At 44.4% G+C, this 131,622-nt stretch overlaps 1 protein-coding gene across 1 annotated transcript; it reads right to left on the bottom strand.

Moving 5' to 3' along the window:
- Positions 1-39,047: 39,047 nt before the first annotated feature.
- Positions 39,048-128,275, bottom strand: adamts12 (ADAM metallopeptidase with thrombospondin type 1 motif, 12). Its single transcript, XM_034170749.1, has 24 exons — positions 128,016-128,275; positions 127,548-127,906; positions 108,927-109,104; positions 108,640-108,842; positions 108,362-108,445; positions 104,533-104,657; positions 88,702-88,851; positions 85,770-85,913; positions 81,746-81,890; positions 78,594-78,686; positions 78,335-78,480; positions 77,669-77,838; positions 73,454-73,587; positions 73,189-73,309; positions 72,185-72,429; positions 70,592-70,733; positions 68,872-68,998; positions 68,387-68,597; positions 66,672-67,865; positions 62,215-62,367; positions 53,801-53,977; positions 52,326-52,472; positions 52,058-52,211; positions 39,048-41,254 (listed from the first exon to the last, which is right to left on the bottom strand). Exons 1-24 carry the CDS (start codon positions 128,131-128,133, stop codon positions 41,139-41,141), a joined length of 4,836 nt encoding a protein of 1,611 aa, XP_034026640.1. The 5' UTR covers positions 128,134-128,275; the 3' UTR covers positions 39,048-41,138.
- Positions 128,276-131,622: the final 3,347 nt, after the last annotated feature.

Here is a 131,622-nt window from a genome sequence, read left to right as displayed (position 1 = left end):
TCTTTCACCGCAAGGAGTTCTCGATTGCCGACGTCATAGTTTCGTTCAGCCGGGGTCAACCTGCGAGAAAAGTAGGCACACGGGTGAAGAACCTTATCGGTCTCTCCACTTTGGGACAGCACGGCTCCTATCCCTGAGTCAGAGGCGTCCACTTCAACCATGAACTGGCGGCTAGAGTCGGGCTGCACCAAAACTGGCGCAGTAGAGAACCGTCGTTTCAACTCCTTGAACGCGGCTTCGCACCGATCCGACCAGATGAAGGGGACTTTTGGAGAGGTCAGGGCTGTCAGGGGGCTAACTACCTGACTGTAGCCCTTAATGAACCTCCTACAGAAATTAGCGAAACCGAGGAACTGTTGCAGCTTCCTACGGCTTGTTGGTTGGGGCCAATCTCTCACCGCCGCAACCTTGGCCGGATCAGGGGCGACGGAGTTGGAGGAGAGTATAAACCCCAGGAAGGACAAAGACGTGCGGTGAAACTCGCACTTCTCGCCCTTCACAAACAGTCGGTTCTCTAACAACCGCTGCAGGACCTGACGTACATGCTGGACATGGGTCTCAGGATCCGGAGAAAAGATGAGAATATCGTCCAGATATACGAAGACGAATCGGTGCAGGAAGTCCCGCAAGACGTCGTTAACCAAGGCTTGGAACGTCGCGGGGCCGTTGGTGAGGCCGAACGGCATGACCAGGTACTCAAAGTGACCTAACGGGGTGTTAAATGCCGTCTTCCATTCGTCTCCCTTCCGGATCCGAACCAGGTGATACGCATTTCTAAGATCCAGCTTAGTAAAGATTTTGGCTCCATGCAGGGGGGTGAACACGGAATCTAACAATGGCAACGGGTATCGGTTGCGAACCGTAATCTCATTCAGCCCCCTGTAATCAATGCATGGACGGAGTCCGCCATCTTTCTTGCCCACAAAAAAGAAACCTGCCCCCATCGGGGAGGTGGAGTTCCGGATCAGCCCGGCAGCTAATGAGTCCCGGATGTAGGTCTCCATTGATTCGCGCTCAGGTCGTGAGAGGTTGTACAGCCTGCTGGACGGGAACTCAGCGCCTGGAACCAAATCAATGGCACAATCGTACGGATGGTGCGGGGGAAGGGTGAGTGCCAGATCCTTGCTGAAGACGTCAGCAAGATCGTGGTACTCAACCGGCACTGCCGTCAGATTGGGAGGGACTTTGACCTCCTCCTTAGCCTGTGAACCGGGAGGAACCGAGGATCCTAAACACCCCCGATGGCAGGTTTCACTCCACTGAACCACCACCCCAGACGGCCAATCAATCCGGGGATTGTGCTTCAACATCCATGGGATGCCCAAAATCACGCAGGAGGTAGAAGGAGTTACAAAAAACTCAATCTCCTCCCGATGGTTTCCAGACACCACCAGAGTTACTGGTTGTATCTTGTGTGTGAGTAAAGGGAGGAGGGTGCCATCTAGTGCCCGCACCTGCAATGGCGAAGGAAGCGCCACCAGAGGGAGCCCTACCTCCCTTGCCCATCTGCTGTCTAGCAGATTCCCTTCTGACCCCGTGTCCACCAGTGCTCGGGCTTGAAGGGTTAAATCCCCGCTCAGGATTGTGACTGGGAGTCGGGTGGCAATTTGTGTGTGTCTTACTTGAATGTTTTGACCCCCCCTTAGCCCAGTCTCTAAGGGCGAGTGTTGTCGTTTTGGCCGTTTGGGGCAGTTTCTCTGTGTGTGCTCAGTTGAGCTGCAGAGAAAACACTCTCCACGGATCAGCCTCTTCATTTTGGCCCTGTGCATTTCCCTAACAACGTCAGCAGGGGGAGCTGTTGCCCCACAAAGCGCTGCGGATGTGGAGCGTGGGGAGGGTGGCCCCTTTTCGAACCCGGAAGGGAGAGGGGCGGCACATATCCGGTCACGTCCTTCGCCTCGCTCCCGACGGCGAAGACCGTCCGGGAGGCCCTGGCATGGAGCCCGGATCCCGGAACAGGGCCGAAGAACAGACTATACGTCCCACCAGAAGCCAGAGCTGCCGTTCTGGACTTCTGTCACGGGTCCAAGCTCTCCTGCCACCCAGGGGTGCGTAGGACCGTGGCAGTAGTCCGGCAGCGCTTCTGGTGGGCGTCCCTGGAGACTGATGTCCGGGCTTACATCCAGGCCTGCACCACCTGCGCCAGGGGCAAGGCTGACCACTAGAAGGCACAGGGGCTTCTACAGCCACTTCCTGTGCCTCACCGCCCCTGGTCCCACATCGGTCTGGATTTTGTCACGGGCCTCCCGCCGTCCCGGGGACACACCACCATACTCACGATAGTGGACCGTTTGTCCAAGGCGGCCCACTTCGTGGCCCTCCCGAAGCTCCCGTCGGCCCAGGAGATGGCGGATCTCCTCGTCCACCATGTTGTCCGGCTGCATGGGATACCAACAGACATCGTTTCGGATCGCGGTCCCGAGTTCTCCTCGCAGGTGTGGAGAAGTTTCTGCCGGGAACTGGGGGCCACTGTAAGCCTCTCGTCTGGGTATCACCCGCAGACTAACGGACAGGTCGAACGGGCCAACCAGGAGTTGGAGCAGGCCCTCAGGTGCACGACCTCCGCACACCCGACGGCTTGGAGTGAACATTTGGCCTGGATCGAGTACGCTCATAACAGCCAGGTGTCCTCTGCCACCGGCCTCTCCCCGTTCGAGGTGTGTCTGGGATACCAGCCCCCTTTGTTTCCTTTGGTGGAGGGAGAGGTCGGTGTGCCCTCGGTCCAGGCCCACCTGCAGAGATGCCGTCGGGTGTGGCGCACCGCCCGTTCGGCCTTGTTGAGGGCCCGGACGAGGGCTAAAGCCCATGCAGACCGTCGACAGTCCCCGGCCCCCACTTACCAGCCCGGGCAGGAGGTGTGGCTTTCCACCAAGGACATTCCACTCCAGGTCGAGTCCCCCAAGTTGAAAGATTGATTCATTGGACCCTTCCCCATCCTCAAGGTCCTCAGTCCTACCGCAGTGAGGTTCCAACTCCCGGCCTCACTGTGGATCCATCCGGTCTTTCATGTCTCCAGGATAAAACCGCATCACACTTCGCCCCTCTGTGCACCCAGTCCAGCGCCGCCTCCTGCCCGTATTATCGACGGGGAGCCGGCTTGGACAGTTCGCCGGCTCTTGGACGTCCGTCGAATGGGCCGGGGTTTCCAGTATTTGGTGGACTGGGAGGGGTATGGACCCGAAGAACACTCCTGGGTGAAGAGGAGCTTCATCCTGGACCCGGCCCTCCTGGCCAATTTCTATCGTCGCCACCCGGACAAGCCTGGTCGGGCGCCAGGAGGTGCCCGTTGAGGGGGGGGTCCTGTTGTGTGGGCCGCTGAAGAGGAGGTACTGCTGGCCCACCACCAGAAGGCGCCCTGCCTGAAGTGTGGGCTTCAGGCACGAGAGGGCGCTGCCGCCTCAGGAACAAGCCGTGGTGACAGCTGTCACCCATCATCCGTGACAGCTGTCACTAATCATCACATCTGGTATAAAAGCAGGAAGACACCTCCACCAAACTGCCGAGATATCATCTTCATCTGGAGGTAATACTCTCAGCCTTTTTGTGAGATTTATAAATCTGTTATTGTGAGTGTTTGCAGGAGAACCGGTCGTTTTTGCGGAGGCTGTGCAAGACGGCGCTCCTTTTCATCTGAGACCGCTGCAACGTGTTGAGTGAGAGGTGGAGGTGGCATTCCCACCATTGTTACTGGGTGTTCACACACCCACCCTTTGACTGTCTTTTGCTTTCTGCCAGCAGTACCAGATCCGACACGCCGGGAAGGTGGCCACCTGGGGACTCCGGGACTTGGCGGCTCCAGTATTCCTTGGGTTCAGGTGGCGGTGGAAATCGTGTGGTTCCGGTTTGTTTCCAGACGGGCGTCTCCTATCGTCGAGCCTGCCCACACGACACCTTCATTAATTGACTGTTGCACATTCTGAATCTGCTGTGTTTGGTTGTGACATTCACAACAGTAAAGTGTTATAATTTGTCTCCTTCCATTGTCTGTTCATTTACGCCCCCTGTTGTGGGTCCGTGTCACTACACTTTCCCAACATAGCCCCCTTTTTCTACAAACGTGGCATAATGATATTAGTGGCAAAAATGATTTTTGTAGGAAAAAAGTGAAAAGTCATGCCTTTCCCCAAAAATTGCAAAATCTGTATGATACGCCTTAAAAATATAAACATGTACTTCATCTGTAATTTACAAAAATTTCTCCTTAAAATACACAAACTGTGCCAAAACTGTTTACTGTTCAAACAGTTCAAACCTTTGTCAGGAGTGCATTCTGCACCTTAATGTTTTTTTTCCTGGTGCCTTCTTGCAGCAGTTTCTGGTAAATCACCACACAGAATGTCACATTATGCAGTACACCAGACTCCCTGCTGTCCTCTTACTGAATTGACACAACAATACAAAGTAACTCCAGAAAATTACAGTAACTATTAGTCAGAAATGGCAGAAAACTATAGTATCTATAAAACAGTAACTATCAAACAACCCCCAACTGTTGCATTCACGCATTGGCCAAAAATAAGAATCTCAAAATGTCAGAAAGTAGAAACTCACAAAACAGCTGGACTCAGTAAAACATTACCAAAGATTCAATATGTGCAGTAAACAAACAGCAAAATTCTAAAACAAACAACCACTAATATGAAACAAAGTTTCACTTACTCAGTGCATGGATCATGGGAGAAATCTATTTAGAATCGTCATGATCAGATTCACGGATCCGGTTTGCTGGTACAGATTCAAAATGAGCTCCACAGTGTGATCAACTACACTCACAGAAATATTTAACCCTAACTTTTAAGATTTATGTGATTTTATTACATGACAAATTCCCATTTATTTATTTATTTTATAATTTTAATACAAACCTACCAAATAAACCTTACATGATGCGTATTCATTACTGTAATAAATCCTATTCATTTGAAATGCAGAATCCTCAGCTTTATGTATTTAGTATTAATAAAATATAATTATGTACTCTAAATCAATAATAATGACAGTATTTATTTAAAATACATAAAGTATATTGTTTGAATTGCATAATAATTATGTTACCTATGCCATTTATCTTGTATAGGTAACATAATTATTATAATTATTTCAAACAATATACTTTATGTATTTTAAATAAATACTGTCATTATTATTGATTTAGAGTAATTATATTTTATTAATACTAAATACATAAAGCTGAGGATTATGCATTTCAAATAAATAGGATTTCTTACAGTAATAAATATGACATGAGGGACATGAAGGGACACAAAGTTTGGGGTTCCGCAGGGATCCGTTTTAGGCCCCCTGCTTTTTTCCCTTTATGTAGCACCCCTTAGGAATCTACTGCGGCGCTTTGGGATTCCCTTTCATTGCTATGCTGATGACACTCAATTGTACATGCCAATAACTGCTGGTAATCTCATTCACATAAAATATTTGGAAGATTGCCTTGTATCAGTAAGAAGTTGGATGTCTAGTAACTTCCTACTTTTAAATTCTGATAAGACTGAAGTTATGGTTCTTGGTCTAGTGAGGTATTGGCATCAACTTGATCAGCTAGCATCTAGCTTAGGTTCGTGTGTTATACATCATACAGATAAAGTGAGGAACCTTGGAGTAATTTTTGATCCTACATTGTCCTTTGATCTCCACATTAGAGACATTACGAGGACTGCTTTCTTCCATTTGCGAAATATAGCGAAGATTTGTCCCATCCTGTCTATGGCTGATGCTGAGACTATGATTCATGCATTTGTCTCTTCTAGATTGGACTATTGTAATGCTCTATTTTCTGGCTTAACGCAGTCCAGGATTAGGGGTCTTCAACTGGTTCAAAATGCTGCTGCCAGACACAAAGCAGAAAGTTTTGGCGTCCCTGCGCTGGCTTCCAGTTGCTGCAAGATCGGATTTTAAAGTACTGTTATTAGTTTATAAAATTGTTCATGGACTTGCACCTCCCTATCTGGCTGACCTGGTAAGCCCCTATGTACCGGCTTGGGTCCTACGTTCTCGGGGTGCAGGACTTCTGTGTGTTCCCAGGGTGAATAAAAAGTCTGCTGGTCACAGAGCTTTCTCCTACCGTGCCCCAGCTCTGTGGAACGATCTCCCGGCACACATTTGGCAGTCTGATACTGTGGAGACTTTTAAGTCACGTTTAAAGACTCATTTGTTTTCCCTGTTTTATCATTAGTGTTATGATGTGTTTTTATTCTTGTATTCTTTTATGGTCTTTTTATTGCAGTTTAAATTTTTAATTCAGTTTTTTTGTTGTTGTTTTATGTTGTGTGAAGCACCTTGAGACGAGTTCGTCGTGAATTGGCACTATATAAATTAATACATTTGAATTTGAATTTTTTGAAATTTGATGAGGTAAGTCCAAGTTTAAAAACATGATCTGTTCGTGACCTTTCTTATTAAATCATCACTATCCACATATGAGGGAATATACTAAAGTAACACACAGTTTTGCTTTGAGAGCAAAGTGGTTGTAACTCTATGTTTATAACATATGTTGCATGCTTAAAATCTAATTTAGATGTTGAAACTATATGTTGTTATATTGTCCCAGTGACATTTTTTCCACTGTTCATGCTTTCACTTGATCTGCTTCTGCTTGCAATCCTGGTGCCTTCAGCTTCGGACTCTCTTGTTGCTCGTTGACCCTTTTGTGTCTGTTATGATGTCTGTCAGCAAGCACTCTGGTCTTAACTCTGGTCTTAGCTTGACTTTATCTGTGGAATTAAACAGTCTTATCAGTGCTTCCTCTGTGGCATCTCTTCCCACCATGATAACCTGAATCAGTGCAGAGGAAACAGAGCTGGGAGGAGCAGGCGTCATTATATTGATTACTGCTGCACCATTAATGTTGGAGGAGTTTCAAGAGATAGTCGCTGCTCTGCCCAGAGCTTTGACAGTAAAAATGTATGTAACTCAAACTCAATGAAGGCTATCATTTTGTAACTCAGCAAATTGAAAGGACACATAATGAGGACAAACCCTGTTACATCTGTTGAACTTTGATGCATGAGATCCATTAAAAAAGAATTTTAGTTGTACAATTTCATTTTTAATTTATTTCATTTATACAGCGCCAAATCACAACAAAGCTGGCGCTTCACACAAGTAAGGTCTAACCTTACCAACCCCTAGAGCAAACACACAGGTGACAGCGGTAAGGAAAAACTCCCTCTGATGATATTGAGGAAGAAACCTCAAGCAGACCAGACTCAACCACTGCTTAAGCCATTCTTACAATGACAAGGTTTTGCAAAGTTTTACAAAGCTGAAGAAACATCCATCCATCCATCCATCCATCCATTTTCTTCCGCTTTATCTGGAGTCGGGTCGCGGGGGCAGCAGCTCAAGCAAAGCCGCCCAGACCTCCCGATCCACACACACCTCCCCCAGCTCCTCCGGGGGAACCCCAAGGCGTTCCCAAGCCAGCCGAGAGATGTAATCCTTCCAGCATGTCCTGGGTCTTCCCCGGGGCCTCCTCCCTTGGGACGTGCCCGGAACACCTCTCCAGCGAGGCGTCCAGGGGGCATCCGGAAAAGATGCCCGAGCCACCTCAACTGACTCCTTTCGACGTGGAGGAGCAGCGGCTCGACTCCGAGCTCCTCCCGAGTGACCGAGCTCCTCACCCGAACTCTAAGGGAGCGCCCAGCCACCCTGCGGAGGAAACTCATCTCGGCCACTTGTACCCACAATCTCGTTCTTTCGGTCATGAGCCAAATCTCATGACCATAGGTGAGGATCGGAACATAGATCAATCGGTAAATCGAGAGCTTTGCCCCCCTACTCAGCTCTCTCTTCACCACGACGGCCCGATACAGCGACCGCATCACTGCAGACGCTGCACCGATCCGTCTATCGATCTTACGCTCCATCCGTCCCTCACTCGTGAATAAGACCCCGACATACTTAAACTCCTCCACTTGAGGCAAGGACACTCCACCGACCTGAAGAGGGCAAAGCACCTTTTTCCGGTCAAGAACCATGGCCTCGGATTTGGAGGTGCTGATTTTCATCCCGGACGCCTCACACTCAGCTGCAAACCGCCCCAGTTCACGCTGAAGGTCCTGATTTGACGAAGCCAACAGAACCACATCATCCGCAAACAGCAGAGACGAGATTCTGTGGTTCCCAAACCAGACCCCCTCTACACCCTGGCTGCACCTAGAAATTCTGTCCATAAAAATAATGAACAGAACTGGTGACAAAGGGCAGCCCTGGCGGAGGCCAAAGTGCACTGGAAACAGGTTTGACTTACTACTGGCAATGCGAACCAAGCTCCTGCTGCGGTCGTACAGGGACCGGATAGCCCTTAGCAAAGGACCCGGACCCCATACTCCCGGAGCATTCCCCACAGGGTGCCCCGAGGGACACGGTCGAATGCCTTCTCCAGATCCACAAAACACATGTCGATTGGTTGGGTGAACTCCCATGAACCCTCGAGCACCCGATGGAGCGTGTAGAGCTGGTCCAGTGTGCTGCGACCAGGACGAAAACCACACTGCTCCTCCTGAATCCGAGGTTCTCCTCTCCAGTACTCTGGAATAGACCTTACCAGGGAGGCTGAGGAGTGTGATCCCCCTATAGTTGGAAGACACCTTCCGGTCCCCCTTCTTAAACAGAGGGACCACCACCCCGGTCTGCCAATCCAGAAGCACTGTCCCCGATCGCCACGCGATGTTGCAGAAGCGTGTCAGCCAAGACAGTCCCACAACATCCAGAGATTTAAGGTACTCAGGACAGATTTCATCCACCCCAGGAGCCTTGCCACCGAGGAGCTTTCCAACCACCTCGGTGACTTCTGCCTGGGTAATGGATGAGTCCGCCTCTGGGTCCCCAGTCTCTGCCTCCTCTTCGGAAGATTTGATGATGGGATTGAGGAGATCCTCGAAGTACTCCTTCCACCGCCCAACAACATCCCCAGTCAGAGTCAACAGCTCCCCACCCGCACCGTAAACAGTGCCGGTGGAGAGCTGCTTCTGCCTCCTGAGGCGTCGGACGGTTTGCCAGAATCTCTTCGAGGCCGACTTATAGTCCTCTTCCATAGCCTCCCCGAACTCCTCCCAGACCCGAGTTTTTGCCTCTGCGACCGCACAGGCTGCGGCACGCTTGGCCTGCCAGTACCTGTCAGCTGCCTCTGGGGTCCCACCTACCAACAAAGATAAGTAGGACTCCTTCTTCAGCTTGACGGCATCCCTTACTTCCGGTGTCCACCACCAGGTTCGGGGATTGCCGCCGCGGCAGGCACCAGAGACCTTGCGACCACAGCTACGAGCGGACTCCGTGTCTCCAACCTCCCCCGGGATCTGGGAGAAGCTCTCCCGGAGGTGGGAGTTGAAGACCTCCTTGACAGAGGGTTCCGCCAGTCATTCCCAGCAGACCCTCACGATACGTTTGGGCCTGCCAGGTCTGACCAGCTTCCTCCCCTCCCAGCGGATCCAACTCACCACCAGGTGGTGATCGGTCGACAGCTCTGCCCCTCTCTTTACTCGAGTGTCCGAGACACGTGGCAAAGTCGATCATCGACCTCCGGCTCAGGGTGTCCTGGTGCCACGTGCACTTATGGACACCCTTGTGCTCAAACATGGTGTTTGTGATGGACAAACTGTGACTAGCACAGAAGTCCAACAACTGAACACCACTCGGGTTCAGATCAGGGAGGCTGTGCTTCCCGATAACCCCCCTCCAGGTCTCACTGTCGCCGCCCACGTGGGCGTTGAAATCCCCCAGGAGAACAATGGAGTCCCCAGTTGGAGCGCTATCTAGTACCCCTCCCAGGGACTCCAGGAAGGTCGGGTACTCTGCACTGCTGCTCGGCCCGTAGGCTGAGACAATGGTGAGAGACCTGTCCCCGACCCGAAGGCGTAGGGACGCGACCCTCTCGTTCACTGGAGTGAACTCCAACACATGGTGACTGAGCTGGGGAGCAATAAGCAATGCAACCCCAGCTCTCCGCCTCTCCCCGTGGGCAACACCAGAAAAATGAAGCGTCCAGCCCCTCTCCAGGAGTTGGGTACCAGAGCCCATGCTGTGCGTGGAGGTGAGCCCGTCTATCTCTAGTCGGTATCTCTCAACCTCCCGCACAAGCTCAGGCTCCTTGCCCCCCAGCGAGGTGACATTCCATGTCCCAACAGCCAGGGACTGTGAGCATGGACCGGGCTGCCGGGCCACCCACCCTCGACCGCCACCCAATCCTCTCTGCACCCGACCCCCATGGCCCCCTCTGCAGGTGGGCGGGCCCACATTGCTCTTTTGGGCTGAGCCCGGTCGGGCCCCATGGGCTAAGGCCCGACCACCAGGTGCTCGTGCGTGAGCCCCAACACCAGGCCTGGCTCCAGGGTGGGACCCCGGCTCCGCCATACCGGGCGACGTTTCGGTCCTTGATCTTTCACTGGTCATGGAGGTTCTGAGCTGCCCTTAGTCTGACCCGTCACCTAGGACCTGTTTGCCTTGGGAGACCCTACAGGGAGCACAAAGCCCCCGACAACATAGCTCCTAGGATCATCCGGGTACGCAAACTCCCCCACCACGATAAGGTGGCAGCCAGAGGGGGAGCTGAAGAAACAGAAAATAGAAAATCAAACAACATAATAATATAAAGAAGATGAGAATTACACACAGGCGTCAGCACCACAGGCAGGGGTCGTCCACACCATCAGTGGGCCTAGTTGGACAGAGAATTGTGCTTCTGTCTTTTGTCAGTAACACATTCTTGTGTACATGAAAGACCTAGAATACTGATGATGGGAAATTATTATCCCAAAGCAGCTGTACGTTTGTTTGTTTGCTTGCTTGCTTGCTTGCCATTTTTGTCCCCCATCCCCCCGTATCAACAGGCTCTTTTTATATCCCTATGGCTATGTAAGACTACACACCTCTCTGCAGCTTCTCTCCCCCTGCCATCCCCTCATTACCCCATCCCCGTAGAGACGGTGCCTGCTCCCAGACCACCAATAACCAGCAAAAATCTATTTAAGCATAAAAATTCAAAAAGAAAAAATAATATAGCACCTTCAACTGCACCACAGACTAAAACAGTTAAATGTGGTCTATTAAACATTAGGTCTCTCTCTTCTAAGTCCCTGTTGGTAAATGATATAATAATTGATCAACATATTGATTTATTCTGCCTTACAGAAACCTGGTTACAGCAGGATGAATATGTTAGTTTAAATGAGTCAACACCCCTGAGTCACACTAACTGTCAGAATGCTCGTAGCACGGGCCAGGGCGGAGGATTAGCAGCAATCTTCCATTCCAGCTTATTAATTAATCAAAAACCCAGACAGAGCTTTAATTCACTTGAAAGCTTGACTCTTAGTCTTGTCCATCCAAATTGGAAGTCCCAAAAACCAGTTTTATTTGTTATTATCTATCATCCACCTGGTCGTTACTGTGAGTTTCTCTGTGAATTTTCAGACCTTTTGTCTGACTTAGTGCTTAGCTCAGATAAGATAATTATAGTGGGCGATTTTAACATCCACACAGATGCTGAGAATGACAGCCTTAACACTGCATTTAATCTATTATTAGACTCTATTGGCTTTGCTCAAAAAGTAAATGAGTCCACCCACCACTTTAATCATATCTTAGATCTTGTTCTGACTTATGGTATGGAAATAGAAGACTTAACAGTATTCCCTGAAAACTCCCTTCTGTCTGATCATTTCTTAATAACATTTACATTTACTCTGATGGACTACCCAGCAGTGGGGAATAAGTTTCATTACACTAGAAGTCTTTCAGAAAGCACTGTAACTAGGTTTAAGGATATGATTCCTTCTTTATGTTCTCTAATGCCATATACCAACACAGTGCAGAGTAGCTACCTAAACTCTGTAAGTGAGATAGAGTATCTCGTCAATAGTTTTACATCCTCATTGAAGACAACTTTGGATGCTGTAGCTCCTCTAAAAAAGAGAGTTTTAAATCAGAAGTGCCTGACTCCGTGGTATAACTCACAAACTCGTAGCTTAAAGCAGATAACCCGTAAGTTGGAGAGGAAATGGCGTCTCACTAATTTAGAAGATCTTCACTTAGCCTGGAAAAAGAGTCTGTTGCTCTATAAAAAAGCCCTCCGTAAAGCTAGGACATCTTTCTACTCATCACTAATTGAAGAAAATAAGAACAACCCCAGGTTTCTTTTCAGCACTGTAGCCAGGCTGACAAAGAGTCAGAGCTCTATTGAGCTGAGTATTCCATTAACTTTAACTAGTAATGACTTCATGACTTTCTTTGCTAACAAAATTTTAACTATTAGAGAAAAAAATACTCATAACCATCCCAAAGACGTATCGTTATCTTTGGCTGCTTTCAGTGATGCCGGTATTTGGTTAGACTCTTTCTCTCCGATTGTTCTGTCTGAGTTATTTTCATTAGTTACTTCATCCAAACCATCAACATGTTTATTAGACCCCATTCCTACCAGGCTGCTCAAGGAAGCCCTACCATTATTTAATGCTTCGATCTTAAATATGATCAATCTATCTTTGTTAGTTGGCTATGTACCACAGGCTTTTAAGGTGGCAGTAATTAAACCATTACTTAAAAAGCCATCACTTGACCCAGCTATCTTAGCTAATTATAGACCAATCTCCAACCTTCCTTTTCTCTCAGAAATTCTTGAAAGGGTAGTTGTAAAACAGCTAACTGATCATCTGCAGAGGAATGGTCTATTTGAAGAGTTTCAGTCAGGTTTTAGAATTCATCATAGTACAGAAACAGCATTAGTGAAGGTTACAAATGATCTTCTTATGGCCTCGGACAGTGGACTCATCTCTGTGCTTGTTCTGTTAGACCTCAGTGCTGCTTTTGATACTGTTGACCATAAAATTTTATTACAGAGATTAGAGCATGCCATAGGTATTAAAGGCACTGCGGTGGTTTGAATCATATTTGTCTAATAGATTACAATTTGTTCATGTAAATGGGGAATCTTCTTCACAGACTAAAGTTAATTATGGAGTTCCACAAGGTTCTGTGCTAGGACCAATTTTATTCACTTTATACATGCTTCCCTTAGGCAGTATTATTAGATGGTATTGCTTAAATTTTCATTGTTACGCAGATGATACCCAGCATTATCTATCCATGAAGCCAGAGGACACACACCAATTAGCTAAACTGCAGGATTGTCTTACAGACATAAAGACATCGATGACCTCTAATTTCCTGCTTTTAAACTCAGATAAAACTGAAGTTATTGTACTTGGCCCCACAAATCTTAGAAACATGGTGTCTAACCAGATCCTTACTCTGGATGGCATTACCCTGACCTCTAGTAATACTGTGAGAAATCTTGGAGTCATTTTTGATCAGGATATGTCATTCAAAGCGCATATTAAACAAATATGTAGGACTGCTTTTTTGCATTTACGCAATATCTCTAAAATCAGAAAGGTCTTGTCTCAGAGTGATGCTGAAAAAACTAATTCATGCATTTATTTCCTGTAGGCTGGACTATTGTAATTCATTATTATCAGGTTGTCCTAAAAGTTCCCTAAAAAGCCTTCAGTTAATTCAAAATGCTGCAGCTAGAGTACTGACGGGGACTAGAAGGAGAGAGCATATCTCACCCATATTGGCCTCTCTTCATTGGCTTCCTGTTAATTCTAGAATAGAATTTAAAATTCTTCTTCTTACTTATAAGGTTTTGAATAATCAGGTCCCATCTTATCTTAGGGACCTCGTAGTACCATATCACCCCCAATAGAGCGCTTCGCTCTCAGACTGCAGGCTTACTTGTAGTTCCTAGGGTTTGTAAGAGTAGAATGGGAGGCAGAGCCTTCAGCTTTCAGGCTCCTCTCCTGTGGAACCAGCTCCCAATTCAGATCAGGGAGACAGACACCCTCTCTACTTTTAAGATTAGGCTTAAAACTTTCCTTTTTGCTAAAGCTTATAGTTAGTGCTGGATCAGGTGACCCTGAACCATCCCTTAGTTATGCTGCTATAGACGTAGACTGCTGGGGGGTTCCCATGATGCACTGTTTCTTTCTCTTTTTGCTCTGTATGCACCACTCTGCATTTAATCATTAGTGATCGATCTCTGCTCCCCTCCACAGTATATCTTTTTCCTTGTTCTCTCCCTCAGCCCCAACCAGTCCCAGCAGAAGACTGCCCCTCCCTGAGCCTGGTTCTGCTGGAGGTTTCTTCCTGTTAAAAGGGAGTTTTTCCTTCCCACTGTAGCCAAGTGCTTGCTCACAGGGGGTCGTTTTGACCGTTGGGGTTTTACATAATTATTGTATGGCCTTGCCTTACAATATAAAGCGCCTTGGGGCAACTGTTTGTTGTGATTTGGCGCTATATAAAAAAAAAATTGATTGATTGATTGATTGATTAAGACTGCTGTTGCACTGCCGAGATGAGTTTCCTCCGCAGGGTGGCTGGGTGCTCCCTTAGAGATAGGGTGAGGAGCTCGGTCACTTGGGAGGAGCTCGGAGTCGAGCCGCTGCTCCTCCATGTCGAAAGGAGTCAGTTGAGGTGGCTCGGGCATCTTTTCCAGATGCCCCCTGGACGCCTCGCTGGAGAGGTGTTCTGGGCACGTCCCACTGGGAGGAGGCCCCGGGGAAGACCCAGGACACGCTGGAGGGACTACATCTCTCAGCTGGCTTGGGAACGCCTTGGGGTTCCCCCGGAGGAGCTGGGGGAGGTGTGTGTGGATCAGGAGGTCTGGGCGGCTTTGCTTGAGCTGCTGCCCCTGCGACCCGACTCCGGATAAAGCAGAAGAAAATGGATGGATGGATGGATGGATGGATTTTTTTTTTTTTTTTGGTTATTCCTTATGTCCATGAGTGTCGAGAAAGGGACCGACAAATAAAATCTGTTATTATTATTATTAATTCATTAATAAAAAAACAAAAACAATATTTGGACTACATAAATTACAACACATCCAGCTTTACATTTTGCAAGCAGAACTGTCCATATCCTTTACCCAAATCCCAATCTGGGACTGTGGTTAGATCGACAACACAGCTGGTTGTTTTTATTTCCAAATACAGTATCAGAAGATAAAAAGACAGGCTTAATGAATACCTTGTAATTTTCCTACTAAAGTGATCAAGTGAATATTAAGCCGGTTTACCATGGCACATATTACGGTGGGAGATGCATACACTCTAAAACATTGCAGCCTCGTTTAGTTATGCCCACTTGCTACCTCTATTTAACATAAAGATTTTGGATATTGAACTCAACTTTGCAAGTTAAGTTGAGTTGTAAAGTGGACATAATTAAATGAAGCTGCAATGTTTTAGAGTGCAGCTCACAGGTCATCTGAGTGCACCTGATCCTGTCAGATCTCAGAAGTGAAGCAGAATAGGTCCTGAGTAGTTCTTAGCTGCTTGGGAAGACAAGGAGCTGTGAGTGTGTTTCACCATGTCGAACTGGAGATGTGTCAGTAAAGGCATCCGGTGTAAAGGTTGAGCCAAATCCTGATACGGTTCTGTACCAGAACTGCTGTGATGACCCTGAGCAAGTAGAAGACTGACTAATATATCATGTTCCTGTAGAATTGACCATTGTTTGCTATTATTATTATTAATATCTCTTTGCCATAATTATTTATATTGTTGATTGTGGGTTATTGTATATTTTATTTGGTGGCCAAGTGGTTAGTGCGCTTGGCTTTAGTGCGGAAGGTTTTCTGTTCAAACCCCACCCCTGCCATATTTCTCCATGTAATGTGGAGTTGAGCCAGGAAGGGTATCCGGTGTAAAACTTCTGCCAAATCAACATGGAGATCCAATTCGGATTTGCTGTGGCGACCCCGAGTGTAAACAAGGACGCAGCCGAAGGGAGTGTACTGTCAATATATAAACTAAGGTGCAATCAAAAGTGTTGTCAGAATTTACTTGATAAAACTTCAAACCAGGAATAATGTGTGTGTGAGACTAAATGCTGTGACGCCGACCTTCTGACAGGTTACGTCACTGCATCTTTCTGCTCACTTAAATACATTAGAGCTCCTGTTTGAAAATGTTTACTGTTATATCATGTTTCCAATTTTGGAAACTTTTTTCAGAGCAGACTCAAGAGACAGTATGGTCAAAACAATGCAGTAATGCCCTCAGTTCTTAGTGTTCTTTCCCTTAAGACAGTAAAGTCCCTTAGAGATGCCTCAGAGGAACGAAGGTCTGTAAAGATGCTGACAGGCTCAAGAGATATGCAGGACTTCTTTTCAGGCCAAGAAGCAAATTCTTTGTAAATGTAACCATGCCTGTGTTTTTTCTTCTAAATCTAATATAAGTTAGATTTGTGGGGTTTGAAAATGGACTCATCTCCTTTCTTGCACAGCAGCTTTAGTGTTTAGTGTATCTTCATAGATCTATCTCCCTGAATTGGATTTGAAACTTCAAAACAACAGAGAGTGGTACTTCTGATCCTTCCATACAGCCTCTGGCTCTTGCTACGTTCTGATGCTATTCTCATAACAAAAAACATAATTACAATAAAAGCAGCATAAAGTCTAATACCGGAAATTTATCAGCATCAGTGAAGACGTGACTTCACACAGAATAAAGGTGGAACACATGGAACAGTTCACTTTATCACTTTGGGTAATCCATCGGTGACTATTGCGGATTATCTGATGGGTTGTCTGGGTGAGAAATTTCAGTTAAATATATCATATAGCAGACGAACACACTGATATTTGAGAAGTGAAATGAAGTTTCTAGTATTTACAGAAAGTGTGCAATAATTATTTAAAAAAATTGGGCAGGTGCATAAATTTGGGCACCCTTGTCATTTTATTGATTTGAATACATTTAGCACTAATTATTGGAACACAAAATCGGTTTGGTAAGCTCATTGACCCTTGACCTCCATACACAGGTGAATCCAGTCACAAGAAAGGGTATTTAAGGTGGCCATTTGCAAATGTTTCCCCTCTTTGCATCTCTTCTAATGAGTAGCAACATGGGAGCCTCTAAACAACTCTCAAATGACCTGAAAACAAAGATTGTGAGAACAGTCATATTCAACCCACAGACCTGCTCCAAAGACCTACAACATGATCTTGCTGCAGATAGTGTCTCTGTGCATCGTTCAGCTATACAGTGCACTTTGCACAAGGAGATGTTGTAATGTAGAGGAAGCCTTTTCTGCATACACACCACAAAAAAGAGTCACTTGAGGTATGCTAAAGCACAATTGTGACAAGCCAGCTTCATTTTGGAATAAGGTGCTGTGGACTGATGAAAGTAAAATGTAATTATTTGGACATAACAAGGGGCAGAAAAAGAACACAGCATTCCAAGAAAAACACTTGCTACTTACCTTAAAATTTGGAGGTGGTTCCATCATGCTGTGTGGCTGTGTGGCCAGTGCAGGTACTGGGAATCTAGTTAAAGTTGGGGGTCACATGGACTCCAGTCAATATCAGCAGATTCTTGAGAACAATGTTCATGAATGAGTGTCAAAGTTGAAGTTGCGCCGGGGCTGAATCTTTCAACAAGACAACAACCCTAAACACTGCTCAAAATCTACTAAGGCATTCATGCAGAGGAACAAGTACAACGTTCTGGAATGACCATATCAGTCCCCAGACCTGAATATTATTGAAAATCTGTGATGTGATTTTAAGTGGGCTGTCCATGCTCGGAAACCAACAAACCTGAGATGTTTTGTAAAGAAGAATGGTCCAAAATATCTTCAACCAGAATCCAGACTCTCAATGGAAGCTATAAGAAGTGTTTAGAGGCTGTTATTTCTGCAAAAGGAGGATCTACTAAATATTGATGTATTTTTTCTGTTGGGTGCCCAAATTTATGTACTTGCCTAATTTTGTTTAAAGAATTATTGCACACTTTCTGTAAATCCTATAAACTTCATTTGACTTCTCAAATATCACTGTTTTTGTCTGCTATATGATATTTTAACTGAAATTGCTGACCCAAACAACCAAAGATTTATAAAGGAAAATCATGGAAATCATTAGGGGTGCCCAAACCTTTACATACAACTTTATATCATAAGGTGAAAACAAATTCAGCAGGTGTAATGTGTGACCATTTTTTAATCAGACAGAAATACAAGAAAATGAAATCTGGTTTATGGGAAAATGTCTGCAACAAAAAAAAATATGTACATTACTAGCTGGAGAAACCTTAATCTGATAATTTTTTCCTGCTGTGACGCAAACATCTCTTTTTTCAGAGTGGTTTAAACATGACTGTTCAGTTTTGGGAACATAATTTACTCCAGTTATGAATGGTAGATGTCCACATGAAAAAAAAACGCCAACACAATGTTAAAATACCCTCAGCCGTATGAGCTTGTAATCAATGAAAGACTGTAGAGAAAGAATGTGACCTTTTGACCCTTTAGAATAGGTCAAGGTTAACCATCTTTGAACTTGTCCAAGGTCTGTGTCCCAAGAATGTTCCCTGTGAATTTGAAGACCCTGGCAGTAATAGGACTGGACTTATGCTGAGCACAGACAGATGGACAGATGGACGTAAAGCCTTCGCAATACCTGATGGCCATATTTTAGCATTGGGTAATAATCAGATGTCTCAGCAAAAATGCATCATTAACGTAGCAGTGATTTTACAGAATGATCTGACATGTGACACTTTGACTTAAAGCTACAGTCTGTGGGATTTAGGGGTGTTTATTGGCAGACATGGAATACAGCATTATGTAGTTCAGTAGTGTGTAATTACCTGCAACAACAAATTAATGTGTTTTCTTAAGCTCAGAATGAGCCCTTCATATCTACAACGGGCACCCTCATGGAGGCCGCCATGTGGCGCCACCATGCAGTGCCGCCATTTTGATATCGTAGCTCATAAAGAGACATACATATTCTGTCTCTCGGATTTTGCAGAGTAACCAGTAGACTGAATTAGAAGAAGAAGACTCAGTGGTTGCTCCTGTATATACTGTATTGTACTCATCCCAGATGAAATTTTAGAAAGTGGGGGAAAAAAAGAAGTGAAACAAATGGAACTGCTGGAAAGGCTGCCACTGATGTTGGCACCATCTTGATATACTGTTTATCACAAAATGGCAAGGGAGCATAAATGTCCATCGCCAAAGAAGCGAATACATGAAGGGAAACAAAACCACAACCAGTGACAGCATAATGCAGTCTGTATCCTCACCACTAGATGGCACTAAATTCTACACACAGTAGCTTTAAGTGTACCGCTGAGTGTGAAACTGCAGTTTGCCTGTCTACTGCTCTTCAACTCCGGCCTGTGTTCCTCTGATTAATCCTGATCCTGGGGCAGCAGATGGATCTAGTACTGGACATCTGCTGCACTCTGCAACGTCAGTATGAAAAAAACGTCCTCTTTCATGTCACGTGTCATTCACCGTGAGCGTATTTGCCTCATCGTGTCATACGCTATCATTAGGCAGATGTTTTGGAGAGAAGAATTGTCTCGCTCAGAGTCCTCTTAAATCCATATGTGGTCTATGAGGAAATCAAATACGCAACTCAAAAATTACCAAACTGACCTATGGGAACCATGTGTGCGTCTCTGCCTGCATTCCCCGGGGCCGACTCTGTGTGTGCCGGGTCACAGGAGGCAGAGGCTTTAATAAAAGAACAGGTCTGATACAGGGATGCCAGTCGGACAGCCTCAGGACACAAAACCTGATGGGGTCCAGATGAGCCCCAACACTGGACCTCTTCCACCAACAACCATTTAGCACACAGTACACTCCTCTGCCTTCTTATCACATTCAGCAGTCTGTTTTTGTGTATTACGTTGTCTTGCTCACAGGAGGCTTTTTTTTTTGCTAGTCAGTAAATGTAAATATTTCATGTGTTCCTGTCCGCCACGGCGGCGGGTGTCCAGTAACGTCTGAGATGAGACTGTTGTTTCCTGCTTTACGGTGAGCAGTAGATGTTTGTCACATTACCTTTCCCATCCTGCACGCGTGCTCATCAACCTCTTCTGCTGCGTGTCAGTTTCAGCCAGGCAGAGGAATTTACTTACAGGTCAGGCACTGGATCAACTGATCTGCACAGGACCGTCCTCAGCCATCTGCGGTGCAATGTGAGGTAACCACACGGTCTATTTTGCAACAGGCAGATGGGCATTATAAGATAAGAAAATCATTTATTGTCCCACAATGGGGAAATTTTCATTGTTACAGCAGCAACAGCAACAGAATGTATAAAAAGGTAAGAAAGAAGAAAAAAGTACCATGCTTCAGACACCTGTGAGACACAATTAAGAGAGTGAGCTCACATAGTATTGCACATGCAAGAACACAGTGTTATTACACACAGTAATTAATTAAATTAAATAAATGTCTCAAAGCACAGCAGGATGAATATAGTGGTCACAACATCATGCTGTAATTTGAGTTTGTCTGTCTATCTGTTTGTCCTCCCAGGTCCTTTGTCCTTTGTTCTACAAAACTTGGTATGTGGATGAAGGTCAACCCCGGGATTGCATTGAAAGCATTAGCTTGAGCAAAAGTCAAAGGTCAAAATTTTGATTTTTTTTTGTTGTTGTTTTAAAGTTTGATGTCCACCAAACTTGGCACACATTTGAATTGGGTTTTGGAATTACCCAGGTGAGAACAAATTTACTAAAGGTCAATTACTGGGTCAAATGTATTGTGGTCAAAGGTCAAAATTTATTTACTTTTAATACGATTTGCACCAAACTTGGCAAACATATGGAGTGGGGTTCTCAAATTGCTCACACAAGGTCAAATTTGCCAAAAGTCAATCATTGGGTTAAAGGCCATTGAGGTAAAAGGTCAAAATTTCAGTTTTCACTCCAATTTGCACCAAAACTGGCATACATGTGGAGGTGCTTTCCAGAAATGGCCAGCAAGGTCAAACTTGCCAAAGGCCTGTTTGTTTGTCTACACCTCCCATGTCTGTTTGCAAATTTGAAATCTCACTGACAGTTCAGTCCAAAATTGCCCTTAAAGAATTCATTTTAGTAAAGGCCAAGGAATTTGGTTTTAACCCAGTTTGGACCAAATGGAGCTCACACTTAGGTGGATTCCAGAATTGCCCTAGCAAGGTTAGTCAGAGGTCAAACGTGGGTGAAGGTGAAGTTCACTGGGGTCAAATGTCAGATTGCCAAAGGTCTTACTATCTTCATAGCCATGGGCACTATTATCTAGTAATTTGAAATATATCATGGATTGTGATTATTTTTCAAGTGAGCTTTTAAACAGACCTATGCATGAATGATCAGGCTTCAATAGCAATCCGGAGGAAACACATTTTGCTCTATAAAGTGCTGCAATACTTATATTTGTGTTAGCAATGGACAGAAACACGAGCTACAATACATTTTCTATATTATATTATATTATATTATATTATATTATATTATATTATATTATATGTCTGGCATGTCTACTATAACTTGGTATAGAAGACCTATAAAATATTGGCATATGATACATTTGGAAGATTTGCTTGGCATAGGCACTGAGACGCTCAAACGCAAACAACTTTTTAAATACTAATTTCATTATCCACGCTTCTACTATAATCATTCATGGTAAAATTTGTTGTTTTCCTTTGTATTTACAGCTTTACTGCCCTCAAAGCATGCTCTAACCATATTACATTTTTCCTAAAGGTTTATAAGCAGCATCTGTTTGCTACTGACGGCCATCTGCAGAGCAAGTGTGGGAAAACAAAAATAGGAATAATGAAGAAAACATTCTGCTTTTAATCCAAACCACAATTGTTTGGCTTTAGAACACTTGGACTGTGTTACGCAAGCTCTTAAAAGTAATTTTATGGCAATTTTTGCCAGTCATTAATCATTTATTTTGTTTTGAAAACGGCCAACATTAAGTCACTGGTTGTTTTATTGATATCTAAGCTTTTGTGGTGTTTTGTTGAGGAAATATAACAGCATTTTCACATTTGGAGGAGCAAAAAAAAAAAAAAAAATCAAATTTACACTTTCCAAAGCTCAAAGTGCAATCACGTGTTCACAGGTTCAGTTAGTCCCTGAAGGAAAGCAAAGCCAGACACAGGGGTTTTTTAATTGGTTGATGACAGCTCAAAAGGATTCTCTGGTCACAAGGCCAGAGCCCTGGGTTTTAGCCTTCTGGTTAGAGAGTCCGACTTCCATGCCGAGGATCGTGAGTTCGCGTCCTGAGGGGAGCGAATGGGCGGAGTCATAACAACACAACACAGAGTGCAGCCGCTACAATGGTGCCGTGACCCGGATGGGAGTGAGTATATATATATATATATATATATATATGAAGTGCAGGCTTCAGGCACGAGAGGGCGCTGCCGCCACGGACACAGCCGGGGGTGACAGCTGTCACTCATTATCTCATGACAGCTGTCACCCATCTACACTTCATCATACTACTCCATAAAACCCGGACGTCATCTCCACCTCATTGCCGAGATATCATCTACCTGTGAAGGTAATTCTCTGCTAAACTGAAAACACTGACTAATAGTCTGAACTTCTTTGCAGCTGTTTTCCTGTAAGTGTTTCCTTATCTGTGGGATTGGCGATTGGTGTGATCAGCGACGGCTTCGCTTCACACTCCAACCAGATAAGTGGTTAACAGGAGCTGCATGAGTGTGTGATTAGAGGTGGAGGTGACTTTCCACCTTCTGACTGTTTTTGTTACTGGGTGTGCACACACCCACATCTCACTGTTTGTGCTCCTCACCAGCAGTACCAGATCCGACAGTCGGGGACGGTGATCACCTGGGAATTCGGGACTTGGCGACTCCAGTATTCACCAGGTTCGGTGGCGGCGGAAATCGTGTGGTTCCGGCCCCCTGTTGTGGGTCCGTGTCACTACACTTTCCCCAACAGGATATCTCGGCCAATGTCATGGATCCCGAGGGGCATCAACCATCTGTTGGACAGCCAATGGAAGAGCAGGGTGCACAGGCGTTGGCTGGAGGCGTGATTGGTGAGTTGCAGCATATCCTCACCGCCTTTACCGCTCAGATGGACCTGATGACCAAGCAAAACGTCATCCTTAATCGCAGGATGGAGGCTCTCACCGCGCAGGTGGAAGCGTGCGCTCAGGGCACTGCTGCAGCTCCTCCTCCTGCCGACCCGGTGCCGAATACAGACGTTCCACTGGTCATTCAACGACCCCCCCCACCATCCCCTGAAGCATACATAAGCCCCCCAGAGCCGTACGGAGGTTGTGTGGAGACGTGCGCGGACTTTCTTATGCAGTGTTCGCTCGTCTTTGCACAACGTCCCGTGATGTACGCGTCTGACTCCAGCAAGGTGGCTTACGTGATTAATTTGCTTCTGGGTGAGGCACGCGCTTGGGCTACAGCGCTTTGGGAGCAAGGTTCACGGCTCCTTACCACTTATAATGGGTTTGTGAGGGAGCTCAGGACCGTTTTTGATCACCCTAACAGAGGCGAAATCGCGTCTACCGTGCTGCTGTCAATGAGACAGGGGCATCGGAGCGCAGCCGAATATGCAGTCGACTTCCGCATCACGGCTGCGAAGTCTGGCTGGAATATGACTGCGCGCCGCGCAGCCTTCATAAACGGACTGTCGTCGGTCCTGAAGGAGCACCTGGTGGCTAAGGAGGAACCGCGGGATTTGGCTGAGCTTATCGATTTGGTTATACGGTTGGACAATCGCTTAGAAGAACGCCGACGGGAGCGAGGCGAAGGGCGTGGTCAGGCACAAGCCGTCCCTCTTCCTTCCGGGTGCGAAAGGGAGCCATCTTCCCCACGCTCCACAGCCACAGTGCTCCGTGTGGCTACAGCTCCCCCTGCTGACGGTGCTAGGGACACGAGCAGGGCCATATTCAGACAGAGGAGGCTGGGCCGTGGGGAGTGCTTTGTCTTGGCTCGAGTGAGCATCAGCAGAGAGACTGCCTCAAACGGTCAAAACACAAACGCCTGCCCTTAGAGACTGGGCTGAGGGGGGGTCAAAACATTCACCCTCTCTACTTTTAAGATTAGGCTTAAAACTTTCCTTTTTGCTAAAGCTTATAGTTAGGGCTGGATCAGGTGACCCTGAACCATCCCTTAGTTATGCTGCTATAGACGTAGACTGCTGGGGGGTTCCCATGATGCACTGTTTCTTTCTCTTTTTGCTCTGTATGCACCACTCTGCATTTAATCATTAGTGATCGATCTCTGCTCCCCTCCACAGCATGTCTTTTTCCTGGTTCTCTCCCTCAGCCCCAACCAGTCCCAGCAGAAGACTGCCCCTCCCTGAGCCTGGTTCTGCTGGAGGTTTCTTCCTGTTAAAAGGGAGTTTTTCCTTCCCACTGTAGCCAAGTGCTTGCTCACAGGGGGTCGTTTTGACCGTTGGGGTTTTACATAATTATTGTATGGCCTTGCCTTACAATATAAAGCGCCTTGGGGCAACTGTTTGTTGTGATTTGGCGCTATATAAAAAAATTGATTGATTGATTGACGTGGGTCATACACATCTGTCAACACGACTCCCAGTTAAAATCCTGAGCGGGGATTTAACCCTTCAAGCCCCAGCACTGGTGGACACGGGGTCAGAAGGGAATCTGCTGGATAGCAGATGGGCAAGGGAGGTAGGGCTCCCTCTGGTGGCGCTTTCTTCGCCAGTGAAGGTGCGAGCACTAGATGGCATTCTTCTCCCTTTTATCACACACAAGACACTACCTGTAACCCTGGTAGTGTCTGGGAATCACCGGGAGGAGATTGAGTTTTTTGTAACTCCTTCTACCTCCTGCGTGATTTTGGGCTTCCCATGGATGATTAAACACAATCCCCGGATTGATTGGCCGTCTGGGGTTGTGACTCAGTGGAGCGAAACCTGCCACTGGAATTGTTTAGGATCCTCGGTTCCTCCCGGTGTAAATGCTAATGAGGAGGTTAAAGTCCCTCCCAATCTGATGCCGGTGCCGGTTGAGTACCACGACCTTGACGTCTTCAGCAAGGATCTGGCGCTCACCCTTCCCCCGCACCATCCGTACGATTGTGCCATTGATTTGGTCCCGGGCGCTGAGTACCCGTCCAGCAGGCTGTACAACCTCTCACGTCCTGAGCGCGAATCAATGGAGACCTACATCCGGGACTCATTAGCTGCCGGGCTGATCCGGAATTCCACCTCCCCGATGGGTGCAGGTTTCTTTTTTGTGGGCAAGAAAGACGGCGGACTCCGTCTATGCATTGATTACAGGGGGCTGAACGACATAACGGTTTGCAATCGATACCCTTTACCCCTGTTGGATTCAGTGTTCACCCCCCTGCATGGAGTCCAAATTTTCACCAAACTGGACCTTAGGAATGCGTATCACCTGGTTCGGATCCAGAAGGGAGACGAATGGAAGACGGCATTTAACACCCCATTAGGTCATTTTGAGTACCTGGTCATGCCGTTCAGCCTCACCAACGCCCCTGCGACGTTCCAAGCTTTGGTAAATGACGTCTTGCAGGACTTCCTGCACGATTCGTCTTTGTATATCTGGATGACATACTCATCTTTTCCCTGGACCCTGAGACTCATGTCCAGCATGTACGTCAGGTCCTGCAGCGGTTGTTGGAGAACCGGCTGTTTGTGAAGGGCGAGAAGTGTGAGTTTCACCGCACCTCTTTGTCCTTCGTGGGGTTCATCATCTCCTCCAACTCCGTCGCCCCTGATCCGGCCAAGGTTGCGGCGGTGAGAGATTGGCCCCAACCAACAAGCCGTAGGAAGCTGCAACAGTTCCTCGGCTTTGCAAATTTCTACAGGAGGTTCATTAAGGGCTACAGTCAGGTAGTTAGCCCCCTGACAGCCCTGACCTCTCCAAAAGTCCAACAGGCCCACCTGCGGAGGTGCCGTCGGGTGTGGCGCACCACCCGTTCTGCTTTGTTAAAGGCCCGGACGAGGGCTAAGGCCCATGCAGACTGCCGGCGGTCCCCGGCCCCTGTATACCAGCCCGGGCAGGAGGTGTGGTTATCAACCAAGGACATTCCCCTGCAGGTGGACTCCCCCAAACTGATGGACAGGTTCATTGGACCATTCAAGATCGTCAAAATCCTCAGTCCTGCTGCAGTGAAGCTCCAGCTCCCGGCTTCACTGCGGATCCACCCTGTCTTTCATGTCTCCCGGACTAAACCACACCTCACCTCACCCCTCTGTGCTCCCGGTCTGGCGCCGCCTCCTGCCCGGATCACTGACGGGGAGCCAGCTTGGACAGTGCGCCGGCCCCTGGACGTCCGTCGAATGGGCCGGGGGTTCCAGTATTTGGTGGACTGGGAGGGGTATGGACCCGAAGAACGCTCCTGGGTGAAGAGGAGCTTCATCCTGGACCCGGCCCTCCTGGCCGATTTCTACCTCCGACACCCGGATAAACCTGGTCGGGCAACAGGAGGCGCCCTGCCTGAAGTGCGGGCTTCAGGCACGAGAGGGCGCTGCCGCCACGGACACAGCTGGGGGTGACAGCTGTCACTCATTATCTCATGACAGCTGTCACCCATCTACACTTCATCATACTACTCCATAAAACCCGGGCGTCATCTCCACCTCATTGCCGAGATATCATCTACCTGTGAAGGTAATTCTCTGCTAAACTGAAAACACTGACTAATAGTCTGAACTTCTTTGCAGCTGTTTTCCTGTAAGTGTTTCCTTATCTGTGGGATTGGCGATTGGTGTGATCAGCAACGGCTTCGCTTCACACTCCAACCAGATAAGTGGTTAACAGGAGCTGCACGAGTGTGTGATTAGAGGTGGAGGTGACTTTCCACCTTCTGACTGTTTTTGTTACTGGGTGTGCACACACCCACATCTCACTGTTTGTGCTCTTCACCAGCAGTACCAGATCCAACAGTCAGGGACGGTGATCACCTGGGAATTCGGGACTTGGCGGCTCCAGTATTCACCAGGTTCGGTGGCGGCGGAAATTGTGTGGTTCTGGCTCTTCTCAGGACAGACGTCTTCTATCCTCGAGCCTGCCCACACGTCACCTTTGTGTATTGACTGCTATCATATTCTGAGATTGTCTGTATAGTCGTTGTGCACATTCACAACATTAAATTGTTACCTTTTGGCTCATCTATTGACCGTTCATTTGCGCCCCCTTTTGTGGGTCCGTGTCACTACACTTTCCCCAACACACACATATATATATATATATATATAATTTTTTTTTTTTTTTTTTCAGAAGGTCCCACAGACTGTCAAGTCTGAACTAAGGAACTAAGGAATTGACTTTGACCAGACACTGAGAACCAATATAGTTCCGAAGTGTGACATCACGCATCCATGACAACGCTCAGGCTGATTCTACACTGTCTTTTCAAAATGGCCATTTTGTTCTTTGAAGAGCAATCCAAGTGCAAGGTGCAGTTTTTTTTTTCATATTTGTGTACAGATGTGATGGATTAAACAAAGGTGATATGATTTTACATATTTAATGGATTAATCATCAGTTTGGCTGCTGACTATCAACCTGCAAGTGGCATCATTACCCACGAATCTTCCATCACCACAATTTTGTGGCAGAGCAACTGTCTTTAACACCCGGTCGTTTTACTCACTCGTTATATATGATTTAGATATCATAAATATATGTAGGTAAAGAAAAAAATGTAATCAAAAACATTGTGAAAAATGATACAATACACCTCAACCAAATGCAGGTCCGCGATGCCCACGGAGCTCAAGTCGTGTCTCTCTGATCATTTTGCCTTTAGCGTTTAGCATGAAACTCAAAGCAACACAGAAGTGATCAAAGGACTCCGTCGCTCACGGTGGCAAAACAGAATGGTACAACTTTCCACATAAATACACTTGTAGTAAATCCCCCCTTACTGTAGCGATTTTGTCTGAACAAAAATAGGATGCTAACAAGGCTATTGTAAAGGCATAAATGTTTTTCCCCAGCAACCATTTGTGTAGAACCAGGCAAGCCGTTATCAAAGGGTTGTGATGTCATCACTTTGAAGCTCTGCTACAAGCCATGCTGCTACTTTGAAACAATGAAGGTATACAACATCCATGGTGGTAACTAATATCAACTCACCCCATCCATCTATCCATCCGTTTTCTTCCGCTTCATCTGAGGTCGGGTCGCGGGGGCAACAGCTCAAGCAAAGCCACCCAGACCTCCCGATCCACACACACCTCCCTCAGCTCCTCTGGGGGAACCCCGAGGCATTCCCAAGCCAGCTGCAAGACGTAGTCCCTCCAGCATGTCCTGGGTCTTCCCCGGAGCCTCCTCCCAATGGGACGTGCCCGGAATACCTCTCCAGTGACGCGTCCAGGGGGCATCCAAAAAAGATGCCCGAGCCACCTCAACTGGCTCCTTTCGACATGGAGGAGCAGCGGCTCGACTCCGAGCTCCTCCCGAGTGACCGAACTCCTCACCCTATCTCTAAGGGAGCGCCCAGCCACCCTGCAGAGGAAACTCATCTCGGCCACTTGTACTCGCGATCTTGTTCTTTCAGTCATGAACCAAATCTCATGACCATAGGTGAGAGTCGGAACGTAGATCGATCGGTAAATCAAGAGCTTTGCCCCCCTGCGCCAGCTCTCTTTTCACCACAACGGTCCGATACAGTGACCGCATCACTGCAGAGGCTGCACAGATCTGTCTGTCGATCTCACGCTCCACCCATCTCTCTCACGTGAACAAGACCCCAAGATACTTAAACTCCTCCACTTGAGGCAAGGACACTCCACCGACCTGAAGAGGGCAAAGCACCCTTTTCCAGTCGAGAACCATGGCCTCGGATTTGGAAGTGCTGATTTTTATCTTGGAAGCTTCACACTCGGATGCAAACCACTCCAGTGCACGCTGAAGGTCCTGATTTGACGAAGCCAACAGAACCACATCGTCCGCAAACAGCAGAGACGAGATTCTGTGGTTCCCAAACCAGACCCCCTCTACACCCTGACTGCACCCATAAAGGTAATGAACTCTACTAAAGTACAAATTGTTTCAAAAACAGATTGATTAAATTTGCTGTCATCACGTCAATACTATAGTACAAATACACTCCTCCTGTAATTGAATTTATTATCCACACAATGCATGCGCTACCTAATATGGCCCAATGACGAGCAGCAGCGCTCCATGACACTTTAGCTACTTAAGCCTGTGGCTTGGACACGAGCTGTTATAAGCTGATTGTCTTCACAGTGGCATCATAACACCTACAGCACCAAATTTCCAGCCCTCCAGTTTCAGCCACATGTTAGTTCCTTTCTAGATTCAGCTCCAGCCTTGCCTGCTCTTGTTTGTCCATGATCATCTGTTCAGCCGTTATTGATCTTCCTTGTTTTTTTACTCTGATTCTGCCTCAGGTCTGATACCTTCATTACTCTTTGCCTCTGAACCCAGCTTGCTTTTAACCACACCTCAGCCTCACATCTGCCGATTACCTTTGCCACGCTGACTGGATTACCTGTGTATCAAACCTGTACCTGTTTTTTTTTTTTTAAAGATAAACCATTTTTATTATTCCACCTCCACAGTCTGTGAGTCTGCCTTCTGTGTCCAGCATTCTGTTTATCCCACACCGTGAATCCTGACAAGTAGAGTCTTCCATGCCATACTATCTATATGTTTTACAAATTTGGTGAGAATCTGTGAAGTAGTTTTGACGTAATCCTTCAAAGCCTATATACAGTGAAACGTGATCCAGAATCCGGATACAGATCACCCCAAAATGTCATGGACTCTTTGGCTAATATGTATCTGTGGTGCAAATTTGGCGAGAATCCGTGCAAGAGTTTTGGCCTAATCCTGCTAAAAGTAATCCTTCAAAGCCTATATAAAGTGAAACGATGCAGAATCCGGATCCAGATCTGGATCACCTGAAAAATTCAATGGAGTCTTCCTTGGCCTAATGTCTGTCTGTGGTGAAAATTTTATCCAAATCTGTGCAGTAGTTTTGACGTAATCTTGCTAACAGACAGACAGACAGACAAATAAATGAGTAAATAAATGTAGATGATTTTATTACATCCTTGTGGACATAAAAAACATACCTTTTGCTATAATGACATCTGCAGTGGCAGACAGTCTGTCATGGCTATCTCTCAGTGGTGCGGATGATAGTTTCTTCATTGTTTCCTGGACAGGATGGTGGATGTGGAGATGACTGAACAGGCCCAGTCTTGATGTGCAATGTTTTTTATAGACGCTGCACATGGTTGCTATGGGAAGCTTCTGCTGGTCAGGATCTTGCTCTCTCACTTTCCTCTTTCTTCTCTTCTCCTCTGTGTTGTTTGTTTGCATTTTATTGAAGACTTTCACTCTTGTGTGGATCATTACTCACCAGCTGGCTCATTACCTCGTGTGTTCTCCAAGGTCTTGCAGTCGATAGAGCAATTCTTGAGGTTGTGCTTCAGGAGGTCTTTGTAGAGTTTCTCTTGCCCTCCTCTGGATCATTTTCCTTCACTCAGCTGAGAGTAGAAGACCTGCTTGGGATGTTGGCTGTCATTAGGGGCCCTTCACACACAAGACGATTTAAGTTGACTAGTGCATGAAGGAGGAATTGCTTGCCAATTGTGAAAAATCAGAGCTGCCTCCAACACCTTGTACACCTGTTGCTACAACCATTTGCGCACACCGGCGGTTGAAAGATAGAGAGTGCTCTGTGAGAGCCCATTCGATCTTGCGGCAGGTGTCGGCCAAATTCCAGGTGACACACACAAACATCTAACACCACTCGCTTGACACTTAGAAAATGTGTGACCATTCATGCTGTTAGCATGAAAACAGTCAGCAGATGAGCTGGATGTGAAATTTGTCTAAGTGCCCCCAGGACTGTGAAGTTGCCAAGTACACGTGTGGTGTGCCAGAGTGCCCCACAACACGTGTGCGTGTTTTTCACGCACACCCCCAACACATGGCATGTGTGTGATTCCCCCCACCCCCTGCAGGTGAGGCACCTCTCATCTGATCACAGTGCGACACCTTGGTCTGTGCACTAAACGTACAGGGGACATGGCTGGCTGCCAACAGTAGCAGCTGTTGACATCTCTGGTCCTGGACGTCACAGCTGCAGAACACGTACCGTGTTTTGACAAACACGCGCATCTGTGTGCTTGCTGTCCTCAAGTGGAAATGCATAAAAAAATATATCGCCTTTGCGATGGGCTGCAGCGAGTGAGCGCACAGCACCCACATTGACAAGTTGCCCCAGGTGAAACGGACCCTCAGATCATATCACGCAGCGGGCGATCTGAATGTTATGTTACCCACGTGAGCTCTATTCCACATGACGAGCTGTCTGGACACGCGCGCAGGGTGGGCTGGACATGCTGGATTCACCAGATGTGGACATGATAAGAACGCACTGCTTCATTTATGTCATTTCATAACTGTACATGTGACCATGGGTCATCTACAGAAGAACAGACGGTTCATACTTGTATTGTCCACTTGATAAGAGGGATTCAATAAAATGCAATGTTTTTTTATGATGTGTGTGTTTTTTAAATACATTCCATTTCCTTGTTGATTTCAGGCATTTTTCCACACCTTTTACAGACCAGTGATGGTAGCGCAATGGTAAAGTTTCTGCCTGGCAATCAGAGTTTTTGTAAATTGCAGGTTCGAATCCCATGAGTGGCATGTATTTTTTTTGTTTTGTTTTTTTTTTTTCTCACAGCAGCTGCGTGATGTGCTTACACATGCTCCAGCTACTCGCATTGTGCTCCCACTGCGACGGTGTCGTGCAGGAGCATGCACGACACCGTCACATGCACTAAACTGCTTCAGCGGGATCGTTTGTGGTTTGCTCACATGAGCTGTTCCGCCGTGATTCACCCTGTTTTGTACTTATTCGTACTATGTGTGAAGGTGCCCTTAGGGTTGCCAACCGTTCCTTGAAAAACAGAATGTCCTGTATTTCGAAACTAAAATATGTGTATTGTATTGAACCATTACAGGACACACTTTGTCCTGTATTTCTGTGAGAATTAAACGTAGATGATACATAATCAGTGAATGACAGGGTGAGCTATATTAGAATTTACGGTAATGCAGTAATCTCATTATTCGAAGTGCTGTCACTCACTGTTGCTTGACATGACACTGGAAGAGACAGTCTCATAACAGCAAACATGAACAATACCGGCTTTGAAGTGGAGGTACGGGAATTGAGCACGGCAGGCAGTTCTCTCTCTGTTGCTACTCCCCCAAGGAACAAGAGTGAGCTGGAGAGGACATATCAAATCAAATCAAAATCAAATCAATTTTATTTATATAGCGCCAAATCACAACAAACAGTTGCCCCAAGGCGCTTTATATTGTAAAGCAAAGCCATACAATAATTACAGAAAAACCCCAACGGTCAAAACGACCCCCTGTGAGCAAGCACTTGGCGACAGTGGGAAGGAAAAACTCCCTTTTAACAGGAAGAAACCTCCAGCAGAACCAGGCTCAGGGAGGGGCAGTCTTCTGCTGGGACTGGTTGGGGCTGAGGGAGAGAACCAGGAAAAAGACATGCTGTGGAGGGGAGCAGAGATCAATCACTAATGATTAAATGCAGAGTGGTGCATACAGAGCAAAAAGAGAAAGAAACACTCAGTGCATCATGGGAACCCCCCAGCAGTCTAAGTCTATAGCAGCATAACTAAGGGATGGTTCAGGGTCACCTGATCCAGCCCTAACTATAAGCTTTGGCAAAAAGGAAAGTTTTAAGCCTAATCTTAAAAGTAGAGAGGGTGTCTGTCTCCCTGATCTGAATTGGGAGCTGGTTCCAGAGGAGAGGAGCCTGAAAGCTGAAGGCTCTGCCTTCCATTCTACTCTTACAAACCCTAGGAACAACAAGTAAGCCTGCAGTCTGAGAGCGAAGCGCTCTATTGGGGTGATATGGTACTATGAGGTCCCTAAGATAAGATGGGACCTGATTATTCAAAACCTTAGAAGTAAGAAGAAGAATTTTAAATTCTATTCTAGAATTAACAGGAAGCCAATGAAGAGAGGCCAATATGGGTGAGATATGCTCTCTCCTTCTAGTCCCTGTCAGTACTCTAGCTGCAGCATTTTGAATTAACTGAAGGCTTTTCAGGGAACTTTTAGGACAACCTGATAATAATGAATTACAATAGTCCAGGCTAGAGGAAATAAATGCATGAATTATTTTTTCAGCATCACTCTGAGACAAGACCTTTCTAATTTTAGAGATATTGCGCAAATGCAAAAAAGCAGTCCTACATATTTGTTTAATATGCGCATTGAATGACATATCCTGATCAAAAATGACTCCAAGATTTCTCACAGTATTACTAGAGGTCAGGGTAATGCCATCCAGAGTAAGGATCTGGTTAGACATCATGTTTCTAAGATTTGTGGGGCCAAGTACAATAACTTCAGTTTTATCTGAGTTTAAAAGCAGGAAATTAGAGGTCATCCATGTCTTTATGTCTGTAAGACAATCCTGCAGTTTAGCTAGTTGGTGTCCTCTGGCTTCATGGATAGATAAAGCTGGGTATCATCTGTGTAACAATGAAAATTTAAGCAATGCTGTCTAATAATACTGCCTAAAGGAAGCATGTATAAAGTGAATAAAATTGGTCCTAGCACAGAACCTTGTGGAACTCCATAATTAACCTTAGTCTGTGAAGAAGATTCCCCATTTACATGAACAAATTGTAATCTATTAGATAAATATGATTCAAACCGAGTAATACATATCAGTAATACAAAGTGTCTGGGGACCACCCAAGTACATGCTTATGCTAAATATGAATGAAATTGGTCACCTGGTTCTTGTGATATTGTGCTCACGAGGGTCCAGTATGAGTCCAATGAGTCCAGACCCGGACCGCTCCTCTTGTTTCTGATATTGCTGTTGACAGTGGCATCAGCTGGGGAATCGTTTTCCAAGTTAAAAATGATCAAGACATACCTGAGGAGCTCCATGGGGCAGGAGCGGCTGAGCGGCTTAGCTATCCTCTTCATTGAAAACGCCACAGTCAGGGAGTTCGACACTGGGGATGTAATAGAGGATTTTGTCCAGCGCAAAGCTCTTAAGATGCCCTACTGAGCCAAATATTTTTCAGGGAACTTGAGGTATCTTAATAATCTGGCTGTGGTGGGTTGCTGCGCCCCTTCCCTGTTTGATCATGGCTGTGCACCAGTTTCACAAGAGGTCTGTGTTTTTCACGTTACACGGTTGCTGTTTGGTCAGAAGATCTTTAAATAAAGTGTAAAAACAAAACAGAACAATATTTCTTGTCTATTCATGCGGTAGGCTTCATTTTATTACCATCTCTTCTTGCCTTAGACCCATCACACTTAGCACGAGCCAAGCCGAAACAGGCAGAATGTCAAAATAAATAAATAAATAAATAAAATCAAAAATCCAGAATTCATGTCACATCGGGGAGGGTATAAGAATTGCAGAGGACAGCCGTCGAACACCCAGACTGCGCTCCGACCCACCCCAACTGATTTGCGCATGTAGCATGTGCATGAGCCTCCAAATGCAGTACAAGTGTACGTGGAACACAGTAATAGTACCAGAGCAGCTGCCAGATTGCAGTAAAAACAATAAGAATGCACTTACAAGCTGTATAATTGAGGCTCAATTGTGGTTCTGTAGAATATAAATCCAGCAGCACATTCAGGCACATTCGGCCACCATTCCATGTGACAAACATGCCAAATGTCCCCCTGAATGCGATCAGAATGCCACGAATGTCTAGGCTGTCTGCTTGTTTAGGATGCAGTCAGACTGCGGTCAGATGACACTTCGACTGCCATTCGATAGTGGTTCCACCTCGACTGCGCCATGAGTGTTTAGACTGCACTGAGAATGCTGTGCGTCGTTTTCCAATGCACCTTGACGCTCCCCGAATGTGGGTCGAATTTTCATTGAGACGTGATTCTGGCTGATTCAGCCTCAGTGAGTGATGGGGATATTAAGGTTTATCATGTAGGGGTGCACTTTTGACTTCGCAAGAAAAAGGATTTTTGATTTCAGCACCACCGTGAATTGGACAGCTCCTCCCCTGCTGCTTGATGTGATGATGAGTGAGGTATGTTGACCTGCAGGCTGCACTCTTGTCCACATACGATTCAGAGCTGGGGTGTTAAATCTAGATTCTTGACCTCTTAAAAGCTTTCGAATACAACCTCAGTCTTTTATTTGATTGTGAAATCCAACACAGTTGGTATTAATCTACACTCTATATAGACCTCCTAGTGTGGGTGGGCACATGCATGTGCGTGATTGAGCACGCACACCTAATAACTAATAACATGCGCATAGGGTCCGTCAATATATCTTGCACTGGGGCCTGTGCTGAAGTTGCAACGCCACTGGCTGTACACTTAAATGGTCCGGCTGCAACTGCCGTCATCTGGTCACAATTATAAAATTAACACACCACAACCAGAAATTAACACCATAAAGACAAACCTCAACAGTCCTAATCCACACAGGAAAGAACTGGGCTTGAACACAGAACCTTCTTAATACAGTGCAGCAGTGCCAGCATGTTGCCAGCTCTATGTCTAATGATTAACTTATATAGATCTTAGGGACAACAGCAAAGGTTTTTCTAATCATACTGTCATCATCAATGATGATGTCTATGATGCAAGAAAATAAAATTTAATATCAAATCAGGCAATATATAAATTTGGTTTATTTTCAGTTAACGCTAAAGCCACAGTTTTGGGTAATTTCAATTTCAATTTAATTCAATTTATTTTCATTTATATAGTGCCAAATCACAACAAAGTTGCCTCAAGGCGCTTCACGCAAGCAAGGTCTAACCTTAGTAATAGTTTTTATTTTGCTGACATTTGAGCTCAAATCGATCTCTCTTGCTCTCACACACACACACACACACACACACACACACACACACACACACACACACACACACGCACCAACACAGCACGAGAATGCATTTTGGACACGATGCTTCACTTTGACCCAGCATTGTGTTACTGTGTCAGGTTTGTGTCAGGTTTTCTGGCATAACATAGTCTGGGAAATCTGAGGCAGCTGAACCCAATCCCTGAAACAGAGCCCGATGCTCCTGATTCTGGCGTTACACATCTACCACTATCTGGCACCCTCAGTAAGCAATGTGCTTGTTGGCATCAGTGGCCATAAAGCAAAATAGAATATCCAACAGTGTGTGTGTATGATGTATGATTATATTACTATGGTGTAGTGCAATGACATTTTATGAACAAAATAACATTTAAAATTGTTGCCTTGGACTTGAGACCGAGAACCCATTTACATTGAGGTTGGCAGTCTGGTTCGAGTCAGATTTAGCAACAGTGTGAGACAACAGTGCAAACCACTAAGTCACCATGCTGCCATAGAATGTATATACCAGACAAAAACAAAATAATAAAAATCCTACAAGTCATCACACTGCAATGCAAACAAAATTTATAGAAATTAAATAATTTGTACAACAGTGTAACTAACAGGAGCATCAACAGATGAAGCAATCAAGTATTTCATTCCAAGGAAAGGCAAGTCACAGTGTCTGAAGAAAAAAATGCAGGGGTTTCCAAAGCTCATTCATTTGTTTATTTCTCACTTTTTGTGAGAAATTTGTCACTGCTCCGTAAGCCCAAAGACAGGCACAAAACCTTAAGGAAACGTAACCATTGTGGTCTAAGGGCATCACGCTGACATGTTAAATATAGTCAAAGAAAAATTTTATTCATGTCTCGGTTACAAAGCACTTTAGGCACAAACATGTTGCATTTACTAATAATAGAGGTGTGCAGGTGACAAATCCCTGGCGGTAATGTACAGTGTGTGCATCATCACAATAATGACTGTACAACATGATACAAAGACAGCGGTCATCTTTACAGCGGCCTGAGAGGGTATGACCTGCAACACCTCTTCTCATTGGTCCATTTCACAACAGAGGAGCACCACAGGTGTGACTGCAGAACTGTGCACGTTCTGCACGTGAGGAAATTATGACTGATAATCATATCAAACAGACCAAAGCCAATAACTGTACCCAAAGTAATGTAAACACACAGTACTCATTCTGAGAAGGTGAGCAGAAAACATAGGAAATATATGATGGAAAAAAAACAATTATTAACAATATTACTGTTCAGAAAATAATAAAGTGGTCACATCTGCCAAGTAGATTATGCTTTTTAAATGTATATGTAGTTGTTTTGACCACAAAAGTCTGTTTTTTAAATTGTGAGAAAGGATGTTTTGTTCCCTGACAGAAGCATATGCTTTCTTTTCATTTCTTTACTGTGGCAATAAAAAAATAAAATAAAAAAATAAGCAGCACCTTGTTGAAAACAAGCACCTCAGGTCAAGAAATGAAACATCATAATTACAAAACGTGTTCTAGTTTAACTCGCCATTTCAAAAACCTCCCCCAGTTCCAATCAATATGCAAACTGTTCAATTTAATCATGTGATTATACAACCCCAATTCCAATGAAGTTGGGCCATTGTGTGAAATGTAAATAAAAACAGAATACAATGATTTGCAAATCCTTTTCAACCTGTATTCAATTGAATACACCACAAAGACAAGATATATAATGTTCAAACTGATAAACTTTATTGTTTTTGTGCAAATATTTGCTCATTTTGAAACGGATCCCTGCAACACGTTTCAAAAAAGCTGGGACAGTGGTATGTTTACCACTGTGTTACATCACCTTTCCTTCTAACAACACTCAATAAGTGTTTGGGAACTGAGGACACTAATTGTAAGTGTCATGATTGGGTATAAAAGGAGCATCCCCAAAAGGCTCAGCCATTCACAAGCAAAGATGGGGTGAGGATCACAACTTTGTGAACAACTGCGTGAAAAAAATAGTCCAAGAGTTTAAGAACAATGTTTCTCAACGTTAAATTGCAAGGAATTTAGGGATTCCATCATCTACAGTCCATAATATAATCAGAAAATTCAGAGAATCTGGAGAACTTTCTACACGTAAGCTGCATGGCCGAAAAACAACATTGAATGCCAGTGACCTTTCATCCCTCAGGCAGCACTGCATTAAAAACTGACATCAATGTGTAAAGGTTCTTACCGTGTGGGCTCAGGAACACTTCAGAAAACCATTGTCAGTTAACACAGTTTGTCACTACATCTACAAGTGCAAGTTAAAACTCTACCATGCAAAGCGAAAGCCATACATCAACAACATCCAGAAATGCCGCCGCCTTCTCTGGGCCCGAGCTCATTTGAAATGGACAGATGCAAAGTGGAAAAGTGTGCTGTGGTCTGATAGTAGAGAAGCTTGAATCTTCGACTGGACTGGGTTGCTTGACGCGAGGATGTTTCGCTTGAAAACTAATTCTACCAGACTCCCAGAGCAAGAATTTTAGCTGAGGAAGCTTCTGCGATTTGAAGCGAAACGTCCTTGCGTCAAGCAACCCAGTCCAGTCGAAGATTCAAGCTTCTCTACTATGGAAACCACCTGGACAACTGAGAGCCTACACAGAAAACTGTGGTCTGATGAGTCCACATTTCAAATTGTTTTTGGAAATCATGGACGTCATGTCCTCTGGACAAAAGAGGAAAAAGACCATCCAGATTTTTACCAGCACAAAGTTCAAAAGCCAGCATCTGTGATGGTGTGGGGGTGTGTTAGTGCCTATGGCATGGGCAACTTACACATCTGTGATGGCACCATCAGTGCTGAAAGGTACATCCAGGTTTTGGAGCAACACATGCTTCCATCCAAGCAACGTCTTTTTCAGGGACATCCCTGCTTATTTCAGCAAGACAATGCCAAGCCACATTCTGCACGTTACAACAGCATGGCTTCGTAGAAAAAGAGTGCAGGTACTAGACTGGCCTGCCTGCAGTCCAGACCTGTCACCCATTGAAAATGTGTGGTGCATTATGAAGCACAAAATACGACAACTGAGACCTCAGACTGTTGAACAACTGAAGTCGTACATCAAGCAAGGATGGGAAAGAATTCCACCTACAAAGCTTCAACAATTAGTGTCCTCAGTTCCCAAAAGCTTATTGAGTGTTGTTAGAAGGAAAGGTGATGTAACACAGTGGTAAATATACCACTGTCCCAGCTTTTTTGAAACATGTTGCAGGCATCCATTTCAAAATGAGCAAATATTTGCACAAAAACAATAAATGTTATCAGTCTGAACATTAAATATCTTGTCTTTGTGGTGTATTCAACTGAATATAGGTTGAAGAGGATTTGCAAATCATTGTATTCTGTTTTTATTTACATTTCACACAACGTCCCAACTTCATTGGAATTGGGGTTGTATTATTCCCTGTGATTAGCAGAGCAAGCACAGGATTAATGAGTCAGTCACTCAGTCAGAGAGTAAATGGGTTTACAAAATTTCTGAGTAACTTGTATAAACTGCTGCATCTTCAGCTCTGAAATTTTGAGTTCTGATAGATACACATAAGGATTGTGAACCTACTATTTTGCCGTACCGACACTGACAAAGACCATGACATAAAACAAAGATGGACAGGCCTATCAAGCTGTTTATTAGGTCTTGTTGCTAATGCTGCATTCGCATGTTGACTGCAGAAAACCTGTCATGCCAGCTGTTGTAGCAGAATTACTGTTGCCTGCAGCAGCAGACAGTAGGTGATAACATAAGACATGGTCTTTGTGTGTCTTTTATCTTCATTGGGAATAATTTGCTTAACAACATGGCAATAATTTGCTTAATTGAAAGCTACAGAGATTTCAAAGTTAAATGGACTGCATTTTATTTGCACTTTTCCATCCAAGGAAGATGCTTTATGATGATGCATCACATTCACAGACTCACACATTAATGTCAGTGCGATGCCATGCGAGGTGCCTGACTGCAACTTGGCAATTAAGGACTTGATTAACGATGTGATTTTCCTGTTTGACATGGATTCAGACCGAAGAACCTCTAGTTGCAAACCTTCTGCTGTAACCTGTACACTAGTGATTCCTAAAGCGTGGGCTGCAGCCCCCTGTTGGGCTATGACCGTAGTACAGGTGGGCCATGAGATATCATTAGAAGCTAATTTAGAAGTCTTAGATCTTCAATTTTGTAAGAAAGATTAAAATGACTAAAACTACCTTAATAATTAATTTTTTCATTTTCTGCCACTTCAGGATCTCACACTTTCCTCATCCCAGCCAAGTCCTCAGCCTCTTCCTTGGGGTTCCTGAGGCATTCCTAAGACAGCTGGGAAATATATGTCCCGATTCTTCACTGGGGCCTCCTCCCAGTTGGACATGCCTGGAAGACAACTAGGGGTATCCTCACCAAATACCCAAACCACCTCAACTGGATCTTTTTGATGCTCGGTTTGGGAATGCCTACTGTCCACTGTCACCTCCCTGCTTTGTGTTTTCCACAACATTATAATTAAACAGAAAGCTCTGGCTCTGGTAGTTGCCTAAAATGTCAACTTTTTATAAGAACACACAAATTACACTTGTTAATTAACAAGTGTATATCTCATTGCCCGCCTTTCCTTATTGTTAAAAAACAAACAAAACAAAACAACAAAAAAAAATCTGTTTGTATTTACCATTACAATACGTGGAAAAAAATGTAAATTTTCAAACTTTTGTCAGCAAGTGGTGTGCACACACAGCCAGCGGTGGTGGAACATTCTGTTGTCGTCACATTGAAAACAATGGAATATGTACAACCAACACATGAATGCAGCATTGATATTTGTTGACATTTGTTGAAATGAGTAATTTTATTTTAGTCAATTACAAAAGATGCCAACATGACCCAAATAGATGGTTCATTGGTCCTGTATCTATACCTGTACCTCCACTGCTACCTGTATCTATCAGGACCCAAAATTTCAGACCTGAATATGCCGTAGTTTCTATGCAGTTACTTCTGGACATTTTGCAGATCCATTGACTCATTTACTGACTGATTAATTGCAGGGACTTTTGACTGAATCATTGCACTCAAACACCAGTAACTGGGCAGTTTTTTAGACAGAAAATATATTCTTGCATGGAGCTTGCCCATGATACCACAAACGATACTTTAATAATTGTAATGGTCTAAAGGTATATTTATGTGTCTAGGGCTCTTCTTCTGTCCTTTGATTCATTAACTGCAGTGTTACTAGCAAATTATTATTCTTTGAGAAATGACAAACTCACAAAGACTAAAATAACAAAGAAAATAGTTTAAGCTGAGAATGTCTTGTGCTTTTTAGCTCTTTGGTACCGATACATCACTCTGAGCCTAACATGGCTGCATACAGGATTATGGTTGGGCTGAATGCTGGTTATGGTCCACAGGTGACACAACACTGTCTCTGGACTGACCGAAGAGAGCAGCGACCCAGCAGCTTCAGCTTGCCACAAAAGCGAGAAGACATGGTGTTCCTCTTGCATACTAGACCTTCAAATGAGAAAACACACACACACATCTTTGTTAAAACCTTGCAGCTACCTCACGCTGGAGCTCAATATGTGATTGGGTGGGGGGAATTTAAAACAATAAAGATCCTATTTTTATTCACGTTTAAAAAATATTGATACTAGACTCTGACATAGAGAATCAAAAGATAATCTGTAGATTTAATAATTTTAATAGCTGTTACCTGAGGATATATGGAGCACGTGGAAAGCATTCACAGCGCTTCACTTTTTCCATATTTCGTTATGTTACAGCGTGATTCCAAAACGGATGAAATTAATTTTTCTCAAAATTCTACACACAATACCCCATAACGACAATGTGAAAAAGGTCTATTGAGATTTTTGCAAAACTGTTAAAAATAAAAACTAAGAAATCACATGTACATAAGTATTCACAGCCTTTGCCATGAAGCTTAAAATGGAGCATCCTGTTTCCGCTGATCATCCTTGAGATGTTTCTACAGAGGACAAACAAAGCATGAAGTCAAAGGAATTGTCTGTGGACCTCCGACACAGGATTGTCTCAAGGTATATATCTGGTGAAGGGTACAAAAACATTTCTGCTGTTTTGAAGTTCTCAATGAGCAAAGTGGCCTCCATCATCCGTAAATAGAAGAAATTCGGATCCACTAGGACTCTTCCTAAAACTGTCCACCTGTCTAAACTGAGCGATCGGGAGAAGGGCCTTAGTCAGGGAGGTGACCAAGAACCCAATGGTCACTCTGTCAGAGCTCTCTGTGGAGACAGAACCTTCCAGAAGGACTACCATCTCTGCAGCAATCCACCAATCAGGCCTGTATGGTAGAGTGGCCAGACGGAAGCCACTCCTCAGTAAAAGGCACATGGCAGCCCACCTGGAGTTTGCCAAAAGGCACCTGAAGGACTCTCAGACCACGAGAAATAAAATTCTCTGGTCTGATGAGACAAAGATTGAACTCTTTGGCGTGAATGCCAGGTGTCATGTTTGGATGATGGTGGCAGCATCATGCAGTGGGGATGTTTTTCAGCAGCAGGATCTGGGAGACTAGTCAAGATTGAGGGAATGACAAATGCAGCAATGTACAGATACTTCCTAGATGAAAACCAGCTCCAGAGTGCTCTTGACCTCAGACTGGGGCAACGGTTCAGCTTTCAGCAGGACAAAGGTTTAGGGTGAGCTATGACATATCTCTTGCCTCAATGTCAACAAAAATCACTGATTTATTAATGCAGTCTGTTTCACTGGGACTCTTAATTTACACTTCACTGTTGTAATTTTAAACATCCCTTCATTGTGAACACTGAAGTATATATGGTTGTTTAGCTGCAACATTTCTGTCAGTGCATGTTCTGTCAATCTTGTGTTTTGTTTTGTCTTGTTAGAATGGCCATAGCAGGTGCTCACCTCACTGAGTCTGGGCTGCTTGAGGTTTCTTCCTATCAACAAACAATGCTGAGGGAGTTTTTCCTTATTACGTTCTACAATGTGATTTCTCAGGAGGTCAGTAAGGTCTAGCCCTTACTTGTATATAGGGTCTTGAGAGAATTTATGTAAGAGTAGGAGGAGTAGAAATAATTTGGAATTAAACTCAATACATTATTGCAGTTACACTTGTTGCACTTACCACATTCTACACATGCCTTCAACTTCTACCTACACATGGCAAATCATTTTGTAGCCTATTTGATGTGGGTGATTTTGTAAGGTTGGATTCACCTCACCAAGCCCACATGAGGGTAGAGACTGGTGTGGTGCTAGGGTGTCACCTGCAAGGAGCAACAAAACAAAACAAAAACTGACTGGTTGGCTGCAATAAATTTTTGAGTTTACTCAATTTAGAAAGACACACACACACACACACACACACACACACATACACACACACATCTTCAACCGCTTATCCAGGATCAGGTTATCGGGACTGGAGCCTATCCCAGCAATCATAGGGCGTGAGGTGGGGTACACCCTGGACAGGATGACAGTCTGTCGCAGGGCCAGATATAGACAAACAAACAGTCACACCACACTTACACCTACGGACAATTCAAAGTTTCCAAATTCATCTACCCTGCATGGCTTTGGATGTGGGAGGAAGCCTTAGCACCCGGAGGGAACACACACACACAAAAAAAACTTGCTCAGTGATCATAAAAAAAATTCTATAAAATATTTCCACCACCTAATTACCATAGTTCAGGCCAACTAGATTTGAAAAGGTAAATGTAGACCTAAATGTAAATTTGTTGGGTCAACATGATCAATTTGCATTACTGTTACCTAATTACCATAGTTTAGGCCAACTAGATTTGTAAGGGTAAATATAACAAAAATAAAAGGTATGTACCTTTGGCTGCCACCTTGTTTGCACTCAGGGTCATCATAGCAAGTCTGAGATGGATTTGCATGTTGAATTGGCACAGGTTTTACACCAGACGTCCTTCCTGATGCAACTCTACATTACATGGAGAAATATGGCAGGGGTGAGGTTTGAACCAGGAACCTTTCATACTGAACCCAAGTGCACTTACCACTTGGCCACTACAACTGCCCTGTCCACTTAACTTTGCTGTGTTGGATCAGAACAATTTATGCAGATCCACCTTGGATTTGCTGTACCGAACCCGAGCGCAAACAAACAAACAGCCAATGGGACTTACTGTTGTTTTTGTTTCATTTACCCTTACAAATGCAGTTGGCCTGCCCCATGGTAATTAAGTAACAGTAATGCAAATTCATCATGTTGACCCAACAAATTTACATTTAGGTCACTCAGCAAAATTGTTTCTGGCTACATTAACCCATTTTACTTTGGTGGAAATACTTTCCATAATTTTATGTTCACTAAGCAAGTTAAATTTTAAGTTGTTGCATGTTATGTTAAACCTACATGAGTTGAATGTGTTCACCCATAAAACTTGACTCTATATATCATAGAAGCTACATGTTAGACTTGCGTTCATGTAACATAAAAACATCTGTGTACCCTTTTGCTTTGAATTTGTATATTTTCTCAATTTTTTTTGGCAGAGTGGAGCATGCATCCTCACTCTATTTTCTCCCAGTGTGATTTCCAGAATGCTCTTCTGTTGTGTGGGCCGCTGAAGAGGAGGTACTGCTGGCCCACCACCACCAGTCGGCGCCCTGCTTGGAGTGCGGGCTTCAAGCATGAGAGGGCGCCGAGACAGAGTGACAGCTGTCACTCATTTACACCAGCTGTCAACAATCACCGTCATCTCTATAAAAGCCGGATCATTACTCCACCTCCTCGCCGAGAAATCTACTACCGTCAAAGGTAATCTTCTCTGCTGTATCTAATGATATTATTATCATTATTATTCTGCTTTGCAGCCGTGTTCCTGCGTCTCAGTCCCTGATGGAGTGGTACACAGTGAGAGTCAGCGACGTCCTCGCCTCTCACTCCTCCTAAGGAAGCGACTGACAGGAGCTGCACGTTTGTTCTTTATTGGAGGTGGAGGTTCTCCCTCCCGAAGGAACTAGTTCCAAGGATTACTGGGTGTGTGGATACACACTCACCTTAACTGTTTTGTCATCTTCTGCCAGCAGTACCAGGGTCTGCAACAGAAGACGGTGACCACCTGGGGACTCAGGACTTGGCGGCTCCGGTGTTCTTCAGGCCGTTGGTGGTGGAAGCTGTGTGGGTCCCGGCTCTCAGATCGCCAGAGGTCTCCTATCTTCGAGCCTGCCAGCACGTCACCTTGTGTACAATTGGCACTATCTGTATCTGTATTTAGTTGTGCGATTCACAACATTAAATTTTTACTCTTTGTCTTATCCATTGTCCGTTCTTTTGCGCCCCCTGTTGCGGGTTCGTGTTACGACCCTTTCCCAACAGGATTTCTCGGCCATTCGTCATGGATCCCGAGGGGCGTCAACCACAGCTTGAACAGCCAATGGGAGAACAAGGAGCGCAGGCGTCAGCAGGAGGCGTGGTAAGTGATCTGCAGCAAATCCTTACCGCTTTCACTGCTCAGTTAAATCTGGTAACCGAGCAAAATGCAGTCCTCAATCAGAGGGTGGAGGCTCTCACCGCCAGAGTGGAAGCGCGCGACTCGAGCGCTGCTGCAATGACTCCTCCTGCTGGCTCTGGGCCACGTACAGACGTTCCACTGGCCGTTCAACAAACCCCCCCACCGTCCCCTGAAGCTTACTTAAGCCCTCCAGTTATGTACGCATCAGATGCCAGCCGGGTGGCTTATGTGATTAATTTGCTTCGAGGTGAGGCACGCGCTTGGGCTACGGCGCTTTGGGAACAGAATTCGTGGCTCCTGACGTCATACGGTGGGTTTGTACGGGAATTCAAACAGGTGTTTGATCATCCCAACAGAGGCGAGACCGCCTCGAGCGTGCTGCTGTCAATGAGACAGGGGCGCCGAAGCGCAGCTGATTATGCAGTCGACTTCTGCATTGCGGCTGCGAGGTCCGGCTGGAATGATGTTGCGCTCCGCGCCGCCTTCATAAGCGGACTGTCTCCAGTACTGAAGGAGCATTTATTGGCTAAGGACGAACCGCAAGACTTCGATGGGCTTGTCAGTATGGTTATACGCTTAGACAACCGGTTGAGTGAACACCGTCGGGAGCAGGCCGGGGGGCGTGGTCGGACTCAAGCCGTCCCTCTCTCCTCCGGGTCCGAAAGGGTGTCGTCTTCCCCACGTTCCACTGCCAGAGGGCTCCGTGTGGCAACAGCTCCCGCTGCTGACGAAGCTATGGACACGAGCAGGGCCAAATTAAAACCTAATATCAGACAAAGGAGACTGGCCCACGGGGAGTGTTTTTTCTGTGGCTCTTGTGAGCACATGTTAAAAGTCTGCCCCAAATGATCAAAACTCCAACGCCCATCCTTAGGAACTGGGTTAAGGGTGGGTCATAATATTTACACAGAGAAAACCCATAAATCAGCACGAATCCCAGTAACAGTCCTGTATGGGGATTTAACCCTTCATGCCCCAGCACTGGTAGACACGGGGTCAGAAGGGAATCTGCTGGACAGCAGATGGGCTAGGGAAGTAGGGCTTCCTCTGGTGGCCCTGCCTTCACCATTGAAGGTACGAGCACTAGATGGCACTCTACTCCCGTTGATTACACATCAGACACAGCCAGTAACCTTGGTTGTGTCTGGGAATCACAGGGAGGAGATTGTGTTTTATGTAACACCTTCTACCTCCCGAGTGATTCTGGGATTTCCATGGATGGTGAAGCACAATCCCCGGATTGATTGGCCGTCTGGGGTGGTGACGCAGTGGAGCGAAACCTGCCACCGGGAGTGTCTTGGATCCTCGGTTCCACCCGGAATTACAGCTAAAGAGGAGGTCACAGTCCCCCCAATCTGACGGCGGTGCCCGAGGTGTACCACGATCTTTCTGACGTCTTCAGCAAAGATCTGGCACTCACTCTTCCCCCGCACCGACCGTACGATTGTGCCATCGATTTGATTCCAGGCGCTGAGTACCCGTCCAGTAGATTGTACAACCTCTCACGTCCGGAACGCGAATCGATGGAGACCTACATCCGGGACTCCTTAGCCGCCGGGTTGATTCGGAACTCCACCTCCCCGATGGGTGCGGGTTTCTTTTTTGTGGATAAAAAAGACGGCGGACTCCGTCCATGCATTGACTACAGAGGGCTGAATGAGATTACGGTTCGCAATCGATACCCGTTGCCCCTGTTAGATTCGGTGTTCACGCCCCTGCATGGAGCCAAAATGTTCACCAAACTTGATCTTAGGAATGTGTACCACCTGGTTCGGATCCGGAGGGGAGACGAATGGAAGACGGCATTTAACACCCCGTTAGGTCATTTTGAGTACCTGGTCATGCCGTTCGGTCTCACTAACGCCCCCGCGACGTTCCACGCATTGGTTAATGACGTTTTGCGGGACTTCCTGCACCGGTTTGTCTTCGTATATCTGGATGATATACTCATCTTTTCTCCAGACCCTGAGTCTCATGTCCAGCATGTACGTCCTGCAGCGGTTACTAGAAAACCGGTTGTTTGTGAAGGGCGAGAAGTGTGAGTTCCACTGCACTTCTTTGTCCTTCCTGGGGTTCATCATCTCCTCCAACTCCGTCGCCCCGGATCCGGCCAAGGTTGCGGTGGTGAGAGATTGGCCCCAACCAACAAGCCGTAGGAAGCTGCAACAGTTCCTCGGCTTTGCAAATTTCTATCGGAGGTTCATTAAAGGGTACAGTCAGGTTGTTAGCCCCCTGACTGCCCTGACCTCCACTAAAGTCCCCTTCACTTGGTCGGATCGGTGCGAAGCCGCGTTTAGGGAGTTGAAACGCCGGTTTTCGTCTGCACCAGTTCTGGTGCAGCCTGACCCTACTCGCCAGTTCATAGTGGAGGTGGACGCCTCTGACTCAGGGATAGGAGCCGTTCTGTCCCAGAGCGGGGAGTCCAACAAGGTTCTCCATCCATGTGCCTACTTTTCCCGTAGGTTGACCCCCGCAGAACGCAACTATGACGTGGGCAATCGGGAACTCCTCGCGGTGAAGGAGGCTCTTGAAGAGTGGAGACACCTGTTGGAGGGAGCTACGGTGCCTTTCACGGTTTTCACGGACCATCGGAACCTGGAGTACATCCGGACCGCCAAGCGGCTGAACCCCAGGCAAGCCCGCTGGTCCCTGTTCTTTGGACGCTTTGACTTCCGGATCACCTACCGTCCCGGGACTAAAAACCAACGTTCCGACGCACTGTCCCGGGTGCACGAAGAGGAAGCCAAGGCCGAGTTGTCAGACCCCATCGAGACCATCGTTCCCGAGTCCACTGTCGTGGCCACCCTCACATGGGACGTGGAGAAGACCGTCCGGGAGGCCCTGACCAGGAACCCGGACCCGGGGAACGGTCCAAAGAACAGACTTTACGTCCCACCAGAGGCCAGGGCTGCCGTCTTGAACTTCTGCCACGGATCCAAGCTCTCCTGTCATCCCGGGGTGCGTAGGACCGTGGCAGTAGTCCAGCAGCGCTTCTGGTGGGCGTCACTGGAAGCCGACGTCCGGGACTATGTCCAGGCCTGCACCACCTGTGCTAGGGGCAAGGCGGATCATCACAAGATCAGGGGCCTCCTCCAGCCCCTGCCTGTGCCTCATCGCCCCTGGTCTCACATCGGCCTGGACTTCATTACGGGCCTCCCGCCGTCCCAGGGTAACACAGTCATCCTCACGATAGTGGACCGGTTCTCCAAGGCGGCCCACTTCGTGGCCCTCCCGAAGCTCCCGACGGCCCAGGAGACAGCAGACCTCCTGGTCCACCACGTCGTGCGTCTGCATGGGATACCAGCAGACATCGTTTCGGATCGTGGTCCCCAGTTCTCCTCGCAAGTCTGGAGGAGTTTTTGTAAGGAACTGGGGGCCACCGTGAGTCTCTCATCCGGGTATCACCCACAGACGAACGGCCAGGCAGAGCGGGCGAACCAGGAATTGGAGCAGGCTCTCCGCTGCGTAACCTCCGCGCATCCGGCGGCTTGGTGTGACCATCTGGCCTGGATCGAGTACGCCCACAACAGCCAGGTCTCGTCTGCTACCGGCCTCTCCCCTTTCGAGGCATGTTTGGGGTATCAGCCCCCTTTGTTTCCACTTGTGGAGGGAGAGGTCGGGGTCCCCTCGGTCCAGGCCCACCTGCGAAGGTGCCGCCGGGTGTGGCGGACCGCCCGTTCTGCCCTGTTGCAGGCCCGGACGAGGGCTAAGGCCCATGCAGATCGCCGGCGTTCCCCGGCCCCTGCATACCAGCCTGGGCAGGAGGTGTGGTTGTCTACCAAGGACATCCCACTGCAGGTTGAATCACAGAAGCTCAAAGACCGGTTCATCGGACCCTTCTCTATACTCAAGATCCTCAGTCCGGCTTCACCCAGTTTTTCATGTCTCTAGGTTAAAGCCATACCACGCCTCACCACTCTGCACTCCTGGACCCGTACCACCTCCTGCCCGTATCATCGACGGGGAGCCGGCATGGACTGTTCGTCGGCTCCTGGACGTCCGTCGGAAGGGCCGGGGTTTTCAATATCTGGTGGACTGGGAGGGGTACGGACCCGAAGAACGCTCCTGGGTGAAGAGGAGCTTCATCCTGGACCCGGCCCTCCTGGCTGATTTCTACCACCAGGAGGCGCCCGTTGAGGGGGGGGTCCTGTTGTGTGGGCCGCTGAAGAGGAGGTACTGCTGGCCCACCACCACCAGTCGGCGCCCTGCTTGGAGTGCGGGCTTCAAGCATGAGAGGGCGCCGAGACAGAGTGACAGCTGTCACTCATTTACACCAGCTGTCAACAATCACCACCTGGGGACTCAGTACTTGGCGGCTCCGGTGTTCTTCAGGCCGTTGGTGGTGGAAGCTGTGTGGGTCCCGGCTCTCAGATCGCCAGAGGTCTCCTATCTTCGAGCCTGCCCGCACGTCACCTTGTGTACAATTGGCACTATCTGTATCTGTATTTAGTTGTGCGATTCACAACATTAAATTGTTACTCTTTGTCTTATCCATTGTCCGTTCTTTTGCGCCCCCTGTTGCGGGTTTGTGTTACGACCCTTTCCCAACACTCTTCGCTCTAAATTCAAGTCACTCCTCCAGCTCGAGAGGGGTATTGCAGAAATGTCATCACTATTCTTCTCAATTTCATCTTAATATTCATTCATTGGCAAAAGTGACAATTTAAATTAATTCAAATACAAGCTGTGAAGAATTCTGAAAGGCTGGCGGATGAATCCACTCATTCAGATACACATATTTCCTACACTTCTCTTACATTCAGTTTATTTCCCAGTTTTATACACTCAACAAAAATATAAATGCAACACTTTTGGTTTTGCTCCCATTTTGTATGAGATGAACTCAAAGATCTAAAACTTTTTCTACATACACAATATCACCATTTCCCTGAAATATTGTTCACAAACCAGTCTAAATCTGTGATAGTGAGCACTTCTCCTTTGCTGAGATAATCCATCCCACCTCACAGGTGTGCCATATCAAGATGCTGATTAGACACCATGATTAGTGCACAGGTGTGCCTTAGACTGCCCACAATAAAAGGCCACTCTGAAAGGTGCAGTTTTATCACACAGCACAATGCCACAGATGTCGCAAGATTTGAGGGAGCGTGCAATTGGCATGCTGACAGCAGGAATGTCAACCAGAGCTGTTGCTCGTGTATTGAATGTTCATTTCTCTACCATAAGCCGTCTCCAAAGACGTTTCAGAGAATTTGGCAGTACATTCAACCAGCCTCACAACCGCAGACCACGTGTAACCACACCAGCCCAGGACCTCCACATCCAACATGTTCACCTCCAAGATCGTCTGAGACCAGTCACTCGGACAGCTGCTGAAACAATCGGTTTGCATAACCAAAGAATTTCTGCACAAACTGTCAGAAACCTTCTCAGGGAAGCTCATCTGCATGCTCGTCGTCCTCATCGGGGTCTCGAACTGACTCCAGTTTGTCGTTGTAACCGACTTGAGTGGGCAAATGCTCACATTCGCTGGCATTTGGCACGTTGGAGAGGTGTTCTCTTCATGGATGAATCCCTGTTCACACTGTTCAGGGCAGATGGCAGACAGCGTGTGTGGCGTCGTGTGGGTGAGCGGTTTTCTGATATCAATGTTGTGGATCGAGTGACCCATGGTGGCGGTGGGTTTATGGTATGGGTAGGCGTCTGTTATGGACGAAGAACACAGGTGCATTTTATTGATGGCATTTTGAATGCACAGAGGTACCGTGACGAGATCCTGAGGCCCATTGTTGTGCCATACATCCAAGAACATCACCTCATGTTGCAGCAGGATAATGCACGGCCCCATGTTGCAAGGATCTGTACACAATTCTTGGAAGCTGAAAATGTCCCAGTTCTTGCATGGCCGGCATACTCACCGGACATGTCACCCATTGAGCATGTTTGGGATGCTCTGGACCGGTGTATACGACAGCGTGTACCAGTTCCTGCCAATATCCAGCAACTTTGCACAGCCATTGAAGAGGAGTGGACCAACATTCCACAGGCCACCTGATCAACTCTATGCGAAGGAGATGTGTTGCACTGCATGAGGCAAATGGTGGTCACACCAGATACTGACTGGTATCCCCCCCCAATAAAACAAAACTGCACCTTTCAGAGTGGCCTTTTATTGTGGACAGTCTAAGGCACACCTGTGCACTAATCATGGTGTCTAATCAGCATCTTGATATGGCACACACTCACTATCACAGATTTAGACTGGTTTGTGAACAATATTTGAGGGAAATGGTGATATTGTGTATGTGGAAAAAGTTTTAGATCTTTGAGTTCATCTCATACAAAATGGGAGCAAAACCAAAAGTGTTGCATTTATATTTTTGTTGAGTGTAGATAAGCATTTGTCCATAAGCTTTGCATTAATTGTTGTTAAGATGACAAAGCCAATCAGAGGCACAGCAGACCAGGGTGCAAATAACTGTGCCTCATTAAAGCTGTAGCTCAGGGGTAGGCAACCTGTTCCAGAAAGAGCCATGAGGGTGCAGGTTTTCTCTGCAGCCACTGACTCCACCAGGTGATTTCACTGATTAACTGATTCCATTTGCTCAAAGTGATATTAATCAGTAAAATCACCTGGTGGAGTCAGTGGCTGCAAAGAAAACCTGCACCCTCATGGCTCTTTCTGGAACAGGTTGCCTACCCCTGCTGTAGCTTGTTAAGACAACATCAAGGTTTACTCACAATGAGAGACTGACAATATTAGGGATGACTGTTATGAACTTAGCTGAATCAATCCTGAAAGTAAAATTCCCAGTAAAACACATATACAGAGTGAATGCCGGACACCAACCTGTGCTGGTCTTGCATTTATCCATATTGCACTTCCTGAGTGTTTCTGGCTTCGAACTACTGTCACACAGGATGCTTGGCATTACAGCCAAATCCTCCTTACTCATGCAGTTGACGTCACGCTGCTGCTGGCCCCCTCCACAGCTCACTGAACACTGCATACACAGACACATTAATGCATGATCATAACCAGTGCAGACACCACACATTCATTGCAGACAACATTTAAAAATGTCATCAGTGCCTCAGGAAAATCATATGTGCCTGACCTCTTCCCAGTCTTCAGCCTCCCAGTGAGTGCAGGGTTTTAGTTTGCACGGCTCTGTGGTGTTTGGCCTCTGCAGCTCGCTGCATTGATGAGGTTGAGGGCAGAAAACCAGTCGCTCCCTGATGCCTTCACCACAGATACCAGAGCACTGAGAAACAGAAGGACACCTGCTCTTATAGCTCAGACACAACATGAAAAACATTTTAAAAAGAAAAGAAAAGAAAAAAAAAAAAACACCAAACAAATCCAGTGGTGCCATTTTTAGTTTCAACACACTGAACTTAAGCCTTGTTATTGTCTACGTAATATTCTGCAATGGCCCCACTGCTCACTGTGATACAGCAGAGGCAACATACTGACACAGGTCAGGTCGGGTTAGGTCTGGGAATCAAACTACAGAACCGCCAGGTCCTAGACTACTCAGGCAGCCCACTGATCCATCCCCACCTCAAAAAAGTAACCATCAACCTGCCATAGCCGGGTGAAACTTGGGCACCCCCTTGGATTACTCCAGCTGTTGGGGTTCTCAACACTTAGCTATGCATGGGATCATGCCCAGAGAAAGACACCAAAATGTCATACCTGATGTTTCCTCACAATACAAGTGACCTCCACACCTGAGTCTCCCAAAGTAACCACTTGTTTGACACAAAGGCATTCCAGTGGTACTCAAGGACCCTACTAAGAGATTTAGTACCAGAGGGATCCAGTTATATCGTAGGTTAGTGTTCAAGTCTCAAAACCATACAGTAATACAGTAAGCACAAAAGACTTTTACCTTTTTTCTCCTACAAAGATATCGGTATTGAAAAACACTTCTGTCCAGCTACCTCATAATGCCATAAGCTTTTTACATTCCATTCACCTCTCTGAACTCATCACACTGTGGCACAATGGGACACTGACCAAGTGTCATAATATGATGAACTGGAAGAGAGTGAGTAGATGTCTCTACAGGTTCAACTCTTGCATGGCATACAGATACACTTCTGATGGCTGAGTCCAGGAAGTCATTAAAAGCCAGAATCTTAGTCTTGATCCAGGATGATTACAAAACCAGATGCACAAACCTCAGATAAGATTGTTTGCTCAGATTCTCACCTGCTGCAACCAGGCCATGCATTGATTTTGCAACGATCACAGCATCGTCCATGAAATCAAGGTCAGTAAACCTTTCCTTGCCAAAAAAAAAAAAAAGGCTCCTCAGCCTCTGGTTTCCACAAAGCTCACCAACAACCAGTCCATACAGACATTGAACCATGTAGGAGACAGAACACACCCTTGGCAAACATCAGTAATCACAGAAAAAATTTCAAAGATTCTGCAACTTCTCTGCATAGCACTCACAGTACCTTTGTACTGTCATAGAATGGCAATAATTATAGCCTTTTGCTGAAATGGTAGCTGTGATGAAATATTACTCCTCAAAGGGTTCATGTTAAAATGGTTTTAGGCATCATCGTGCTCTTGTCCTACCAGTCCCCATGGTGACGTTTTCCAGGTCAGACAAGGTTTGTGCAGACATGACAAGGTGCTGAGGGGTCTGCTGGCCACAGCCTGGCAGTGGAAAGGTCGAAGTGGACGTTTACTCTGCGAATCAACACACTGGACATCGCGATACCTCCTTCCCATCACTGCACAGTTGTCTGGACACTGTGGACAATATCAACAAAAGACTCAGAAAATACCTGATGTAATAAACTGCAGTAGAAACATTTTCACCTTTGGAAAAGTATTAATTGTACAATGCATGACCTATATATTGACCACTAACTAACTGAATGAACCAGCTATTTGAAGGATGAAGAAGACCATTCTTAGTGCAAATTCTTAGTGTTGTTCTTAGTTCACTCATTCTTAATCAATCAATCAATCAATTTTTTTTTTATATAGCGCCAAATCACAACAAACAGTTGCCCCAAGGCGCTTTATATTGTAAGGCAAGGCCATACAATAATGATGTAAAACCCCAACGGTCAAAACGACCCCCTGTGAGCAAGCACTTGGCTACAGTGGGAAGGAAAAACTCCCTTTTAACAGGAAGAAACCTCCAGCAGAACCAGGCTCAGGGAGGGGCAGTCTTCTGCTGGGACTGGTTGGGGCTGAGGGAGAGAACCAGGAAAAAGACATGCTGTGGAGGGGAGCAGAGATCGATCACTAATGATTAAATGCAGAGTGGTGCATACAGAGCAAAAAGAGAAAGAAACAGTGCATCATGGGAACCCCCCAGCAGTCTACGTCTATAGCAGCATAACTAAGGGATGGTTCAGGGTCACCTGATCCAGCCCTAACTATAAGCTTTAGCAAAAAGGAAAGTTTTAATCCTAATCTTAAAAGTAGAGACACTACTTAAAAGTAGTGTCCGTACAGGCTTCTGTAGACACTATGTCATATTTAAGAAACCATGGGTCATATGTACTTAATTTTGGTATCAAACTATATGCAAAATACAAGTTTCTATCCAATTAAGTGTAACATATTGACAGAAACTGAAGCATTTCCAAAAACAACAAAATTTACCCACTAGTAAGCCCTCAGTTGCCACGCGACCTCGAAAGCAGATTCAATAACTCATAGACTCCAATTTTCTATTGCTTTTTCGGAAAATACCATTTTTATGACATTTGCCCCCAATGAAATGACCCCTTGCTGTATCTCAGTAACCAAAAAGGCTATAGAACAGATTTTGTCCTTAAATTACTGAGGATGCAATTTCCTGGTTGATCCAATTGAATAATTTTCCTGAAAATCTTTTTTTTTTTTTTTTTAGGTTAGATGGATGGAGAGAACACACTTGAAGAGCAATCTTTCAACTGATTATGTAATTGAAATTGGAAATGATTTTGTGTTTTGGGAACAGTGATGCCAGTAACGCGTTACTTAGTAACGTGTTACTCTAATCTGACCACTTTTTTTTAGTAATGAGTAATCTAACGCGTTAATCTTTCCAAATCAGTAATCAGATTAAAGTTACTTCTCGAAGTCACTGTGCGTTACTATTATTTTTGCATTGTGGGTTGATAGCAGCATTAAACTTGGTCCGTGGGCAGGGGGTCGGGGTTTGACTGAACTGCCCACTTTAAGCGAGCTGTGAGCTTTTCATCCACGGTTTTCTGCAGCAGCTCGTCCTCACCTCTTAAAGCACGGTGACAACAGCACACCTGCACTGAGCTTTACAAAGACATTTTTATGTTTTTTCCTTCTTTATTTAGAATTCTGAGCTGAGTCGCTCCATATCTGGTCGTTAAAAACAGCTGATCCTCCGCGACGCGTCAACAACTAACACTATTTTTCACTCAAATGCACCTAAAGTCTCCTTCTGTGGACCACATGATGTGAAAACGCAATAAAACTTTCTTACCTGTAAATCTGGTCATGTTTTCTGCATAAATAAATGTTATCCATTCTTTGTGCTCAACCACCAAAGCAGGGGCGAATCCAGAAGGAATGGGGGCGTGGGGCAAGGATGTGCCCCCCCACAACACCCCTAGATTAAAGGTCCAGTTTTGAAGCCTTTTTTTACTACAACTACTAATACTACTTATAATAATAATAATTTCGAGAAGTAAAATGTTTAGAGAGAATTTAAATGTTAGAAAAATGTTAGAAATGTCGGGATGATTGGCTTGGACACAAATGCAAGGCTCACACGGGTAGCTCTGGTTGGTAGTCTTTAGTGGAGGATTCAGCAAGGGTCGGTACACAAAAAGGCAGTCCAAAAAACACAGCGACAGAACCAAAAACATCAGGCTAAGACGAGGTCAGAATAAACAGGCTGGAGGTCGAGGACACTATGAGGCGGGCAGAACACGGAATCAAAGGCTGGAGAGAAGGCACAGGGCGCATCAATCTGGCAAGGAAACAGAGCAAAATGAGCAGTATATATACATCCAGGTAATTAGCAGAAGATAGACAGCAGGTGCGCGGGGAGGAGCCCAGAACAGGGCGTGGTCCAGAAGGCAGAGACACCCCCACCAAGAGAGACACAGAAAAAGACCACACAAAAGAAGAAACAAACAAAAGAACAATCAAACAGAAAAAACAAAACCAGGCAAAACAGAGCAACCTCACACCCTGACAGTACCCCCACCGCCACGGCCGACCCCGGGCGGCCCAGGCGCGGCAGGGTGGGCAGCATGAAAAGCACGAACAAGACCAGGATCTAAAACAAAACAGGAGGGGACCCACGACCGCTCCTCAGGACCAAACCCCGCCCAGTCAACCAAATACTGCAAACCGCGCCCACGACGGCGAGAGGCCAAGAGCTGGCGCACAGAAAAAACAGGGCCACCATCCACGTAGCGGGCGGGCGGCGGGGGAACGGCCGGAGGGCACAAAACGCTAGACCGAACGGGTTTGACACAACTGACGTGAAACGTGGGATGGACACGCATGGACCGGGGGAGACGAAGACGGACTGAGACAGGATTGATGACCCTGGAGATCGGGAACGGTCCAACAAACCGGGGAGCCAGTTTCCGGGGCACGCCCCTAAGGGACAGATGACGGGTCGATAACCATACCTTCTGGCCCACGGCGTAAGAAGGAGCCGCAGACCGTTTATGGTCAGCGGAGGCTTTATAAGAGACCGCAGTACGCAACAGAAGAGCCCGAGCCCGCTCCCAGGTACGTTGGCAACGGAGGATCAGGCTAAGCACCGAAGGAACCGGGGAGTTAAGGTCGACAGAAGAGAAGAGCGCGGGCTGATGACCAAAGACCACGTGGAACGGAGAGTAACCAGTGGAAGCGGAGGGCAAACAGTTGTGTGCGAGTTCCACCCAAGGGAGTTGATCGGCCCAGGAAGTGGGATGACGTGACGCTAGCAACCGAAGCCCTTTCTCCAACTCCTGATTAACCTGCTCCGCCTGCCCATTGGCCTGTGGGTGGTAGCCCGAGGTTAAGCTGGAGGTGACCCCGAGGAGACGGCAAAACTCCCTCCAAAAATGGGACACGAACTGTGGGCCCCGGTCAGATACTATATCCTGAGGCAACCCATGTAGCTTGAAGATGTGATTCAACATTACCACAGCAGTTTCTTTAGCCAACGGGAGTTTGCTCAAAGGTATAAAATGGACCATTTTAGATAAGCGGTCAACGACGGTCAGGACCACCGTATGTCCCTTGGAAGGAGGAAACCCAGTTACAAAATCCATCGAGATGTGAGACCATGGACGAACCGGGATTGGTAACGGCAGTATGGCACCAGTGGGCAGTTGATTGGATGATTTGTGCATAGCACAAACGTGACAGGCAGATACATATTCTGAGACGTCTTTGACTATCCCAGGCCACCAGAATCTCCGCTGCACAAGGTAAAGGGTCTTCCTAATACCTGGGTGACAAAACATACACGTGTCGTGGCACCAGCGAATGGTTTCGCCCCTGAGGGCCGGAGGAACGAAAAGCTTCCCTCGTGGACACCCAGTGGGGATAGGTGCATCCCCTACAGCGGATCTTATATGTGACTCGATGTCCCAAGTAAGGGCGACCACAAAACAGGAGGAGGGCAGAATCGACTCCGGCTCTACGGATGCGTCAACAGGCTCCCCCTGACGAGATAAAGCGTCCGGTTTACCATTTTTAGAGCCCGGACGGTAGGACAAGGTGAAATTGAAACGACTGAAAAAAATGGACCAACGGGCCTGATGAGAGTTAAGGCGTTTTACGGTGCGGAGGTATTCAATATTTTTATGGTCTGTGTAGACCACAAATGGGTATTGTGCCCCCTCTAGCCAGTGCCGCCACTCCTCCAAGGCCACTTTTACCGCTAACAGTTCGCGGTCGCAGATGCCGTAATTCCGTTCCGTTGAGGACAGTTTCTTAGACAAAAAGGCACATGGATGTAGCCGGTTGTCTGCGGGATTTCGCTGAGACAAGACTGCCCCCACCCCCACATTGGAGGAATCGACTTCAACCACAAACTGCCGAGCGGGGTCAGGGAGGAGCAGCACGGGGGCCGTGGTAAAGCGATTCTTTAGGACTCTAAATGCCTCCTCACACTCAGGCGTCCAGTTGAACGAGTGGAGGGTTGAGGTCGCGACATGCAGGAGTGCTGCGATAGAACTAAAGCCCCGGATAAATTTGCAATAGTAGTTGGCAAAACCCAAAAATCACTGAACCTCCTTGCGGGATGTGGGTGCTGCCCACTCCTGAACTGCCACCACTTTAGCAGGATCCATTTTGATTTCGCCTGCGGAGATCACGAAACCGAGAAAAGAAATCGTGGATCTGTGGAATTCGCATTTTTCGGCCTTCACAAAAAGGTTGTTTTGTAACAAGGTCTGTAAGACCATACGGACATGGTGTTTGTGCGTGGCCAAATCATGGGAAAAAATCAGAATGTTGTCTAGGTAAACAAAGACAAATTTGTTGAGAAAATCCCGTAACACATCATTGACCAGATTCTGGAACACGGCTGTGAGTCCGAAGGGCATGACGAGATATTCATAATGCCCCGAGGGGGTGGTAAAGGCTGTCTTCCATTCATCTCGATTAGGTGGTAGGCGTTTCGCAGATCGAGTTTGGTAAAGATTGTGGTTCCTTCTAATAACTCAAACGCGGAGGTGATTAACGGGAGCGGATAACGGTTTTTAATAGTTATGTCATTTAAGCCCCGGTAATCGATACAGGGGCGGAGCGTCTTTATCCTTCTTTTCGACGAAGAAAAAACCCGCCCCGGCGGGGGATGAAGAAGGACGTATCAACCCTGCTGCCAAGGATTCTTGAATATATTCGTTCATAGCATTGCGCTCCGGAGCTGAAAGAGAATAGAGTTTACCGCGTGGCGGTGACGCCCCGGGATGGAGCTCGATAGCGCAATCGTAATCGCGATGTGGAGGCAACGATTTCGCCTTGGCTTTACTGAAAACAGCTGCCAGATCATGATAACATTCAGGAACCCCGGTGAGATCAGGATTGGACCCCTGAGAAACGCAAATGGTGTTCTTCAGACAGACGTTGTAACATGCCGGACTCCATGAAACAATTTCACACTTTACCCAATCAAAGTTGGGCCCATGACGTTGTAACCAGGGGTGCCCCAGAATGATTGGGTGAGTCATCTTATCCAGTACATGAAAACTGATGGATTCAGAGTGTATGTGAGATACTATCATTGTAATCGACTGAGTGCGGTGTGTAATTTGGCCCATAAAATGACCGTCCACGGCACGTACCACCAGTGGACGACAGACCTTATACATCTTAAGGTGAAGGGGCCTAGCGAGAGAGGATAAGATTAGATTAGCATCAGAACCAGAGTCAACAAAAGCTGATACAGTAATAGTGGAGTGGTCGGATACTAATTTAGCTGGAATAATGTTCTGAGGCGAAACGGTTGAAATGGAATTAAGACTCACCTGCACTTCTGCTTTTGACCGCACGGTGGCACCCCTGGCTTGACAATTAGAAATCATATGTCCAGGCTGTCCACAGTAAAAACAGAGTCCACCCTCACGGCGGCGCTGTTTCTCCGCAAGGGAAAGATGTGTGCGTCCCAGCTGCATGGGTTCCTCAGCACTGAGGGGAGGAGGGTCGAGCCGAGCGTGGGTGGAGGAGGAAGGTCGGTTTGGAGGCGTGTCGGCATGTTGTTCCGGGTAGCGGCTTCCTCGTCGTGGGCGGTCCTGCAGACGACGGTCCATACGGATTGCCAGTGCAATAAGACTATCCAAATCTTCTGGTAAATCCACTGCTACGAGTTGTTCTTGAATGTCAGCGGACAGACCCCGGAAGAAGACATCTAGCAGAGCCGACTGGTTCCATTCACTCTTGGCCGCAAGAATGCGGAAGTCAATGGCGTAATCGGTGACCCGGCGGCTGCCCTGCCTTAGCCTCATAAGCGAGCGTGCTGCCTCGCGACCAGGGCCCGTGTGCTGAAAAACCTGTTCAAGGGCGGTGGTTAAGGCTGAGAGAGAAGCACAAACTGGTGACTGGCGACCCCACTCAGCGGTGGCCCAGGTCGCCGCACGTCCGGTCTGGTGAGTGATTATATAAGCGATCTTGGCTCTATCGGTAGGAAACATGGCTGACATCAGTTCAAAATGGAGTTCACACTGCGTAATGAACGGTCGGACGTCTCCGGTCTCCCCAGAAAAGCATTCGGGTTGAGACAGCTGGTTACACAACACCGGGGTTGATGCAGATACTGGTGAGGCGGCTGTGGGTGCTGGTGGAGGTGGACCGGAACCAGTGGTGGCAGCATCCGACGATGCCTGAGGGCTGCGTTGTGTCAGTAACCGACTCATCTGCTCAGTGATGGAAGACATAACGGCGTCCTGGCGTTTAGCAAGTTCGCTAAACCCAGAGCTAAGTGCTTCAAGTCTGTCTTCCTGTTGTGCAAGCTGCTGACTGTGGTGACGCACCGCTAGCTGAAAGGGATCTGAGCCTGCTGTGTCCATTGTTGGCCAGATTGATCTGTCGGGATGATTGGCTTGGACACAAATGCAAGGCTCACACGGGTAGCTCTGGTTGGTAGTCTTTAGTGGAGGATTCAGCAAGGGTCGGTACACAAAAAGGCAGTCCAAAAAACACAGCGACAGAACCAAAAACATCAGGCTAAGACGAGGTCGGAATAAACAGGCTGGAGGTTGAGGACACTATGAGGCGGGCAGAACACGGAATCAAAGGCTGGAGAGAAGGCACAGGGCGCATCAATCTGGCAAGGAAACAGAGCAAAATGAGCAGTATATATACATCCAGGTGATTAGCAGAAGATAGACAGCAGGTGCGCGGGGAGGAGCCCAGAACAGGGCGTGGTCCAGAAGGCAGAGACACCCCCACCAAGAGAGACACAGAAAAAGACCACACAAAAGAAGAAACAAACAAAAGAACAATCAAACAGAAAAAACAAAACCAGGCAAAACAGAGCAACCTCACACCCTCACAAGAAAGAATTTAATAGTTACATTTATAAACAATGTAGGCTAGAAATTGCAAGTTTTACTGTTACACTGCTGTCAACAGTTAAATATGAGGTCAAGAAAGAGGTCTTTATTTTACTTTTTATAAAACAAGTATTTATTTTCATTGAAGTCAAGAAAGGGTGACTATAAAGCGAGTTTTGGCTAAACAAGTATCATTGTCATGTTGAGGTGGCAGAGGGTTGTTGTCGACAGCTGGGGAAAGTAACTAAAAAAGTAACTAGTAATCTAACGTAGTTACTTTTATAACTGAGTAATCAGTAATGTAACTAAGTTACTTTTTCAAGGAGTAATCAGTAATCAGTAATTGGATTACTTTTTCAAAGTAACTGTGGCAACACTGGGAATAATTTGACATCAAAATCAAGAATATAAAATCATTCCAAAAATCATGGCTGATGATGTACGAGGTCTGTTAGAAATGTATCGGACCTTTTTATTTTTTGCAAAAACCTGATGGATTTGAATCACGTGTGCTTGCATGAGCAAACCTTGAACCTTTGTGCGCATGCGCGAACTTTTTCATATCTGTCGACTGCGTCATTTCCTGGTAAGCAGCCTTTGTGTGGGACGTGTGCTGTGCGCTCGGCGGATTTTCATTTCAAGGAAAAAGACGGAACGACTGGAGTAGCACCGCATCAAATTTTGCCAGAAACTGGGCGACAGCCAGGTGGAAACCATTCAGATGATTCAGGATGATTACCAACCCCCCTGAGCAAGCATACAGGTGACAGTGGTAAGGAAAAACTCCCTCTGGTGATAAAGAGGAAGAAACCTCAAGCAGACCAGACTCGGAGGGGTGACCCACTTCTTACACAATTCTAACAGTTACAGGGTTTTGACAAAGATTTTTTTATTTAACCGGAATAAAATTAAGGAATTAATTGTAACTGTTATTTAGGAAAGAAGTGTAATTAACAAATAATAAGTGATTACCTGATTCAGTGACTGCAGGTATCTAATGTTACTTGCCTTGCTCCAGCTGCCACTTTGCCATGTGGCGCAGGGCTGCAGGTGACACGTGCGAGCAGGCTCAGGTCTCTTCAGGCTGGCACAGTCGTCATCATTCTGGGAGCTGCATGCTATCGTCCTCCATACTGCACCAATCCCACATGAGGTTGAGCACTGGACAGGGAGGAGCTTTTCTTAATTTATGCTTCGATTGGTTTTTAGTGTGTGATTGTTCTCATGCAAAAATCATCATTGCATTGATGTCCCAGAACTCCTGAAAATAACAAGTCAGCATTGTTACAAGGAGTGTTCTTGTGCATGCACATGCATGTTTTTAGCCTGTTCACTCACACACATAATGTATTACTGCAGAGCACTTCTCATACCTACATGGCCAGATTTCATACATGCTTCTTAATCAGTTATGAAAATCAACTGGCAGAGATGTACAACATATCTGAGATCACTCAACTTTATCTGTGTGGTCTTGTGCGGACTGAACTACTGCTGAGATCAAGTATCCGCCAATGTTAAAATCAGGCACCAATTTATCAATCTTTAGCAAAGTCCATTGCTTCTTATTGGCCTTTTGAGTTTGATTATCTAATAGTAAACAGGAGTTCTCAAGGTTACTGGTATTGTGCAACTCTTAAAGAGATGCATAAAGCTGTTTATACTGTTGGCGCTTCTATGAAAAAATACTTTTCCAAATAGCCCTACTTGCACGTTAACTGAAAATAACAGAAGTGCTGTCTTTGATGGATTAATTTTATAAACTACTTCAAGCAAGTGAACTAACAATCAAATAAGTTTAATATTACTCAGTAATAGTACCCTCGGGTACAAAGACAGTAACATCTACAGCAGTCTGACATTTTGTCCCCAGTGACATTGATCTTGATTGCCCCCCTGCAGTTTGCCTTCCGGGCAAACAGGTCAGTTGAGGACAAAGTCAACAGGGATCTGCATTACATCCTGCAGCACCTGGACTCTGCAGGGACGTACGTGAAGATCCTGTTCATGGACTTCAGCTGGGTGTTCAACACCATCATCCCCGACATTCTCCACCAAAAACTCTCCAACCTCTCTGTGCCAGCTCCCACCTGTCAGTGGATCTCCAGCTTCCTGACTGACAGGACACAGCAGGTGAGGCTGGGAAGCATCACATCCAGCACTGGCACCCCTCAGGGGTGTGTGCTCTCCCCACTGCTCTTCTCCCTCTACACCAAAGACTGCACCTCAGGGAACCCCTCTGTTAAACTCCTAAAGTTTGCTTTGATGATACCATCATCATTGGTCTCATCCAGGATGGTGATGAGGCTGCATACAGACCACAGGAGGTGGAACAGTTGGTCCTTTGGTATGGTCAGAACAACATGGAGATGAACCTGCTCAAGACTGCGAAGATGATAGTGGACTTCAGAAGAAACACCTCATCGCTCACCCCCCTACCCCAAAAACCCTCAACAACACTGTGTCTAATATGGTCACTTTCCGGTTCCTGGGATCCACCATCTCCCAGGATCTGAAGTGGACCTCCCACATAGACTCCATCAGGAAAAAGGCACAGCAGGTTGGTAAGGTTAGACCTTGTGTGAAGTGCCTTGAGGCAACTTTGTTGTGATTTGGCGCTATATGAATGAAAATAAATTGAAAAAATAAACTGAATCGAAGCAGAGGATGTACTTCCTCAGACAGCTCAGGAAGTTCAACCTGCCCCATGAACTGCTCATCTTTTACACAGCCATCATTCAGTCTGTCCTGAGCATCTCCATTTCTGTTTGGTTTCCATCTGCCTCCAAACATGACAGACACAGACTTCAACGAACTGTCAGGTCTGCAGAAAAAATAAATTGGAGCCAGCCTGCCCTCCATCCAGGACCACGAAGCGAGCTGGTAACATCTCTCCAGACCCCTCACACCCTGGACACACACTGTTTAAACTCCTCCCGTCTGGTTGACGTTACAGAGCTCTGTACATCAAAACAGCCAGACACAGGAATAGTTTCTTTCCACAGGCCATCACACTGATGAACAATTTAATCTGCCAAAAAAAAAAAAACCCTCACTAATTCATATACCTCATGTACAACTTCAACCTGTTTGTCTGTTTCTCCTTTGCACACATTTTTATTGTGAATTATTTAGTGTTTAGTGTATATTTACACATGCTTGTATGGAGAGGGTGCAGCTCAAACCGGAGTCAAATTCCTTGTATTCTTGGAAGATACAAATAAAGGCTATTCTGATTCTGAGATGGAGTTTGCCAAGTGAAGTTTTTAACAATTTCTGAGCCAACCTTCATTGACATGCCAAATTTAGTAGAAATCAGCAAAAAGACCTGGGGTGTCAACAAAGTACAAGTCAGTCAACAAAGAGACAGACATGAGCTGCATCCCAATGATTAACCTTTGGCAAATCTGACCTTGCTGGGCAATTCCGGAGCCCACTTCCCATATGTGTACCAAATTCAATGCAAATCAAAGTGAAAAATTTAAATTTTGACCATTGACCCCAAGAACCTTGACCCTAATGATTAATATTTGACAAAATTTGACCTCACCTGGGCAATTTCAGAACCCATCTACAAGTGTGTGCCAAGTTGGTTATCAACCAAAATGAAAAACTTAAATTTTAACCATTGAGCCCAATGGCCTTGATCCCAATGATTGACCTTTGGCAAATTTGACCTTGCCTGGGTAATTCCAGAATCTGCTTCCACTTATGTGCCAATTGTGGTGCAAATTGAAGTGAAAAACTTACCTACACTCTAAAAAATGAACCGCTGTCTCAACGAGAAAAAGTGATGTAACAATTTGCATAGATATTTTTAAGTTATTTCAAATTAACTAAAGTTATGTCAACATAACTATAGATGTCTTGTGGCATTAACTCAGCTGTTGAAATAACTAAGTTGAAATAATTGAACCCCGATCAAGGAGAGTGGTTCTCTTCAACATTGCGTTGAGGTCTGGGACAGTGCCTAAGGAGTGGCAAACTGGGGTGGTGGTCCCCATATTTAAAAAGGGGGACCAGAGAGTGTGTGCCAACTACAGGGGCATCACACTACTCAGCCTCCCTGGTAAAGTCTACTCCAGGGTGCTGGAAAGGAGGGTTGGGCCGATAGTCGAACCTCTGATCGAAGAGGAACAATGTAGGTTCTGTCGTGGTCGTGGAACAACCGACCAGCTCTTTACTCTCACAAGGACCCTGGAGGGTGCCTGGGAGTATGCCCACCCAGTCTACATGTGTTTTGTGGACAGGATATCGAGGCGTAGTCGGAGGGAGGAGGGTTTCCGGCTTGGTGGGCTCACTGTCTCATCACTGTTTTTTGCAGATGATGTGGTCCTGTTGGCTTCATTGGCCAGTGACCTCCAAGACTCACTGGATCGGTTTGCAGCTGAGTGTGAAGCGGCTGGGATGAGGATCAGCACCTCTAAATCTGAGCTCATGGTTCTCAGCAGGAAACCAATGGATTGCCTACTCTGGGTCTTGCCCCAAGTGAAGGAGTTTAAGTACCTCAGGGTCTTGTTCAAGAGTGAGGGGACAATGGAGCATGAGATTGTTTGGAGAATCGGCGCAGCGGGGCGGTATTGCATTCACTCTACCGTACTGCTGTGACACAAAGGGAGCTGAGCCAAAATGTGAAGCTCTCGATCTACTGGTCAATCTTTGTTCCTACTCTTACCTATGGTCATGACCGAAAGAACTAGATTGCGGGTACAAGCGGCTGAAATGGGCTTCCTGAGGAGGGTGGCTTGTGTCTCCCTTAGAGACAGGGTGAGAGGTTCGGTCATCTGTGGGAGGCTCAGAGTAGAGTCGCTGCTCCTTCGCGTTGAAAGGAGCCAGCTGAGGTGGTTCAGGCATCTGGTAAGGATACCTCCTGGGCGCCTCCCAAGGGAGGTGTTCCAGGTACGTCCATCTGGGAGGAGACCCCGGGGAAGACCCAGGACCAGGTGGAGAGATTATATCTCCACACTGGCCTGGGAACGCATCAGGATCCCCCAGTCAGAGGTGGTCAATGTCGCACGGGAAAGGGAAGTCTGGGGTCCCCTGCTGGAGCTGTTCCCCCCGCGACCCAAACCCGGAAAAGTGGTTGAAGATGAGATGAAATGATGATGATGATGAAATAATTAAAAAAAAAAACTATGCAAATTGTTACATCAATTGTTCTCATTGAGACAGTAGTTCCTTAACCTTGGACAAAACAAAGCCCTTAAGGACAATTTGGGGTTTAACCTATATGAGGACAGTACTTCTGGAAACTAGTGGCCCAAGCACCTTGAAGGAATAGTGGAACAAACAAATACACACGCAAACATTTCTCAAATTATAGACAGACAATGAAAATAACTAACCCAAAGATGCATGAAAGTCAAGAGGAAAACATTTACAAGTTTCCATTCCTGTAAAGAAAATTTCATTTGTGTTACTGGGTAAAAGACTGGATTAATATTATTATGCAAACATAAACCAACCTCACTCCAGTTTCCTACAACCCAGAACACGTCCATGCTGACAGGTTCTCTCGCCATCAGGTTGCTCTTGTCACTGGTGGAACTGGTCATGGGACTATCTGGTTGCTGGTTGTGGCTCTCGGTGTGGTTGCCTTTTGAGTGCAAAAGAGGCTTTTTAGGACGTGAGGAAGAGGTACTTTTCTTTGATTTCTGGTCTGGCTTTTTCAGTTTGATTATCTTCACTGTGGGTCGCTGGGGTGATGCTGTGGCACTGAATGGTTGTTTCACAGTTGAGGTTGGGACCCGTGTTGTGTAGTGACTTTTCCACTGAACTGACTTCCTGTTGGGAGTGGTGTGGAGAACTCTTTGTGTCCAGTGACTGTAAGAATTTACATGTAGGGTGGTGTGAGGTTTGGAGAAGGGATACTGGTGTGTGGTCTTGGCCAGTATTCCAGTAGTAGTGTGCACGGTGGAGTGGGAGGTTGTTATGGGTGTTCTGGTTGTTTGCATAGTGTATGGACTTAAAATGTGACTGATGAATATATGCGGTGCTGCTGAGGTGGTGGGCAGTTTAAAGGAACTTCTGAATGGTGTAGGTGTGCTAACAACATCCAGATCAATAATGCCCCCCTCCATTGTTGTCCTGTCCTCAACAACATAATCATATCCTGGCGTGTACATCTCCATATTTGGTGTACTTCCATCTTCTCTCTCTTCCTTCTCTTCTACTGTTCCCACATCAGTCAGCTTTTTGTCCTTTTCAGCAGAGGTGGCTTCAGTAGGGAAAGAAACTCCTCCCTTATTTTCTGCACCCATACTTTTTCTTATTGTGGCGTTGAACTCGTCTTTTGTTTCTGAGATTATAGGGGCTGTAGTCATGGGGGATGTAGTTGTTGGGATGAATGTGGTTGTAATTTCTTTGTTGGTCGTTTTCTTCCTCACATAGTCAGTGACTGTAGGTGTAACTGTGGCTGTGCTGCTCATGGGTACCCAGGTAGGTGGAGCAGGACTCTTGGTAGGGTGGCTCTTTGGTGGGTAAATGCGGCGATATTTAGGGAAAGGCAAGAGACGTCTACGAAGACTTGAATTAGGACAGTTCTGCAGGGCACACAGGGATCTGGAACGAGGTTTAGTAGCAAGATCGCAGGTTTTTTGGGGAGTTAATGCACATGTAACTGTCCGTGAGCGTACGCCTCCTCCACATGTAACAGGACACTGCGTAGAGGAAAGAAAGAATGCAGAAATGTTCAAGTACATACAATATTACTGTTCAGGAAGGAAATATACTTTATCAATTTCGTTTAACACTTTAATCAGTTGTACACTTTGGGGGTGGGGTGACATTGTAGAATACAATGGGTCTCACATGTCACTATGAATGGCTATTGTAGGTAGGACTCGATGGAGCTGTAGCCCGCCCCTCAATATTTGCTGGAGTCTGGGATTCAAAACATTTTCTAAAAACCAATTGAGATTTCTCAATAGAATGGTATTGTAAAGATACAGATGTCCCCAGATGTGGGATTATTGCTTCATATATGTCATATTTTAACCATTTAGCGCCCACCCTCAAACGAGACTGCGCTTGATAAATTTGTTTAAATCATTAATGTTTGTACATTTTCTTCTTGTACATTGTTTTCTGTATTCTTAACCAAAGAAAGTGTCTTCTTTAATAGATTGCAAGATCTGACTATGAGAAAAGCTAAGATCAAAGGTTAAAGTTAAAAGCTTACCTCTTCCCAGTTACCTACAGCCCAGTCCTGTCCACAGGGGATGTCTCTGTTGCATGGCACCACAGGTTTGGGTTTAAGGAGATGCTTGCACTCCACAGGGTGCAGAACCCTCTCCTCTCCTGCAACTGTACGCACGCACAGCACAGTCCGCTTGCGCACTCCGGCTGAACCACAGGTGGCTGAACACTGCTGCCAACCTCCCACCCACCACCTGAGGGAGAGGGGAATGATGATAAGTGACAGCTGATAAGTGTGACTATATTCAGAAAAGTATGAGGGAACATGCCAATCCTCATGTTGTCACTGAAAATATAACCAGAAAAATATTTCCACAAAGCTGCTGCAGAGAATTAAGACACTTGGAGCTCTCCAAGTGAAACGCTTGTTTTATGGCCAAACTTTTGTTTTCATGCTAGTAAAAACAGAGGGAAAAGAAAAAACCCTGGTAAATTGTATAAAATAACAAAGACAGTGAGAATATAGACCTGGCAGGACAATCCATATTCTTGCATCTGCGGTGTCTGTCTTCTGGACGGCTCTCTGCATCACACAGAGACTCATCCACCACGCCCGTATCCATCTCGAAACACCGCACTGGCTGATTCTGCTCACCTAAAACACAAAATACATGCACAGGTGATGCTTTACCCAATCAAAACAACAATGTAGCAAAAATCCTTTTGCTTCCATAAATAAATACACACACACACACACACACACACACACACACACACACACACACACACACACACACACACACACACACACATATATATATATATACATACATACATACATATATATATACGAGGTCTATTAGAAAAGTATCCGACCTTATTATTTTTTTCAAAAACCATATGGATTTGAATCACGTGTGATTGCGTCAGACAAGCTTGAACCCTCGTGCGCATGCGTGAGTTTTTCCACGCCTGTCGGTTGTGTTATTCGCCTGTGAGCAGGCTTTGACTGAGGAGTGGTCCACCCCCTCGGCGGATTTTCATTGTCAGGAAATGGCGGAATGATTTGGGCTTTTTTTCCATCAGAATTTTTTCATAAACTGTTAGAGACTGGCAGCTAGAAACCATTAGAAAAATTTATCTGGCTTTCGGTGAAAATGTTACGGGCTTGGTAGAGAATAAGGAGTGTTACTGTCGCTTTAAGGATGGCCCCCAGCGGCTGTGGGGCGCACCGCGCTCCAAAGCCGCCATCGACAGGCTGAATGACCATTTCATTTCTAAACGGATGGCTGTCTGGATCCGTGACCATCGTGTGCCATTTCTCTGGTTATCACAAGAGCTGGACATCAACTATTTTCCGGCAGATTTCACTTTTAACAAGAGATTTTGTCATGGAAAGCCGAGCGGAGGCTTTGCACGTCACGATGGATTCGCTACTGGAGCGAGACAAAGGAACACCTCCGTTTTGGTCTCACAGGACGGCTTTGAGATGGAGTTCAGACAACTGTCGGTGGTTCATCACGGCGTTGCTTTGCGCCATGCGGCACACACAAAACGGAGGTGGTTTTTTTCACCGAAAACCAGCTTAATTTCTCAAATAGTGTCCACTCGGATATTCCTCACAGGTCCAGAAAAATGTTGATAAAGCAACGCGCGCCGTCTCGAGCAGCGTGTGAAACAAAGGAATTCAGCCGAGAGGGCGGGACCACATCTCACTCAAGGCCTGCCCGCAGGGAAATGGCGTCACCGACACGCGTGAAAAAACTCACGCATGCGCACGAGGGTTCAAGCATGATTGGTGTAATCGCATGTCATTCAAATCCATATAGTTAAAAAAAAAATAAAAGGGTCGGTTTATTGTCTAATAGACCTCGTATACATACATACATATATATATATATATATATATATATATATATATATATATATATATATATGTATGTATATTTATACACACACACACACACACACACACACACACACACACACACACACACACACACACACACACACACACAGTAGTGTTCAGAATAATAGTAGTGCTATGTGACTATGTGGATTTGTGAGAATGTACTGAATCTACTGGTACCTTGTTTCCCATGTAACAATAAAAAATATACTCAAAACCTGGATTAATCTTTTTAGTCACATAGCACTACTATTATTCTGAACACTACTGTATATATACACACACACACACACAAATAAAAATAAATATTATAAAAATTAATTAATATTAAATCCCAACCTAGGCCACAGGTGGTGCTGCAGTCTGTCCATGCACCATGTCGCCAGCTATAAACAGGTTGGAGAACCTCGTTTTCCATGTCTCTGTGCTTCTTGATGTTGTACTCATACTTTATACCTGGATTCTTCTCTTGATACAGCAACTGGAAACAATTAGATATTACTCCATAACTTGATCATCAAAAATAAATAAAAGCAAAGATTCTTTAATTATGCAAGTCACTTAGCAAGAAAATACCATGCAAAATGACAGACTGTTTTAAACTGATTCAAAAATACTTGAAACACATTCTAAATTGTGTTCAATTATACATTAGCTCGTTCTAAACCGGCTTCAAATAGCTCTTAAAAAAGCGATAGCCATCTGTCATGAAAGGCAATTAGTCCACAGGTTTTTCTTCCAGTTCTTTACTTCAGTAGGCACTGAGTGCTGTCAGACTCTCTGATTTCTTGCGGATACAACCAGATCCGCATTGATATTTGGCACAGGTTTTACACCAGATGCCCTTCCTGATGCAACTCAAGTGTTACCTGGAGAAACACACACAGCCGCTGGTGTTCCAAAGAGGTCTCCCATCCAAGTACTAACCAGGTCCCGCACTGCTTAGCTTCTGAGATCTCACGGGATCAGGCTTACACAGAGCAGATCGGCTGCATCACCTTTCCTTCTAACAACACTCAATAAGCGTTTGGGAACTGAGGACACTAACTGTTGAAGCTTTGTAAGTGGAATTCTTACGTTACGTTCTGTCATGTTGTTAATGAGGCGAACTGTCTCTACACAAACACACCCACATTCATCCAACCGTCAGTTGCTGAACAATTCAGATCGCTCCAGTTTGCTCCTCAAAATCCACAGCAGAAGACCTTTGTGACTGCATGCTTAGTTGGGCTCTGTGCCATGGAGTGGCGCAGAGAGGAGGAGGAGAGAGCCAGATGTGTGGTTCCACGTGGCTCTCGTCACGCTCTTTTTCCCAAACATCAGGCATATGCAGCAGGTGGAACACCTGCAGGAGCGCGCTGAAGAGCACTGGAACGAGACTTTTAGCCAACTTGGTGTCACTGTCCTTCTTTGGCATATTGCAGCAATGAAACTGAATGTGGTGCAGCAGGGTTTAATTGTGCGCACGTCAGAGAAGAATGCTGTCACACTCTATTAAGGATCACCACCAATCAAGATGGCTCAACACGCTCAGTTGCGAGCTCCACGCCATGAGGCGAAATGAGGGTGGTGCGTGACATTCGTGGAAGATTTTTTGATAGCCAAAAACATGCTCCATGAAAATCACGAATATCACGCACCAACACGCACTATTAAGAAACCTGTTCAGATGCATTAAGTCACGTTAAGAATGTCAGGAATGTGCCAAGAATGACCCAAATATGACATTTGTAACGCGTCTTGCCTATATGTAAACGCAGCATAAAGTGAGTAGGGTATACGTCAGCCAACTGACGCCTTTCTTTTTTTTTATGGCTCTCATGATGCACCTGCATTACCTTCACAGCCCACCAGGTAGCTGCACCCCATACTTTGGGAATCACTGAACTATTCTCTTTACATAGATTTTACCTGTGAGATATTTCAACCTACCTGAATCATGACTGGCTCTGTAGTGGGTCCAGGAGCAGTGAGGTTCTCCATGTTCCCGCTGCGCTCGTAGTAGAACATTGTTCCACCTGCCTCGTACTCCCCGTTCCACTGGATGATGTAGTTGCCATTGAGGAAGTAGTCCTCTGACCTCTCCTTCCTCAAAGCTAGAAAGTTACCCGTCTCCTCCACTTCCTGCACCAGGATGTCCCGCGCGCCCTCAGGTATCACACCCACGTCCACGTAGCCTGGGAGAAGCAGGAAGAGGCGGGGAGGGGGAGTCATGGGGAGGTAATGGATGGCCCACCATGCCTGCTGCCACACTCCCAACAGCATCCAGACGAGCAGACAGCTTGTCTCTGATCTTTAATGGAGGCTGGGTTAGGCCTGCGGGGGAGGCTGGCATGTGTGTGAGCATACGACGTGTGAGGGGTAATGCCCTGTCTGTTTTTTATTGCACACGGATTGGGGGGGAGGAACGAAAGCAGCTACGAGTGGGTCTCTGGAGTTTAATGATGTTTGTGGGGAGGTGTGTCTGTTTCTGTGTTTGTGCAAACGAGGAGGAGGGTTGCCATTAGTCTGAGCCTTTTCATGTCTTACACATCTGGGCTGGTTATCTGGAGAGGAGGCCGTAAGCGGCATGGATGAAGGAGGGGAAGATTGAGGGAGGGATGGTTTTGTTGTTTTTGAGGTATTGATTCTGCAGGTGAGTTGTGCTTTTTACAAGCACAGAAACACTGTGAACACACGTCAGCACACCAGCAGAGTTCAACTGGACAAACAGCTGCAAGATGTGGACAAGAATGTTATCACGGCAACAAAGAAACAACACAATGGCGTCATGCTAATAAACTGTCCTGAAATGACTTTCTTAATTCTATTTTGCTTTGACACCATTCTGCTGGATGCATCAAAGCTTTGCTTCCACATGTGTTCTCTGTTGTCTGAGTAATTGAACTTGTTTGGAGATGCTGAAGCGGTCTGGATTACCTTTGTGCTGAACTCACCAAATCCTTCTCCCCCATCAAAACTCTTATAGACCGTCTCACAGCTTGTGCCATCCCCCAGACAGACTCCACAGCGATCCTCCTCTGCGTTCGAGTCGATTCCATAGTCACATCCCACCTCCTACAAACAAATATACAAAGATGCACAACCACAACGTTTGTCCAAACACCGCTGTGCTTCATTGCAGTTCCTTTGCAGCATGGTTAAAACGCTGACCCGCTATAACCCCTGAGCCTCTTATAGTCTCTTACCCAGCCACACTACCTTGCACACTCCATTGACGCAGATGTTTCTGGACTTGTTGTTCATGTAGCACGGCGTTCCATCTGTCACGGTGTCAAGCATCTTCTCCGAAAAATTCTCGCCGACAGGTCGACAGTGCAGCTCACATGGATGTACTGTAACAGGGACGGAAATGAACAATACGTCACACAGAAAACAATATTTTTACAAAAGTAAAAACACATGACCCCATTTACATTTATATATCAACACTGATTTTCATGTGACAAATGAGACAAAAACACAAACAGAAGTGTGGTGCCTGAAAGAGTGTCTCCACTAAATTACATCAATAACTTTCTCGTGTAAATGCTGCCCTCTGCTGAGCTACATGTGAAATCACACGTACCAGTCTGAGACATGTTAATAATGTCAGGTCAAAAATTATATTGCCGCTGAAATCTGGAGGGGGTTTGAGGGTGTGTGTGTCCAATCTATGCATATATTTATAAACTATATGCAATTTATAATCCAAAAAGGGGAGGTTCCATTTTCCAAGATGGCGGTCATTGTGGTTAAAACACACTGCAAATCTGAAACAGCAAACTTAACAACCTCAAAGTCGATGCTAACGCTCCACCAATGGTTCCCATAAATGTTAAGCAAACATTTGTGAAAGTATTTCATTAACACTTTGATAGTGTTGTCTGGTTCAGTAATACTGTCTCTAAACTACATGTCTCCTTATAAGGGCAGAAAGCCAAGGTGTTTCCAAGGAAACCTGATGAAAACGTGTACATTACACACAGAACACCCACAGGCGGTACTCAAACCTAAAAAAATCTACAAATTATGGCACAACAGCACTGCTACTGGACCACAGTATAGAACATTTGATTCAAGAACTGCTGTTTGTCGTTTCTGACTCATTAATGGGTTAAAGTAAAAGCGTTGAATTATTGTACATCTGTACAATAAAAAGTAAGTCCCTTCGGCTGCTCCCTTGTTTGCACTTGGGGTCGCCACAGCAAATCCATTTTAGTCTTTAAGTTGCTATTCATTCATTTCCGAACCTGCTTATTCCAATTAAAGGTCACTAGGAGGTATGGTGCCTATTTCAGCAGTCACTGGAAGAGAGGTGGGATAAACCCTGGACAGGGTGCCAGTTTTTCGCAGACAAACATAAAAAATAAACAAACTCATTCCCACCTATGGTAAAGTTAAAGTCATCAATTCATCTAAGCTGTATGTTTTTGGAAGTGGGAGTAAGGTGGAGAACCAAGAGGGAACCCACGCAAACATTAGCAGACCATGCAAACTCCTCACAGAAAGGACAAGGGAGAAAGTGATCCTGGGAGCCGCTTGTTGTGAGGCAACAGTGCAAACCACTAAGCCACTGTGCTGCCTGTTTTTAGGCATAATTATACATAAACATACATATTCTCTCAGATCGCTCACAGAGTCAGGATTGGCCCACACATATCCACAGCTCTCACAATCAGCACCGGTTCCCCTCAAGGCTGCATGCTGAGCCTGCTGCTCTTCATCCTTATCCACACCACAACACCTTCATTAAGTATGCGGATGACACCACAGTGGTAGGCTGTATCACTGGAGGAGATGAGTCCGCCTACCGGATGAGGTGGAACAGCTGACGGTGTGTTACAGAGAAATGACCTGCTCCTGAACACATCCAAAACCAAGGAGCTAATCATAGACTTCAGGAGAAACAAAACAGGCATTCAGCCTATTGTCATTAGCGATGGGTATTGATAAGATTTTATTGATATTGATGCCATTATCGATACCTCCTGTGAATCTTCTGTGTACTAAAAGTAGGCCTTACAGGTTTTCTATGTCAATAACATTTTATTGAGTCTTAAAGTAAATAAATATGAAATTGGTCACTGGATCCTTGATCTCTGGACATAAACAAAAATAAACAAAATCTGTAGTTTTTTTTCCAAAAGCATTTCCTTTCAGACAAAGGCGTAAATCTAACTCCATACCTCTGAGCTGAGCTCTTGCAAATGGCTGCGCTGTTCGTCAGCATCAATGTAATTCATAAAGATCAATGTCATTAATAAACAGCAGAGGACGTCTCATTTTGGGCAGATAACAACGTTTAAGTCTGTTGTAGTTCATTGTCTGTATTACAGCATTTGGAAAGATGTGTCATTTGATTTAAAACAGCGATTCGCTTTGAAGTTATTAATTCAGACCGGACTCTAATTTGACTCAGCAGAGAGCGGCACAGCGTTTGTAGCTGTGCGAATGGAACGGAGGACGATTTTCGTTTCTTGCTCGCAACAAGACAAGAGTCCCAGTTAGTGACTTTAATCCGCACAAAAGTGACTCACGATTGACATCTTTAAATGGCTTTGAGAGGGGTTAAGAAGTGGACTTACTGCTTCTGAAAAGCAGTGAAGCAGAGAACCAATGAAGCACTGAGTTGGTGCACTGCTTTGTTGCTTCAAGCTTCAAGAACAGCCGCTGCAGAAGCGGTTGATCACAGACCCGCTGCAGGGTCTGCAATCAACGTAAATAAATGATCATTTTCCAAATAAAACACCCTGAAAAACAACGGCCACTCTGAAGGACCAATAAGGGAATCGTTAAGCAAAAAGGCTATTGATGTCGGTGGATCGAATCATTTCTTAACAATTCTCGAAAAGAATTGGTTCTCGATACCCATCCCTAATTATCATTGGGGGACCTGTGTGGAAAGGGTCAGGGACTCCCATTTCCTGGGAGTCCAGAAACTGACCTGGAACAGGAACACCACATATTTGGTAAAGAAGGCACAGCAACGATTCCACTTTCTGAGAATCCTCAGGAAAAATAACATAAACCAGAGATTGCTCGTATCTTTTTACCGCTCTACCATGGAGAGCATCCTCACATACTGCCTCTGTAAGTGGTTTGCCAGCTGCACAGGGATCATCAGGAAAGAGTTCCACAACGTTACCAAAATGGCAGACAAAATTACTGGAGGACCTTCATGTCTCTTCCTGTCTCAGGAGAGCAAACACCATCCTAAAGGACACATCCCACCCTGGCCACTCTCTGTTTGAGCTACTGCCATCAGGCAGACGGTACAGGGCCATTAAAGCAAGTACAAATAGACTGAAAAACAGTTTCTACCCAACTGCTGTTAGAGCTTTGAATGCCACTGGAACCAAATATCCAGGTCACATGCCACACTTGAAATGAGTGCAATATTTGTTCATGTGCAATATCCACTGCCACTGAAACATCCAGTTTTGTACATACTTTTCTCTTTTTTCATACATTATCTCTTTTTTATAACTACGTACTTATTTTTTTTTTTTTAATTTGCGCTTCGAACACACCTTTTTCATTCTGTTAAATTTTAGGTTATTTTCTTTTTTCCCCAGACCTTTAAAGTATGCGTGTAGTTTACTCAGGTTCATATTTGCACTGAAAGGCTTGTACCTTTACTTGTTGCAATGACAACAAAGTATCTGTATCTGTATATACTGTAGGAGTAAGGAATCATACATACAGTATTTACAGCATATTTTGAAGTGTTGTTTTAGTCCTTGTGTCTATCTATGTTAACTTGAAGAGTTTTGATCCAATCTGGATCAAACTTTGTTTAAAATAAATATGTACACAAAAAAAGTCAAGGTCACAGGCCACAGTCAAATTTTAACACACACACACACACACACACACACACACACACACACACACACACACACACACACACACACACACACACACACACACACACACACACACACACACACACACAAAATAGTTATTCTGTGGAACGGATTAATGGCACATATGGCTACTAGTGAACACCAACATGAAGTCATAGATCACCTTTACATTAGTTACATGACCTTTGACCAGGGGTGCACCATGAAAAGCCTTGAAAGATTTAACTCAAACAGTTTGGCACCAGTGTGGGGTCAACATGGTGTAAGGGTTGTGCGTTAGTCAGTGACAAAATGGTTTAACTTTGGACAGAAGTTATCACATATCAAAGCCACACAGAGCCACTTGTTACAGTGTCACTGAGTCACAATTCAGTTGTGTGATTCATGTCACACACGGGTGTCCAACGCTCTTCTTTGATTATCTGTAGTTTCTAAAAATGCGTAAGTTTATTAATCTCCCCAAAATGTTCCAATAAAAATACATAACAGCCCTCTCTCCTTGCATGTGTGTGTGTGTGTAGTAGTAGTAGTAGTATGGCAGTGTGTATTTATGGCTTTTCTTACTTACTGTGATTAACCACAGGAATCCACTGGTAGAGCTCATTGTGGTAGGGCACGGTGTCAAACTCGCTGCACAGCATCTCTCTGAACGCTGGTTTATTTATCTGGCAAGGTTTTGTGTTACAAGTGCGATAGCGCTTCCTTTCTCCCGTGCAATACTTGCCCCCAAACTCGGGTCTGTGGAAAACACATTCTGAATCAGCCAACTGATCACAAAATCACTTCACAGAAGAGAACTGGTTGCGGAAAAGTAAAAAATATCCTTGCAAAAGCAGTTCATGTTATCGTGGTGAATCATATTTTGTGTGTTTCTCCTCCGTTATTATGTATGTGGCGTGTTGGGACAGCCTTGCATGGAAGAATGTGAAGTGCATGGCGGAGGCGGGCCACATTACAAGCTCTAATTTTGTAGATCTATGATTGTGCATCGCGTTAACCGTTGTATATGCAGCCAATAAGTGCCGAGTGGTTCAGGGATGGTGCTCACAGTGGAGGAGATGCTAATAACACACAAGTCAGAATTTCCAAAATTGTGGAACAACAACTTTGTTTCCCATGGAGAGTGCCGTTGTAGCACGACAGGCAGTTCTGGGGTCGGCTAACTTGCTGCACACAGTGCAGAGCTGCAATAACACACCTTTAAGACAACAGTTTGCTGTACAGTGGATCTTACTTTGGGCTGTTACACTCCCTCTCTGCAACCTGAACTCCAGTTCCACAGGTCCGAGAGCAGTGAGACCACGTACTCCACTGACCCCAACCTCCATTCACGGTTTCTGGCAGCTTCCCCACAATCACACACTCTCCTGAGATGCACCACTAATAAAGGAGAAATCACTCCAATATAACACTTTTTTAAAACACTCTACATGCTGTTGTTCATCCTCAGGGTGAGAACGTTCCAACAGTCACTATATTAATTTAATATCCACCTTCTCTGGTCCACAGCGAGTGCCGTCTATAGGCGAGTCAAGTTTGGAACGACAGGAACCATTCACTGAACACCACAGAATCTGGCAAACATTCTGAATAAGCAAAACACAAAATACACAAAAAATTAGCTTTTTAAAACTTGAGCAGCCACTCTGGTTTGTGCATGCAGGGGCTGTGAGTTTCTCCAGGTAAGACTGGAGTTGCTTCAGGAAGGGTATCTGCTGTAAAAAAAATTGTGCCAAATCGTACTGTAGTGACCCTGAATCAGGAGGGGGGATTAGCTTCTCAAACATACGTCCACTTAAAATTGTACAGCCTTTCAAATTTCACAAAACTGACGAAATTTAGTATCGGGTTATTTTTGAAACATGTTGCAAAATTACAGCTCATTTTAATGAAGAAATCATATTTATCCAGGGTGAATTCCAAAATGAATATTCTGTTTTCCTTTTAATGCCATCTGCAGACACATGCATGAGGTTTTGAAATTACCGGAAGTGGCCTCTGACCTCACGTGATTAGCGTACACAGGGCGTGCACGTGAACATCTGTAAGATGCCTTGTAAATCACTTCAGTGGTGTTATCCAGTTTCAAAAACAGTGTTTTTAAATTAAGAAGTGTTTATTTATTGCTAACTTTAAATATTTGAGAAACATATTAGATTTATTTAGAAATAAACTGTTTCAAAGCATTTTTCGCTATGTTGGATTATTTTATTCAAGAGAACAGCCAGCCGATATCACCATGCATCTCTACTCTGATTAGCTGTCATCCCTTGCACAAGTCAGGAGAAGCCCCCACATGAGCTATGACATCGCTATTATGGACTGCTATTGTAAGTAATTCAAGGCCATCTGTTGTTTTGAAATTTTCCCCTTTGGGGGACTCATCATCACTCATATTCAATCGCTTATCCAGGATTGGGTCGCGGGGGCCACAGCTCCAGCAGGGGACCCCAGGCTTCCCTTTCCCAGGACACATTGAACACCTCTGACTGGGGGATCCCGAGGCGTTCCTAGTCCAGTGTGGAGACATAATCTCTCCACCTAGTCCCCGGTCTTCCCTGGGGTCTCTTTTCAGATGGAGGTGCCTGGAACACCTCCCTAGGGAGGCACCCAGCGGGCATCCTTACCAGATGCCCGAACCACCTCAGCTGGCTCCTTTCAATACGTAGGAGCAGTGGCTCTACTCCGAGCTTCTCACGGATGACTGAGCTTCTCATCTTATCTCTAAAGGAGACACCAGCCACCCTTCTAAGGAAGCCGATTTCGGCCGCTTGTACCCGCGATCTAGTTCTTTCGGTCATGACTCAACCCTCATGACCATAGGTGAGAGTAGGAATGAACACTGACCAGTAGATCGAGAACTACGCCTTTTGGCTCAGCTCCCTTTTCATCACCAATACGGTAGAGTGAATGCAATACTGCCCCTTCTGCACTGATTCTCCAGCCAATCTCGCGTTCCACTGTCCCCTTACTCATGAACAAGACCCCGATGTACTTGAACTCCTTCACTTGGGGTAAGACCACATTCCCTGCTCGGAGTAGGGAAACCCAGCAAGTTCCTGCTGAAAACAATGGCCTCAGATTTAGAGGTGCTGATCCTCATCCCAGCTGCTTTACGCTCGGCTACGAACCAAACAAGTGACTGTTAGAAGTCACAAGCTGATGAAGCCAACAGGACTACATCATCTGCAAAAAGAAGTGATGAGACCCTGAGCCCACCAAACTGGAAACCCTCCTCCCCCAACTACGCTTTGATATCCTGTCCATGAATATCACAAACAGGATTGGTGACAAAGCACAGCCCTGGCGGAGGCTAACCTCCACCGGAAAGGAGTCCGACTTACTGCTGAGCACCCGAACACAGCTCTCGCTTTGTGCGTAGGGAGACTGGATGGACCTGGGAAAGGACACTGTCACTCCATACTCCCGCAGCACTTCCCACAGTATCTCCCAGGGAACCCAATCATACGCCTTCGCCAAGTCCACAAAACACATACTCATACACATACTCCTAGGCACCCTCCAGGATCCTTATGAGAGTGAAGAGCCAGCCGGTTGTTCCACGACCAGGATGGAACCTGCATTGTTCCTCTTCAATCAGAGGCTTGACTATCGGCTGAACCCTCCTTTCCAGCACCCTGGAGTAGACTTTACCAGGAAGGCTGAGTAGTGTGATGCTCCTGTAATTGGCACACACTGGTCCCCTTTTATAAATATGGGGACCACCACCCCAGTTTGCCACTCCTTGGACACTGTCCCAGACCTCAATGCAGTGTTGAAGAGACGTCTCATCCAAGACAGTCCCTCCACACATTGAGCCTTCAGCGTTTCTGGACAGATCTCATCAACCCCCAGGGCCTTGCCACTGCGGAGTTGTTTGACTACCTCACTGACTTCCACCAGGGAAATTGATGAAAATCCTCCATCAGTTTCCAGCTCTGTCTCTACTATAGAGGGTGCGGTCTGAGTACCCTCTATAGTAAAATTAATGAATTGTTATTGTTATATCATATTATGAATCCCCTATTTAAAGGCTAATAAATAAAATTCTAGTGGTGCTGAAGAAAATGCTTTTTATAACTTTGAAAGGCTGTACACCTGGAATCAAAATGACAAAGATTTGAAATTAAAGCAGCCACCTTATATATCACCAGCAAAAAATACAACATATATTCTAGGGCAGGGGTGCCCAAGTTAGAGATCTACCTTCCTGATACTCTTAGTTGCCTCCTTGTTCCAACACACCTGAATCCAATGAAAGACTCGTTAGCAGGCTTTTAATGAGCCTTTCATTGGATTCAGGTGTGTTGGAGCAGGGAGACAACTAAGAGTGTCAGGAAGGTAGATCTCGAGGACCGAACTTGGGCACCCCTGTTCTAGGGTAATACATTCATTAATTTTCTGAACCCACTTATTCTACTTAAAGGTCAAAAGGATGGAGGATTGGTGGGGATGGAGCCTATCCCAGCCATCAATAGGCGAGAGGCGGGGCACACCATAGACAGGTCTATTGTGAAACAGGTTGACTCATTGTTTTTGGGTTTTTTAAAGAAAGTATATAAAAATTATAAAATGTATAAAATTCAGCTCGGTTTTTGTTCTACAACCATACAAAAAGAAATGTGAGTGAAATTCAGATACTCACATCCACCTCGGTGCAGAAAGTAGCATCTGCGCCGTACTGGAGCTGGCACTGGTGGTGTGTGGTATAGCGGATGCCGAGTCGTGCCAATGGGGTGGTGAGGTCTCTCTTAGATGGACGGTCATCCAAACAGGAACCCCAACCACGGCTAATATACAGATATTAATACCAAGAGCATATGAAACATAAAATAGAAAAACCAATACAAACAGGAAAGAATTGAAGACATGAAACAAAATTAATGAACCAGCTAAAACGTAAAAGCAAGGCTTTGAACTGGTTCAAGAAATTTATTCATTTTCCAGAACAGAAATACCTATTTGAAATAATGGTAACAGATTAATAATGTTTTTGTTGATCTTTTATTCCAAATTACAACATTTAATGCTTGCTGATGCTGAGTTCACGTCTTTTCTTCCCCTGAACATCATGAATGGCAGAGAGAAATTTACTAGTGGTAGGTGATTAAAGTAAAAATGTTGGTGTGGTTTGCTCATTTTGAACCTAAGGAAGTAAATATTGTAATATGTACCTTAAAAATGCTGGTTTTAGACATCAACTTCATCAATGTTTGAGGGAAAAGCTAACATGTAAAGAGAAATAATGTTGGAAAGAGCTGAAGTTAACCTAAACAATGACCCCAGGACAGCCTAGTTTAACTTTAGCATTAGCAATACAGTAAAATATAGCCTATATCAACAGAGATTTTTGTTATAATGCCCGAAAGATAATAGATCATTCATTTATAGTTTGTGATACCGTCATGAAAACCACTACATTTTCATGACGGGAGCACAAATTCATGGACCATTATTATCTGGTGGCTCTAACCAGTTCAAGAATTATTTGGAATCCAAAAGTGGAAAATCTTAAAGCAGCAATTTTGCTCAGAAATACCAGGTTTTTTTTTTAATTTGGACTGAAGCCCTGCAAAAAAGAAACTATAACTTCAGCAAAAAGAGGTTTGAGAACAAAATTGGTAGCCCTTGCTTCCAAGTAGAATATGGCTAAATCACTGGTCTCAAATGGGTGACTTGAGGGATGGCTAAGGCTAACAAGCTATGGGTTCATGGCCTATGCCATGCTCTGTGTGGCACTACATACAGCCCATATGATGAGTTCCATCATCACATTAAACTAAAGAAGGATTTGCAGCATGACCTGCTGTATTAAACCCAAACTACAGTGATATGCTATTATCACCAGGCCATGCAAAACTCAAAATTGAATTAAAAATGGCTCTTGAATTTCAATTCAGTTCATGAATTTTAGGTGAATTTTGAACAGACCAAGCAAACAAGATGAACTGCAATTCTAAGGGCCCCTTCACACACGAATAAGTACAGCTCGTATGAGCAAGCCACGAAAACACCGCTGAGATGGTATGGTGCACGCGATGGTGTCATGTGAGCAGGAACACAGTGCGAGCAGCTGAGACGTGTTTCACCACACAGCACCGCTGATGTTGAGAAAAATAAAATAAAAACAGCTGTATAATTAGTGAATATCACTGGGTTGATATAAATAATACATAAAAGGGGACGCAATACAGAATCACGCGGTTAAATAACCCTGGTTAAATAAAAAATAAATGGTACTCACAGGATTCGAACCTGTAAGCTCTGATTACCAGACAAAAACTTTACCACTGTGCTACAATCACTGTCTTATAACAGGAGCGTGAAATGGCTAAAATCAACAAGCAGATAAACGCATTTTTTAAAAAAGAGAATGAAACGCCATGATAACTGACCAAACGGTGCTTGTTACGGCACATTTCTGCTGATACATGACTGAAAGTGGCGTATTTGTCGCACTGTTGGCTTGTCATATGGTCCTGCGGCAGACAGACGTGACATTCAGATCGCCTGCTGCGTGTCCACATGAACTGACGGTCCATTCCAGCTGGAACAGCCTGTCAATCTGCGTGCTCTCCAGCCTGTCGCAAAAGCGAAATATGTTTTTATGAATTTCCATATGAGGACAGCAGGCAGAGACACACGCCTCATGGTGGAATGTTGTAACTTCATTTCCTTCTAAACACATTAGGTGTTCTCCAGCCAGGACATCCAGGAGCACAGATCACAACAGCAGTCGCTGTGAGCAGACACCCCCCGTGTCTGTTCAGCGCCCAGACCAACGTGTCTCTCTGTTATGTGGTCAGGTGTCTCCCCGTGCTGTGTGGCACGGGGAGGCACCTGGGGGAGGTGATGGTCTAGTGGTTAAGGTGTTGGGCTTGAGTCCAGAAGATCATGGGTTCAAATCCCTGCCTGACTGGAAAATCACTAAGGGCCCTTGGGCAAGGCCTTTAATCCCCTATTGCTCCCGATGTGTAGTGAGTGCCTTGTATGGCAGCACCCTGACATCGGGGTGAATGTGAGGCATTATTGTAAAGCGCTTTGAGCGTCTGATACAGATGGAAAAGCGCTATATAAATGCAGTCCATTTACCATTTTGCTGTCCAGCCCCCATGTGATCAGATACATATCAGCATTTTATGCAAGTGTGCCCCCCCCCCCCGGCATGGGTGACACACGCACACACATGCGAGACACATGCATGTGTGTTGCTTTCATGCCCCACTCGTGGGGGCACTTAGACAAATTTCGCATCCAGCTCAACAGTGATCATCTGCTGACTGATTTCATGCTAATAGTGCGAATGGTCACACATTTTCTAAGTGCCAAGCGAGCGGTGTTAGGTGTGCATGCATGTCACCTGGAATTTGGCCGACACCTGCCACAAGAGTGTTCGATGGGCTCTCACAGCGCAAACTCTGTCAGCCAGTGGTGTGCACAAATAGTTGTAGCAACAGGTGTACGAGTCGTTAGAAGCAGCTCCGATTTTACATGTATTGCATACGATTCCTGCTTCATGCGCAATTTGACCACATTCATACTATGTGTGAAGGGGTCCTAAAAAATCCTGCATTAAGTGCTGAGTCACTGCAGCAGCACACAGCAATATTTTGGAATGGTTCTGAATGTCTCTGAATAAGTGTTTTCTTTTAACATTGAGTAGAAGCCAATAAAAGTATGACTATATCATTATTATTGTTTTTATATTTATGTGAAAGTTGTTTCCTTTGGTGTTGCACAGTGTCAAGCATCACTTAAACTAAAGTCCAAGAATAAGCTGGCCCGTGATTTCTTAATAGTATTTTATGGTTACCAACTTCAGGTTTCACATTTCATCTCAGAAATGTCAAAATTTACAAAGCCAAGACCCATCGTAAAATGTTGTAGGGGCATGACACTGATACTTTTGACAACCAAAGTTATTTGGTTCCTTGACCCCTCCCACCCACAGCCAAACACACACACACACACACACACACACACACACACACACACACACACACACACACACACACACACACACACACACACACACACACACACACACACACACACACACACACACACACACACACACACACACCTCCGGCACTCCTGAAGTGATTTGAGTTTGACACCACAGTACTACATCAAATAATTTAATGCTAACATTTCACAGAGATGAATATGGCAATTCATAGGACAAAATGAAACAAATTCTGGCCTGTCATTTTTGCAGGAACTCAAGAATAATCTGTGTTGATGCCGGAGTGAAACTCCAGGATTTATTATAGTGCAGGTTTTCAGTAAAAAGCAAAGCAGATGCTGGTGCATTTGAGTGCCAAAGTTTGAGAAGTGCTAGTTTAGAATCTTTTGTGTTGGAATTTTTATTCATGTGAGTTCATAGTTGTGGTCTGCTGAGTATGAATGTCTTGAGGCTTTGTTTTCTTCCAACAAATGCCACACCCATTGTGATTTTTGGATCATTTGCACTGACTCCACTCCAATCTGCACATACATGTCCAATGCACCAAGGAAGATTCCCGGAAAAGTTGCATTCCTTCTCCTTTCAAAGTAACTTGACAGGCTTTCAAGTTCACCCTATTTGCAGACTATTTGTGTTGTCTGCAATAAAGAAAAATGGCCTGTGGAGATGAATCATGTTATGATTATATATTTAATGGCCTTACTCAAGGAAGCGGGTGATATAGTCCTTGGAGCAGGGTGACCATGTGAGCGGGGAGCTGTCATACATCAGCTGTCTGGACATGATGAACGGGTGCCTTCCCTCCAGCTCGCAGTCATTCCCCTGGCCGTCATGATGGATTCCAAAGCTGTGTTCAGACGCAAGCAACATAGCTGCTTAATAAATAAAGTGATCGTGCATCTGTAGTTATAACGTAGTCATCTCAAGGGAACAGAAACCTAAAATTGGTACAATGCCACTGTTGCATATTGTCTTTCTGAAGACCTGTGAGTAGTTATTTAAAATTTTGAAATGTATAAAAAATTATTATGATTAATCAGTGATAACCTCAGTGATGAGTGAACTGCTATTTTCATTTAAATCAGTCATTTAAAAATACAACCAGTGTGGTGCTGTGTAGTAAATACACCAGATTACAACATCCATTTAAAAATCAAATGACAAAATAGAATAATAAAATAAAATAATAACAATAATAATGGTGTGTATATGATAACAAGAACCTAAACAATTTATAAATACATTAAGACAGTAAATTAACATTTAAAAAATTACATAATTAACAGGAAATAAAAGGGGTGAGTCCTTCCTCTAAAAACTGTTGAGGTTTAAGGTCTAATGCTGCATTTACAGGCAGGACGCTTTCCGAATGTCATATTTGCGTCATTCTTGGCACATTCCTAACATTCTTAATGTGACTTAACACATCTGAATAGGTTTCTTAGTAGTGCGTGTTGGTGCGTGATATTCGTGATTTTCATGGAGCATGTTTTTGGCTGTCAAAAAATCTTCCACGAATGTCACGCACCACCCTCATTTCACTTCATGTCGTGGAGGTTGCAACTGGGTGTGTTGATCAATCTTGATTAGTGGTGATCCTTAATAGAGCGTGACAGCATTCTTCTCTGACGTGCGCACAATTAAACTCTGCTGCACCGCATTTAGTTTCATTGCTACGGTATGCTGAAGAAGGACAGTGATGCCAAGTCGGCTAAAAGTCTCATTCCAGTGCTCCTCGGCGTGCTCCTGCAGGTGTTCCACCTGCTGCTGCTGTGCCTGATGTTTGGGAAAACGTGCGAGACGAGAGCCGGGCGAAGCCACACATCTGGCTCTCTCCGTCTCCTCCTCCTCTCTGTCTCACTCCATGGCACAGAGCCCAACTAAGCATGCAATCACAAAGTTCTTCTGCTGTGGATTAATCTAGATTTTGAGGAGCAAACTGGAGCAATCTGAAATGTTCAGCAGCTGATTGATGTGTGTATGTGTGTGTGTGTGTGTGGAGACAATTCGCCTCATTCACAACGTGACAAAACGTAACGACGCGCTGTTACGCGCAATAGCGCGGAACAGCACACAACAGCGTGTAACATTATTCTTGACTGTGCGTAATGGTTCCTGATAATTCTCCAGCAACACGTGCCATTAATCGTAACGCGTGGTAGCAGGTTGCAACAGTTCCTGAGGACACCTGACGCCTCTGCCTCAAATCATCACATTCGTGATCAGTGGCCAAGAATGTATACTTCGTGGCATTTGTGACTTGTCATTATGTGTAAACACGGCATTAGGTTCTAAAACATTCTGGACTCACACCATTCCAACTCATTATAGAAACTTTGCATAATTTATTACCACCCTTGAAAAATGTCAGCTACCCATTTTATAAACACTACCTAATCTAGGTAGTGTCTAATCAATGTGCTAGTTCCAATTAAGGGTCATGGGGGAGCCTATCCCAAGGTTCACTGGGCACACCCTGGACAGGCCGCCAGTTTATTGCAGGACCACATATACACACATTCACACCACGGCCAGTTTAGTTTCTTATTGACCTAACCTGCATGTCTTTGAAAATGGGAGGAAGCCACAGCACCCAGTGGGAGCCCAAATGAATACAGGAGCAATCTCAGGACCTTCTTGCTGTGACGGAACAATGCTAACCACGAAGCCACTGTGTTGCCCTCCAAGAACTTTTTTTTTCTAAATGAACATTATCGTGCTGTTTTTAAATTAATTATTTCTGCAGAAGTTCCACACCAACAGAAGCTGTATGAAGACAATGGGCTTCAGCCAGCTTTAAACCTCTCATGTTTTGCTTGGGAGGCAAGTACATGTACTGTTTGCATCATTGTGCTGTCACTCAGGAGGAAATACTCTGAAAATATAATGAATCCTATATCATTTTGCCATATCCAAATATTTTTAACTGTAGTTGTACAAAGTATGTTAATATGAGGAGTTCTGAAAAAAATTGTTTTGTTTTGAGTAGGTTATAGAGCAGTTGGATCAAATGGATTCAGTTATTGTGCTTACTTCCCAAAGGGAACAGCCCCAGTTCAAGGCTATCTTGACATCATCCTCCTTTTATTATTATTATTATTATTTTTTTTTTTTTTTGCAAATTACAATGGTTTTATATGAGAAATTTTATTCTGGCGACCATAGCTTCCACCCCCCCCCCCCCCCCCCCCCCCCCACACACACCACCACCACCACCTAAAAACAAAGGAATTTTCAGTTGTTTTTTTCCACCTCTTTTTAAACGGTGTATACAAATTCCCCTAGTAGATGGAATGCCAGTTCATCAAATGTTACTCCCTTAGCCAAGGCCGGTACCCTTTTACAGCACATTTTAGAGTAACCTTTTATTGTAAGCGATCCAAGGCAGGTCTGTGCAATAACCATGGCGTTTAATCAGCATCTTGAAAGGTGGATGCATTACCATGGCAAAGATGAAGTGCTCATGAACATGAATTTTAACAAATCTATGAACAAAATTCTACTAAAATAAACCTTTTGTGTGCACTTTAGTCTTACAGCACTTGCTAGAATGCATGGAAAATGGGTGTAAAAACTGAAGTGTTGTATTTATATTTTTGTTGAGTGTATGTAATTACAAATGCACTCATAAAGACCTGTGACCCATTTCATGAGCAATGGTGAAGGCGACAGGTAGGCCTGAATCCTCGTTGATATTACAGCTGCGGTGTGGTTGGCACATTCCAGACAGATGGGACAGACCCAGTGTCTCACAGGGGTGATTCATCCCAGCACAGATGTCCTTCCTGGAGGAGAAATACAAGCAAATAATGGGTGCACATACAAGATTTCCACAATCACACACTGTGTGCGCGTGTGTGTGTGTGTGTGTGTATATGTGCATGACTCCTTCAGTTAGTATGGACAGATGTTATGTCTGCTCCATTCAAGCATTGTACAAACATTTTGCATACATATGTTTCTTAGTCTGAAAAGGCAGAAAAAAAAACAGCAGGTTGTGCACTCTTTTGCCTGGTTATTCAATAATAAGAATCAGTTATGCTCCTGCACATGGAGGACACAGTCTTCTTCACCAAGGCTGTTGTTATCTTCCACCGTTGTCACTGAGACACTAGTGGAGCACAAGAATTTTGCTATAGAATCCCAACTGGGGTCCAAACACACCCCAGTGAAAAAAAATATTATGCAGCCCACAGTATATAATCAACTATGACCAAAAGAAGTGAAATTGAAGATAACTATAGAGGTGACTGTTACTTAAAATTTCAGTTGAATACCGGTTCAGAAAATACATCAAAAACTCAGCCCAGTCTCACGTTTTTTTTTTTCATGCTCCTGTCACGAAATGATCAAATTTTTGTGACAGGGTTGGGTTTTTTTAAACTCACTATTACTAACCCTACTCCTACCCCCAACCCTAACCTTAACCACCCCGACCCCCCCCCCCCCCTTTACTTTTAATTTCGTGCAGCCATTACAGAATGAATTAGAATGAATTTGTGCCGCCGTGACGAAAATGAGGCGCTTTTCCTCACAATAACCAATAGATTAATGTATATTTTGTGCTGCTGAATCACGACTTGCTGTGAGACCAGGTAGCAAAAACCACACAGTACTGATTAGGATTATTCCGTTGGATCTGACTGTTTGCTCCACTTACACGAAACACCTTGGTTTGAGGAATACCGATGATATCTCAAGCATAAGTGTAAGCATCTGGAGTGCAAATGGCGTCACTCTTAAATGGGATATTTTTATCTTGGTTGACGGCTTATTGGAGTACAAGCATGCATTGTTGCAAAGAAAGCTTATTATTCTGACCTAAATTGCAAAAATAAGCATAATCCCAAATTCCTGTTTGAGCGTGGCCAAACTTATTCAAATGCAGCCATGTGCAAGATCTTTGCTATTTACAGCCCCAAATTTCTTGGATGACTTTGAAAAGAAGATAGAGGATATTAGGTCAATAACATCCAACCAAAGCAGACTGAGTGATCCTGTAACTAAAACGGGCGTTAACTCTGGATACTGATCAAAATATGACTTGTCTCTTTGATTTGTTACCAACTAAACTGTTTAAGGACCTGTGGCTTCACTTGGACCTACTACACTGAAAATTATTAACCTGTCACTTACTGCAAGTTCTGCTCCTTCATGCTTTAAACCTACAGTAATTAAACTAATTCTTAAGAAACCCAACACACATCCTGGGTCACTGAAAAATTATAGACCAGTATTGAATCTATGGGCCTTGTCACACCTTGATAATTTAGCCAACATATGCTGACAGCAGCATTTCCACCAAGTGGTCTGGGTCAGTACGGCACGGTATGATAAGTGTTGAAACAGTTAAGTCTGGCTTGGTTTGCATTTCCTCCGTCGGCAGAACCCTTTTGCTTGGCTGGCGGAACACTTAAATATTGACAAGCATGTCATCAAGCACACGTACGCTGTTGCGCAGCCTATTTTCTCCACACGGAGGCCAAATAGAGTAATTTAACTTTTTTTTTAATTTAATTTAATTAAATTTTTGTCTTGATGGATCATGGGATTTATTTTCATCACATGTGGAATACTGAAGAATCGAATGATGCCTGTGGTAAACACTGACTTGAATGAATGAGGCGCTGTGACTCTTTCAACTAAAATAAGTTAATTTTCTTGTAGTGGCACAAAACACAGAGGGACTTCTTTTAAAATTCTATATTTCTTTAGCCATGACAAGGAACTAAAGTATTTTCAGTTGTCATTTTCCAAAATCAGGACACTTTATGTGGATAAGTTTTCATCAGGCTGTGATGATGAATCAGACTAAAATGAACAGGTAAGATTAAGACTTTATATTTACTCCGTGTGTGAATGGTTTTAATATTTGTAACAATCTGAACTGTTAACTTGAGGACTGCAGCCTTTAGCCAATCAATGGATGTATTTTGACCTATGAGTAACTTACAACTTATGGAGCCACTGACTGCAGAAGGTGATTTCACTGATTAATGTCACTTTGAGTTCATCAGTGAAATCACCGGCTGGAGTCAGTGGCTGCAAAGAAAACCTGCACCCTCTTGGCCCTTTCTGGAATGTCTTTGGACACCACTGTTTTAGAGGATTGTCTGCTGTCAGTGAAATACTGAATGTCTTGTAATTTCTTACTTTTAAATTCAGACAAGACTGATATGATGGTCATTGGTTCTGCAAGACACAGACACTAGTTTGATCAGCTAATGCTAAGGGCCCCTTCACACATAACACGATTGAAGTCAACTAGCGCATCAAGGGGGAACTAAATAAATAAATCTTGAGCTTTGATTTAAAAAGTGTTAAGTCATAAATAACGTGTAAATCAGGAGTTACCTTGTTCCACAGTGTTGGGGGAACTACCACAAACACACACTCACCCCAAAGTTTGTATTTTGACCTTGGGACTTCTAAATAAAATTTGCCAGATGAACGCACTATCCTGCTACAACTATGGGGAGTTAAAATTTGACTGACTGATTGATTCATTCATGACTTTGTGCAATTCAGACCTGATTATTTTATGGCTTGCACGCATCAGAGGTCTTCAAAGGGTTCTAACCAGGAGAAGAAAGTTTGACAATATTGCCCCAGTTCTGGCCTTCCGTCACTGGCTTCCTGTTCATGTGAGGTCAGATTTTTAAGGATTTGTTATTACATGGACAAATGCCTCCCTATCTGGCAGATTTAAATCAACCTTGTGGACCAACCTGTACGCTGCATTCCTGGGATGCAGGATTACTGTGTATTCAAAGGTAAAGAACATGTTGTGAAAGTGTTGGAACACGGACCCACAACAGGGGGCGCAATGAACGGACAATGGAGAAAGTAAATAACAAGTTTTACTGTTGTGAAAATGCACAACCAATACAACAATTGACAATTTGGGTTTACACCGAATTCCACTGGTGTCGTGTGGGCAGGCTCGAAGGTAGGAGACGTCCGTCCAAGTCGAGCCGGAACCACCCAGATTTCCCCTGCCACCGAACCCTGGAAATACTGGAACCGCCAAGTCCCGAATTCCCAGGTGGCCACTGCCTCCGCTCGTCGGATCCGGTACTGCTGGCAAGAGAACAAACACACAGGTGTGGATGCGGCTGCACCCAGTACACAGAGAGGGAAGAAGCTGACTCCACCTCACGTCAATACTGCAGAAAGGTGAGTACTTCTCCAAGCAATTTAGCTCACAATAATCAGCTGTCCTGCAAAGGTTTAACAAATCTTTTAGCCAGTTAATCAGAATATTAATGCAGAGAACGTTACCTTTAACGTAAGGCGATATCTCGGCACTGAGGTGGAGATGCCGTCCTCCTGATATACCTCTGTGCTGAGTGGAACAGCTGAGTCTGGTGATGGGTGACAGCTGTCACCCAGGCTACTCCCATTAGGCGGCAGCGCCCTCTGGTGCCTGGAGCCCGCACTCCAGGCAGGGCGCCCTCTGGTGGTGGTGGGCCAGCAGTATCTCCTCTTCAGCGGCCCACACAACAGAACAAGTCAGCGGGTCACAGAATGTTTTCTTAGTGTGGGCTTTTTCCATGAAATTCTCTGCCTGCTGAGATAAAACAGTTTGATTCTGTGGACGTATTTAAATCCAGATCTGTTATAACTGACAGCGTTAATTGTATTGAATCACTGTCTTTCTCTCCAACTTCATTTATTGCTGTTGCTGGTGGAGAAAGACTCAGTCTTATCACATCCAAATTTTGGAGAATGTTAGTGAAACATAGGACTATGTTACCAGCCAACATGTTATCACTGTGTCAGTTAATTGGCTGTTGTATATGGAGTTACTGTGAATGGTTCACTCTGGCTGATGGATTTCTGCATTGTTCTCTGTCTAAGGACAAGTTGTTGATGAAAAGAGGAACCACTGGTGACCAGGACCTAGGCACTGCTGACACATTTCGGAGCTTCATAGATTCTTCTCACTATCCATCTCTTCCACTGCGATCCTTCCAGGACTGCGACATGTGAAATCCATAAGAAAACTGTGGAAATCTGGAGTGTGCTGAGGACGTCTGGAAGCATCATAGAGACAAATTCTAGAGAATATTTCTTCTATAACTGATACAGCTTTGACCACCAACTTGCCAATTGTGGTGCATTTACTAAGAATATGCCCTTCATCATTTCCATGTCTTTTGAGTGATGTGTCATTGCAACCACTGGATTCTATATGTCTATGGCTGATTTGGTCTTTGCATGTGTGACAACTTTGTTTTATTTGTTATTTTGTTGTTAGTATAGTCTAAGCAGATGGTCACGCCACTGAGTCTGGTCTGCTTGAGGTTTCTTCCTGTAATTAAAAAACACCTGAGTTTTTCCTTACTACTGACAAGCCGAGCGGGTGCCAGGCACCCAAAGAGGGTGGACCCTCTATTCAGACTCGCAGACCAGGCTTAGGTGTAAAAGAAGTCGTCATCTTTAATTCAGGCTCAGGTTCGGTACACAGATTGTCAGTCAGCGGAGCAAAGGTGCAAACAGGGCTAGGCAAAAATGAAGTCATAATCAGGCAGGGGTAGTGGCATGAGCAAACACAGGTTTCAGGGATGACGCAAAAGGGGTAGTCAAAAACACAGATTTCAAAAAACATGGCTAGGCAAAACTGAAAAAACTGAAAACAAGGGCTAGGATGTGTACAAATGATGACAAACTGGCAGGGAAGTGGTGGCTGGGAGGTGTTTAAATAAGGCAGGAGTTAACAAGGTGCACTTGAGGAACAATCTAGAAAAGGGCGTGGCAGTGAACGAAGATTAAGCATGGTACAAGACAGTGAGGGAGGACAACACAAGGTGGAGTGAAGAAAAGACAAAGATACATGAACAGGTGCCAAGAGCGTGAGTGAATGAAAACACAAAGCAGACAGAAACAAAGTGATGCTACGTTTACACATAACGACGACAAGTCACGAATGCCACGAAGTACACATTCTTGGCCGCTGATCACGAATGTGATGATTCGGGGCAGAGGCGTCAGGTCTCCTCAGGAACTGCTGCAACCTGTTACCACACGTTACGATTAATGGCACGTGTTGCTGGAGAATTATCAGGAACCATTACACACGGTCAAGAATAGTGCTCCGTGTTGTTGCTCGCTATCGCGCTATTGCGCGTAACAGCGCATCGTTAAGTTCTGTCACGTTGTGAACAAGGTGAACTGTCTCCACACACACACCCATATTCATCCAACCGAATTCAGATCGCTTCCGTTTTTCAGAAGAACTTTGTGACTGCATGCGTAGTTGTGCTCTGTGCCATGGAGTGGCGCAGAGAGGAGGAGGAGGACAGAGCCAGATGTGTGGCTTCATGGGGCTCTCGTTTCGCGCATTTCCCCAAACATCAGGCACATGCAGCAGGTGTAACACCTGCAGGAGCACTGAAATGAGGCTTTTGGCCGACCTGGTGTCAGCAATCAAACTGATTGTGGTGCAGCAGGGTTTAATTGTGCGCGCGCTTCTTCCTCCGTCGGACTGGAGGAGGTGCAGAGATGTCTGGCTGCACGTGAGTCTCTAGCTCCTCTGGTTCAGACTCGTTCTCCCGCTCAGGTGGAACACCTGCATGGGCATCCTGAGGAGCTTCAGCAGGAACTGTGGAACGACATTTGGAGCCGAGTTTAATTGTGCGCACGTGACAGAAAACTGATCCGTCGTGGCGCTCAGTGAAATGTGACGCCGCGTTACAAGTCGTGTCAAAACTTGACAGTTTCCGTGTCACTTCATAATAATGCGTGACAGTTTGGGCTCCAAGAACCATCACAGGAACCACTACGAACGTTGTCACGTTCTATTAAGGATCACTACTCATCAAGACGGATCAACACGCTCAGTTGTGACCTCCACGACGTGAGACAAAATGAGGGTGGAGTGTGACATTCGTGGAAGATTTTTTGACAGGCAAAAACATGCTCCACGAATATCAAGAATATCACACACCAACACGCACTCTTAAGAAACCTATTCAGATGCGTTAAGTCACATTAAGAATGTCAGGAATGTCATCATCATCATCAATTCATCAATTTTATTTATATAGCGCCAAATCACAACAAACAGTTGCCCCAAGGCGCTTTATATTGTAAGGCAAGGCCATACAATAATTACGTAAAAACCCCAACGGTCAAAACGACCCCCTGTGAGCAAGCACTTGGCGACAGTGGGAAGGAAAAACTCCCTTTTAACAGGAAGAAACCTCCAGCAGAACCAGGCTCAGGGAGGGGCAGTCTTCTGCTGGGACTGGTTGGGGCTGAGGGAGAGAACCAAGAAAAAGACATGCTGTGGAGGGGAGCAGAGATCAATCACTAATGATTAAATGCAGAGTGGTGCATACAGAGCAAAAAGAGAAACAAACACTCAGTGCATCATGGGAACCCCCCTGGTTCCACAGGAGAGGAGCCTGAAAGCTGAAGGCTCTGCCTCCCATTCTACTCTTACAAACCCTAGGAACTACAAGTAAGCCTGCAGTCTGAGAGTGAAGCGCTCTATTGGGGTGATATGGTACTATGAGACCTGATTATTCAAAACCTTATAAGTAAGAAGAAGAATTTTAAATTCTATTCTAGAATTAACAGGAAGCCAATGAAGAGAGGCCAATATGGGTGAGATATGCTCTCTCCTTCTAGTCCCCGTTAGTACTGTAGCTGCAGCATTTTGAATTAACTGAAGGCTTTTCAGGGAACGTTTAGGACAACCTGATAATAATGAATTACAATAGTCCAGCCTAGAGGAAATAAATGCATGAATTAGTTTTTCAGCATCACTCTGAGACAAGACCTTTCTAATTTTAGAGATATTGCTTAAATGCAAAAAAGCAGTCCTACATATTTGTTTAATATGCGCTTTGAATGACATATCCTGATCAAAAAAGTATTACTAAAGGTCAGGGTAATGCCATCCAGAGTAAGGATCTGGTTAGACACCATGTTTCTAAGATTTGTGGGGCCAAGTACAATAACTTCAGTTTTATCTGAGTTTAAAAGCAGGAAATTAGAGGTCATCCATGTCTTTATGTCTGTAAGACAATCCTGCAGTTTAGCTAATTGGTGTGTGTCCTCTGGCTTCATGGATAGATAAAGCTGGGTATCATCTGCGTAACAATGAAAATTTAAGCAATGCCGTCTAATAATACTGCCTAAGGGAAGCATGTATAAAGTGAATAAAATTGGTCCTAGCACAGAACCTTGTGGAACTCCATAATTAACCTTAGTCTGTGAAGAAGATTCCCTATTTACATGAACAAATTGTAATCTATTAGATAAATATGATTCAAACCACCGCAGAGCAGTGCCTTTAATACCTATGGCATGCTCTAATCTCTGTAATAAAATTTTATGGTCAACAGTATCAAAAGCAGCACTGAGGTCTAACAGAACAAGCACAGAGATGAGTCCACTGTCTGAGGCCATAAAAAGATCATTTATAACCTTCACTAATGCTGTTTCTGTACTATGATGAATTCTAAAACCTGAGTGAAACTCTTCAAATAGATCATTCCTCTGCGGATGATCAGTTAGCTGTTTTACAACTACCCTTTCAAGAATTTTTGAGAGAAAAGGAAGGTTGGAGATTGGCCTATAATTAGCTAAGATAGCTGGGTCAAGTGATGGCTTTTTAAGTAATGGTTTAATTACTGCCACCTTAAAAGCCTGTGGTACATAGCCAACTAATAAAGATAGATATTTAAGATCGAAGCATTAAATAATGGTAGGGCTTCCTTGAGCAGCCTGGTAGGAATGGGGTCTAATAGATATGTTGATGGTTTGGATGAAGTAACTAATGAAAATAACTCAGACAGAACAATCTGAGAGAAAGAGTCTAACCAGATACCGGCATCACTGAAAGCAGCCAAAGATAACGATACGTCTTTGGGATGGTTATGAGTAATTTTTTCTCTAATAGTTAAAATTGTATTAGCAAAGAAAGTCATGAAGTCATTACTAGTTAAAGTTAAAAGAATACTCGGCTCAATAGAGCTCTGACTCTTTGTCAGCCTGGCTACAGTGCTGAAAAGAAACCTGGGGTTGTTCTCATTTTCTTCAATTAGTGATGAGTAGTAAGATGTCCTAGCTTTACGGAGGGCTTTTTTATAGAGCAACAGACTCTTTTTCCAGGCTAAGTGAAGATCTTCTAAATTAGTGAGACGCCATTTCCTCTCCAACTTACGGGTTATCTGCTTTAAGCTGCAAGTTTGTGAGTTATAGTCAGGCACTTCTGATTTAAAGCTCTCTTTTTCAGAGGAGCTACAGCATCCAAAGTTGTCTTCAATGAGGATGTAAAACTATTGACGAGATACTCTATCTCACTAAGTCAGACCTTTTGTCTGACTTAGTGCTTAGCTCAGATAAGATAATTATAGTGGGCGATTTTAACATCCACATAGATGCTGAGAATGACAGCCTCAACACTGCATTTAATCTATTATTAGACTTTATTGGCTTTGCTAAAAAAGTAAATGAGTCCACCCACCACTTTAATCATATCTTAGATCTTGTTCTGACTTATGGTATGGAATTAGAAGACTTAACAGTATTCCCTGAAAACTCCCTTCTGTCTGATCATTTCTTAATAACATTTACATTTACTCTGATGGACTACCCAGCAGTGGGGAATAAGTTTCATTACACTAGAAGTCTTTCAGAAAGCGCTGTAACTAGGTTTAAGGATATGATTCCTTCTTTATGTTCTCTAATGCCATATACCAACACAGTGCAGAGTAGCTACCTAAACTCTGTAAGGGAGATAGAGTATCTCGTCAATAGTTTTACATCCTCATTGAAGACAACTTTGGATGCTGTAGCTCCTCTGAAAAAGAGAGCTTTAAATCAGAAGTGTCTGACTCCGTGGTATAACTCACAAACTCGTAGCTTAAAGCAGATAACCCGTAAGTTGGAGAGGAAATGGCATCTCACTAATTTAGAAGATCTTCACTTAGCCTGGAAAAAGAGTCTGTTGCTCTATAAAAAAGCCCACCGTAAAGCTAGGACATCTTTCTACTCATCACTAATTGAAGAAAATAAGAACAACCCCAGGTTTCTTTTCAGCACTGTAGCCAGGCTGACAAAGAGTCAGAGCTCTATTGAGCTGAGTATTCCATTAACTTTAACTAGTAATGACTTCATGACTTTCTTTGCTAACAAAATTTTAACTATTAGAGAAAAAATTACTCACAACCATCCCAAAGACGTATCGTTATCTTTGGCTGCTTTCAGTGATGCCGGTATTTGGTTAGACTCTTTCTCTCCGATTGTTCTGTCTGAGTTATTTTCATTAGTTACTTCATCCAAACCATCAACATGTTTATTAGACCCCATTCCTACCAGGCTGCTCAAGGAAGCCCTACCATTATTTAATGCTTCGATCTTAAATATGATCAATCTATCTTTGTTAGTTGGCTATGTACCACAGGCTTTTAAGGTGGCAGTAATTAAACCATTACTTAAAAAGCCATCACTTGACCCAGCTTTCTTAGCTAATTATAGGCCAATCTCCAACCTTCCTTTTCTCTCAAAAATTCTTGAAAGGGTAGTTGTAAAACAGCTAACTGATCATCTGCAGAGGAATGGTCTATTTGAAGAGTTTCAGTCAGGTTTTAGAATTCATCATAGTACAGAAACAGCATTAGTGAAGGTTACAAATGATCTTCTTATGGCCTCGGACAGTGGACTCATCTCTGTGCTTGTTCTGTTAGACCTCAGTGCTGCTTTTGATACTGTTGACCATAAAATTTTATTACAGAGATTAGAGCATGCCATAGGTATTAAAGGCACTGCGTTGCGGTGGTTTGAATCATATTTGTCTAATAGATTACAATTTCTTCATGTAAATGGGGAATCTTCTTCACAGACTAAAGTTAATTATGGAGTTCCACAAGGTTCTGTGCTAGGACCAATTTTATTCACTTTATACATGCTTCCCTTAGGCAGTATTATTAGACGGTATTGCTTAAATTTTCATTGTTACGCAGATGATACCCAGCTTTATCTATCCATGAAGCCAGAGGACACACACCAATTAGCTAAACTGCAGGATTGTCTTACAGACATAAAGACATGGATGACCTCTAATTTCCTGCTTTTAAACTCAGATAAAACTGAAGTTATTGTACTTGGCCCCACAAATCTTAGAAACATGGTGTCTAACCAGATCCTTACTCTGGATGGCATTACCCTGACCTCTAGTAATACTGTGAGAAATCTTGGAGTCATTTTTGATCAGGATATGTCATTCAAAGCGCATATTAAACAAATATGTAGGACTGCTTTTTTGCATTTACGCAATATCTCTAAAATCAGAAAGGTCTTGTCTCAGAGTGATGCTGAAAAACTAATTCATGCATTTATTTCCTCTAGGCTGGACTATTGTAATTCATTATTATCAGGTTGTCCTAAAAGTTCCCTAAAAAGCCTTCAGTTAATTCAAAATGCTGCAGCTAGAGTACTGACGGGGACTAGAAGGAGAGAGCATATCTCACCCATATTGGCCTCTCTTCATTGGCTTCCTGTTAATTCTAGAATAGAATTTAAAATTCTTCTTCTTACTTATAAGGTTTTGAATAATCAGGTCCCATCTTATCTTAGGGACCTCGTAGTACCATATCACCCCAATAGAGCGCTTCGCTCTCAGACTGCAGGCTTACTTGTAGTTCCTAGGGTTTGTAAGAGTAGAATGGGAGGCAGAGCCTTCAGCTTTCAGGCTCCTCTCCTGTGGAACCAGCTCCCAATTCAGATCAGGGAGACAGACACCCTCTCTACTTTTAAGATTAGGCTTAAAACTTTCCTTTTTGCTAAAGCTTATAGTTAGGGCTGGATCAGGTGACCCTGAACCATCCCTTAGTTATGCTGCTATAGACATAGACTGCTGGGGGGTTCCCATGATGCACTGTTTCTTTCTCTTTTTGCTCTGTATGCACCACTCTGCATTTAATCATTAGTGATCGATCTCTGCTCCCCTCCACAGCATGTCTTTTTCCTGGTTCTCTCCCTCAGCCCCAACCAGTCCCAGCAGAAGACTGCCCCTCCCTGAGCCTGGTTCTGCTGGAGGTTTCTTCCTGTTAAAAGGGAGTTTTTCCTTCCCACTGTAGCCAAGTGCTTGCTCACAGGGGGTCGTTTTGACCGTTGGGGTTTTACATAATTATTGTATGGCCTTGCCTTACAATATAAAGCGCCTTGGGGCAACTGTTTGTTGTGATTTGGCGCTATATAAAAAAATTGATTGATTGATTGACTTACAGAGTTTAGGTAGCTACTCTGCACTGTGTTGGTATATGGCATTAGAGAACATAAAGAAGGAATCATATCCTTAAACCTAGTAACAGTGCTTTCTGAAAGACTTCTAGTGTAATGAAACTTATTCCCCACTGCTGGGTAGTCCATTAGAGTAAATGTAAATGTTATTAAGAAATGATCAGACAGAAGGGAGTTTTCAGGGAATACTGTTAAGTCTTCAATTTCCATACCATAAGTCAGAACAAGATCTATGATATGATTAAAGTGGTGGGTGGACTCATTTACATTTTGAGCAAAGCCAATTGAGTCTAATAATAGATTAAATGCAGTGTTGAGGCTGTCATTCTCAGCATCTGTGTGGATGTTAAAATCGCCCACTATAATTATCTTATCTGAGCTAAGCACTAAGTCAGACAAAAGGTCTGAAAATTCACAGAGAAACTCACAGTAACGACCAGGTGGACGATAGATAATAACAAATAAAACTGGTTTTTGGGACTTCCAATTTGGATGGACAAGACTAAGAGTCAAGCTTTCAAATGAATTAAAGCTCTGTCTGGGTTTTTGATTAATTAATAAACTGGAATGGAAGATTGCTGCTAATCCTCCACCTCGGCCCGTGCTATGAGCATTCTGGCAGTTAGTGTGACTCGGGGGGTGTTGACTCATTTAAACTAACATATTCATCCTGCTGTAACCAGGTTTCTGTAAGGCAGAATAAATCAATATGTTGATCAATTATTATATCATTTACTAACAGGGACTTAGAAGAGAGAGACCTAATGTTTAATAGACCACATTTAACTGTTTTAGTCTGTGGTGCAGTTGAAGGTGCTATATTATTTTTTCTTTTTGAATTTTTATGCTTAAATAGATTTTTGCTGGTTATTGGTGGTCTGGGAGCAGGCACCGTCTCTACGGGGATGGGGTAATGAGGGGATGGCAGGGGGAGAGAAGCTGCAGAGAGGTGTGTAAGACTACAACTCTGCTTCCTGGTCCCAACCCTGGATAGTCACGGTTTGGAGGATTTAAGAAAATTCGCCAGATTTCTAGAAATGAGAGCTGCTCCATCCAAAGTGGGATGGATGCCGTCTCTCCTAACAAGCCCAGGTTTTCCCCAGAAGCTTTGCCAATTATCTATGAAGCCCACCTCATTTTTTGGACACCACTCAGACAGCCAGCAATTCAAGGAGAACATGCGGCTAAACATGTCACTCCTGGTCTGATTGGGGAGGGGCCCAGAGAAAACTACAGAGTCCGACATTGTTTTTGCAAAGTTACACACCGATTCAATGTTAATTTTAGTGACCTCCGATTGGCGTAACCGGGTGTCATTACTGCTGACGTGAATTACAATCTTACCAAATGTATGCTTAGCCTTAGCCAGCAGTTTCAAATTTCCTTCAATGTCGCCTGCTCTGGCCCCCGGAAGACAATTGACTATGGTTGCTGGTGTCGCTAACTTCACATTTCTCAAAACAGAGTCGCCAATAACCAGAGTTTGATCCTCGGTGGGTGTGTCGCAGAGTGGGGAAAAACGGTTAGAAATGTGAACGGGTTGGCGGTGTACACGGGGCTTCTGTTTAGGGCTACGCTTCCTCCTCACAGTCACCCAGTCGGCCTGCTTTCCCGGCTGCTCGGGATCTGCCAGAGGGAAACTAACGGCGGCTAAGCTACCTTGGTCCGCACCGACTACAGGGGCCTGGCTAGCTATAGAATTTTCCACGGTGCAGAGCCGAGTCTCCAATTCGCCCAGCCTGGCCTCCAAAGCTACAAATAAGCTACACTTATTACAAGTACCATTACTGCTAAAGGAGGCCAAGGAATAACTAAACATTTCACACCCAGAGCAGAAAAGTGCGGGAGAGACAGGAGAAGCCTCCATGCTAAACCGGCTAAGAGCTAGTAGCTGCGCTAAGCTAGCGGATTCCTAAAAACACACAAAGTGAATAATGTGTAAATAATTTAGAGGTGATTCAGCAGAGGGAGTGCTTTAGTTAAGGCACGTGAAGATTACACTGTGAAGCAAATCGTTATCTAGGTAACTAGATCAATCTAACTGTGCAGATTAAACAGCTAACAGATACAGCAAAACACCGCTGTGCTCCAGAACAGGAAGTGATACAATACCGCAGTGAGAGCCAACCACCAGTAGAGGCAAGCAAGAGTTTTGTGTCACGAATGACAGAAAAATGACATTCGTAACCCGTCTTGGTTATGTGTAAACGCACCTTGAGAGACAAAGACACAAGGCAGGTGCAGTAAAGCGAACATAATCAAATATAAGTGAGGGATGAAGACATGATGGCAGGTGCAGGATGTGAAGTGAACATAATCAGATGGGAGTGAGGGAACTATGAACAGAGCTAAAACAGAAACCGAGGACAGAGTAAAATATGCAATGGGCCGGGCATGAACCTGATAACTAATCAGTGAATAAATGGAAATTAAATACTAAAGCTAAACAGGAACTGACTAAGAAAACAAAGTGGTTAAACAAACTATAAGAAAAACAGTGACTACATGATAACAGCAAACAGAACTCGACATTACAGCATAACATAAATAAGAGCAAAATAAACAAGTGATAAACAAAACACAAACCGGTTGAACAAAACTGGAATGGAACTAAACAATGGCTAAAGTATCAAAAGTAACAACGTAAAACATAACAGAATAAACCATGACGAAAATATACAACTAATAAATCAAAGCTGGGGCATGTGAAGGGAAAAAGAAAGGGGGAAAAATTGAATCTACGCCCAGAGCCAGCCAAAATCGTAACAACTACTGCTGCCAATGTGCTTGCTCAAGGGGTGGGTAAGGTTCCCCTCAATCTTGTGAAGTACCTTGGGGTGACTGATGTTGTGATTTGGCACTGTACTAATAAATTCAATTGGCTTTGACGCTTTTGTTCTTTCTGAACCATGTTTCAATTGTACTTTGTCTTGTTGTATTGATGTCATGGAGTGCTTTGGGAACCACAGAATCTCGTCTATGCTGTTTGCGGACGATGTGGTTCTGTTGGCTTCGTCAAATCAGGACCTTCAGCATGCACTGGGGTGGTTTGCAGCTGAGTGTGAAGCGTCCGGGATGAAAATCAGCACCTCCAAATTTGAGGCCATGGTTCTCGACCGGAAAAAGGTGCTTTGCCCTCTTCAGGTCGGTGGAGTGTCCTTGCCTCAAGTGGAGGAGTTTAAGTATCTCGGGGTCTTGTTCACGAGTGAGGGACGGATGGAGCATGAGATCGATAGACGGATCGGTGCAGCATCTGCAGTGATGCGGTCGCTGTATTGGACCGTCGTGGTGAAGAGAGAGCTGAGTAGGGGGGCAACGCTCTCAATTTACCGATCGATCTACGTTCAGATCCTCACCTATGGTCATGAGATTTGGCTCATGACTGAAAGAACGAGATCGCGAGTACAAGCGGCCGAGATGAGTTTCCTCTGCAGGGTGGCTGGGCGCTCCCTTAGAGATAGGGTGAGGAGCTCGGTCACTCGGGAGGAGCTTGGAGTCGAGCCGCTGCTCCTCCACATCGAAAGGAGTCAGTTGAGGTGGCTCGGGCATCTTTTTCGGATGCCCCCTGGACGCCTCGCTGGAGAGGTGTTCAGGGCACGTCCCACTGGGAGGAGGCCCCGGGGAAGACCCAGGACACGCTGGAGGGATTACATCTCTCGGCTGGCTTGGGAACGCCTTGGGGTTCCCCCGGAGGAGCTGGGGGAGGTGTGTGTGGATCGGGAGGTCTGGGCGGCTTTGCTTGAGCTGCTGCCCCCGCGACCCGACTCCGGATAAAGCAGAAGAAAATGGATGGATGGATGGATGGAGTGCTTTGATGTGTGATAAATGTTGTTTGTCTTTCGGTTGCCCCAGTTATCCAGGGTCATCACAGTAGATCCAGTACAGACCTGCGTTGGGATATGGCACAATTTTGACTCTGGATGCCCTTCCTGACACAGCTCCAGTTCAAGTACTAATCACAACTTACTATGTTTCATTTCTGAGATCTGACAGAATTAGATGTACACAAAATAGAATATCAGAGGTAAGCATAGAATTTTTTTCCCAGCCATTCAAACTATTTTAAGGATACTTATTTAGTTACTAAGAATGCTTCCCCAGCATTGGATGATAAATGCATTGGATGATAAATGTCAGCACCCGGAGCCTCATGACACTGCATTGGTACCTGTTGATTATAATATTTGTGTGTGGATTGGCTGTGTGACTACCTGGTGACCAGAACAGCCAGGTCATGATGAGCTGGGTGAGTGTCACTTTGGGGATTCAGGTTTTTCTGCCAGGCACAGAAACTGGCCAAAGTGGTGTCTGCATGATGAACAATTTTCAACTCTTTCTGTAAGAACACACAGAATCACATCACCAATATGATTATTCAGTAAAACAGTTTACCCAACAGGAATTCCACAACCAGCAGATGCAAACATCAGGCACATCTTTGTCGGTTCCCTGACAGGATGACTTCTTACGTGAGTTACTTTGAAGCAGATAAGGATAAATAGTAAGTCCCTTCGGCTGCTCCTTTGTTTGCACTCGGGGTCGCCACAGCAAATCCAAGGTGGATCTGCATGTTGAATTGGCACAAGTTTTACACCGGATGCCCTTCCTGACGCAACTCCACATTACATGGAGAAATGTGGCAGGGGTGGGATTTGAACCCGGAACCTTCTGAACTGAAACCAAGCGCATTAACCACTTGGCCAGTATCCATTCATCCATCCATTAGGGCAGCAACTAATGATTATTTTCATCACAGATGGTATCAATAACACTGGTCAACATGATTTTTTCTCTCATGGAGTTTTTCAACAGATTTTTGGTAATGTGAGGTATCCGTGAGAGGAATCCGAATCTGGTGTTAGTTTTTGCCAGTCACAAAACGTTTTTGAGATATGAAAACATATTTCTCGTATCAAGCATTGAAGCAAACACTGTTGTCTCGCACACCTCTTCGGCACCTTAATCATGTTCACATTTCACAAACTTGGTTTAAAAAGTATGCTTTTGAAGTTGCTTTTGTGCGTGATTAGTGGTGTCAAACATGTGAGTGAATGAGTAACTTTAGCGTAATCAAAAACAGAATTAATGACAAGAAACTATCCAGATGGAGTTCAAGGCACACTGAGAACTTGTATGATTATTTTGTCAAAGATCAGTGTTGACACCACGATCACGAAGGGGTTGACAGTGTGATTGGCCCCAACACTGCATAAACAAGTTTGTGCGTACTGTATTTGCTGGAGTATAAGTCACACCTGAGTATAAGTCACATTTATCACTTTATGCAAGAAGAAACAAAATGGATTAAGTTATAAAGCTCAACTCTCTACACACACACCAAAAAAGTCATTATTCCTTAACAGAATATAGCAGTGCAAATATTCCAAATAAATAATCCATGTCTACTACGTTTAATCTACGTGGAATTTAATAAATGCAAACCAAATTTCAGACATCGTATATATAGTACTCTGGAACAAAGAGGACAGACAGTGTTGTAAAGGACAATAAGCAGAATGTTAACCCTCTGGGGTCCAAGGGCATTTTTGGACAGTTCACTCGTCTGGCCTAAATGTTTTATTATTGCTGTTAACAGCTCACCCTGCATCCCACAATCAAGTGTTATGTGTCTTTTTTCAGGACAACCTGTACTTTCAGAATTTATATGGTATAGTGGTGTTTTAGAAGTGTAATAAAGGTTTACAATCAGAAATAAGAAAGGAAAAAAAATAAAGCGGAAATAATTTTCACACACATTTATTCAAAACACAGAGCAAACTATAATAAACAACTATTTTTACACTTTATAAAGGTAATTTGGAGTCTTGCACAAAAACTGTACAATATAAATGTTCTAACAATAAACACAAATGCACATTTTGAACAATATATACAAAATGGTCTATGTGTTTCGTATGAGAAGACTGATGTACAAGTTGATATGTAGACTGCAGGGGTCCCAGAATAATCTTATTATGCAGTTGACCAATCCCAGGTACAGTTCTGTCAGATACCAATCCTATATGTGGAAATACTGTTATTTGTGCCTTTTATAGAATGTGTATGCACATCTTTTATTGCTCCTATATCTTAGATGCCTTTTATTGAATTTGCACAAGCATTTTTTAGGTATATATATATATATATATATATATATATATATATATATATATATATATATATATATATATATATATATATATATATATATATATATTTTAATATTAGGTGATATAATGCCTTTTTATACTATATGTTTGTTTTATCTTTTGTATGTGATGGTATGTCTATTTGGACGTTGGAGTCTGCAATAAAGTTTGATGATGTTTGTCTTCATCTCAAAGCAATTTCTGTCTGCTATTACACAAAGCTCGCATCACAAATTTATATTTCTATAAAGTTGACTGCATGTTTGTTCTTTCCTGCTCCGAAAGCACTTTTCACACTTCCTGGCTTATTTACACTCTGAGGAGCGGCCCCTTCCCCTTGCTTCATTGATATGGTAAATGGTGCTTTATGTGGAGGGAGAGAGCTGGCCACAGACTGATCCAGTAACATTCACAGCCAAGCTAGTGGAGTAATCCTGATACTCAGACACTCTTTGTTTGAGCACGTGATATTGTATGAGAGGCCCTCGGTCTGCTCACTTTCAGTGATCGCTGTGCGTAATGGCGCAGGGCACATTGGAGAGAGCAGCCAGGGAGCTATTCAAATGGCATTTACAGGCAAACTAGTAAGACATCTGTGAAAAAAACAATCTTTGGTTTAGCACGTGAGGTAAATCTGCCCTACGATTGGATTTTGGAAAACCATGTGACGGTGAACCAATTCCGATTGGGGACACACTTTCCGCACGTCATCACACAGCTTCTATGGGGAGTACCAAGATGGCGGATGCTGGCTCGAAAGTCCGCGGAGTTAACTTTTCAGCAAAAAAAAAAGTAAGTTTCTATCTCTTATCATTAAAACGTTATTTAGAATTTAGTAAAGCTTGGTCCCAGTCGTCGTATACGACGGCGTCGGCCCCAGAAGGTTAAAGAGCAAACAGGAAGCAATTGCAGCTCACAGTGATTCCAACTGAAAATAATGGAGAAGCCACCTGAGCTTCTTCTGGCATTTTTACATAAAACAAACACAATAACAACACCTATAATCCCAGAGAATATATTCATGAGAGTTTTAGGCATAATATACAAAGGGTTTAATGCTGTTTTCTGTGTGGAGCCTGATCAGAGCGTCTCAATGCATTTCTCCTGTAGTGAACTTTTATGGTACCCATAATGCACTGCGGATACACTAAAACCTTTAAAATTAGTGCAATACTTTAAAACTAAAACATATAGCTGATATTTTCACTTTATAAAACTTCAGATGTGACGTTAATTTAAATAACTTGTCCGAAATTTGTTTGGTTAAAATTTTAACCATAAGTTAAAACTGTATGCCTCTGTATGACTTGGGACTTGGGTTATTGCCAGCTAGTTAGCAGGGTGTCAAGAGAAATTATTTTTTTCTGCTCTCGCGTTTGTTTCACTTCTGTGACCAGTTCTCCTCTGATTCCTGAGAGTACAGTGGTTTCTCCTGAAACCAGCTCTCTTCTGTTTGAGGAGGATAGAACTACACATCTACTACAAAACATTTAACAGCTAAGCTCTACAATCTTTGATAACAAACTTAAAAAATGTTTATTAACTGTTAAAACTTTATTGACTAAGCCTGCAATAATATATTAGCGGTCTAAAAATTATCGGACCAAAATATATCGGAAGATAATTGGTCCGCTGATGGTTTTCAAAGTTATTTGAAAAGCTAATCCGATAATGAAAACATTAGCTTCGATAATTAATGGTTAGCGGAACTGTGCCCACCACTGCTAGTAAAAATTTTATACTCCAGAAAATACGGCATGTATATGTGTGCATGTGTGTGTTCTCATGGTCGTTAACGTTGATTTGTTTCTGTTTATTCCCCCACTTTTTGTGTTGGCCGTGTTCACACCTGATCAGCTTGAAATGGCTGAAACATTGGGTGAAACATTACCTCTTCTCCATGTAGTAGAATGAGGCGAACCAAGATGATGTGGATGGCGTTTCCAATACTGGCATCATGAAAGATCCCAGCAACCTGTTGACAGAGAGATCATTCATGAAAAAATGTATTTACCAAATGTGTGGAAGGAACTTGTATTGGTTATTCTTGAAGGGTAAATTGCTTATTTGATATTAAAAGTACTGACTACTTGTGTCCAACAGCGGTCCCGCCCAAACATCAGGGCCCCCTCACTTGGAAAAATCGTAAAACAGATTGTTTCTACTCACCATGTTCATTATTGTGAAAATGTAGGACTCCACATTGTCGCTGCCGTGGTATTCGATAAGTTTGGAGTCAGCCACCACCATGGTCTCCACCCAGCGCTCCCTGCTGACCGAACGCTGGGAGCGGGAAGGAGCCTTCCCCCTCTGATGCTCCCTCTCCCATTCCTCCCTCTCTCTCTCCACCATGGCCCAGTCTTTGGGAGTATCTACAGCAGATAGCAGGAGGCCTCAGGTTAAGTACCTGGGACAGACACAGCACAGAAAAATATTCCTGCAAAAATCACACACACCTTGAACTCCACAGGGGCCGGGCGAGTCTTTGGCCTCAGGGCTGCGTTTAGTTCTTTGACTTCCGGGAGTGAGTCTAGGGTAAACGATATGTGGCTCTGGAGTCTCTGCAAGATTACCAGGCGCTTTCTGGATTGGCTCGATAAAGTAATGTCCCTCGGGCAAGGCAAAGAATCCTCTCTGTTGAGAATACATAGATAAAAGTTCTCACAGTAAACATGTTTGACCGTTTCTTCGGTGAGCAGAGTTCCCACCAGTACACACAGCTCAATCTTAATTTAATCAAAGAAGGAATTCTGTAAATAAAATAAATAAAAATAACAATATCACTCTTACTTATAATCATACAACTTTGAAAACAGGTAATTAATTCCAAAGTCTCTATTTTGTAATGTTATTCCTACAAAATTACTAAAACTGAAAAGTTATATTGGAGTGGAGGGACCTCAAACTGGAGGCCCAAGGGCCAGATGTGCTACACAAATTAACTGCAGCCTGTGACTTTGCACAAGTGTTTAGTGCACTTGTCTCCCAAAGAGACCAGGTTCAAGACCACTCTGCCCCATTCTCCATATACAACAGGAGTAGCATAAGGATGGGCATCTGGTGTAAAAACTGTGCACAATGGGGGGGTGCCAGGCACTCGAAGCGGTAGGGCCCGCAATGCAGACTCCCGGACTAGGCTTGGGTGTAAAAGAAATCATGGTCTTTAATTCGGGCTCAAAGACTAAATAATTAACAGAAAGCAAAACCCGATAAGTAAGCATAACTGGTGACAATTATGATAACAACAAAATAAACAAGTGATAACCTAATGAAAACTACATGGGAATAAATAGAGATAAATACTAAAACTAAAATAAACAGAAACTGACTAAGAAAACAAGGTGGTAAAACAAACCATAAGAAAAGCAGTGACAAACAATAACAGAAAACAAAAGCTGACATTAAAGCACAACAAATGTTACAAATGAGAGGAACTAGATAACCAAGTGATAAATTAATGAACAATAAATGAAAACACAACTGACTGAAGAAAACTAGAACAGACCTGAATGAAAGGCCAAAGTAAAAAGTAACAAAGAAAAGTGACAACATAACAGAGAATAAACCAGGATGAAAATAAACAAGTAAAAACTCAAAGCTGGGGCAGAAAGAGAACAACAGAAAGGGGGAAAATGGGCTCAGTGCCCTGATCATGCCAAAGTCATGACAAACTGTGCAAAACCAACATCCAGATGAATAGCAGATCTGTTCTGGTATCCCAGAGGAAAAATGGGAGTGGCCAAAAGGAATACATACAAATACTGCTTATGTCATGGATGCGGAACATGACAAAGACAACAGTCACCCTACGCATTGTATCTTCAATCACAGCAACAAAACCTTACAACTCCTTCAAAGTTCTCATGGAAGTTTTGGTGGCTTCCCTCACTAGGCTTCTTCTTGTATGGTCACTCATTGTGGTTATGTACACAGGCAAATGACAATATATGTGTCACTGTCCAAATATTTTATGATCTGACTATGGGGCCATAAAACAAGACAAGACAATTTAAGACAATCGCAAATGTCTGAATTTTGCAAATCACCTTTGTACGTCTATACAGAGATGATTATAACACCCTCTTCTTGTCTTAGAGGGCGGTGCTTGAGTAATGGTTGTTGCAATTACAGGTAAGAAGTCAAAAAAGTCATTCATTCATTCATTTTCTATACCTGATTACTTCAAACCCGTAATTGAGTAAGGGGGTATAGAAAATGGATAGATGGATGAATGCTTACTTCAACTAAGGCGTGCAGGGGGGCTGGAGCCCATCCCAGCAGCCACTGGGTGAGAGGCACAGCATGGATGGACCGCCAGGCCATTTCAGGGTGCCAAAAAGTCACTCCTTAGTTAATTTCCCTGAACTAAGTGCATCCCTCCTTTTCTCCTGGCCTGCAGCACATTCTCTGTCTGCAGCAGCGGTGGCAGAGCGTTTCTTAAGTATTCTCTGCATGTTGTTACTGGTGCAGGTTTCTGGTGATCAAATGTCTGCTGCTGAACACACGTACAAATTGCTGCATCCATAAATACATAGACATTAAAAAAACACAAGAAGGCTGTCACAATACAAGCATTCTGTCACATTTCTATGACTTAAACATACATATGATGGCTCCAATTTTCTTTATTTTTGAGATTTTATACATGTGCACATGTCGACTTTTTTGTGCACGTGTCAAACTTTGGACAAACAAGCCCAGACTGCTCTGTTATCCCCTCCCTCCAACACTAAACCAACATGTAAAAGACAGAATAAGAGAAGGGTACATCATTCTTTCAACAACTTGATGAAAAGAGTCACAATCCTCAGAAGTACAGCTGAAGAACTTTTAGATGCAAAAAGTATGCGACCTACTAATAGAATATATAACATACAGATGTACAGTGGTGAGCAAAAACCACATGAATTCTCAGGATATTTGCAGCCAATTCTTACAATCATCTTGTGTATTTCAGGAGCCAAGAACAGATGTGGAAAAAGTAGGCCATGCTCGGAGATCGTTGTCATTCATGCAGTTTCTGGGTCATTCTGACATCCTAAACATGTCTACTTTTTGGCAGAAAAAAATGCTCCAACCACAGGTTTGTCCATAAACAGTGTTCAAGAAGTACAAATGGGGAGCAGCGGTCCCTTTGGAAAGAGGGAACATACTAAAGTATTGATAATATTGTCAAACAAAGTCAAGATGAAGAACATTAATACAGCCAAGAGTTCCGACACAGTCATACCCCAACTGGTGTAAAACCCCATGCACTTACCGGTAATGTGGAGGTGGCAGCCACTGTCATGCCACTCAAGAAATTAGCTGTAAGGAATGGCTGGTGCACTGGGACTACACTGATCATTACGCACATGCATGACCCTGTTCTGGATACTGAGATCCTCACAGGTAATAACAAAGTGAAAAGAGTTCTTATCACAAGAATAAAACCCATGTACGATACTGCACCTCGGGGCCAAGTACGTTATTGGAAGAAGAAGAATATGGCTGGATCCGTCATATCCTAACTTGCCATTTAAAAATTGGTCCCCTGTTGTTATTTATACAAAAATTTAATGTTGGGAGTTTCTGACAATAATAAGTAATTCTGAATAAGTATTCTATAAAGCTATATGGCCGATAACAGAATCTGATATCTGAGCAGGGCCCCACAACCCCAGAGCAGGGCTCGGGGTCCCACGGCCCGTTGGGGGGTGGGCGGTGGCGGTGGGGCACGGGGGATGCGCTGGGGGTCGACAGCTGGTGGGGGGTTGGGGGGCTGTGGTCTCCGTGGGATGGTACCCTGATCTCGCTTGGGTGGTCTCCTGGTCTTGGGCTTTGGTGTTTGGTGTGGGGTCCAGGGTGGGGGGGAGTTTGGAGGGGTCCTGCTGGCTGTGCTGGGGGGCTTGGGTGTCGTGGGGGCCTCATGCTTCCTGGTCCTGGGGGTTGGGCCTCGCCTCTTGACTGGGGGCAGGGCCCCGCCCTTGTATGGCTCGGTTGTCCCTTCCCGTGTTTTGGATTCAGTTGAGGTGGCTTCTTTGCCCCCCGTCCTTGCCGCCGATCGCTCCCGCCTTCAGGAGTGGTGTGGTTCTGGGGTCCCCCCATTGTTGGGCTCTGCTGGTGCCCTGTGTGCTTCCCTTGGGTATGGGGCTGCTCCCCGTGCCTCTGTGGGGGGGGGCTGTGTTGGGTGTGCGCTCTGGCGCCGCCGGGCCGCTCCCTGCTGGTTCGTTGTCTGCCCCTGTGGCTCTGGGGGCTGCCCTTCCTGGCCCCTGTGCCCTTCCGCTACCCTTTTGTCCTGGTTTCTTCCGGGGCCCCGCGTCCTGGGCCCGTTGCCATCGTCGCTCGCGGCCAGCCGTATGGCTTCAACGTGCCGTAGTGGTCCATATCATATGGTAAGGTTCTGTACTTTAGTCTTGGCCCAACACACCAGCCACAGTAGTGATCAGATATTTAGCTGTGATCTGGGTCTCTGTGTTTGGATGGCTGCGTGTTTGTGGCCATCACCACAATTCGGTTTTAGATGCTCTCAAGGGGATTAACACTCTGGTGTCCTAGATTAGGGTATGGATGCTCACTAATTAGACAACAGACTGTTGCTGTCACTGTTTGTTCATATGTTGTTGTTTGTCCTGGTAGGGTGTATGGTTGAGGCCCTGTTTGTCCTGGTAGGGTGTATGGTTGAGGCGCAGTCTCCTCGGTGTCTCACTTCACAGTTATTGCCTTCACCACTTGTCATTCGTCCGTGTCTGTCTTCGTGTTGTTTTGGTGGTCAGCCCTTCCTGATAGAAGTTGTCGGTTGGCTTTGAGTTGGATGTTGAAGGCTGATCGGGAAGGGTGGATGGGGGTCTCACACACACACACACACACACACACACACACACACACACACACACACACACACACACACACACACACACACACTGCGTTCAAAAAAGAAAAAGAATCTGATATCTGATAAAGTCAATTGCAACACTTGGGGATTAGGGATGTGGAAATTAATTGATACGAATTGGTATCTAGATACAAACATGCATGATGCGAGTGTATCGATTCGTTCAGTGTGCATCGATTCAACTGACGGATGAAATCGCGATGGACTGTTCGCTGCGTGCTAGCATCAATTTTTTTTCTGATGCACACTGAATGCACCATGGATGGAAGCCTGAAAGCACATCTGTACCGCAACAAATCTATTTTAAAATGGAGGCCCGTGACAAAGGCGCGAGCAGTTGTAGGAGAATTTTGATGCACCTAAAACAGTTACATCAGGTGTTTGGAATTATTTTAGCTTTTTAAAAAGATGGGAAACTTGACAAGACGCAGGTCGTTTGGAAAGAATGCAGTGGCTGCCTCTGCGCCCCCTAACTTGGCAAAACTGGTAAAAAAGTATCTCAAAAGACTTTTGCCAAGGCACTTTAAGTCACTCATTGAGAGTGATGTCTTACTGTACTGTTTAAGGACTGACAGTGTGATGAAACGGGTTTCACATATGAGGAAACTGATTCCTGTTCCTTAATGTTGAATCTGGTCAATTTGCTGCTTATAAGGAGTAAAACAAATTCTCTGGCTCTAGTAGAATAAAAAAAAGAATAAGAATATCATAGTACCATACTGAATTACAGCTTCTTATTTTCTATTTAAATTTTTGGTGTAATTTCTTTGCATAATGTTGAATTGCATTGAATCACACCAAATCGCATCATTGTGATTGTGCATTGTGAGGAAATGAATCGCCATCAAATACATATCAAAGTGAATTGGTATTAGCAATGTTACAGATTGCAGTCGGTAACAGTATCAGTATCATCATGCATCGCTATATGTATCGTATTGCTGGTAGTGTATCGAGATGCATATCAAATTGTTGTCAGTGATGAGATTCACATGCCTAGTGTGTATGCCCAATGTCCGTGCTCTGTCACAGAGTACAGGGTTCAAATTAGATATAGGACATTTTAGGCTGTTTAAATATTGTGTGTAGGCTTTTTGGATGTGTTCTTGTTGGATTAGCAGGACACCCTGCTCCAGTACTCCCAACCCAAATCCTCTTCCCACAGCCATGGCAGTATGTAGTATTTTTTGGAGCTAGAGCATTTACTGATGTATTTCTAACGATTGATGCCACTTCAAAGCAAGGTTTCATCAAAGATGTTTTAATTACACAAAATATTGTCTATCCACAAGTATTGTAATTTACAAAACCTAATTTTAACATTGCTGAAGCAAAATGTATAGCTGATACATGAGCAAGATTGAGGATCCTGATCCCTGAACTTTAATCCTGATCCAAGATCTTTAATCCTAATCAATTACCTTCGATACTGATCACTGATGTTTGATCTTCATCATTCATCTTTGATCCTGAGTTTCCCAATTGCTGATTGCAACTGATTCCTGATTGGTTTAATCCGGCATTTGAGATCAAAGAGTTCATGAATATAGCTCAAACACAAGATCAGGATCAAAGGAATCCAGATCAAAGATCAAAGCCTACCAATCAAAGGCAAAATCTGCCCCTTGATTTGGATCCACACTAAAATTGTATCAGCTCTTCCTTGATACAAGGCCTACCGCTGCACCAAAGTTCATTTATATCTGTTCTTGTCCTTTTAAGATCTCCTGATGGCAAACAATTAAACAGAGAACATAATATACTTGACAAATGTAATAAAAGAGCATCACCTAGTAGCTATTTAGATTCTATAATGATCAATGCAATGCAAATTATGTGGGACTGCCCAGACATGGCCTGGACCGTACTTTCCTAGTGCCTTTAATGTTCCAAATTAATTTTCTTCAGCAAGACAGGGTTTTGACTCAGAGCATGGCACCAGGCCAGCAAGGGTCCCACAGCAGCAGTGGAATCATCCACAAAGCATGCAAGCTGATATTTTCTGGAGGGTGGCGAATACTTCCCAGAGGAAACTCAAATTTCACTGTTGCTCCAAAGCCCATCTACTGTATGACAACTTTAACGTTTTTTCCAGATTATCAGTTTGGCTCTGCATTGGATCACCTCCCAGCAAGAGAAAAACACACATTTCTGACATATATGAGATCTATGATAGAGGTTATTCTTGGACAGTTTCTGTTATCATCTTTCTTAAGCGACTTATATATTTTTCTGTGTGTGTTATCTTTCCAAAAATGTGCTCCAGCAGTGAACAAAGCAGGTGTTGGAAAGCAGATCAACCAGAGAGGAATTTTGCAGAGAGGCCTGTCCAAATAGTTCGAGGACTTCTCTGCATGATCTGCGTTGCAAACGCAGTCCTGCTGTGCAACACCACCTGCATGGACTATCTACAGTGTGGTTTAGGTGACACTAGTAATCCTGAAATTACCACGTACAGATCTGGGTGATGTCTGTGCAAAACAAACAAAGATATTCTGCATGAGAGGAGCGTGTACCAAGAGCTTTGTTTTAGCAAAAGCAGAGGATTATTCTGTCACACATTTCCCTCGAAATCCTGACTGATCTGTCAGCCAGAACAGCTCTACACTGGAGTTCACGCTGCACGTTTAGCCACCACTGCTCCCTGGGCCACCTCCTGCCCTTCTCCTCCTCCTCCTTTCCATTAATCCCCCCACTCTAACGTAGAGGAAACGTGTTTGGGTGTGAGGTACCAGAGCCAGAGGAGGTTACCATAACACAGGTCTGTGTGCTAAATACGGCAGCCATGTGGAACTGCTTTACTTCTGTTTCCTGCTTCTGTGGATTTTGTAGTAAAGGCCAACTAGATGTAGAATAAATTCTGTGCTGTGACACAGAGCCTGTGGTCTTAGCAGTGATTAACAGGACAGAATGAGAGGTGCACGCCGATGTTGCTCTTAACTGCAATACTCCTAGGCTTTAAAATGGAGTGAGTGAATGAATAAATGAGTGTATTCTCTCCAGCTTGTTAACATGATAAAATCAAAATCAATAATAGTTTATCCTCATTATATGCTTTTTTTAATTTGGTAAGTTACAAGTAGGGATGCATCGATCCCGATACCAGTAACGGGTATCAGCTCGATCCCGTATTCATTTACTTGTACTTGTATTCATAAAATTTATCCGATACTATGACACCCGATACACCTTTACAGCAACGTGATGTTATCATCTCACTGGGGGATTTCACACACACGCTACGTAATTTCTGGATTATAAGATGCTCCTTTTTCATATGTTTTGCACACTGTGGCTTAAACAATGATGCGGCTAAATGTATGGATTTTTACAGGCTCGCATGTAATTTACTTAGAAGTCGAAATACGTCCATCAGTGCTGTCCATTGATTGGCTGAAAGCCAGAGTCTTCATGCGGCGTAAATTCACACACAGAGTAAATAAAAAGTCTTATCTGTTCGTGGAATTCATCATCACACAATCCTGAAGAAAAATAATCCATATACAGCCTCCTGAGTTTGGAAAATAATATCTGAAAATACTTTAATTCGTTGACGTGTCTAAAAAAAGTTGCTCTGTGACTTCAGAGTGCAGGAGCTCCCGAATCCAGGTCGACTACCCGAGCACAGGTCGAATGCGGATACAACACAGCATGTACCAAGAAAAATAAAAACAGAATAAAATAAAAAAGACAAAGAATGAAAAGAACACAGCACAAAATCCCACAATGCCAGCAAAATGTCCAATGCTGTATGTGCCACCCGAGGTCTGGGTGGAAGCCACTGAGGGGGGGAGCATGGCAGGGCAAGGGTCCTCTGACTATTGCTTCACTGTAGTGCATATGTGATTGGATTATTACAGACATCTGCTCACCGACCTGCACACCCGCAGCCGTTATTACCGGTAACATCCACCAGTCACAGTGCAATGCAGTGAACCCATGTACAGGGGACCCTGTATGTCACACAGCAGTCCATATACTGGATAAAATATGAGAGGTAAGGCAGGTCTTGACATTAACGCATCAGCGCCCCCCTCCCCCATGTTGCACACGCACCCTCTCTCTCTTTCTTACCCACCAGAAAATCAGCGGTTTGACTCCGGCGCACATGCAGGAATGCGGTCAGCTGTTTATGAGAACACACACGCAGCTGAGCACACGTGTACAAGCCACATGCACGTTCAGTGCTTCGATCAGCTGCTAGCCCGACCAAACTGAAAAGCGCAGGAGGGGTACAGAAGGCCAGGACATCGCCGGAGGCCTGTAAAAAGCCCGGACACCTTTGATTTCATGTAGCTGCGGCCATGGTGCCAAATGCGTCTATGTATTATGTTACTGATCCATACGTAATGATTTCTGACACATAAGTATCAAAAGGGTGAATAAATAAAAGTATAAAGATGATTGAATGTTTGCCCACCTGCGCCCCTGCTACATCTTTCAGTCTAGCCCAGCTGCAGGCTGGCTGGCACAGAGCGGGTCCACCTGGAGCTGTTCCAAAGCTTTATTTATTCCACTCATACTGTGATGGCTTGGTAATACAGTTGCAACACCAGTCCTTCATATATGTTTCTGTGATATGATGTTTATTACAGCTTTGACAGCCCGTTCAGCCGTGCATGGTGCAGTCCAGCTCTGAGACACACTGATTCGCTGCGCAGGTCACGGGACATAGCTGTTACAGATACATTGTCGTGCCCTCTCATGGGTTACATAATGTATGTAAATTATGACCATCATCATAGCTGTAATATCACATGCAGCTGTGCGGTGCCCTATCCCATGGCAAGTCAAAGGCTCTGCACGGTGTGCCACTTATGCCCATAATGTGCATGATATTACAGATCCATTGTCAGTCCACCTTATGTGTTAGGAGATGTATCTGTAATATCATGTTATCATGGCTGTTAGACCTTGTCCAGACGGCTGATTTTTATATTTTTATTTAATTTATATTGTGTTGTGGAGATTTGCTTTCACTGTAAGTTTAAAGACCATTTTAGAAATTTTAATAAAGCTAAGCCTGAATATTTTTTAAATAAATCTGATGTAGAAGCCCAAGAATGCTCAAACATTTTCATGCTACTGTAGATATGAAAGGTAGAAACACCAACTTTTTACATTATCACCCCTTTAATCCCAACAAATTTTTCCAAGGTTTTTGTTTTTTCTTAAATATAGATTTACGCATACTTTGTGGCATGAAAAATATTTCTACCTCATAGGGTGATGAAGCAGACATTATCTTTTTTGCTGTGGATAGTGGGAAAAGACAAATTCATTTAAGTGAAGAAAATACTATTATAATGGGCCTGAACCTGTGTTCACTTGTTTCGTTTTATGCCTCAGGGATTAAAAAAACCTACGCTTGAACAATTTCCCACAGGAAAAAAAAAAAATCCCTGACACTTACAGCAACCTACAGACAATTACTCTGAACAGGTGACTGTACAGTAAGTAACACAGGTAAAAGATATATTTGACTTTGTGCAGATATAGTTACATGTTAATAAATATGGCTCACAACTGTGATTTCGGTTTCTCAGTCTGCACAATTTTTTTTAATAGTGGAATGAAAAGGTGTGACTGTAGTATCAGCTTCAAAACAGACGATCCTGCTCAGCCTGCCTGGACTAAGCCTAAAGTCTTACATACTTTAACAGAACAACCTCCTTTGATTCTGTTCAGTCCACAAGTTACAACCAGCATTCAATTTTATAAAGGACAGATGAAGCTGTGCACAAAACAACTCTTGCCCACACACAACTGCAGCTCAAGACAAGTAATTTCTTAACATCATCACCAAGAAAGGCAGCAATTAAAAATCCAGCTGTGAGGCAGCAGTATGAAGCTCCTATCGGTGACAGAACATGATGGAAAAATTAGAGAAGAATATACTGCTGCTGCTACATCAATGTGTAGAGACAAATGATGCTGGATTATTAAACCACAAATGCAACAGCGCATTTGGTGGCCACCAGAACCATGTGATAAGCAGCAAGGTTTCAGTATCAACTTGATACTTGACTTTTTGTTTATGTTATTATTACTGTGCATGTCAAGGGCAGCCAGACTGCACTGTGTAACGGGCCTTTCACACTGCGCACATCGCGCGATCATTCTGCTGCATCTGCTCGTGTATTTTTGCAAGAGTATATGCGGTAACACTGTGCCTGGACGCACAGAGGGAGCGGAGATTTCTTCGTCACTATCTGGCTTTTCAAGCGTCCGCTGAACAACGCTGACCAAGATTAGGAGCAAAAAGCAGAAGAACAAGTGACAGACATCACCCTGCTGGGAGGAGCTTTTTACAGTGAAAGTGAAGTAAACTGAAGTAAACAGTAAACTGAAGTGGCTGACCTGGCCAGAGACCCACAGACTCAGTCAGAGAGACAGCAGCTGGTGTGATAGAGCAGACACACTCCAAAATTCTTCACTTTTGGATATATACACACACCCGGTTTGAGCAAAGGAGCTTCTGCAAATTTGTCTGAGGTGACTGAGTAATCTGTAAATAAAACATGACGTTAGTCTACCACTGAACACTGAAGTTTTACCGGCTAACATTAGCTTAGCCTTTAGCTACAGAATCAAAAGCTCATTCAAGCTGAGTGAACGTTTTATATTTGTAAATTGTTTGATATATTTTATTTTTACCAAATAAATCTACTAAATAGTTTTTTAATTGTTACTGCTGTGACAGCACAGCACTGTTTCGTGTTTCTTTGCAGTTTAAGAAATATATTTCTTCACTTGTCCCACAGATGCATTTCAGAACTTCCAGTAATGGAGAAGAACACCAAACCTTAAGTCCAGAAGGGGGAAGAGAACATCTCTACTCTTCAAAATGTGAGGAAAGTGTCTCCAAATCTCCATCAAGAGGTCGAAGCTGCAGAGGAGATCTTCATCTGCTTTAATGTCCTGAGGGTTCAGCTCACCTGTCCTCTCTGAAAACTCACAATTGCTGCTACCCTTCTTAATAAAACAAAGGCTCTTTACAGAGCAGCTACTTTTATTATTTAAAAAAACCTGGTTCCTTTTATATTTTAACATTAAATGAATGTCCATGAAGTCAAAGTTCAGTCAAAAAGATACCTGCACAGGTAGAAGCCCTGCCCCTACTGTACACAATTTCAAAGCATTCACAGTCACAGGAATAGTCACATTAATATTTTACTAATTACTCTGTACTGATTACAACATTAAAAGCAATCACATTATTGTGCCGTCTTGGTGTTTGCTCTGCTCTGCTCCCCCTCTCTTTCTGTTTTTACAAGCGTAGCATCATGGAGCTGATTAACGCACCTTTCCACAATCATTGCACCTGCTTATAAGCCCTTCCACCTTCACCAGTGACTCAGCAATCGCGACATGGTACCTGGCCTCTCTATCTTTATAGCGTTCATGTTGTTTTTGTTGTTTTCTGTAAACCCTAGAGATGGTTATGGGTAAAACTCCCAGTAGATCAACAGTTTCTGAGATACTCTGACCAGCCTGTCTGGCACCAATAACCATGACACCTTCAAAGTCACTTGAGCCTCGTTCCCACCGAGCGGTCTAGATCGGTACGGCACGCTATTTTGTGCGTTTCCATATAGAGACTCAGGAATGGGTACCAAAATAATTGGCCGTACCATTTTTTGGCACCCTTTGGCTGGTGTCCCAAAATAATGGACCAGTTACAAAGGGAGGTGCTAAGCCACTGCTGTGCATTGATTGGCTCAGCAGCAAAAGTGAACGCTGCAGTCCTGCAGTTCAGACTGTTTCAAATATTAAAGGATGTAGCTTACCATTCACACACTGTGTATACATGAAGTCTTAATCTTATCTGTTACATAGTTTTAGTCAGATTCATCAAAACAGCCTGACAAAAACTTATCCACATAAAGCATCCTTACTTTGGAAAATGACATCTGGGAAATTCTTTAATTCCTTGTCATGGCTGAAGAACCGCAGAGTTTTTAAAGAACTCCTGTGTTTGTCTGCTCCAGGTGAATTTCTCAACCTGAACCAGAGAATGCTGGCGCTTTGTTCCACAACAAGAAAATGAACTTATTTTACCACAGGCACCAGTCGACTCTTGCGCATGTGATGAAAAAAGAATCCCATGATCAACCAAGACAAAAATATAATAAAAATAAATTAAATTTCAAAAAAATTTAATTACACTGTGTGGGCTATGTGTGGAGGGGGCGAGGCTGTGCAACAGTGTACACGTTTGATGATGTGTATGTCGATGTCGACATGTACATGCTCTGCCTACCAGACAAAAGGTACTGCTGTTGGTGAAAACGTAAGCCAAGCCAGAGCTAACCGTTCCGACCCGGACTGCTCAGTGGAAACGAGGCATTATACCCTATTCCTTCCCCATTATGATGCTCAGTTTGAACCTCAGCAAGTCATCTTCTTCACATCTACATACTTAAATGTACTGCGTTGCTGCCATGTGATTATCTGATTAGCTATTTGTGTTAACAAGCAATTGAACAGGTGTACCTAATAAAGTGGCCAGTGAGTGTACATTTCTCTTGTTTCCAATAAATCCACATAGAGGTGAACCTTGTTAACTCGTGTAAGTTGGGGTCCACAAAATCAGACTGTGAGTTGTCTGAAACTGCAAGTTAATGAGGTTGACCAAAAAAAAAAAAAAAAACAAAAAACTTAAAATCAGCTTACCGTGCCATATTACAATAGTTTTGACCATTTGAAGTGTGACTCCTTCCTGGATGGTGATGATTTCTTCATCTGGAGTGGGTTCAGAATCTTTTTCTTCCTCCTCTGGCTGCTGCACGTCAGCGATGAGGGCTTCGTCAGTACGGACGATTCAAAGTTTTTGGATGTGACTTTCCTCTTTAGATCCTTCCCGCCAGTTCAGATTGGGCCGGAATTTTTACATGTGTGGCGGGCACATGTTTAAACGGTCAAATCAAAATTTACTTTTATACAATAGACTAAATTTTCAGGGTCCACAAATCGATCGTAAGTAAAGCCAAAACGCGACTTACGCAAACATGAGTTAAGGCCCCTTCACACATCGTGCAAATTTGGTTGAATTACAGCGAAACAGCACAAAACAGTTTGAATTAGTGCACCATGAAACAATGCGCCGACGGGCAGGCGTGCACGATCCCGGTGCGATGGTTCGTGCACGCGACAGTGTCTTTCGAGCAGGAACACAGTGCAAGCTGCTGCAGCTGCTCGCACTGTGGGATGAGCTGCACCACATCGTGCTGCTGATGTGGAGGAAGATATACATAAAAACCAGCTGTATAATTAGTGAATATCACTGGGTTGATATAAATACGAGGTCTGTCCATAAAGTATCGTACTTTTTATTTTTTTTCAAAACTATATGGATTTCATTCATATGTTTTTACGTCAGACATGCTTGAACCCTCGTGCGCATGCGTGAGTTTTTCCACGCCTGTCGGTGACATCATTCGCCTGTGAGCACGCCTTGTGGAAAGAGTGGTCCCGCCCCCTCGTCGGATTTTCATTGTCTGGAAATGGCGGAATGAAAAGGACTTTTTTTCCATCAGAATTTTTTCAGAAGCTGTTAGAGACTGGCACCTGGAAACCATTCGAAAAATTTATCTGGCTTTCAGTGAAAATTTTCCGGGCTTCACAGAGAATAAGGACTTTAACTACAGGGTTAAGGACCCCTTTAAGGACGGTCGGTGCGCCGCGCTGCGACAATGCGGCACAAACCACTGGATCATTTCTAAGCTGATGGCTCTGTGGATATGAGACCGTCGTGTGCTCTTTCTCTGGTTATCACAAGACCTGGACATCAGCCATTTTCCGGCAGATTTCACTTTTAACAAGAGATTTTGTCATGGAAAGCCGCGCGGAGGCTTCGCGCGTTACGACCGATTCGCTGATGAAGCGAGACAAAGGAACACCTCCGTTTCGGAGTGTTAGAGGACAAGTTGGGACATGTCTGGCTCTCCACAAGTTCTTTTATACTCACTCGACTGGTAAGCACTGAAAGCCGAGATAGACATGTCCCAACTTGTCGTCTAACACTCCGAAACGGAGGTGTTCCTTTGTCTCTCTTCATCAGCGAATCGGTCGTGACGCACGGAGGCTTTCCATGACAAAATCTCTTGTTAAAAGTGAAATCTGCCGGAAAATGGCTGATGTCCAGGTCTTGTGATAACCAGAGAAAGAGCACACGATGGTCTCGTATCCACAGAGCCATCAGCTTAGAAATGATCCAGTGGTTTGTGCCGCATCGTCGCAGCTCGCAGCGCGGCGCACCGACCGTCCTTAAAGGGGTCCTTAACCCTGTAGTTAAAGTCCTTATTCTCTGTGAAGCCCGTAAAATTTTCACTGAAAGCCAGATAAATTTTTCGAATGGTTTCCAGGTGCCAGTCTCTAACAGCTTCTGAAAATGACGTCACCGACAGGCGTGGAAAAACTCACGCATGCGCACGAGGGTTCAAGCATGTCTGACGTAAAAACATATGAATGAAATCCATATAGTTTTTGAAAAAATAAAAAGGTATGATACTTTATGGACAGACCTCGTAATACATAAAAGGGGATGCAATACACAATCCTGCGTTTAAATAACCCTGGTTAAATAAAATTAAAAAAATGCCACTCACAGGATTTGAACCCACACACTCTGATTACCAGACAGAAACTTTACCACTGCGCCACAATCACTGTCTCATAACATAAGCGTGAAATGGTTAAATCATCAAGCAGATAAATGTATTTTCTAAAAAAGAAAAAAAAGCGCTGTGATAACTAGCCAAACAGCATTTGGTATGGTGTATTTCTGCTGATATGTGACTGAAAGTGGCATATTTGTTGTACTGTTCGCCTGTTATATGGTCCTGTGGCACCCCGCTCACCGTCCTGTCAGACAGACGTGACATTCAGATCGCCTGCTGCATGTCCACATGAACTGGCAGTCTGGTCCAGCTGGAACAGCCTGTCAATGTGCGCGATCTCCAGTCCGTTGCAGAAGTGATATATGTTTTTATGTATTTCAATGTGAGGACATCAAAATACATAAAAACACACGTGTTCTGCAGCTCTGATATCCAGGACCAGAGTTGTCAACAGCTGCCACGCCCCCGTCTGTTCAGCGCACAGAACAAGGTGTCACTCTATGAACAGATGAGAAGCGTCTCGCCTGGGGGGCATGAACCACACGCATGCATGTGTTGGGGGGGGAGCGCGACACAAGCACACATATGTTGTGGGGGGAGCCAACACTCTGGCATGTCACATGTGCACTCGGAAACTCCACAGTCGTGGAGGCACTCAAACAAATTTCATATCCAGCTCGACAGTGATCGTCTGCTGACTGTTTTCGTGATGATAGTACGAATGGCCACATATTCTCTAAATGCCAAACGAGCGGCATTAGATGTTCATGTGTGTCAGCTGGAATTTGGCCGACACCTGCCGCGAGAGGGTTCAATGGGCTCTCACAGGGCACACTCTGTTTTCCAGCCACTGGTGTGCGCAAAGAACTGTAGCAACAGATGTACAAGACGTTCAAGGCAGCTATGAATTTGCACGTTTTGCATACGATTCCTGCTTCATGTGCACTTCGTGCACTTTGACCAAATTCACACTATGTGTGAAGGGGCCCTTAATGAGGATTACCTGTATTACACTAAGGCTATAGCACTACCATGTGGTACTTAGAAAGAAGTTCATATGAGAGACTGTGTTCAAAGTCATTGTGACACTGTTCATTGCATCTCTAGGAGGTTTTGATTTCAGTGGCATTTATTATTATTATTATTATTATTATTAATATTATCATTTTTATTATACCTGTTAGCGGGATTACTCAAGAGATTGTCATCAGATCACTACAAAACCTGATGAAACAATGAATCTCATTAAGAAAACCCCATTCACCTTTCTGACTGTTTGGTGGATCCAGAGGTGGATTTGGGCTAATTTGATGGTGCTGCTGTTAAAGGCATGTTTTCCTCTTTGCTCTGACTCAGTTGTAGCAAATGTTTTAAAGCATTTGGCAGAAGGAGGACATGCACTCCCAGACAAACATGACGGACAGGCAGGAGGCAAGACCCTGCAGGAGAGGCATTCCTGCTGTGACAGCTTAACACACCGAAACCCGACACGTCCGTTCATTTCAGGGAGTTCATTTTCTCGCGATGGCTTTGTTTCACAGTATTACTATTTATTATTTCAAAAATTAAAATGCATGTCCAAAGCAGCCAATCCCTGATCGTAAGTAAAAGCCTTAAAACATCTTAAAAACTCCACAATGAATGAACGACAGAACGAGTGATTATCCTGTCTCATTTCGGAAATAAAACCTTTCACATAATGAGCTCTTCATTCGTCTTTTTGTTGACCAGCTGCATTCAATTCTTTGTAGCTGAGCTACTGATTGCAAACATGGCAGCGTGAGCTGAAGAGCAAAACTTTCCCGACTCGCCATCTGTCAAACAGCATTGGTCCAGTCAATAAAAATGTGCCAAAATCCATTACTGTTAGTGCAGAACAAAGCACCACAGTGCATTCAAGGGTTACAAAGACTTTCTACTGTGATCATGTGACTGATGGTGAAAGTGAAAAGAAAAACACCTGAGCGATGACAAAGACTGAGAACTGCAGTGAAATTGTTTTGCAAATCATACTGGAACACCTTCTCAAGGCGAACTAACAGGATTGTGTCAGGTGGAATAAACAAACTCTGTGACCAAGCTAACTAAGGCTAACATGCTAGGTAACCTGGACTCAGGTGAAAAACAAAAACTACCACTGACATATTTTTCAAATTTATTTCAATTTATTTTCATTTATATAGCGCCAAATCACAACAAAGTTGCCTCAAGGCGCTTCACACAAGTAAGGTCGAACCTTACCAACCCCAAGAGCAAGCACAGAAGCCACAGTGCCTCAGTAACCATGGCGCTATCTAACAGCTAACCCTAACCAAGCTATCAGTACCTCCCAATTAGTGCTAACGGTGCTAACACACAAATTAAAAGAAAAAAATACAATTTTACTTAACTGAAATACTCAAGAAAATACTTCTTAATTTAACCACACAGCAAGCCATATTATTGTAAGTATTTGCTCAGAAAGGACACACACACACACACACACACGTAATCGTGCAGCTTACGGCCACCCGTTAGGAGTGTGCTAACTTGGTCAGGATGTACACATTGGTGTATGACCTAAAAAGTCAACCACTGGCTAAACCGATGAGTTATATAAAAATTCACTTGACTCCTCCCATATCTCTGTCATAAATGAGCAAACAAGCAGTTCTGTTTTTGAGAATAAAACATTTTTTGTCCCAGCTTTTAAACATGTTTATTTCTGCAGTAAAGTTGGATATTTTAACATGGGTTTCTGTCTTGCTTTTAAAGTCAACATCAAGAGGACATTAGAAGAACTGCAGCTTGTGGCACTTCTGCATTGGCTTCATTTTGCAGAACCGGAGGTTAATGTTTGATTAGAAGAAAAAAAAAGTTTTTTTCTCTATCCCCAATTCATTCCAAAATGTTAAATAAGGCCCCATAAAAAACATCACTTTATCATCCCCATCTGCATGCCGAAATCAGCCTGCATCAATTATTTATTTATTTATTTTGGCGAATTTCATTGACGGCAGTACAGCTGGTGCAAGAACAGGCATGTCTGCTAGGTGGCGAGTATGCTTTAGCAGAATCCGGCCAAAGTTTACCGAGCTGGGCCCGTAATTTGCCGCTTGACAATGGAGGTAGCTTGGACGCTAAGTACAGTGGTTGCAAGGTGAGTTTGTTTTCCTCAGGGAGTTGTAGCTCTGTGCTGACACATTCTATTCCGTGTGCCTTCTGGCAAACTGCAGCTGAAAATTCATCTTCTTCTGAAGAAAATCCTTCTCTCTTGTATCAGAGAAAACTAAAAAAAAAAAAAAAAAAAATACACCCTCCATCAATTTTTTTCTGATGTCAAGGATGATAAACAATGTTTTTTTATGGGTCCTAAATGAATCAATAATCATCATTAGCAGATGATACATGAGAGGACATGTAAATGACTGACTCACTGGCCATATGTGGCCCATGGAGCTTCAGTTTGAGACCCTCTAACAGGCCTGCTGTGACACACACACACACACACACACACACACACACACACACACACACACACACACACACACACACACACACACACACACACACACACACACACACACACACACACTCCTTACCAGCCCATTACAGGTGCTGATGGCAGCGGTTCCTCTCACATCAGAAGCTGACACGGTTCCGAGGAGGTGGCAGGAGCTTCTGCCACTGGAACCATGCGCAGTCCTGTTGGCAGTGCTGGTCCTCCTCTCCAGGATGTAGTCATCTGACAGCAGGAGGTTATTTGCAGTCAGATTGAACATTAAAGTGTGATTCTTGTAGTTGACTCTGTAGTAAACCTCTCCCTCCACACTGGGGGGTTGGAGGTCACGCCTGACTCTCCCACCCCCAAAGTGATGAGACACAGAGTGGGAGATGAAGCGTCCATCACAGCTGATCCTCACCGGATGGACAACAGACAGATCCGACTCTGGCAACTGACCTGCAGAAGAGAACAGAGCATTTAACTTTCGTGAACGGATGCATTCAATCAGAGGATCCATCTATGCACGTTTTAAAATAACCAATAAAACGCACAGCAGCTCACTGACCTTGTTCTGCAAACAGGGAGAGAAATCTTCCAGAGTCGGAGAGCACTTTGTGGCCGGCTGCCACAATGAAAACCAAGTGTAGCAGAAAAAGAAACGGGCTGCCCTGAGAACATCGCATATTTCATGTGATCAAACTCAAAGCTCGGAGAAGAGTCGTGGACATCGGAGTTCCGGTGGCGGTGAGAGCGACCACTTGTGTCATGACATGAAGCAGCTCCCAAATCTGCACCGAGGACACACACACACACACACACACACACACACACACACACACACACACACACACACACACACACACACACACACACACACACACACACACACACACACACACACTGCCACGGACCGGGGGTTTGAACACGGAGAAGAAGAAGGAGGAGGAGGAGGAGGAGGAGGGAGGGGGAGGGGTGTTCTTGTTATGCAGTAGCTGATTTTCTTTGCAGGACTGAGGAGGAGCAAAGCAGGAGAACTGCAGCGATTCAGGGGCGTAGCAGCTGTTAAAATGGGGGTGGTGGGGGTAAGGGGGCGGGGTGTTTAGTGGCTTCAGAATATGTAGTGAATATGTAGTACAGACGGTTGCCCAGTTCCGGATCACCTTTTTAAAAGTCCTGCTATATGAAGCCATAATGCAACTGAATATCCTTTATTGTGTATTGTTGTATTTGGCATTTGGATGTTATTTCGCTGAAAAAGTCTTGATGGTGTAGCCCTTCTACTTAAAGTGTGAAGCCACATTATGTGTGGTGCAACTATTTGCCGGAAATGGGTCATTTTGCCGGTTCTGGATTACGACACTCTGTGTCACTTTGGGTTCATTCCTGGCATCTGGCTGGAGCCCTTCTAATGCAGAATGATACACACTGTGCCTGAGAATGTGTTTTGAACACAAAATGATAGAAATAATACTTATTAAATGAGAATTTACTTAGTTTCGAAAGGCACTGTTATACGTTTTTACAAGCAAAAAATGAAGTGTGGAGGTGAGATTTCTCCTGAATTAAAAAGTAAAAGCCCTCACATTCATGACCATTCGTGATGTTGAGATGAGCCCCAAAGTCCACATGACTCACAAGTCCTGACACGAGGCTGCTGCTTCAGTGATCCACAACTGGCAAATTTTCGCGTCGGAGATAAATGTGCGCAGCAATTAAACAGCAAGACATAACACACTGACATTTTCTACCCAAGTAAGTAAGTATTTGACATGAACAAGAAGCGATGGCAGCTCCCAGCTATTCCCATTAAAAATAACGGAGAAACAACCTGAGCTTCTGTCATGTTTACATAAAACAAACACAATAACAACATCTATAAACTCAGATAATATATTCACAAGAGTTTTAGGCACAATATACAAAGAGTTTTATGTTGCGATATTAATGGTGTTGTCCTTGTGCAGCGGTTAAAGTGCAGCCAGATCAGACTGTCTCAATGCAGTTCTCAGTGTTACTAACATCTCGCAGCGCGGCGACCTCTCCGAAGTTTTTCGAGATTTTGCGAGATTTGAAACCTCAATAGGACAAATGGGGCGGCGCAGTCTTGTTTGAACTCCTGCGTAATATTGCGGGTTATTTGACCACTTTCAGGGACAGCCTGCCAATGCGTAACACAAACACAGCATAACTTCACAAGAAAGATGGTGTACTGTTTTGTTTTCAGCTGCAATCACCGAAGCAGTCCCAAAAAGTGCAGTGTTTTCGGTTCCCAGTGGAGAAGGGAAGACAAGGCAAATGGGAGAGGTTGTATTGATATCTTTTAGCCTATACACCGAGCCAGAGTAGCTGCGTTCTCTCGCCTACACAACCGCCTTGATAAACAAACCACAACAAATGTCCGCTTTCCACCGCATCATCACTTTTTCTTTGCATTTTCACTTTTTTTGCCATGTAATTTACCCAAAAACTCAGAGAAAGTGCCATGTTTCTGATGGGGACACATGAGGGCTGTCACAGGATGTAGTATTATTGCATCATATGCATCGTATTTCAACCTTTTAGCACCCGCCCTCAAACAAGACTGGGATGGCCATTATATTGTGATTTTCCGTGACCCATAAAAAGTGTGGTCATGATTTTTGTACATTTGGTAGAGAATATTACAGAAAATGTTCAGTTACTTTTTGTTGGGAAAGTGTAGTGACACGGACCCACAACAGGGGGCGTAAATGAACGGACAATGGAAGGAGACAAATTATAACACTTTACTGTTGTGAATGTCACAACCAAACACAGCAGATTCAGAATGTGCAACAGTCAATTAATGAAGGTGTCGTGTGGGCAGGCTCGACGATAGGAGACGCCCGTCTGGAAACGAACCGGAACCACACGATTTCCACCGCCACCTGAACCCAAGGAATACTGGAGCCGCCAAGTCTCGGAGTCCCCAGGTGGCCACCTTCCCGGCGTGTCGGATCTGGTACTGCTGGCAGAAAGCAAAAGATAGTCAAAGGGTGGGTGTGTGAACACCCAGTAACAATGGTGGGAATGCCACCTCCACCTCTCACTCAACACGTTGCAGCGGTCTCAGATGAAAAGGAGCGCCGTCTTGCACAGCCTCCGCAAAAACGACCGGTTCTCCTGCAGACACTCACAATAACAGATTTATAAATCTCACAAAAAGGGCTGAGAGTATTACCTCCAGATGAAGATGATATCTCGGCAGTTTGGTGGAGGTGTCTTCCTGCTTTTATACCAGATGTGTTGATTAGTGACAGCTGTCACGGATGATGGGTGACAGCTGTCACCACGGCTTGTTCCTGAGGCGGCAGCGCCCTCTCGTGCCTGAAGCCCGCACTTCAGGCAGGGCGCCTTCTGGTGGTGGGCCAGCAGTACCTCCTCTTCAGCGGCCCACACAACACTTTTCACACACAAGATCTGTGTACATTAATGTTAATGAGTTATTTAGATTTTTGATTCCTTGTATACATGTTACAAATACCAGTTAAACCTTGAACGGAACTCACCAATTGTTCCATTGATTACAAGCAATTGGCCAGTGACAATGGCCGTAACACAGAGTCAGTGACAACATGGCTGCCTACAGATTTCAGTAATAATAATAGTAAACCTCCAATACCTGACGATGGTGAGTTACCCAAGACATGCTACACCTTTTACTGACTCAGAATGGATTGAAAGAACTACAAAGAGCATCAAAAAGAAAGTAGAAGCTACAGCTTCTATACATAGGTAAGTTTAATATTTCATTTCATGTAAGGTTAAATTTTATATGACAAATCAAACTCTGTGACTCACTGACTGTGTATTACTGCCTTTGTCTACCTCGCTGGCTGTTTTTGAAGATTGTGAAGTATTAGTATAACATGTTGGTCATGGTAACAGTGAACCATGAAAAACAATGAAGATTATAACGCTGTTTTTGTCTGCATAAATTCTGTTGGTGGTTATGTATGACCCATTGATATTCAAATAAATTTGAATAGACCAATACTTGATGCATCGATCGATATCATGAAATACATGATCACACACAGCCTTATCATTTCTAATGATCTGACAGTCTAATTCATAGTAATACTACAGTGATTTTTTTAATGCTTTACTGCTAGACATGTAGGACAGGGGTATTTAACTCATTCCAGAAAGGG

This window comes from Thalassophryne amazonica, chromosome 5, assembly GCF_902500255.1.
Source record: "Thalassophryne amazonica chromosome 5, fThaAma1.1, whole genome shotgun sequence".
NCBI classification, from domain to species: domain Eukaryota; kingdom Metazoa; phylum Chordata; class Actinopteri; order Batrachoidiformes; family Batrachoididae; genus Thalassophryne; species Thalassophryne amazonica.
This window is presented reverse-complemented; position numbering and strand designations above follow the sequence as displayed.

Bases quoted from the DNA above. Each gene is read 5' to 3' on its own strand.
- adamts12 (XM_034170749.1), bottom strand. From the start codon at position 128,133: ATGCGATGTTCTCAGGGCAGCCCGTTTCTTTTTCTGCTACACTTGGTT. The intron at 104,658-108,361 runs GTAATGTTTCAC...GTGTTCTTACAG, and splicing joins TTCTACTACATGGAGAAGAG to AAAGAGTTGAAAATTGTTCA. The intron at 78,481-78,593 runs GTGGATATTAAA...CTCCTTTATTAG, and splicing joins CTCGCTGTGGACCAGAGAAG to TGGTGCATCTCAGGAGAGTG.